At 33.5% G+C, this 121746-nt stretch overlaps 12 protein-coding genes and 5 pseudogenes across 15 annotated transcripts; 11 read left to right on the top strand and 6 right to left on the bottom strand.

Moving 5' to 3' along the window:
- The first annotated feature begins 9699 nt into the window (after positions 1-9699).
- On the top strand, positions 9700-13700 carry LOC120206706 (plant UBX domain-containing protein 8-like). Of its 2 annotated transcripts, XM_039206286.1 has the most exons (11): positions 9700-9857; positions 10607-10662; positions 10754-11120; positions 11235-11318; positions 11397-11512; positions 11616-11823; positions 11980-12177; positions 12276-12407; positions 12785-12928; positions 13020-13076; positions 13556-13700. In XM_039206286.1, the coding sequence occupies exons 1-11, from the start codon at positions 9774-9776 to the stop codon at positions 13661-13663; spliced, it is 1554 nt and encodes a 517-aa protein (XP_039062217.1). In that variant the 5' UTR covers positions 9700-9773; the 3' UTR covers positions 13664-13700. The 2 variants fall into 2 exon arrangements, with proteins under 2 accessions (XP_039062217.1, XP_039062218.1); XM_039206287.1 differs by lacking the exon at positions 10607-10662 and having other exon boundaries at positions 9719-9857.
- Positions 13701-22929: 9229 nt separating this feature from the next.
- LOC120206707 (F-box protein PP2-A12-like) lies at positions 22930-24819 on the top strand. Its single transcript, XM_039206288.1, has 3 exons — positions 22930-23418; positions 23620-23738; positions 24246-24819. Exons 1-3 carry the CDS (start codon positions 23086-23088, stop codon positions 24682-24684), a joined length of 891 nt encoding a protein of 296 aa, XP_039062219.1. The 5' UTR covers positions 22930-23085; the 3' UTR covers positions 24685-24819.
- A 1554-nt stretch (positions 24820-26373) lies between these two features.
- LOC120206589 lies at positions 26374-28291 on the bottom strand (annotated as a pseudogene).
- Positions 28292-38481: 10190 nt separating this feature from the next.
- LOC120206709 (eukaryotic translation initiation factor 2 subunit alpha homolog) lies at positions 38482-41083 on the top strand. The gene is made up of 7 exons (XM_039206291.1): positions 38482-38920; positions 39783-39839; positions 39922-40008; positions 40086-40232; positions 40317-40421; positions 40641-40739; positions 40828-41083. Exons 1-7 carry the CDS (start codon positions 38549-38551, stop codon positions 40981-40983), a joined length of 1023 nt encoding a protein of 340 aa, XP_039062222.1. The 5' UTR covers positions 38482-38548; the 3' UTR covers positions 40984-41083.
- Positions 41084-48619: 7536 nt separating this feature from the next.
- Positions 48620-50252, top strand: LOC120206708 (geraniol 8-hydroxylase-like). The gene is made up of 2 exons (XM_039206290.1): positions 48620-49555; positions 49625-50252. The coding sequence occupies exons 1-2, from the start codon at positions 48650-48652 to the stop codon at positions 50234-50236; spliced, it is 1518 nt and encodes a 505-aa protein (XP_039062221.1). The 5' UTR covers positions 48620-48649; the 3' UTR covers positions 50237-50252.
- A 6009-nt stretch (positions 50253-56261) lies between these two features.
- On the top strand, positions 56262-57021 carry LOC120206534 (annotated as a pseudogene).
- A 9555-nt stretch (positions 57022-66576) lies between these two features.
- On the top strand, positions 66577-73381 carry LOC120206710 (kinesin-like protein KIN-UA). Of its 2 annotated transcripts, none has more exons than XM_039206292.1 (19): positions 66577-66907; positions 67741-67841; positions 68002-68124; positions 68351-68536; positions 68686-68907; positions 68982-69138; positions 69218-69367; positions 69500-69588; positions 69804-70007; positions 70367-70462; positions 70611-70745; positions 70848-70979; positions 71239-71374; positions 71465-71557; positions 71833-71958; positions 72050-72175; positions 72473-72616; positions 72726-72854; positions 72943-73381. In XM_039206292.1, exons 1-19 carry the CDS (start codon positions 66733-66735, stop codon positions 73101-73103), a joined length of 2685 nt encoding a protein of 894 aa, XP_039062223.1. In that variant the 5' UTR covers positions 66577-66732; the 3' UTR covers positions 73104-73381. The 2 variants fall into 2 exon arrangements, with proteins under 2 accessions (XP_039062223.1, XP_039062224.1); XM_039206293.1 differs by having other exon boundaries at positions 70617-70745.
- A 1085-nt stretch (positions 73382-74466) lies between these two features.
- On the bottom strand, positions 74467-75550 carry LOC120206713 (AT-hook motif nuclear-localized protein 24-like). The gene has a single exon (XM_039206296.1). It carries the CDS (start codon positions 75361-75363, stop codon positions 74467-74469), a length of 897 nt encoding a protein of 298 aa, XP_039062227.1. The 5' UTR covers positions 75364-75550.
- Positions 75123-90230, top strand: LOC120206712 (methylsterol monooxygenase 1-1-like). Its single transcript, XM_039206295.1, has 6 exons — positions 75123-75142; positions 86975-87323; positions 87782-88104; positions 89377-89524; positions 89605-89637; positions 90011-90230. Exons 2-6 carry the CDS (start codon positions 86994-86996, stop codon positions 90089-90091), a joined length of 915 nt encoding a protein of 304 aa, XP_039062226.1. The 5' UTR covers positions 75123-75142; positions 86975-86993; the 3' UTR covers positions 90092-90230.
- LOC120206590 lies at positions 80375-81548 on the bottom strand (annotated as a pseudogene).
- A 2224-nt stretch (positions 90231-92454) lies between the features above and the next one.
- Positions 92455-95589, top strand: LOC120206711 (probable protein S-acyltransferase 14). Its single transcript, XM_039206294.1, has 7 exons — positions 92455-92799; positions 93253-93499; positions 93589-93680; positions 94496-94619; positions 94701-94786; positions 94867-94932; positions 95416-95589. Exons 1-7 carry the CDS (start codon positions 92611-92613, stop codon positions 95542-95544), a joined length of 933 nt encoding a protein of 310 aa, XP_039062225.1. The 5' UTR covers positions 92455-92610; the 3' UTR covers positions 95545-95589.
- Positions 95590-98018: 2429 nt separating this feature from the next.
- Positions 98019-98510, top strand: LOC120206714 (probable calcium-binding protein CML13). The gene has a single exon (XM_039206298.1). The coding sequence runs from the start codon at positions 98042-98044 to the stop codon at positions 98477-98479; it is 438 nt and encodes a 145-aa protein (XP_039062229.1). The 5' UTR covers positions 98019-98041; the 3' UTR covers positions 98480-98510.
- Positions 98511-100659: 2149 nt separating this feature from the next.
- LOC120206715 lies at positions 100660-104165 on the top strand (annotated as a pseudogene).
- Positions 104166-104326: 161 nt separating this feature from the next.
- On the bottom strand, positions 104327-107068 carry LOC120206591 (annotated as a pseudogene).
- On the bottom strand, positions 106861-110426 carry LOC120206535 (transaldolase-like). Its single transcript, XM_039206163.1, has 12 exons — positions 110225-110426; positions 110027-110105; positions 109857-109932; positions 109271-109354; positions 109021-109125; positions 108793-108873; positions 108616-108680; positions 108449-108518; positions 108268-108345; positions 107984-108081; positions 107730-107865; positions 106861-107216 (listed from the first exon to the last, which is right to left on the bottom strand). Exons 1-12 carry the CDS (start codon positions 110400-110402, stop codon positions 107070-107072), a joined length of 1197 nt encoding a protein of 398 aa, XP_039062094.1. The 5' UTR covers positions 110403-110426; the 3' UTR covers positions 106861-107069.
- A 571-nt stretch (positions 110427-110997) lies between these two features.
- LOC120206592 (G-type lectin S-receptor-like serine/threonine-protein kinase At4g03230) lies at positions 110998-111618 on the top strand. The gene has a single exon (XM_039206198.1). The coding sequence runs from the start codon at positions 110998-111000 to the stop codon at positions 111616-111618; it is 621 nt and encodes a 206-aa protein (XP_039062129.1).
- Positions 111619-119509: 7891 nt separating this feature from the next.
- On the bottom strand, positions 119510-121208 carry LOC120206537 (3-oxoacyl-[acyl-carrier-protein] synthase III, chloroplastic-like). 2 transcript variants are annotated; one of them, XM_039206164.1, is made up of 3 exons: positions 120854-121208; positions 119916-120109; positions 119510-119829 (listed from the first exon to the last, which is right to left on the bottom strand). In XM_039206164.1, exons 1-3 carry the CDS (start codon positions 121024-121026, stop codon positions 119744-119746), a joined length of 453 nt encoding a protein of 150 aa, XP_039062095.1. In that variant the 5' UTR covers positions 121027-121208; the 3' UTR covers positions 119510-119743. The 2 variants fall into 2 exon arrangements, with proteins under 2 accessions (XP_039062095.1, XP_039062096.1); XM_039206165.1 differs by having other exon boundaries at positions 119512-119829; positions 119961-120109.
- Between the last annotated feature and the right edge of the window lie 538 nt (positions 121209-121746).

Genomic DNA, 121746 nt, shown 5'->3' on the forward strand with positions numbered 1-121746 from the left:
AGAGATGAAGCAAGTGGTCCTCAATACTTTGCCTTCCATGTATCTTTCTGATTATGTTATCTATAATTTTCATAGACCTTTCCATCATTTTCAATGGCAGCTAAATATTCATTATCTTATCTCCCAAATGATATATTAGCTGAGATTTTACGTTGTGTTGTTTTTAATTCTATTCAGGAATTTCTCAACCTTTGTTTAACTTGTTGGGACTTTTTGCTTGGCAATAAATTACAAATTCATATTTGCAAATGTTCGACTTCATCGGTATGCCTTGAAACCTTTGGATCGTTCTGAATGATTGCTCGTATGAAAGGCTTATGTTTCCAGAAATCCATATGTATTGTTCAGGGAAGGTATAGTTGAGTGTTTTTCCAAATATTGTGCCAATGTTGAAGTTTGTTGTCATATCTTGAAGCAAGCCTCTACTATGGGTGTAATCAAAGCAACTTACGCTTTAGGCATACGATTGCTTCACATAAAATAGAGGTTGTAAAACGGATATCAAGTTTTGTCCAGTCTAAACCCAATGCATATAAAGATGAAGCAAAAGGAGCTTTTCCACTGCAGAAGGATGATTATCTCAACTATTGCCAAAATTTTCTCAGTTTCGTACATTGAAAAGATATTCCACAAACATATTGCTCAATTGATGACACGTTTAGAGTTGCTTTTATTATTTATAGAATCGTGAAAGCAATAATGTAATGGATTTTGTTTTTAGTATGACTAATTAAATTCAATATGAGATTTGTTATAGATGTGAACTATAAAAACAAAAAATCATAAACATTACATTAAACAACAAACTATTAAACATGGCATGAAGCATACCAAATCAACGAACCAGAAATATCACACATCTTTCACAGACCTTAAATAGTAAATAAAAGCATACACATACACCTAAAACAGTAAATAAAAGCATACACATACACCTAAAACAGACTTTTCTTTATGATGTTACGATGCCCAATTGCGTTTTAACCATGCTTCCGAGTCTTCATCATCTACCTCTGTGTTCTCGAACTCATTCTGCTTAATTTGTTGGGTAGTCAAACTCAAAGCATCCTCATCAACATTCTCAAACTCTACAAACAAATCTATATGAGATATAGAATAAGAGTAGTATGTCTCAATCATACCACAAAGGTTGACATCATCGCTTCGAAAAAACCTCTTAAATGATATTGACAATCTACTATATAGCAAAGAGATTCTTCTTTTCCTCCCGAGTTTAACATTTCTTTCTATTTTAAGCTTTAACTCCTCAAGTGTATTTTTTTTGTTGAAAGGCATGCTTAAATATTTGCAATTAAAAAAAATTTGCCTGAATAGTAGCTATCCTATCTAAACAACTAAAGCTTTTGCCTGAATATATTAAAATTAGCTTTTACCTCGTGCACGCGCACATACATATATAGGTCTTAGGAAGCGGTCCTATAAAATGAGTATACCCTAATTATTGTGTCTTGTTTGTCCTTGTTCGCAAAAAGACGTTAAACATCATACAAAAACTTACTTTATATAAATACATAATAATAAAACAAAATAAGAGGCAAAAACCAATTAAGAGGAAAAATCTTACTTCATATATATACATAATAAAAAACAAAATAAGAGGAAAATACATAATAAACACACAATAAATAAAAATATTGTCATGGTTGTCAGATTCATCGATGTCTCCAGGAATGTGTTCCACAGGGTGGTCGTCTACGTCTAGGAGGGTTTTTTCTTATATGTTGCTCCTCGGCGTCATCCTCATCATCGTTCTCATCGTTATCATCGTCCTCCTTATCGTCCTCACCGTCATCATCACTCTCAGCAATATTGTCTCGATAAGGGCTTAATGTCGATATATGACCTCTGTAGAATAAGGACCCTAGAGGTGTATGACTAACGATCCCACCACTCGCTGAGAACTACGAAAATTATGAAAAATTGGATATCGATGTCAGTGACGCATATTGCAGTTGAGGTGTTTGTGGTGGAGGGACACTCACAACATAATTCTCGTAGGAGCTAAATGTTGGAATCGTAAGTATAGTCGAAAAATATCCACCAGTGCGTGTCAAAAAACCTTGTAGGCTCTGTGCGTAACCAAACGGTGGTGGCATATGAACCGATGTATATGGCATATGGGCTTGCGAATGTGACATCTAAACCGACTAAGGTGGTGTCTGAAAGTTAAGTGGTATCCCCATGTGAATTGGAGGGTTAGGGATGTAAACCGGTGTCGATGGTTGTTGGTGTGATGGTTCTGGTGGCATAGCTGAGGATGACCCGGAAGGAGATACTCTTCGTCCAGTAGTGAAGGGACGATGATGTTTTGACATCGGAATTTTTTGTTAGCGACGATGAATTGCCACCCCTCGTGTTTCCGCTGAAAGTAAAAATGGTTTCCCATTAGCATTGAACCATTCAATATAGTCATCTAAAACCATCGAACCAATTTCTGTTGTATATTGTCGATAGGGAAAGCGTTGATGTCGGTTCTCCCACATTGCGAACCACTCTCTATGTTTCACCAACCAATTCACCTCTTTTTTACCCTGTCTATCGATGTTATGCATATTGTTAAGGTTCTTTGGTGCTTCTGGAATAAATTTTGTAAACCCAAACTGATGAAACACACGATCATTCGAATGTCACTCAACAATAACATAACAAATAAGGGGCACAACCGCCACCCAGACATCCAATATCCCACTCAAGTTAGGTGAGATGCAAACCCTTAATTCATCGTCCAAATATGACAACCATTTGAACTAAAAAATATATAGATTTCTTATAAAAATTAAAATGATATTCAAATTATATAAATACAATTAAATAAAAAATTAAAATTAAAAAATGTACCTCTACACCAGTATTTTGGTCAATGAGTAATCAAATATCTTATAATTCTTGTGGGATATCACAATGATTTTTCCTATTACTTGACCACATATTTAATATATATATATATATATATATATATATATCATTCTATAATAATCGAAAACATTATTTAAAAATAAATTTACTATTGATACCTTGAAAGTAACGAAAAGACATATGACTCATTCATGATCGGGCACAAAAAAGACATGATGTATTATGCCCACGATTGGAGAAGCATGAGATAACTGCCAATAGCAGTCTTCTTATAATTCGTAGCACGCCACATTTCTCTAAACAAAAATGTCAACACTGCATACCTCTAACTCAATGTGTCAGCTACTTCAAAATCGATCAGGTGTCTCAACCACATAGAATGAATCTAGTTCTGAGTTTTTTCAGGCATCAATATACCTGCAATGAGTTGTAGTATATATGCTTGGGCAAATGCTTTTGCCTCATCCTCCGAACAATTTTTGTGCAACTCTTTAAATTCACTTTTCAACCACCCTAATGTTATTTGGTCACTGTTGAATCTGGGTGGACAATTTCTAAGATACTCCCAACATAAACCCCTCAATCATCATCTGCCACACCACAAATGGAAGTTCCATTGACCGAGAGTCCCAATGGCATTGAAACATCTTCTAGCGTAATGGTACACTCCCCACATTATAGATGGAACGTGTGTGTCTCTGGCCTCTATCTCTCAATTAGTGCATAAATAAGGGTGGTTTAAGTTTACAACCTTCTTTAATTTTTGCTACGTAACCGAATCCAACCATAGACAAATATGACCAGATACGCCTTGGCGTTTCCATTTTCTTGTTGTGAATAAAAACTTATAATATACGATCATTTTCCTAACAAATAAATTCTAACAATTAAAATGTGAACTACTATTTCAAAAATATTTTAAATAAATTATAATAATTTAAATAATATATAATTGATTTCATAATATTTAAAAATTTTAAAAAATATATAGTTTTGTATTCTTACCGTATCGACAAAATGACTAAAAATATGATCAACATCCAATCAAAATAAAGCACCTTCCATTTTTTAACTGCAATTAATAAATATTAACTAACTAAATAAGTTTACAATTAAATAATCAAATAAAAATAAATACTAAAATAAAATAGTTAATTACTTAAATGATAAAATTTTTAATGAATAAAAAAATAAATTATAAAAACAATTATACCTTACTAAATTGAAAATAGATATGAAGGAAATATATTTAGGTGTGATTTACTTGAGTTAGGGAAGGGGGTTTATATAGGCAGCCGGTTAGAGGAAATAGGCGGGAGAATTTGGCAGGAGCTCGGGGCGGGAAGTGGAAGGCGCGCTCCATGGGATGCGCTTTCCAGAGTTGTTAGAAAACCATGGTAAGTCGCGCCACTAGGGATGCGCCGTCCAGGGGTATCATTTTAGGCGGTTTTCAACTAAGACGCTTCCCAGTAAATAAAAGCATACACATACACCTAAAACATACTTTTCTTGATGATGTTACGATGCCCAATTGCATTTTAACCATGCTTCCGGGTCTACATCATCTACCTCTGTGTTCTCGAACTCATTCTGCTTAATTTGTTGGGTAGTCAAACTCGAAGCATCCTCATCAATATTCTCAAACTCTACAAACAAATCTATATAAGATATAAAATAAGAGTAGTATGTCTCAATCATACCACAAAGGTTGACATCATCGCTTCGAAAAAACCTCTTAAATGATATTGACAATCTACTATATAGCAAAGAGATTCTTCTTTTCCTCCCGAGTTTAACATTTCTTTCTATTTTAAGCTTCAACTCCTCAAGTGAATTTTTGTTGTTGAAAGGCATGCTTAAATATTTGCAATTAAAAAAAATTGCCTGAATAGTAGCTATCCTAGCTAAACAACTAAAGCTTTTCCCTGAATATATTAAAATTAGCTTTTACCTCGCGCACGCACACAAACGCGCACATACATATATAGGTCTTAGGAAGCGGTCCTATAAAATGAGTCTACACTAATTATTGTGTCTTGTTTGTCCTTGTTCGCAAAAAGACGTTAAACATCATACAAAAACTTACTTTATATAAATACATAATAATAAAACAAAATAAGAGGCAAAAACCAATTAAGAGGAAAAATCTTATTTCATATATATACATAATAAAAAACAAAATAAGAGGAAAATACATAATAAACACACAATAAATAAAAATATTGTCATGGTTGTCAGATTCATCGATTTCTCTAGGAATGTGTTCCACAGGGTGGTCGTCTACGTCTAGGAGGGTTTTTTCTTATATGTTGCTCCTCGGCGTCATCCTCATCATCATTCTCATCGTTATCATCGTCCTCCTTATCGTCCTCACTGTCATCATCACTCTCAACAATATTGTCTCGATAAGGGCTTAATGTCGATATATGACCTTTGTAGAATAAGGACCCTAGAGGTGTATGACTAACGATCCCACCACTCGCTGAGAACTACAAAAATTATGAAAAATTGGATATCGTTGTCAGTGACGCATATTGCAGTTGAGGTGTTTGTGGTGGAGGGCCACTCACAACATAATTCTCGTAGGAGCTAAATGTTGGAATCGTAAGTATAGTCGAAAAATATCCACCAGTGCGTGTCAAAAAACCTTGTAGGCTCTGTGAGTAACCAAACGGTGATGGCATATGAACCGATGTATATGGCATATGGGCTTGCGAATGTGACATCTAAACCGACTAAGGTGGTGTTTGAAAGTTAAGTGGTGTCCCCATGTGAATTGGAGGGTTAGGGATGTAAACCGGTGTCGATGGTTGTTGGTGTGATGGTTCTGGTGGCATAGTTGAGGATGACCCGGAAGGACATACTCTTCGTCCAGTAGTGAAGGGACGATGATGTTTTGACATCGGACGTTTTTGTTAGCGACGATGAATTGTCACCCTCGTGTTTCCGCTGAAACTAAGAATGGTTTCCCGTTTGCATTGAACCATTCAATATAGTCATCTAAAACCATCGAACCAGTTTCTGTTGTATATTGTCGATAGGGCAGGCGTTGATGTCGGTTCTCCCACATCGCGAACCACTCTCTATGCTTCACCAACCAATTCACCTCTTTCTTACCCCGTCTATCGATGTTATGCATATTGTTAAGGTTCTTTGGTGCTTCTGGAATAAATTTTGTAAACCCAAACTGATGAAACACACGATCATTCGAATGTCACTCAACAATAACATAACAAATAAGGGGCACAACTGCCACCCAAACATCCAATATCCCACTCAAGTTAGGTGAGATGCAAACCCTTAATTCATCGTCCAAATATGGCAACCATTTGAACTAAAAAATATATAGATTTCTTATAAAAATTAAAATGATATTCAAATTATATAAATACAATTAAATAAAAAATTAAAATTAAAAAATGTACCTCTACACCAGCATTTTGGTCAATGAGTAATCAAATATCTTATAATTCTTGTGGGATATCACAATGATTTTTCCAATTACTTGACCACATATTTAATATATATATATATATATATATATATATATATATCATTCTATAATAATCGAAAACATTATTTAAAAATAAATTTACTATTGATACCTTGAAAGTAACGGAAAGACATATGACTCATTCACGATCGGACACAAAAAAGACATGATGTATTATGCCCACGATTGGAGAAGCATGAGATAACTGCCAATAGCAGTCTTCTTATAATTCGTAGCACGCCACATTTCTCTAAACAAAAATGTCAACACTGCATACCTCTAACTCAATGTGTCACCTACTTCAAAATCGATCAGATGTCTCAACCACATAGAATGAATCTAGTTTCGAGTTTTTTCAGGCATCAATATACCTGCAATGAGTTGTAGTATATATGCTTGGGCAAATGCTTTTGCCTCGTCCTCCGAACAATTTTTGCGCAACTCTTTAAATTCACTTTTCAGCCACCCTAATGTTATTTGGTCACTGTTGAAACTGGATGGACAATTTCTAAGATACTCCCTACATAAACCCCTCAATCATCATCTGCCACACCACAAATGGAAGTTCCATTGACCGGGAGTCCCAATGGCATTGAAACATCTTCTAGCGTAATGGTACACTCCCCACATTGTAGATGGAACATGTGTGTCTCTGGCCTCTATCTCTCAATTAGTGCATAAATAAGGGTGGTTCAAGTTTACAACCTTCTTTAATTTTTGCTACGTAACCGAATCCAACCATAGACAAATATGACCAGATACGCCTCGGTGTTTCCATCTTCTTGTTGTGAAAAAAAACTTCTAATATACGATCATTTTCCTAACAAATAAATTCTAACCATTAAAATGTGAACTACTATTTCAAAAATATTTTAAATAAATTATAATAATTTAAATAATATATAATTGATTTCATAATATTTAAAAATTTAAAAAAATATAGTTTTGTATTCTTACCGTATCGACAAAATGACTAAAAATATGATCAACATCCAATCGAAATAAAGCACCTTCCATTTTTAACTGCAATTAATAAATATTAACTAACTAAATAAGTTTACAATTAAATAATCAAATAAAAATAAATACTAAAATAAAATAGTTAATTACTTAAATAATAAAATTTTTAATGAATAAAAAAATAAATTATAAAAACAATTATACCTTACTAAATTGAAAATAGATTTGAAGGAAATATATTTAGGTGTGATTTACTTGAGTTAGGGAAGGGGATTTATATAGGCAGCCGGTTAGAGGAAATAGGCGGGAGAATTTGGCAAGAGCTCGGGGCGGGAAGTGGAAGGCGCACTCCATGGGATGCGCTTTCCAGAGTTGTTAGAAAACCATGGTAAGTCGCGCCACTAGGGATGCGCCGTCCAGGGGTATCATTTTAGGCGGTTTTCAACTAAGACGCTTCCCACCAATCGCGTGTTACTCTCCGATCCTCCTAAAACGCGTTTCACCGAACGCGTCTCCTTCTCTCATGTGTTAGATCGGGTAATATTTGAGAAATGGTGACTGATAAATAATATTTTATTTATAGGATGATTTTTTTGGGTAAAAAACCATTGTAATTATATACGTTTTATTTAAAATTTAGAGTTTAGATTTAAAATTATATAATAATATCTATTTTATTTAGAATTTGAAGTTTAGGTTTAGAACTTAAGGTATAAAGGCTAAATTTTGATTTTTTTATTTATAATTTTGTGTTAAAATTTTAAACTTTAGAATAAAAAATATATTTTTATAAGTTTTAGTTTACTGTATATTAAAAATCATCATAAATACCCAACAACTGGCTAGTTTAATGCAGTAAGATACTAAATTCTTTAAGTAATGTTAGAAATTTAAATCCTAATAATGTTAATATATTAAACTGAATAAAGAGGGTCATACGTATAATAGATTTCTACAAATATCGATCTAAACTAATCAATTAATAAATCAAATATAGACAAATACACAAAAGCATAATAAGTAAAATATGAATAGTTTTGAATTTTTAATATTTATATTATTGGAACATGAAGTCGAGTGATTTCATTGGTTAAGAGATTGTTGTTATCCCTTATGATTTAAGGTTCGAGCATCATGTATGTATGAATATATGAACGTCAATTGTCAAATGATTAAGAATATTTGAATATATAGTACCTTATATTCACTCTAAATTAATAAAAGAATATATTTATATTATTGATTTTCGTGTTTCATGTTCAACAGCAAGAATAGAATTGTAAACGAGCCGAGTCGAACTCAAGTATTGTTGAACTCGACTCGATTCAAAAATTCGCAAGCATAAAATTTTTAAGCTCGACTCAAAATCATGAATTTAAGCTCATAAAAGCTCAAAAAGGCTTGAAATGATTTTTTTTTTTAAACTTAACTCAATTGAAGTCTCAAGTTCAAACTCCATCATAAATCTTAAATACATGAAAACTTTAATCAACACATAAATATTAATATTATTAATAATTTATTTTTTAAAAACATAAAATTTTAATATATTATATTTTGAGCTTCTCACGAGCTTTTCGAATCGAGTATCCAGTAGCTCGTTTCAACTAATTAAGAACTTGAGTCAAACTCGAGTCGAGACCAATCAAATTAAATACTTATTAAACTTTAATTAAATCGATCTCGAATAACGATGTGTTACCTCATTTATAGCCTTCATCATGAACACGAAATGCCGTGGCCAGCTTTACGTAAATAGTCTTTGAAAAGAAAAGAAAAAAAGGAAAAAAAACACAATTAATTTCTTATGGTTCAAGAAAACAAAAATATCGGAGAAGCTCACAATTAATATCTTTGAAAAAGAATAAATTAGAGCTAATTTACATTTTGGCTCCTAAATTTATCTTTGAAGTTCAGTTTGGTACCAAAATTATTATTTTTTCCAATTAGGTATTCAAATTTTTTTGACCCAAATCAGTACATAAATTTGAGTTTTATTGGTTTAAATCAGTACTTGATTTGATTTCTTGGTTTAAATTAGTTAAAAATTGCATTTATTAATTTGAACAAAGAAACTAAGTTTAAGTATTAATTTAAATCAAAAGGCTAAGTTCAAGTACCTAATTAGACAAAAAAAAATAGATTCCAAGATGAATCTTGAAGTCAAGTTCATATATCTAATTGGATAAAAAAATTAGATACCAAATTGAACATTAAATCTAATTTCAGATACTAAAATATACATTTACCCTAAATTAGAAACAAAAAGGAAATTACTATCTTCTTCCCCAAACAAACTTTAATATAAAATGACCTGTTGCTTCATGACTGTTCCAAACTAAGTTTTGCACAACAAATTCTCTTTTTTCTTTCTCTCTACTTTAAATTTAAATTATAACCTGCAAAAGAGGCTAAATTAAGAGAAGGAAACCCTAATTTCACAATGGCGAGACCTAATCAAGAAGCAATCGATACTTTCATCAGCATCACTAGGGCATCCGAAGCTGTTGCCATTTCAAAACTTGAGGTAGTTTTTTTCTGAAGTTTTTAATTAGAAAATATTAAATTCGTTTTACTTACATTTTGTTACTTGATTATCGAATTGGCTTCTGATTATAGGTTAACAAATGATCGTCTAATTTCCTCTGTTTTTATTTCTTTAACTTGTTGATTTATTTATCTGATCATCGCTTCATTCGTTTGTTGAAGATGACTGAATTTTTATTGGTTGTAAATGGATTAGGGCTTTAGCCAATGACTAATCAAAGGGTTACTTTAAGGTTCGAATGAATTAAGTTGAAAAGTTTGTTCTTTTTCTTTCAGTTAGTTGTTCTACTTGGATGCAACTTGTATTAGTCAAATGAATTTGTTTATTTGGAAAAAAGAAAAAGAACAAAGAATTTGGATGGTTGAGTGGACACTAGAAAAGGGGAAAGGCTGAAGTTGTAAATGTTTTTAATTTGGAGTTGTATTCTTTTTCATGGTTTCAAAAAAATGTATGCAATGTTGATTGATGATAATGACCAAGCTGATTGAACCTCCATTCCTTAGTCATGCTCTTATAAACACGGGTAGATATAGGTGTAATTGAATGTGGTTAGTGATTTAGAAGTTTTAAAGCTCATCTGCGTCTTTGGTACACTTTTTGCATCTGAACTCCTGAGTGATCCGATGGTTGAATTGAGGTTTAATTATTTTCATCTTATAATAAAGTCGAATCATCTATAAGCCTATAACATCTCTTGGTTATCTACTCATTTTTTTAATTGGATTCAGGAGTATGCTGGGGATCTCAATACAGCTGTAAATGCACATTTCAGTGAAGGAGATTGGTATATGTTTGTGAATGTGCTAATCTTTTTTTATGATGTGTAATTATAGGTTTATAGCATTTTTTTTATATATTTATGTTTCCTGCAAAAGGCCAACATCAACCGCAGTTCATGTAGATGACGCCATGGATATAGATGATCCAGTTGAAGTTGTACCAAATGATCCATTGATTACACATCCAAGGGAGGTGAGAGAGGCACTGATAGAGATTAAGAATAGCAATGAGCCATCTGGTCCTTCTAGTAATGCTCCTGCCGGTGAGGGTGTCTCTCAAACTGTACAAGCTCATGGCCCTAATTCCCATGAGACTGTTGTAACTAATGAATTGGATGAGGATTCAACTGTGCAGCCATTGAGGCCTAGTGCTCCTGCTTTTGACAATTTGCTAGACTATGGCAATGACATTGAAGAACTACTGATTCGAGCTGCCATTGAGGCCTCCAAACGGGATGTCGAGGTGAGTTTTTCATTTAAAAAGAGAATGCTTCCAGTTTGATACTGTTGTAGTGCCCTTCGGGCTTGTAGTTGCTGTAAATGCTTGTTTACGGGTTGCCTTTTCATGTTTGTGCAGGAGTCGAGTGATCCTGGGCCTTGGCATAATATGTCTCATTCAGAGGATGCTATACTTGAAGCAACAGTTTCAAATTCCTTGAAGGTTTGTTGTGCTGTACTTCGTTCAGGTCACAGATTGCTACTATAATCTATTTTTTTTGTCTAACATGTAAAAATTCAGACAGCGGAGCAAGAGAAGGCATTCCTTGAGCAGGGTTCTTGTGCCGGAGCATCAGAAGTAGAAGCTTCTAAACCAGCTGAACAGCATCTTGTAAACATGACAGCCTCAAATGGGAGGTACAGTCATTGTCACTGGTTAAGTGATAGGCGTTGTGTTATTGTTACAAATTGGTAAGTTTATATGCCTTAATTCTATATCTGGCTGAATTAATTGATGTAGGTTAATGGAAGGAAGCTCTTCCATTCAAGATGAAGCTGAAAATAGGAATGAGCAGTGTCTAGATAGGCACAGGTCTAGAGAAATATCATATGGCTCAAGGGAATCTGTAAACGAAGTTGGAGTTGAGGCCAGCCCGCCATCAAGTCCTGGACAACAAGGCATTGGGAGTCTCCCATTGAACAGTGGAAATGTGTTCCCTTCTGATGAGGTTTACTCCTTGTATAATTTTTGCGGAAGCCAAATGAGAATTTATATATATGTTATATTCCATTTATTTGCCCAAGACTTTCTTTTCTAACTAATGCCTTTCACCTATGTCCTTTACTAAATTAAATTTTGTCTTTTATTCTGTACCATGTCATAGTGGGGAGGTATCTCTTCTGTGGAACATGATGAGGCGGTCATGCTTGAGGCTGCAATGTTCGGTGGAGTACCTGAAAATGGATATCGTTTTCCCTATGCACCTCACCAGTTCATTCGGCCTGAGGGCTCCAATCCCTGGCATACCCCTCGTCCTCCATCACCCTCTTTGGCTGCTCAACGCCTGATACGGGAACAGCAAGTTAGTTTTTCTTTTTCTCCCTTTTATTTGTGCTCTAACTGGAAGTTATATATTTCTAATTTTGGGCCAGAAGTATGGTCTAATAGTTGTGCTTTCAGGATGATGAGTATAATACAGCATTGCAAGCTGATAGAGAAAAGGAGTTGAAGGCAATTCAAGAAGCTGAAGCTTGCCGTTTAGAGGAGGAAGCCGCTAGAAAAGCTGCCCTTGAAGAAGAACAAAGAAAACAGGTACTAAATTATGATCCAATCATCGGTAAATTGGGTTGAGCTTCTACCAATAAGCTTATTCTCTATATGTTTGCTTTTATGTTTTTTAAGGGTGATTAATATTTTACCAGTAAACTTGTATTGGAAGTAAAACAAGCTTGTAAATGGACAAGTTGTTGTCAATAGTTTTTTCAAGTCATCCCATGGATATCTTTATGGAAGACGATACAAATTGCATTCTATTTTTCAGATAATTTAGGGTTCTCTCTACTAGAAAAAAATAATTCATCCGTTATATCAAGCTAACTTCCTGCATTAAGGCTTTGATTGAATAGTATTACTATTGATGTTCAGTTTTGTTGGTTCTGAATTACATCATTTGTGATTCTTACTTGCAGGAATGTGAGAGGCAATTAGCTGCTAAAGAAGCTTCTTTGCCACGGGAGCCATCATCCAGTGAGGAAAATGCCGTAAACCTTCTAGTGCGAATGCCCGATGGCAGTCGTAGGGGCCGTTTATTTCTCAAGTCTGACAAGCTGCAGGTAAATTTCTGAATAAAAGTTTTCTGCCACCTCCCCTTGTGCAGTAGGCTGAAGACTTGACCTGATTTTGTACTGCACTACTGCTTTCCAGTCTCTGTATGACTTCATAGATATTGGAAGAGGAGTCAATCCGGGCACTTATCGACTGGTAAGATTTTAATCCCAAGCTTTTTACCAATTTCCGTATTGTTCTTGAATTCATGTCAATCTAGATACATGCATGGTTTGTTTTCATTATTTGAGGACAATATTCACCAATGTTTCTCCTACACTTTTTCTTCTTTTCTGAAATTCCCTTTTCATACAAGGATATGAACTTCGTAGTAGTAGCTCCGTTTCATGCCGTATTTCATAGGGAACCTCAAAGTGGCTCTATTTGATTATATTGACCGAATTGATTATCTTCATGCATAAGGAATTTAGATTCCCGGGTATAAAAGATTTTAAAATCATCATTAACCTCCCTTATTTTCTTTTCTATTTTTGGATTATTATATGATGATTTTGAACTTTCCATGTGATCTTATGTCCAACACACACTCGAGTCCGAGACCGCGAGACATGGATATCGACTACTTGCCTTCTTGCAAGGAATATTTCCCATATCATTTTAACCCTTTTCAACAGGTGAGGCCGTACCCGAGACGTGCTTTTGGCGAAGAGGAGAGCAGTTCGACACTGGATGAACTCGGCCTAACAAACAAGCAAGAAGCCCTATTTCTGGAGTTGATCTAATAACATCTTTAACTACTATATGAATATTATAGAAAAACTAGTAGGGAGGTTTACTTCATTGAAATTATGGAGATTTCTTCAGGGTTTCTGTTTGGTTATAGGATCCAAATTATCCAAGTGACGGAATTGAATTTGTCCATGAAGCAAATTAATCGTATGGCATTCGGATTCCAATATTTAATTACATCAGATTTATCAATCTCGTCGTTGAGTCATTTTTTTTATATAACCGTCGGTATCCGATCTATTGCTCAACTAATCTGGGTCGAGTACTACAAAGGTAAAGGCGACCCTCTTAACCCAGATTATCGTTGATTCTTCCTTGACACCATCATAGTTTGTTTTTACTCTACTGAGAAATAACTAGTAAACAAACAAACCTGTTTTCGTTTCGATGTTTTGCGTGTGTTTGTTTTTATCAGCCATCAAATTCAAACCTCTAAACATGATATTTTTTTTATTTAGGGTAAATTACATTGATTGTCACTAAACTTTTAGGATGTTTTCATTTTAGTCATCAAATTTGTACGAACTTGAATTGCAAACCCTAAACTTTCGAAGAGATGATGTGGTACATTAAAGTCTTTTTGCTTAAAAATCTTAATGTTTCAAATTGGCCATCGTCGTAAAGATCAAATTTTTGATGAATGAGTCAATCGTTAGTTAATTCAAATAATAGGAAAAGGTGTGTTTGGTTAGAAAATTATAGAAGTTTTTAATGTGCAACGTTAATTATCGTTAATGATTCAATGGTCTAGTGATTGAAATAAAAGAAATCTTAACAGAAATATTCCAACGAAATTTTTTTATTTATTTTGATGACCTAAGTGAAAGTGTCCTAAAAGTTCAATGACTAGTAATATAGTTTACTCTTTTATTAATTTCCAAGATACATACGATAATGCTTTGAGAAGATAGTTTTACGAATTTTGGACCGCTAAAACATATTGATGAAAATGTTGTCTTTTCATGACATTTCCTTAAGTTATCAGCTTAATTATCATCCTTATCTTATCACTAAAACTGCGTCCTTATCTTATCATTTGATTAATGATTTTATATTTAATATATACAATTATTATAAATAATTATATCATCGATAATTTATTAAATAGCTATTTTAATATTATTTAATAATTAAAATCAAATTAAATTTAGAATTTAATTAATCAAATATTAACAGTATATTACAATCGGAAGGTATTCGAGCCATGGGGTCAAGCAATTCCGGCCAGGCAGGGCTGCCGAGACCACCTATGATAACTCGATGGGTGGCTCCTTCGAATGAATGGGTGAAGGTCAATACGGATGGGACAAGAGACCTCAGGACGAATGTACGACCACACACAGATTTTATGAAATTTTAGTGACTCGGGATGAATATATAAATTAGGATTCTAATAATAAATATAAAAAAAATTAAATTATAAGAGTAAGAAAAAATAAATAATTTTTTTATGTTTAATAAACTATCTAACAAATACATTAAATTTTAAATAGAAAAAAAATTATTAAACATTTAACTACTCACATAAATTAAATACGAGTTCAATTTTAATTTTTTCAACTTGTCAAAAAAATATAATTAAATGGGAAATAGAAAGTAATTTAAAAATATCACATCAAAATCATTGTTCAGTTTTACCGATAGATAATAAAAAAAATTAAAATATAACGCTAAATATAATTTTAAAATAATAATAATTGAATGATCAAAATAAAAATAAAATAATAAATAGAAAATTAAATAAATAATTTATTCTTTTTTAATTATATATAAACTCCACAATTTTGAGTCTCGGGCAAGAAGTGGCATGGGCAAGTGTCCTTCTTGCCCATGCTCAAATACGGGCCTCACTATACATGCATAAAGTCGGATAAAAAATCGATCCAATTTTTTTACTTAGCCAAAAAATCGGATTTTAAAAAATTCGGTTTGAAGGGCTGGATGGTGTAACCGGTTTCGGTTTGAAAAAAAACTGTTTTTAAAAAAAATCGGTAGTGGTAAACAAAAACATTACATTGCGGTGTAAGATTCGATTGACTTGGATCCGATCTTGAGCGAAGTGCCTTGCATGATTTTGTAAAATGGTTCTTCAACGTTGTGTTTCCTTCCGATGCAAAAAACTTTAGACAAAGTTTATAACGCGCCCTCCTCGAGCCATTTGACATCTCACATAAATCGTAGTGATCCCAAATATCTTTGTTTCGAGTGTGCTCGATCACTCTAACGACTTCAAGGTTTCTCCCGACGGAAGATTCAGCTGTGTTAGGATCGGTATTTGTAGCCATGATGAACAAAAAATTACAAAAATAAGATTTGAGAGATGTTTAGGTATTGTGTAATAAGATTTGATAAATTTATAATCAACCAAATACATCCTCAATTTATTTATACATGTTTAGGGTGATAAAATGATGATTTTTTTAAAGAAAAAAACAGTCACAAAATAGTCACAAAAAACCCCAACGGCTATATTAAAGGTTAGTTTTTAAAACCCCAGACCGGATTTTTTCTCGGATAAAAACCGGTTTTTTATCCGTTTTTTTAAACTGATTTTTAATCCGGTAAAAAATCGATCGTCCAGTTTTTTCTCAAACCGGAATCGGTTATACTATCCAGTTTTTAAATATCCGATCCTATTTAAAAAAATCGATTTTTCTCAAATCCAATTTCGAATATTTTTTTTTATGTAAAATCAGATATTCAGAATTTTTGTGCACCTCTAAACGTGTGAAAGTGATAAGGGACAGCAATGGATACTGGATTTTACTAAAGCAGTGGGGATCTATTCCGTGCTCGAAGTTGAACTTTGGGGATATTCAAAGGATTATCACACGCTTTAAATAGAGTCTTACATCAAGGACGGACGAAGAAATTTATATCGAGTGGTGATAAATTTAAGAAGTTGTATTAAAAATTTTAGAGGAGCGAAATTATAAAACTTTAGCAGGTGTGAAATTAGAGTCTCATCACCTCTCTCGGTCGATCCCTGCATTATATTGGTATGGTAGTCCAAAAAGAAACAAATAACAAGTTGTAGTTGGGGCATGGCCGCTGGTGTCGGCATCAAAATGAAGCTAACCTTGTTTCTTGCTCAAAATCATTACTACTGTCATCTTCAACATGAGTGTAAACAAACCAGAGATATTTTCCTCTAGAAATCTCCACCTTACCTTTCCTTTATTTATTAAATCATGTCAATATCATATTTTATATATGCATTTATGCTGTTTAAGTTAACATCTGATTTTAAATATTGTTGTATTGAGCTAACCACCATCGACACATGTGGTTGGGATTTAAAAATTTGAGCCTGTAAGATCAAGTTTGAACCCTATTACCGTCATTCTTGGTGGGATCATAAATATTAATCATGTCACTTGTTATTAACATTAGACGAAGAAGTTGGCGTGGTAGTTAACAAAATTAGTATAATTACATATTTGGTTCTGAGTACTTGCACATTCTATTAATTTGATATTGATTTTAATTTAATTTGATAAACTTAATCCCCTGATTAGATTAGATGTTGACATTTTTTTATTAAATTTATTGAATTAAAATAAAATTATAATCAAATTGATATAATGTGTAAGTATTGAAGAATAAATATGTAATTATACAAAATTTATTAATTATCACGTCAACTTTTTCATCAAATGTTAACAATAGATCATTTGAATATACCGTTTAAATAGTAAAGTGATTTAATTGATACAATCAAAAAATCGATAAATAAATTAGAATCTATAAATAATTAAATGAACGTAATTATAGTTTTCCTTAATTTAATACTTAATTTATCAATTTTGATATGTTTTAATACTTAATTTTTTTTTAAAATCATATATGACGTTGAGTTTTTGTATTATTTTATTACCCTCGTTAAAAATGTAACATTAAGTTTTAAATAAAATTAAAATTTTAGTTACTAAAATGAACCAAATTGATAGTTTAAGTACTAAACAAGTTAAGTTTTTAATAAACTAAAATGAAATAAAAACTAAATACTACATATATTTTTAAAAAAATTGAAAATTTAAATACTAAAATAGATCAAAACTAATAGTTTAGGTACTGAATATATAATTTACCCTAAAGATATACGCGAACAAATATGTCTCGATCAGATAAAGCTAATGAGTCCAACCTCCAACTAAGACAGAATACGGCTGCTCCATTCACATTATCACATTTCAACAGTAATCCTTTTTTATTTCTAAAAATATATATTTCATATATAATAAACCATATTAAATTTTTTAAAAACTTGATTTAAAAACATTTTTGCAATGAACAATATATATTTAAAAAAATAATTAATTTAAAGTTTTAAAATATATTTTTCATATTTTTATCAATAATAAATTTAATAGTGAGTCAAAAATAAAAAAGTTTGATAAAAACTAGTCAACTTTCAAATTGTTCATGTTTTAATCACTCTAATTTATTTTATTAATAATATTTTGTGACATGATATTTTTATTATTTCATTAATATATAATTAAAATAAAAAATAAATTTAAAAGTTAGAGTGATTAAGTTAGGGGTAATTTGAAAGTTAACTAACTAAATTAAAAAAATTAAACTTCAATGATCAAAATTGGAGTGAAAATGCAGTTGAGTGATGAATGATGTAATTTACCCATAAAAAATACCAAGTAACAATTAACGGTAAGATACTAAATAAAAACTAAATATTAAATATGATTTTGAAAAAAAAAATGAAAGTTTAAATACTAAATGTGTAAGTTTCCCTTATTATTAATATGGTCCTTGGTAATGTGAACTCAAATGGAAAAAGTCCAACTTGGTTGACTTTGGAGCAGTCTTTTTAGTTACGCTATATCCTACTAGTGGACCTTTAAAACATCTGTTTTAATTAAGGGTTGGTGATGATTTTCGAAACGCATTCATCCCATGTGCTTACCTTTTAATTTTTAATTTTATTCAGGAGTGCTCCTTTAGACTAAAGTAATCTTTATTATTAATTTTTTTATTAAATTTAATATTTTAAGTTAAATAATTCTAAAATGCATTACGGTTTTTCTATTTTTCTTGAGTTTTTTCTTAATATTTTTATATTCTTTCCTCTTTTTCTTCGATTTTTGTTTAACCGACGGTAACTTCAATCTTAATATTAGTTGTCGATCGTTGATTATTATTATTTTTCTTATTCTTTTTCATATTATGTCATTTTTTTCTTGAATTTTTTTTGAGCAATAGCAACTTAAATTCATTAATATAAATGGAGGAATCAAAATTACAACGCGTCTAAAGAGAAAATTGGAGACAATAGTCATAAAAAAACTCATACATAAAATTAAAATATTAAACCCAAAGATATGAAGAGAATGAAACATTTCAAACATCAAAGCAATCTAGTAACCTTCATAAAACTCCATGTATCTGTCGAACGAGATGCTTTACGATGTGATAAAGGAATAGTGAGTGAACCAAACAATTTGGCAGATTGTTTCGTTACACAATTCTGATTATATCGGCAAACGACCATTTACAAAAGAGGATATCTGACAATAGGTGACCACCGACAAGCCAATCAGAAAAAAATACCGTGAAGAACTTTGTGGAAGCACCAACACGACCACAAAAGTATGTGAAAAACTTACAGAAAACCATAATGAACGTGCCACAATAGAAGAGAAAACATGTCACAAGGACAGAGATTTTTATTTAAAAGTGAAAAAACTCAATAAAAAAACAAAGATATAATATAAAAAAGAACAAGAAAAATAATAATCGCCGACGGTTGGCAACCAATATTAAGATTGGTGTCACCGCCGACTAAAAAAACAAATAAAGAAAAGAAGACGACACAAGAATATTGAGAGAGAAAATTAAGTTGTTTTGTCTATCTTTGTGACACAATTTTCTCTGCTCTTGTAAGGTTGTTTTCGATATAATTAAAATATTGAGAGATAAATTGGTTTACAATGAAATTTAATTATAATTTTTAAACAATGAAATAATAATTTGAAACTCATCCGTTTGAATTTAAATTATTGCATTAAGACTTTTTAGTCCAACCTATGTATTTTAGTATTTTAATTACGATATCCAAGAGTTATATGAAAATTTTTAATATCTATTTATTTATCTTTATAATAGGTTTTGATTTTTTTTAATTAATTTAGGGTAATTTATCTATTTTAAAGATTCTTAACTAGTTAATAATGAAAAATCAATATCAAACGGGTAAAAAAAATAAAAATAAAAATTACGGTGAAAATGTCGCAAAATCTAGTATTTCTATCTTTTTCATTTTTAACTTTGTGTTTGAAAACAAATTATAATTTTACCCTTACTGGGTTCTACTCAATTATGTATTTATATTTTATTTTAATAATTTAATACTAACATCTTTAAAAAATAAATTATTATTTTTAATAATTAATTTTAATTATTCAAAAATAAATAAAATTTATTATATATATTAAAATATTAATAGTGAGTTATATAAAATATATTCATATTATAATTATAATTATATTTTTTATTTGTATTTTCTATATATTTGTTATATTTTTTTAGGGTAAACTAAGTCAATAGTCCTTATTTGTTATTGGCTTGACCAACTTTGGTCATCGAAAAAAATTTAAGGGAAAATGATACTATTTTATTATTGGTCTGTCCTTTAACCATGGAGGTAAGTTAGTTTGTGTTATATATTTGTTATAGTTTAAATTGGTATATAATTCATATATAATAATTTTTTTTGAATTTATTATAGTTTAAATTGATATAATTCATATATTATTTTTTTATTAAATTAAGGTGATTATAAAGTAGTATTTGTTCTAAACACTCTTAATAATTTGATAATGAACGTTTAATCATCCTGTTGCAGTCGCTGGTGCTCAAACCCGTGATCTCTAGGAGCAACAATGTTTCCTTTAACCACTGAGGTAAATTGATTCATGCTGATATGATTTATATATAAGTGTAAATATAATTTGAATACTATATTTTTAATTTATAACATAACATCTATAATAAGCATTTTATATTTTCAAACTCACTTTTTATCAACAATCTTTAATTGCTAAATTGTACTTTTGTATGACACTTTTAAAAACTCATTTTTACGGCATTTTTAAAAGTTATTTTTTAAAAATTATATTAAATTGGCCCAAATATATTAAAAATAAGATTTATTATACATAAAAAATATAATTATCACATTTTTATAATTATTTCAAAATAAAAACGCGCTTTTTAAATTTATTTTTCAAAAGGAAAACGTAGGCATACAAATTAACAACTAAATATATATAAGAGAGAGAGTATAAAATACAAATGGTCCCTAATTATGGAATGTGATTTTATATAGTTATGAGTTATTAAAAGTTATAAAATTGTTTATTAATTATAAGATTATATTTTTTTGAGTTATTTAATTATTAAAAGTTAAAAATGATCATTCAATTATTTATTTTTTTATTAATGGTTGCTCAACTAATCGTATATTTTAAATTCGTTCTTTTTGTTAAAAAAAATTACCTAATCCGAATGTCAACATGTTAATTTAGATATGATAAAATTATATTTTAATAATTTTTATTAATAGTACCAACGGCGGCGGAACATAGTGAGAACATTGGGGGCCATGGCCCCTCAAATTTTTGAAAATTTCAATTTTAAACCCTTAAAATTTTCAAGAAATTTAATTTGGCCCCAAAAAATTATTATAAATTCATATTAAGCTTTAAAAATTGTAAATGAACTTAATTAAACCCCTTCCATAATTTTTAAAAATTCTCATTAAACCTCTCAAATTTTAAAAAAAAATTTAGTTAAACTAGATTTAAAAAAAACGTAAACTGTGCTCTTCAAAATTTTAATTTTGTTTTAATTTAAACCTTTAATTGTTTTAAATTAAAGGTTGCCCCCCTCAAACACTATTACCAAGTTTTGTCATTGATTGATACAATTATTGCTTTCAAATATTGACTCGACAACATAATATTTCAAGTATTAACTCGATGATATAATGCAAACTTAGAATCGATCCAAAAAATACATTTCAAACAATTTTGTGATCATAATTTATCGTATCTCAATCACCAGATTAACGTCAAGTTTTGGTAATTGTCAATTTTTAACCAAAAATGACAAATTTAAACCATATGAATAATTACGTGACTATTATTTAACTTTTAATTATGAGATATATAACAAAATAATACCTTATAATAAAAAATATCATTTTATGGATTTTAATGATTAGAAACAGAGCAATACCTATAGTTATATGGGTTATCCTAAAAGAAATTATAAATTCTTGGAATTACAAATAATAAAATTAACAAGATATTAATCACAATTTACGGTGAACTCTTATCCACATTTTCCATTTAATATTATTTTTATCATTACAATCTTTTAGGATTAACTACATAAATGATCACTTATGTTTGTATTTTGTTTACTTTTGGTCATTAATTTCAAAAAACATAAGATATGATCATTTTTATTTTTATTTAATTAAGATGCGATCATTTTAAGTTAATTGTCGTTAACAACAGTTAAATATTTTGATATAATCACACATTTGATCTATGTTATTTACTTATACTCTCAATTTAGTAATAATTTTAAAAAATTAAAATAAATTTGATCATTCAATCAAATGATGCCACATGTCATGCCATTATTTGGTCTAAAGTAGACAACATGATGCATATATTTTGTATCTTAATGTATAAATACTTCAATTCATAATATTTTATATATATTAACTTAAAAAATATTTTTATATTAACTTAATAAATATATTTTATTATTAAATTAATTTAAAAATATTTATTTTTATTTTCCTTTAAAAATATATATTTCATGTTAAAATTTATTTAAAAATATGACCAAATTGAGAGATTATGTAAATAACAGAGACTAAATGTGTGAATATATTAACTATCACGTCATATATTCTTTTAATTATTAACAAAATTTAACTCTTAATAATCACATCTTAATTAAATATAAAAGAATGTAACTATGTTTTAATTAAATAATAACGAAGGTGACTATAGTTTATATTTATTGAAATCAGTTATTAAAAATAGACAACATACAAATATAAATGATCATTCGTGCAGTTAACTCAATTTTTTATTACAGTATTTTATTAATTAATATACCAACAGCTTTCCTCCATAGACCGTCAATGAAAGAAAAGACATGTCTTCCCTGTCCTGTTCATCTGTAAATATAAATAACATACAAAACACAGAAACAAAGAACGAAGAACCTAAAAAACCAAGCACTCGTCCATGTCTGCTGTATCTCTGTTTCTCACTCTCTTTTATTATCTTATAAAAATATCAAATACTCTGCCTTAGAACTCTCTAGTTCTCTGTTGTATCTTTTGTTAATTTCTTCTTTTGTTTTTCTCTTGATGGGTGCCAGTTTCTCTGCTTTGTTCTTCACCGACTGTTTATCATCTGATTCTTCTTTTTCTTCTTCTTCATCGCCCGGTTTGGGAGATTTTCCGGAGAGCTGCGTGGCATCAATTATTGGGTATTTGGATCCGCCGGAGATTTGTAAATTGGCCAAGTTGAACAGAGCATTTAGAGGTGCTTCTTGGGCTGATTTTGTTTGGGAATCGAAACTTCCACCAAATTATCAAATTCTTGTTGACAAAATTATACCCTTTGTGCCGGAAAATCTGGGTAAACGAGATATTTATTCAAGGCTCTGTAGAGTTAATACTCTTGAAGGTGGCACCAAGGTATGCTTTTGTTTGGATGCCGAGAAAATCTGGGTTTTTGATTACTGGGTATCTTTACCTTTTTTGTGAACTGATTCTTTTCATCAAGTCTTCGATAAATTCGTTTTGGGATTTGTTTTTATTAATTGTTAAAAGAATATATCAGTTCTTAGTAGGAATCTAGTTATGTTCTTGATTTAACTCTTTTTTTTTTTTTTGCAGAAAGTTTGGCTAGATAAGAGCACAGGCGGTGTATGTATGGCCATTTCTTCAAAGGGATTACATGTAACGGGGATTGATGATCGGAGATACTGGAACCATATTCCAACTGATGAATCTAGGTGAGGATTCAAGAGCTTATCCCCCTTTTTTCCATGTATTTATCATGTTAAATTGATTGAGAATGGTAGGATTTTCTAGTTTCTTATCATGGTTTTTTTAGATCGGCTGATCAAAATCGAGGGTTTTCGGAGGCATTTCGTGCCGAATTGATCCAAAGTATATTCCTTGTTCGTTTTGACTGTTAAATTTCGATGTAATTCGATCTCCATTAATACAGCATGATGAGATGATGATGATGATAGTCCTTGCAGTTGCTAGTAGTTTATGTATGTATGCCAAAGCATAATTTCATTCATCCATACTGTTAAAATAGTATTGAGACAACCTAGAGTCAAGAATTACGTAATGCCTCATTTCCCATCATACTTGTACGTTATTTCCTCTTCGATATTTCTACGAGGATCGAGCTTTAACTTGGTTGGAAGTGGGAATGATTGTTGTGATTGATAGTGTTGAAGTAGAATGCCGGGATATTCATTTCAATCTCATTTCCTCTTGCGATTCAGGTTCCATTCGATCGCTTATCTCCAGCAAATCTGGTGGTTCGAAGTTGATGGTGAAGTGGAATTCCCCTTTCCACCAGGAAGCTATAGCGTTTTCTTCAGACTGCAGCTAGGTCGTGCCTCTAAGAGGTTTGGTCGAAGAATCATCAACTCCGAGAACATCCACGGTTGGGCCATAAAACCCGTGAGGTTTCAACTATGGACTTCAGATGGCCAGTACGCTACATCACAGTGCACTTTGAACGAACCCGGAAAATGGTTTCACTACCATATGGGGGACTTCAACGTCGAGAACCCGAATTCATGGACGAAGATCAAGCTATCAATGACTCAAATCGATTGCACACATACAAAGGGTGGTCTTTGTTTAGACTCTGTTGTCATATATCCAAGTAAATTTAGGGAAAGGTTAAAGCACAAAGGGTTTTTAAAGTGCTTCTAAACCTATGTAGTTTAGCTTATATTTGGCAGTGCATAATATATATATACACTGAAGGTGAGTATGGTTAAGTATTCTAGCTGGTTTTTTTAGGGTTAGAGACGTAAAAAGAGAGGATCTTGTGTATAAATTTTGTTTAATAAATTTGCACTTCCATTTTCTCTTTTAAGCATTACCTCAAAGAACTTATTCGGATTTCGGAATTTGGGTGCGAGTATCGGATATCCGAAATGGATATTTCTATTAATGATGAGTCGAGAAATAAATTGTCGTTGAGAGAACTCCGACAAAGGAGACTCACGGATGATTGGTATCAGAGTTGAGGTGGTGAGAAGAATCCTTTACCCTCTCGAAAGAACTAGAGTTATCTGTCGTCGGCCCTCATGACCCTAATAGAAGAAAGAGAGCATGAACGAAAAAAATCCTAAACAATAAGTTCGAAAAAAATGAATATTTTCATGATTTTCATCTGTTTTGTTGGCTTTATTCATGTTTTTCATTAGAATGGGGGAGATTCGATTTATTTTTTTAGGGGTTTGAGTTTTTTCATCCATTTTGTCGACTCTGCATGTGACCAACTCCCAGCCATGCATGCCTGGTTTTTCCTTTTTTTCTTTTCTGGGTTTTTGTTTGGTTTCTGAGAAAATTATAGAAAAGGAAGAGAGTTCGCAGCAGGTTTCAAATAGTTTCTTTGAATTATATGGTAAAATAGTATTCAATGAATACATTTCATTGTTTTATCGGATTAGAATTTCCGTTTACATTTCAATCTCATAAAAAGAACTCAATTTCAGAGTGATGATTGATGTGTTTCTTTGCTTATTTGAAGGATTTGTTTACCTGATAATGATAAGGCTTCAAGACATTTCCATGAAGCAAATGGTGAGTCCAAGTAAAACATATGTGAAACTCTCTGCTAGATTTCTTGTTACTGTATTGGTCTCATCCTTTTCACCTTAGCCGGTGCCCCCAACGTCTCCGGATTTTAGCATCATCGATATTATAATGATTTCGGGTGCCTTGAACAACTAACTGCGGCATCCTTGCGTGTATGGAGTGTTGGGGTTTGAAGCTATGGCCACATTCATCGGTCAAGTGTCGCTTTTATCGCTCGTACCTGTCTTCGGTGCTGCAACGGCTGCCATGGTAAAATACCGTTCTTATAATCTCTTTCGATATATCGGTTAAAAGAGCTGTCCCAGAACTCTTTCATGATCTCATCTAGCTGCCAGATTTCTTGTTTCATCTGCCTGCGGATAACAACTACTAGGAAAGCTGCTACACATAGCCATGGGAATCATTTTAATGATGTTGCCGGATAGTAAACCGGCACCCAGGATTCCGACATCGAATGTAAACGCCGAGCATCATCCGGAAACCTCTTCCAAAGAAGCTGAAAGTGTAGAACTTGAAAATGAAGAGAACAAGCCCTTGCCCTGATCAATAAGGTGAAAATTTTCATCTTTTTCTGTTTATTTCCTTACTGAACCCACTGCATAATAGGCTGCATAATGGATAAAGTTATCGATTACCGCTACCATGTTACTGCAATGTCATTCTAACTGGTTTTTTCATCGGAAATTCGGAATTTACGAACGAATCGAAAATGTTTCTCTCATGTTACATTGCACCTTTTTCTTATCCCAACCGAGACCTTCAGTTATGCCCAGCAGTATGGCCAATCTCTGTATAAACACTTTCTAGCAAGCTAGTGATAATCTAAGTGATGGTGCAGTAGGAATAGGAGTGCAGGATGCCCAACGGTTTACTGACTCGGTCACCTCGTGATCAAACTGATCTAACTCCCCGAGACCGATTGTGTGATTCCGTTTACTACGAATGCCTGGAATCCGGGATCCGTCCTCCCTTACGAAGTTCTGTTTTTTGTTCCATGGGATCCGAAGCATCCGATAATATAGATAACTTCACTAAGTTGGATTCTGTGGAGTGAAAGAGAGAACAAGTCAGCATAATGCTACATTTGATACTCGTCGATTCCATGGCAAGAACGAAATGTAAACGAATACCTCCGTGTTCGTCACTCGTTTTCGATGTCTTGGCGTTTTGTGGCTCAACAGCAGATATTGAGCTGAAGAAAGTAAAACTCGGCATCGATGGAATCGGAGACGAAAACATCTCTGCTGCACAAGGACTGCCACTTTCAACAATGAAATAAAAAGATGACTTGCCATTAAAAGATGCAATTGATTCATCACTAAAGCTATAATCTTGATTTCTTTTGATAAGCAGTGATCCATCACTATGGCTATTGTGCTTGTTTGCTTCTTGAGCCAATTCTCTGCAACCCTCCACCCATGGATGATCTGTGAAGAGCAGTAACTTCGATATCAGTATCGGTCGGGTGCAACTCGGAATAACGTCGATGGTGATGGGTCTACTTACCGAGAACCTGAGCAGCGGAGAGCCGCTTAGAAGGATCGATACAAAGCATTCCGATGATCAAATCCCGGGCAGATAAAGAGATGTGATCCCAAGGATCACTGGGGAACCTTAGCTCAGCAGCTCTTACAGCATCAAATATCTTTGATTTAGTCTTCCCACCAAAAGGAGGCATTCCACTTAAAAGAATATACAAAATAACACCAGCACTCCACACATCAGCAGCTTCATTGTATCCCCCTGTTAAAACCTCTGGTGCTATATAAAACGGGCTCCCAACGGTTCCGTGCAAGATCCGCGATTCCTCACCTTGTTTGACGTAAGTCGCGAGACCGAAATCCGCGAGTTTGATAGGAGACGGCGACGATTTCGTCGATAAGAGGATGTTTTCTGGTTTTAAGTCTCGGTGGACGATGCCGTTGTCGTGACAGTACTTGACTACTTCCATCAAATGCTTGAACAGATCACGAGCATCGGACTCGGAAAACCTTCCGTGCTTCTCAAGCATGTGGAAAAGTTCACCTCCTGCGCATAACTCCATGATCAGGTGCACAGAGTCTTCATCTTCATAGACTGCTTTCAAGTCCACAACGTTAGGGTGACCCGATAACTTGGTCATTATTTCTATCTCGAGCTTAATGCTGCACAAATCGTCTGGTGTCACCAACCGATCTTTAGCGATCGACTTACAAGCGAAAACATCGCCGGTTAGCTTATCCGAACAGACCCGAATCACACCGAACTGTCCCCATCCTAATTGCCCTCCGAGAACATACCGATCTCGTAGATTCGATATCTGTGTCGTGTCCAAAATCGTGTTCGTAAGGCTTCCGGCCTTATAACAGTTGCAGAACCTACCTGCGGGGAGGTGGATGTTTCCGACAGCGGCAATTCCCATTCCAATTAGGGACAAGGAAAAACTACAACTAGACAAACTAATACTGAGTTAACATGTTTTCCTTCTCAGTTCTGCAATCTAATCCATGGATTTGCAGAAATTTCTTGGACCAGGCAACACCAGGGATTATTGGTCCGCTATCAGAATAGTTGCCGTTATAAAGGAATAAATGTGTCGTCCGAAACGGTTATTGCACAACCGTGTTATCCGACGGCAATAGCATCCGCTATTGTTGCAATGGCGAAACCACAACCGCGATTTAAATAGCCGGACAAGACATCAAATGTCTGAAGACAACCTATTCACCAAACATGAGCTTCTTAACGACCTGCAATGTAAGAAGATACAATTTTGAATTTCAGACAACTTGGTTGAATCTAAACTGGGAAAGAAGGCGAGAAAAACAACGTAGTTCACAATAATAACCCTAGAAACTACCAAAAACAACAAGAAATCCCTGAAAAAAAATTACATGAGATAAAAGAACATGAAGTTGGGAACTTTTTAGTTTTTCAATATAAACAAAAAAATGCATCAAAAGAACACACATTTCCCAATCATCTTGAACACAAGGAAGCACTTTCTTTTTCAAGGTGGTGTTTTTTTCTGTAGTTTTTCTTTTGTAGTTCCAACAAAGACAAAAAGAAAGGACAGGATATGACCGGCAACCCAAAGGAACCTGATTCCGAGTTCATGGAACTCACCACATGAACTCGCCACGCGTCCCATTACACGTTGTTGGTGACCTGGGTCCCACGAATTTCTTGACCTTTTTGGGACCAAATTATATATATATATATATATATATATATATATATATATATATATATATATATATATATATATATATATATGCATGTTTATAAGGTTAATGGTGCCTCCACATGCTGGTTATAAGCTAATCAATCGGCAAAATCAACGAGATAATGCGTTGAAATTTTTTTTTCATGAGATAGTGGGATCGCCAGATTAATTGCTCAGGTTGTGTCCTCTACAGTCCCGGGGGTAGGTCGCCATGCACGCCCAACGACCTATCAGCACGCCCAGAGCACGCCCAACGACCTCCATGCACGCCCAACGACCTCCATGCACGCCCAGCTCGCCAAAGGTCACCATGCAGTCCATGCTTGGACTGAACAACGTTGGGCCATGCAGGATAGGTAGCCATACAATCCTCTCCACTTGCAGCTGCTCAGGAGAACCTATTCCTTCTGCTCCTCGCGTGATTCCTCTTACATCTGCTCATGAGACTCATGCATGCAGCTGTAATAGCTGTATTATTGCAGCATGATTTGAGCTGCAAAGTGTCATAGCTTCGTGCCCTAGCTTCTAGCCATAGCTGCTCCCTCATGCCATAGCTTCGAGATTGTTCACTCTTGTTATCATAGCTGTATTGGTGCAGCATAAAATCAGTTGTGTTGTATTATTGCAGCGTTCAACGGTTGAAAAATTTATAGCTTTCAACGTGAATTATACAGCTCAAATTGATTGCTGCTAACCAACCATTGAAATATCATTATATATTGGATATGAGGGGTTTAGGTAGAATCATAAGAAAGAAAGAAAATTTGGCGAGAGAAAGGAAATGAAAGGAAAAGAAGAAGAAGAGGAAATGGAGATAAAGGCTCAAACATCGTTTGTGAGGTAATTTTTAATTGTTTAATTTAGTTTATTAATATGAAATTATGAAATAATTAGTTTGTTAGTTTAGGGTTTAGGATAAAACAGAAATTTAGTTAATTAGTTTGTTAGTATAAATTATTAGTTTGTTAGTTTAAGTTATATTATATTAATTTGTTAGTTTAAGTTATATATTAGATTATATAAAAAATTAGTTAATTAGTTTCTTAGTTTAAGTTATTAAATGTAAAAAATATTTAATTAATTTGTTAGTGTGTTTAAACGTATATTAGGTTGTTTGTTGAAGTTTAAGTTAAAATATTAAAAAAGTTAATTAGTGCTTAATTAGTTTGTTAGTTTGTTATTTTAACTAAATTATATTATAATAAAGAAATAGTTTATTAGTTTAAGTTATATTATAATATATTATATTATATAAATTTAATTTTTTTAATTTATTGTTGTTTAAAGAAATAATTTTTTTACACGTACAGAGCATTATTCCACAACATTTTTCCACGTACATATTGATTCGAAGAAAGAAACAATAAAGGAAAGGAAAGGAAAGGAAATGAGCAACAACTTTTTCACGATTGTCCATTATAATGGACAGATTATGGAAAATAAGATCGGAGTAGTTTTTCAGTCTGAAAAACCAATAAATATGATGTTCAAAAAAGACATCACATTTATAGAAATGAAGCATAAGATAGAAAGAAAAATTCGAGTTGCAGTTGATGGTTTGAGGTATAGGTTTATGATATGCCCCAACCCAGTCAAATATGCTGCAGTTCCACTTGAAGAATATGATGATATTGGAACCATGGTTCGATTACATGAGTTAACTAATATAGCAGTTATTGAGTTATTTGTTGATGTGCATAACATATGTGATGTTCCTGGGTCATCAAGAGGTGTGGCTCAAAATCCATCTGAAATGACTTTATATAGTCAGTTTGAGGAGCCGACATACAGGTTCTCGAACAGTTTTATGACACTATTGGAAAGTGTAAATGAAGTCGGGGGGACATCTGCAACAGAAGAGTGTGAGACGAGAAACATACCGGAATTGGTTGTTGATATTGACGCTGAAAATCGATGGGGAGAAATTCATGATGATTCAAGCGAAGATGAAGAAACCGAAGAACCCGTTTTGGGCGGCGACGAAAATATTTTTGGTGGAGGTGCAATTGATGAAGTTCCGGCACCGTATGAAGCTACTCCTCACATGTACGAGATAGACTATGATGCGATGAGGGCACCTGAATTCCCAGACATGCCACATTTACCTCCATTCCAAATGACTGCATCATTCGATAATTCTGGTGAATTTTTAGTTGGGGTGCAATTTAGAGGAAAAAATGAAGCTACCATGGCGATTAAAGAGTACTGCATAAAATGCCATGTTGATATCCATGTTGCAGAGTCCAACCAGAAAACCCTATACGCGAAGTGTGTAAAATATGGCCTAGAGTGCAAGTGGAAGATCAGAGTGTCGAAAAATCAAAGGCACGATGTTTGGGTCATCACGAGGTACAATGGTCCGCACACGTGTTTGCGAAACTTCATCGAACAAGACCACCGACTATTGGACTCCGATGTAATATGTGAATACGTGAAGGCGATGGTTGAAAAGGATCCAAGGATATCTTGTTCAGTGTTAGCTGCATCTATTCGAAGCCAATTTGGATATCAAGTAAAATATGGCAAGGTGTGGAATGCGAAGATGAAGGCAATGAAGCTGACGTATGGAGATTGGGATACATCGTACAATGAGCTACCACATTTGCTACAAGCAATGAAGCGATTTATCCCAGGAACCATAGTGAAGTCTCAAACCATGCCCGCATATGACGAAGAAGGTCAACTTCTGCCAGGGAAGAAAATATTTCATAGACTTTTTTGGGCATTCAAGGCATGTATTGAAGGATTTCCATTTTGTAAACGTATGATCCAAGTAGATGGTACGTGGCTGTATGGTCAATATAGGCATGTACTTTTGATGACAGTTGCTCAAGATGGTGAGCGAAATATCTTCCCAATTGCATTCGCTATTGTTGAGGGAGAGACAACAGAGGCTTGGGATTTCTTTCTGACCAATCTACGTCAATATGTCGTTCGTGAAGATGGAGTTTGCTTGATATCCGATAGAGGAACGGGTATTTTGGCGGCAATTGAACGACCAGGAAGTCGTTGGATACCTCCGTATGCATATCCGACATATTGTATCTGTCATATTGGCAAGAATAGTATCGACCAATTTCATAACGCACACATTCGTAACGAGATAGTCAGTATGGGTAAGTTTTATTTTCAATATTTGTGCATTTTTTACATGGTTTTTTTAATTGCGGTTTAACACAGTATATTATGAAACAGGATACGAACTACGTCGACCAAATTTTGACAAGAGATTGGAGAATTTGAAGGTATTTTACGATGATCAGCGTGTTTGGAAGTGGGCTTCAAAAATACCGCGGAAAAAATGGTCACAAGCATACGATGAAGGTCGGAGATACGGACATATGACCACAAACCTTGCTGAGGCCATTAATTCGGTACTAAAAGGTACACGCCATCTCCCAATTGCGAGCGTGATGAAAGAGACGTACTTTAGATTGGCTAAAGTTTGGTCGGACAAAGGCAAAGAAATAGAGAGTCTTATAAATAGAGGTAAAACTTGGGCTCCTACAGTGGTGGAATCAATGGAAGCAAATGAGCGATTGGCAACATCAATGGTTGTTCATAATTTCGACCAAGTTGGTCATACTTTTGTCGTGTCGTGCATACGCTGTAACGTCGGAGGAGAAGACCAAACATTTAGAGTTGATTTACGACATAAATGGTGTGATTGTGGTCGTTTTCAGGCATGGAAATATCCATGTGCTCATGCAGTCGCAACATGTATGTATGCTGGTGTAAGCGCATACACTTATGTTGATGAGTGCTTTCACTTACGTAGGATATTAAATGTCTACAGCTATGAGTTCAGACAGATACCAAATGAATCATATTGGCTCAGAAAAGATCATGACGAATGGCTGCCAAATCCAATGCTTCGCAGAAGTCCAAAGGATCGACCTGAGTCCACTCGTATTCATACCAGTATGGATTTCCATGCTAGAGAGAGAGGTCAAACAAAGAGATGCGATTTATGTAGGGGTGAAGGCCATTCAAAAAACAATTGTCCTAATTTACCAAGATATAGGCCTCATCATTAGTAATGATATATGTATTTCTATGAATTTCTATGTATTTATAAGATTTAGTAATGATTAGTAATGATGAAATTATTATTAATATTTAATTATTTAATAGTAATTTGATAGTAATGATTAGTAATAATGAAATTATTATTAATTAGGTATGATTTGATAGTAATGATTTAGTAATGATTAGTAATAATGAAATTATTATTAATTTTTAATGATTTGATAGTAATGATTAGTAATAATGAAATTATTATTAATATTTAATGATTTGATATTAATGATTTAGTAATGATTAGTAATAATGAAATTATTATTAATTTTTAATGATTTGATATTAATGATTTAGTAATGATTAGTAATAATGAAATTATTATTAATATTTAATGATTTGATATTAATGATTTAGTAATGATCAGTAATATTGAAATTATTATTAATTTTTAATGATTTGATAGTAATGATTAGTAATAATGAAATTATTATTAATTTTTAATGATTTGATATTAATGATTTAGTAATGATTAGTAATAATGAAATTATTATTAATTTTTAATGATTTGATATTAATGATTTAGTAATGATTAGTAATAATGAAATTATTATTAATTTTTAATGATTTGATATTAATGATTTAGTAATGATTAGTAATAATGAAATTATTATTAATTTTTAATGATTTGATATTAATGATTTAATAATGATTAGTAATAATGAAATTATTATTAATTTTTAATGATTTGATATTAATGATTTAGTAATGATTAGTAATAATGAAATTATTATTAATTTTTAATGATTTGATAGTAATGATTTAGTAATGATTAGTAATAATGAAATTATTATTAATTTTTAATGATTTGATAGTAATGATTAGTAATGATTAGTAATAATAATTTATTATTAATATTTAATGATTTGATAGTAATGATTAGTAATGATTAGTAATAATAATTTATTATTAATATTTAATGATTTGATATTAATGATTTAGTAATGATTTGATAGTAATGATTTACGACTTGAACAATGAACAATGTTTGATTCAATTAACCATATTTTCGTTACATAACTAGTAATGAAATTATAATAATGATTTGATACTAAAAATCATTATAAATATGTCGAATTTGTTAATATTTGAAAAAACTAGTCTAATGTCAATATTAAATTTGTAACAAATAACAAACTAATTTACAATTGTTGCCGATGTCGGGGTGTTGTTGAATGATAATGTTGGGGCGGACGTCTGATGCGTTGTGGCCGTTGCGGTTGCTCAGGAGTATGGTACCCATCCTCCTCATTCGTTGGGGGCATTTGAACTGACATGTGTTCAAAGTCATACGTCGACGAAAACATGGGAGAGTAGATGGATGCATCAGGCTGCACAAACTCTGGTATGTATGCATCGCCGAACGGTTGTGGTGCGCTATTATCCACATCGGTCATTTCCGCTTCAGGTTGTTGAGATGAACTCTCACTCCCACTTGGTAGAGAGTATTCAGCTTTACCAAATCTTTTCTTAAACCTCAAAAATTGTCGCCTCTCTACAATTGTTGTCAAGAATGGCTTTCCATTATCCAAAAAATAAGCAAGGTAAGCCGAAGTCTCAAAATTAAAGTCGTCGTCTTGAATGTCGTCAAGAGTTGGCATGAATGAAGCCCTATTGTTCCAAGCATTAATGTAGATTGCATGATTCTCAACCCAATTAACATTTTCTTTACGACGACCATCAAATCTGTGCAGCTGGTCATGCGTCTCAACCCAATTCACCTGACGACGACCATCTAAGATTTGGAGGAGGTCATGATCCCATGGACTCCGCGGAATAGGTTGGTGGAAGTGGAATTGCCTCAACACTCTATCCCCAAATTGGATCTCAACAAACGCAAAATTGATCAATGGTGTAACAGCACACCAATATTGAAACCCATCTAAAATATCGTGCGGTATCAACGCAAGTATTTCTTCATTCATGTATGGTCTCCAATTAAACTGTAAAATTACAAAAACAATAAAATTTATTTAAATCAAATAATATAGTTAATTTAAATAATAATTAAAAATAACAGATTATACATACCTCCTTTTTTGCCTTAATGTCGATCTTCAGCCTGAACTCTTTAATGTTGTTGTGCACCAACCCCGTGCCTTCAATTTTATGCCTCCATCTGTATATCAATCAATATAAAAATATGGTCATTTTTATTTTATAATTAATATTTTATATTAAAATAGAGAATTCATATTACCTTCCGGCAAGCGGAAAGTCAACCGCAGTCCGACTAATCGGTGTCAAAAACGGAAGTCTATGCCAAGCCCATGACTGTAGCAGCAGCAGACATCCACCGATTTCTGTTGTATTATTATCATTCACGACTAATGACGCCTTGCACATCTCACGATACAAGAACGCCAATATCGCCGATCCCCAGCTATATTGCCTACTATTCTCAAAATTTCTTAAAAAAAGAAGATATTGAGTGTGAACATAACTACCGGATTTATCCGGCATTAAAATACCCCCAATCAACTGTAATATATATGTTCGTGTTGCATATATAATTTCGTGCTCCGTACTATTTGGTTGAAGCTGAAATTCATTCTTCAACCATGACAACCTCACACGCCACCCTTTACACTCTGGTGGTACGGGCGTTTTCCCAAGAAACAAGCTACAAAGTTGTGCCACATTATTAAACTCATGTGACATTACCACTGGCATCCCATTTGTTTGGACCCCGAGCTGCAATGACACATCCTCTAGAGTTATGGTACATTCGCCACACGGCAAATGAAACGTGTGCGTTTCTGGTCTCCAACGCTCAATCAAGGCACTGATCAAATCTGGGACCAACTTGTAATCTCGCACAAATGTTACATACCAAAATCCAGCCTCCTGCAAGTTTTCTTCTATCAATCTATGTGGCTTGGGCACTTTATGTAGCCGATAACGAAGGACTCGCTGCTCGTCCTCCTGCAATTAAATATTTCAAAAAATTTATCACAATCATAAAATAATATTCAAATATTTATTAATTATAATTCATTAAACAAATATTTTATTCACCATTATTCCCAAATGACTTGAAATATGTTCATTGTCAAGTCTCAGCAGTGGAATTTGGTCAGCCATTGGAATGAATCTGTACAAAAGTAAACAACAATATTTAAAAATTCATTTAATGTAACTAATATAATCTAACTAACTAACTATTTTACAACACAACAAAAAAATTTAATATAATAACTTATAATATATTAAACTAATAAACTAACAAACTAAACTTTTTAAAATATAAATTAAACGTAAATTTTCCCTTAAACAACTAATAAACTATTCTTTAATATAACGTTAACTAATAAACTATTCTTTAATATAAATTAAACTAATAAATGATTTTTAATTATAATTTACTACTAAAAAACTAATTAACTAATTTTTTATATAATATAAATTCAACAAACAAATATAACTTAACTATTTAACTAACACAAACTAATTACATATTTTTTATATATAACTAACGACTAACAAACTAACTAAATATTTTTATTAATATGTAACTATCAAACATGCTAATTACATAATTTTTTATTTATATATGATATAACTTAAACTAACAATAATATTACTTAAACTAACAAACTAATTAACTAATTTTTTGTTTTACCCTAATTTATAATAATAAACTAATTAACTAATAATTTATAACAATAAACTAATTTAAATAATTATTCTTTTATATAACTTAAACTAATAAACTATTTTTTATTATAATAAAACTTAAACTACTAATAAACTAATTTTTTATATAATATAAATTCAACAACCAAAATATAACTTAACTATTTAACTAACTACAAACTAATTAAATATTAGACTAACTAACAAACTAATTAATTATTTTTTTTAATATATAACCATCAAACAAACAAATTAAATAATTAACTAAAATTTTGTTTTAACTTAAACCATAAACTAACAAACTAATAATTTAAAATAATAAACTAATTAAAATAATTAAAAAAAACTTACCTCGATGTTGTGCTCTCCCTTTCTTCTTCCTCCTCTTTTCTCTGCTATCTTCTCCTTTGCTATTTTCTCCCTTTCTTTCTCTCTTAATTGCCATCCATCCAATATATAATACAACAACCGGTATTGCTTCAATTATAGGTGGCCGATTCACGTTCATGGACTGCAATAATGCAGCAATAAGTGCTGCAATAATGCAGTTGATTTCACGCCCATGTTGCGGCAATAATGCAGCTGATTTCACGCTGCATGGGAGCAGAGACGCAGAGGCAGCAAAGTGGGGCAAAGGCATAGGTCGTTGGGATCCCTTGGCGACCTACAATGTCGCTGGGATGCCCTGGCGACCTACAATGTCGCTGGGATTCCCTGGCGACCTACCCACGTTGCATGCATGCACGGCCATGCAGAGACTCCAACCTCGCCCAGACACATGCCACGTTGCCCTGCAGAGACTCCACCTCGCCCAGGGCCATGTCTAAACCACCAACATTGTTCAGTCCAAGCATGGACTGCATGGTGACCTTTGGCGAGCTGGGAGTGCATTGCATGGTGACCTTTGGCGAGCTGGGCGTGCATGGAGGTCGTTGGGCGTGCTCTGGGCGTGCTGGTAGGTCGCTGGGCGTGCATGGCGACCTACCAGGTCGCTGGGCGTGCATGGCGACCTACCCCCAGGACTGTAGAGGACACCACCTGAGCAATTAATCTGGCGATCCCACTATCTCGTGAAAAAAAAATTTCAACGCATTATCTCGTTGATTTTGCCCTAATCAATCATTGCACGTGTCAAGATGGGGTAATTTTAATATAGGTTTAATATAGTTATACGAGTAAAAATAAATAACTAAGATTAAAATAAAAAAAATATAAAGATATTTATTGAAAAAAGGAGTCGATCTCAACTATTTATTTGATTAAAAAAATTAAATAAAGTTTGAGTTATAAAATAATATTTGATTAACTCAAACTTTTTTTTTGGTTATCTTCCATGTTCTCAAGGTTTTATTTTGACAAATTCGGACTGACAAGTCATACATCTAGCTTTCCAGCGAGATTTTCTACATACACAATGACTAGAATTCGAGATCTGCTTAAGGAATATCAAACTGCTTATCATTCGAACCAACCTCGTTGGTACTCAAATTTTTCCAGTTATTAGTGGATTGATTTTCAAATTTAAGCTGACTTCTCAACTCTGCATGATATATGCAAATCACATATAAAAAATATTTATATCATATATAGTTGCATAAGGTCATTTAAATTAGAATCGATTAGTATTGTAACTTTATAAATATTTACAATTAAATTTAAATATAAACTAGAATAACTCGACTCAATTGACTTGAAAATTTTAAATAAATTTGAGTTATAAAAGTATAACTTGTCAACTCGATTAGCTCAAAATTTTTTAATTTCAACTTGATCAAATGCTCACCCGTGTCCCCTGCTAATCACATAGAGCTTGCTTGATAATATTTAAATAATTAAGTGATTGTTTTGATAAAATTAAAAGATAAGTAATTAAAATAAAAATTATTCATAATTAAGTGGTCATAACTGTAATTTACCCTAAATTAGGAGAATCTCATTTTTAGTGTTGATAGAAAACGACATATCTTTATCACTCGTGAAGCTCGTCTTAAAACCCTAATCTTCAAACACGAAATCCCAAAAACTCAAAGATCCAAGCCAGATTACGCGAGGATGCCGAACCTCGAGTGTCGTATGTACGAAGCAAAATATCCCGAAGTGGACATGGCGGTGATGATACAGGTGAAGAACATCGCCGACATGGGGGCGTACGTTTCTCTCCTTGAATACAACAACATCGAAGGCATGATCTTGTTCTCCGAGCTTTCCCGCCGTCGGATTCGTAGTGTCAGCAGTCTAATCAGGGTCGGCCGAACCGAGCCGGTGATGGTTCTCCGTGTCGATAAGGAAAAGGGTTACATCGATTTGAGTAAGAGGAGAGTTAGCGAGGAAGATATTCAGGCTTGTGAAGAAAGGTACAATAAGAGTAAACTTGTTCACTCTATCATGCGACATGTCGCCGAGACTTTGGATATTGATTTGGAGGTGATTTCTTCTTCTTCTTTATTCCTTTTGATTTCTATTATTGAAACTGGGGGGTTAATTTGATTGCTATGTTTATGGAGCTTAAAATTAATAATTTGGGTATGAAGAATTTCTAAAGCTTAGCTATGGTTTATTGGTAATGAATTGGAAATAAATTTGTTGTTCTTCTCTTTTGATTGATTGAAGGTAATTGGTCACTATTTCTTTGGGTCTTTTGTTCTGAAATTTGGTTCATCGGATTTAGTGTTGATCCAAAAATATTTTTTAGGGAAACAAAATTTCAGTGTGGCACAATCAGTAAAATAGGTAATTAGCCTAATAAAACTGTGTCCACTCTAGGAAATGCATCGATCTTCCGCTGATCGGATTCGGCCAATATGATTATACTAGGGTACTTGTTAACTTATATGGATAATTGTGTGTGTTTTTATAGCAGAAATAGAACAACCAAAAATGAACGATGATTTCCTTAGTGTAGTTTTAGTCTAAAATGCGGTAGTTTGGTGACTTTCAGATAGATTTTTACCTAAGTTTCTGAGGGAAATATTGAAAAGCCGGCAACTTGGGTTATGATGTATATGAAACCTGTTACTTTTTTTTTCAATTAAGAAAAAAGTTGAGAATTCAAGGATTAATGTGAAGGTTTCAAAGCTTGTGAGGTGAGTGCAATGAGTATCTGTATGTTTTAATCATCTAGAAATAAGAATTCTATGATCAAGCTGAAGATTTCAAAGCTTGTGAGGTGAGTTTAATGAGGAGAAGCAACAATCTGTATGTTTCATTCATATTATCTAGAAATAGCCGGTATTAGAAGGATTTTGTCATCAACTTGCAACTCGCTAACACTTATCATGTCTGACAGGAATTGTATGTTAAAATTGGGTGGCCTCTATACCGGAAATATGGTCATGCTTTTGAGGTCTGGAACTGTCTTCTCTTGAAGTTTCGTTTCATCTTTTATCACAGTATTAGTTTTTTCTTTTAAAAAAAATGCTTTTCAGGCTTTTAAAATCATTGTGACTGATCCTGATACTGTCTTGAACACCCTCACTTGTGAAGTCAAAAAGCCCGGCCCGGACGGACAGGAGGTAAATTTTCAATTTGTGAGATGCATGAAACATTATTTGTTCAGCAGATTTAAGTCTCTAATGATATCTCTCTTTAGGTGACAGAAGTGGTTCCTGCTGTGACTGAGGAAGTCAAAGATTCATTGGTGAAAAACATTAAGAGAAGAATGACTCCTCAGCCTCTGAAGATTCGGGCTGATATTGAAATGAAATGTTTCCAGTTCGATGGCGTTCTTCACATTAAGGTACTGTTTGCTGAAATTCTCTCTCTATATCTCTCTCTCTACTCTCTCTTGTTGGTTCATAGATATTTGTTGTCAAATTTGCAGGAGGCCACGCGCAAAGCCGAGGCTGTTGGGAATGATGACTGTCCTGTTAAAATCAAGCTTGTGGCTCCTCCACTTTATGTTCTTACCACTCAAACTCTTGACAAGGTAAGCTTAATGTGCCATGTGCCTAACACGCCTCACAAGTTGCTTTGGGAAGCATTCACATGAACATGCTATGGTTTTACGAGTTTGTTAATCTTGTTGACCACTGTAAAATTTTACCCTGCTGGAGTTATCACCATTGACACTTATTTACATCATTATATTTATATGTTGATATTTCCCCAACATATTTTTGTGTCTGTTTAAATTTGTATTGATCAGGACCAAGGAATAGCTGTCCTCAATAAAGCCATTAAAGCTTGCACCGAAGCAATAGAGCATCACAAGGGAAAACTTGTTGTCAAGGAGCAGCCTAGAGCGGTGATGGTCTATCCCTTTAATTTCCAATTTACTTTCTCTCTGTTTTACATCCCTTCTCCTGAGAGTCTCGAATGGTGCATTGATTTAGGTGAGTGAACGGGACGATAAATTGCTCGCCGAGCACATGGCTAAGTTGCGTAACGATAACGAAGAGGTCAGTGGTGACGAAGACAGCGAAGAAGAGGAAGACACGGGGATGGGAGAAGTTGATGTTGAGAATGCGGGTCCCGGGATAACGGAATAACATTGCTTCATACATGAAGATGGTACTTCCCTATTCTTTGACAAAAACTTGTTTTATGTTTTGACCCCCTATCCAATGCGATATACAGAACCACCTTGTTTGAGTTTTATTGAGTAATGCAATTCTCTTTGGTTCAGATCTTTCCCTCATGAGTTGGGGCAGATTGTATGTTCTCAGGTGTTGTCTTTGAGCTTGAATAATGGGGGATTTAGATTATATTAGAGTCGGATTATCATAATTATTATTGGATTTTAACATCTAATTTTTTTATTATCTAAATTCACATTTCTTATGCCGGTAGAGAAAAAAAAACATTTAAATTCATTATTATACAGAAGTGTTTACAGAACCATAGTCAAGCTACTGGAAATCATCTATTCTGCAAGGTGTACTAAACCGATTTGTCAAAGAAAATTAAGTACTAAACGTGTTTTACCAGATGATATTAAAATAAAACAAAAATTAAATATTAGGTATGATTTTGAAATAATTGAAAGTTTAGGTATTAAAATTGATCAAAATTGATAGTTTAGATATAATAATAAATTTAATATTTTTTAAATTTTATAAATTTACTCATTTTAACGTAAAATTTTGTGTTCTTCCATACCTGAAATAAAGTTTTTTTTTTTGAGGAAAGTAAGAACTTATATTCCAATGGCATCAGTGATTACAATTTGCTTAATACATTCTGTTTCATCTAGGAAAAATCAAATCGGATTGGGGTTCGATAAAGCCCATTAAGCCGGCGTGTGTGCTATTCTATTTGCTTCCCTACGAACATAGTGAATTTTGAAAGTAGAATTAGCATCAAGGAGGGAGCGAGCCTCATTAAGCAACAATCCGATTGTAGAGAGGTCCTGGGTCTTGTTTAGAATCTTGTTGGCCAGTCTATTTACCACCGAGATAGCATCTCCTTTGATTATGACATTGCTCCATCCATTCTCGACAGCAAGTTGAACACCCTGAGAAAACGCATAAGCTTCCATTCTCGAAAGAATCATTGTTCACAGTTACAGGCACAATAGCAACCAATGAAAACTTTGCAGGCAATCATTCTGAAAAGAATTTTTTTTAATCATCGTTATTCGATTTATTGATCGACTATTCTGGAGCATGTTTTTATAGAGATTCATGATACTGTGACTCTTCCAACTCAGTTAACTTCATTTACAAACACTAAGATTAAAATTTCTAACTTTATTTCAAGGATTTAGTGTCTCATTCCACTAGATTTATAAGGTGGAAAAAGACAAAATTGACCCAAAAAGCCAGTCAGGTAAAAATTTTGGCTCATTAGGCCATCTCCAAAATTAATTTGGGATCTATGACAAATGTCACAGTGCAGGGAAAATTCGTTATGTCGACATGATGAGTTTGCCCAAATAATATTTTTTATTCGAACTCGTCACTTCCAAAAAATATAATTTTTTATTAGATTTTGTCACGTTGGAGTGACAAGTTCCAATAAAAAGTATATTTCATTATAACTCGTCATGCTCATGTGATGAGTTCCAAATCATTGTAACAAATCACGTGATGATATTGTACGCGATGGTATCAAGTGTGTTTATGTTTTTGTTTATGTTGATGATATTGTGATCACTAGTGATTGTGACTATCTCGTTGAGGATATTGTCAGTATGCTTGGCAATGAATTTTTCTTAAAGGATCTTGGTGAATTGAGTTTTTTTCTTGATCTTGAAGTTGATCGTTGTGAGGGTGCCTTGATGTTAAGCCAACGGAAGTATATTCATGAATTGTTAAAACGTACGAATATGGGTGTTGCTCGGTCTGGCTCCAACGCCAATGTTGCCATCTCCCAAGTTATCTCGAGCTCGTGGTCCTCCTCTTGATGATCCATAGTTGTATTATAGTGTGGTGGGTGTATTGTAGTTCTTAACCTCCAAGTTAGTTCTTAAAATATCTAAACAACAGTACCAAGAAGCATAATTCTCACTCTCCATAGCAGCATATGCAATAGGATAGATGCAATCATTTGTATCAATCCTTACAGCTGCCAACAAGTATCCATGGAAAAATCCCCTTTAAAAAAGAAACCATCCAAGTTGATCATCCTCCTACGTCCAAATTTGAACCCATCTTTGCATGCTTGTGGACACACACACAACCTCTGAAACAATCTACAATCTAGATGAGCAATTGTTGTTGTTCTAGGATTTGTGACTCTCAACTCTTGCAAGTAGTCATATATTTGTTGCTTATGTGGGTGTACTATAATATGACACGTAAGAATGTGCAAGTATACACAATCGAACAAGTAATATAGTAGTGAGTGAGTATCGTCTCCACAGGGATTGGAGGAATTTCCAAGTTAAGTTAATGCACTAAAACTATAAACTCTAATGTATAGATATGTGGCAAAGTGGGAAGTATGGAGTTTAAAATGTTGTAACAAACATTGAAGTAAAGTCAAAGAATGCTAAGGTAAATTGATTGAGAATTCGGGTATGAAATAAGATAACCTGACATTCTCACACAAAAAAACTACAATGGGGATAAATGGTAAGATTTACTAAGGAATCCTAATGATTTATGCCTTATGTGAGTATACTACTCGACAGAGTTTACTAAAAGTGTTTAATATCTCAATAACACTATTTATTTAGGGAATACACCTAATAGGTTCATATAAAGTTAATTATTTTATGCATTGTTTACTAATAAAAATAATCCAAAAATTATATTTATTTATTTTAAAAAAATTATAATCCACACATTCTTAGTCAACAATAAATCAAAACATAATAACATCTTATAATCCAAAATCAAAAAATCAAAAGAAAGAAAATAAGATGAAAAATTACACTAAAATATATCTTAATTATTAATTATAATTTAAATCAAAACATAATAACATCTTATAATCCAAAATAAAAGATAAAAGATAAAAAAAAATCTACCAAGAATAAGTGTGACAAAGAAAATGATAAAGCTTAAAATGGTTCACTAAGGGGCAGAGAAATTGGTTTAATACTAATGCCCCTATCATATTAAAGCATCATAATCAAAATGTGTAGTCTCAACAAGCACCGAGTTACAAGTTCTAGAATGCAATCGATTAGTTCATCACACACAATTGAAACAAACAACAAGAATAAAAGATAAGCTCATTAAGCGTAAAACTCGGATGAAAGGTTCAATTACTAAGTCATGCATCCAATTCAATCAACGAATTCATGAAATTACCAAGAAAAATTTACATAAACTAGTCATCCATGCTATCTTCCATCCTAAATTCAACAAGAACAAGATTGAATTCGTAAAAAAACACAAAGAAATTAAATTAAACTATACGTACTAGGCAATGCACCCAATATCTCTAACGTGGTTAAATGGTTAAACCCCAAATTCCATTGTGTTTTAAATGTATGTAAACACTTACAAGAAAGGACACCAATACCAAGGACGTCAATCAGTTCGAATTTTGGTAAACCCACAAGCTACTGCAGTTCCAATGGGGTTGTGTTCATGGAACAAAATTTCCAAGGACAGGAAGTTGCACCTTACAAGGATGATCTTGAGTTGTTGACGCAAAATAGAGGCAACGCCATGCAACATCTTGCAAGGATGATCTTGAGTTGTTGGCGCAAAGCAGAGGTAACGTCGTGCAGCGATACAAAGAAGAAGGAAATTGCTGACGAGACTTGTTCTTGATTCTTGATCTGGCGTGAATTCCAAAAATAGAGTAAAATGGAGTGTTTGTTGAGAGAGAAAAGAAAGTAAAAGATTTTAATCTAAGTAAAATGAAGAAAGAAATTAAAAGATGAAAAGAATTCAATGTAATTAAATCATTCGCAGGCTTAAGCTTTGCCTCAATTCCAATCGATCATTGAATAGGATTTTAGCTTCGAATTCAAGTCAGTTACAGTCTACATGGCCCAATCCCTGCAACTTGTTTTATCCTCAATTGACCCGATCATCCAAAATCAATTTTTAGATATCAGTCCTTATGTGGACTAACTGCGACAATCGCTTGTTAATACTAACTCCGTTTTAGTTCTGGAAAAACCCGAATCAGATTGTACCGTCTCAATGAGAATCTAACCCGGTTTCAGTTTCTCTTAGCAGATCATAACTAAGTGTGTTCACAGGAAGTCGAATGTGCCACTGGCCAATCATTCCTTCCAACTATTAACCGAAACCGCTATTGATCCAACGAGCTCTTTTTGAAGTAAAGTGTTTTTTATTATAAAAGGATGATCGATTACCAATCCTTGATTTTAGAAAACTAAAAATGTAACTCGAAGGGTATGAGGTGCTTTTCAATTCTCACGTTAGGAATTAAATCATCGCTTTAGACTTTGGCTATAGAAATAATATACTTAAGGGTCATAGTTGCCCTATAGTAGACCAAATTTATCGATTTCTCCCCTATTGTATTTTAGCATCAACTTTGTCTTGTAGTTGTTTAATTACATTAATTTATACCTTTGACCGTGTTGACTAACAGAACCTATGAATGCCAACTGTTTCCACCTCAGATAATTTTACTGACGTGGCAATAACGAAAAAAATATTATTTTTTAAGTAAACAATTACGGGCAAAAATAAAAAAAAAAAACCCAATTTTTTTTATAATCCCTAAGAATACGAAGATAACAAACAAATTCTCAAAATCTATCTCCAACCCAAAAATACGATTGAATACTTTCCTGGGATTTTTGTTCATGCCCGTCTAATTACTTGTTCACTAAAAAAAATTATATTTTTTATTATCGCCACATCATCAAGTTGAAACGTCAGCAAAATTATCTGAGGTGGAAATAATTGGCGTCTATATCAGAAAAAAAAACAGTTCTGTTAGTCAACACGGTCAAAGGTATAAATTGATGTAATTAAACAACTTCGAGGGTAAAATTGATACGAAAATTTGATAGGACGAAATTAATAAATTTTGTATACTATAGGGGCAACTGTGACCCTTAAGCCAAGATAATATTTATACAAAAATTATATAATTTCTAAATTTAACATTATAATAAATTGTATAAAATACGTGGAAAAAATAGATTAACCTATAAAATTTTGTAAATTTATAATAATTTAAACATTCACAAAAATATTAGAATGTTAGATTTCCCGTTCTTCATAATTATATAAAACAAAGACTTAATACTAAAATAAGTGTCATCTATGCTTAAAATCTTGAATATGTGCCTAAACTATTTTTTTCACACATCCCGGAGCATAACGTACCCATTTAGGTACTTTAGTACTAATGGTCGTTAAAAAATTCCGTTAAACGACCCATGTCACAATCTTAAAATTTTATTTTTTTTTAAAAAAATAAAAATATCATTAAAAAATTAAAAGAAAAAAAGGTACCATTTTTTTAATCGGGATTTTAATGATGTGTGCAAATTAGTTATGGTATTAAAGAAGTTATTTAAAATTGGGACCAATTTTTTGGGATAGGGTTAAATTATGATAGGTAAATATCGGTGTAAAAACCCATTTAGCCCTTAATATTTGCAAATTTTATCAAGTTGGTCCTAATTTAAAAAAAAATCAATATATTTAACCCTCTGCATGTCAAAGCCATCCTTCAGAGATTCGAATATGTTGAGTCTTTGAAAAAATACCTTTCAAATACGTTTGTAACAAGAAATACATTTTGCATACGTGATCGAAAATAATAGTAATCTAAATTTTAATAAAAAAATGCTAAAATAAGCAATATTTTTTAGACGAAACAAATATTGAGTTACTCGAGATTCACTCGGTCAAAGTTCGATAAATACTCGAGCTCGAGTGTTCTTAACAAACAGAAACAAGCTACTTGATAATTGACTCGAAGAACTCGTGAGCTGCTCGAAAATATAATATATTAAGATTTTATTTAAAAAAAATATTAATAATATTAATATTTATGTGTTGATTTTTTTAATAATGTAGTGTAAGATTTTCATATATTTAAAATTAAGGTTCGAGTTTGAGTTTGATTTCAATCGAGTTTAATTTTAAAAAAAAAATTCATTTCAAGTTTTTTCGAACTTCAATTGAACATTTCGAATTCGAACCGAGTTTGAAAACCAAATGCCTTTTCTTTTGGTATTACGTGTAAAAGCTTCTTAACTAATACCTATTTCTTTTTACAAATTTAATACCTAACTTTTTTTAAGATAAATTATAAGATTTATATTTTTGTTTAAATTTTTGTATATGTTATCTTATATATTCTCGTTTAAATTTTGTATATGTTATCTCACTGAATTCTCAAAAACATAATAGTTGGTCATTTTTATTTTTATAAGATATAGTCACCGAAGATTGATTGCTATTAGACTTTTAACGGATTATTGACATGATACACTGAATATATATTTTTAACGGATTATTGACATGATACACTGAATGTATATTTTTAACGGATTATTGACATGAAACACTGAATATATATTAAAAAGGGTAAATTATATGATCACTGATATTTGAGTAAATTTTTTTGTTCTCACTTGAAATTTAAAAAATAACAAATTAATCAAGATCATTTTACAGTATATGTCCCATAATGATCCAAAGTCGCCACCATAGTCGAATTATATCTTTCGATCAACGAAAGCTTTCGGTTTCCAATTCTACGCTCTAAAAATGATTGCAAACTTGTAGTCAGAGAATCTAATAGAGGCTAGATAATGGTATAGCGGCCACTATAATGCAGTCGTGGCGACATCCGATACCATTATCGCGAAAAATAGCAGCGTACAACAGATTCACACCAATAGTGGGGGTTGCGGCCACAATTTAACGGATAGCGGACAATCAAGAGGATAATGTGCCGTTATTACGTTATTTTATCACTATTTAAAAAAAATTAATCAACTCATTTGAACGATTAATCCAATCAACATTCATCTCTTTTTTATCTTTCTTATACCCCTGGAGGTATTTAAACAGTTAATCCGATCAACAATCAAAACGAATTCTCTAAAATTGAATTTACCAAAAATCACGACACATATGTATGTTGGTCTTCAATCACTCAATGAATCTATGCTTAAAAGATTATATTTAAACACTTTAAAAAATTTCATATAAATATAATATGATATTTGAGAATATAATAGAAAAAACTTATCGACTTTGAGTTGTTAAAGATAGTTATTAAATTTGATCAAACTTATATCAATACAACAGTTATATTTGAGAAATATTTGAGATAAAAAATCGTCATTAATTATCGTAACAATATGAGTTTGATCAAAAAAAAAATCGAATAATAGTCAATATTGTGGTGAGAATGAATAATTTTGAAGACAATTTATAAAAATACAAGTATTGAAAGAAATGGTAGGTGGAGGGGCATGGTAAAGGAGCATAGGGATTTTGTCGCGGACTTGGTGAGAACATGCACGTGTTTATTTTAAAATTCGAATTTCTTCAATTAGTTATTTATCTTATTAATGATGTTAATCCTAAAATTTTTCGTATCCATCCTAAAATTTAAATTTTTTTCTGTTAGTTATTCAATTTACGAACAATACCCATTCTAAAATCTTATTTATATCCACTCATTTAAAAAATTTAAATTATTAATATATATATATATATATACCCATTCTAAAAAGTATGAAGGATATTTTTAGATCGTGCATGTGTATACATATATATCACATGGCTCTAGTCGTTGGGGGGAGAGAGCATGGATTTTTTTACAAGTTGCTTGCTTTGTCTGCTATTGACTTGGCTCCTTCTTCGAGCTTTCAACTCAGTCAGAAACGGAAGTAAATCAAGTGATGAAAGCAAGCTCCCACCTGGTCCAAGGCGGCTGCCAATCATCGGCAATATCTTCGATCTCGGCGATAAACCCCACAGGTCCTTGGCTAAACTTGCTCAGATCCATGGCCCCGTTATGAGTCTCAAACTCGGCAGTTTGTTCACCGTCGTCGTTTCATCGGAAGCCACGGCCAAAGAGATCCTCCAGAAACAGGACCTCATCTTCTGTAACCGGACCATCGTGGATGCTGTTCGAGCCAGCCAACACTCTGAACTCGGGCTGCCATGGATACCCGTGTCGCCGCTTTGGAGAACTCTTCGCAAGGTATGTATTACTCATATTTTCAGTAAGCAAAAACTAGACGGCAATCGATACCTACGTCGGGACAAGATTCAACAACTGATTACTAATGTTCGAAAAAGTTGTCTTAAAGGTGAAGTAGTTAACGTAGGCCAAGCTGCTTTCGATACTACGATTAATTTGCTGTCCAACACTATTTTCTCTATGGATTTGGTTGATCCAAACTCATCTATCGCTCGAGAGTTCAGGGAAACAATCAGGGGGATCATGATAGATGCAGGGAAGCCTAATTTGGCCGATTATTTCCCTTTGCTTCGAAAGATTGATCCTCATGGTATACGTCGTCGGGTGAGTGTTCATTTCGAGAAGGTACTTAATCTTTTCGATAAAATGTTCGACGAAAGACGGCAAGCAAGAAAATCTCAGGAATCTATTTCTACTCTATCGAACGATGTTTTGGATACCCTTCTCGACATTCTTGAAGGCGGATTCGAGGAGTTCAATAAAACTCATGTGTCCCATTTGTTATTGGTAATCTTTTTGTCTTTCTTTTTGTTTTGGTAAATGTTTGGTCTTTGGTTTAATCATGTCGTATGACAGGTTTTATTTGTCGCCGGAACTGATACAACATCGAGCACATTAGAGTGGGCAATGGCGGAACTACTTCAAAACCCACATGTTTTACTTAAAGCGAAGAAAGAGCTAGAACAAGCAATCGGCAAAGGAAATCCGGTCGAGGAATGTGACATTCATCGTTTACCATATTTGCAGGCGGTCATTAAGGAGACCTTTCGAATGCACCCGGCTGTCCCGCTGTTACTCCCTCGTCGAGCCGGCTCCGATGCCTATCTTTGCGAGTTCAAAGTTCCAGAGGGTTCACCAGTGTTGGTTAATGTTTGGGCCATCGGTAGAGATCCGAGCATTTGGGAGGACCCCAACAGGTTCACGCCGGAGAGGTTTTTGGGGTCCGAAATCGATGTCAAAGGTAACGATTTCGGACTCATCCCGTTCGGAGGCGGACGACGGATATGTCCGGGATTACCTCTGGCGAATAGGATGTTGCATTTGATGTTAGGGTCTCTTATAAACTCCTTTGATTGGGAACTTGAAGGTGGAATCTCACCAAATGAGATGAACATGGAAGAGAAATTTGGGATCTCACTTCAGATGGCACAACCTTTACGTGCAATCCCTCTTCTTGTTTATAAATAAAGATATTAGTCTTGATTATCACAATAAATGAAATAATATAATAAAATATAATTATTGTTATGTATGCGATCACATATGACGATTAATCATTGGTATTTGATTTATTGACCGATTAATCCAGATAGTGTACTGCAGAGTCGAGGGCGACTCTCTCAACCCAATTTGCTCCATTCGCAAACGTATCTTAAATACATTTATTTATTTTTGTTTTGTCCTTCTAATTATAGAAAACTTTAGATATTGATTTTTATCGTTAAAAAAATAATAGAATTATTTTTATGATATTTTTATATTTTAATGATGATACGATATTATCTTATGATGAAACGTTAATATCACTATTAACTTTTAAACAACGAATGACAAGAATAAAATCAAAATTAAACGTTTAATATGATTTTGAAAAGAAATAGTTAGACGACCAAAATTGAATAAATGTGATAATTGAGGTCTTTATTTATGCAAAAAAAAAATCTCTATTGGAAGAGATTAACAAGAATTAATAATGTTTACGTTTCAGTGATCAAAACTTAATACAATAATACCATAAATAAAAAAAAACTTAAAATTTTAAATTTAATAGAAAAATATATAAATATTAAACAAAAATGATTAATCACATAATTTACCTTTAAATTAAAATGTGAAATAGAAATAAGCGACTTATAAATATATCTTAAATACATTTATTTATTTATTTTTGTTTACTCTGCTTTCTCTCAGTCTATTTTTTTTAATATTTTTTTTATCATTTTATCTTTGATTTTTTTAATTAAGGACGATATTAATTTTAATATTAATTATCGACCATCGAAGAATATTAGTTCTTTTTTCCTTATATTACCTCTTTAATTTTTTTTTCATTGAGTTTTTTTATTTTTTGAATAAGAATTTATGTTATTGTGACATGATTTTTCTATGCTCTTGTGATACGCGTTTCCTTTGCTCTTGTGACACGATTTCCGTAGTTTTCGATACGTTTTTCGCATACATTTGCGGCCGTTTTGGTTCTCGCAAAAAAACATCACGACATTTATTTACTTATTAGTTAGTCGGTGGTCACTTATAGTCATATCACCTCTTTTGGTAAAAGGTTGTTTGCCGATGTAATCAGAATTGTATAGCGAAACAGCCTGTCAGATTATTTGGTTCGCTCTCCACTCCTATATCACTTAGTCAAGCGTCTCATTCGACAGAAATAAAAATTTTGTACAAAGGCTATTGCATTTTAATATTGATCGTCATTTTCGATAGAATATTTTAATTTTCTTCGTGATTTTAGGTTTATCTTTACGATTATGTTGTCTTCCACTATAAGTATAAAATATCTTACACGGTTGCATTTGTCTTCTTACTATTTTTTTATTGATTAGGTAATGACTAATGGATTACATTTTGACCCACATATTAATAATGAGTAAATCAATTCTTATCCAATCCATAAACAATTAAGTCCCTCTATTTAATTTTTTTTTATCTTTTTTTGTCAAATGAGTCGTGAAATTATAAAAAAAAAAATCTATAATTAAATCACTCAATTGATCAATTGTAACAACTAAATCATTGTACCATTAAATCACAAATGAATATGGAATATTTTAATCATGAAAATTCTTCGTATCTAAAAAGTTACAATCAAGTCACTCAATTAATCGATTATAGCAATTAGGTCACGTGCAATAAAAACCTAATTGTATTGATCATAATGGCACTGATACTCCTAATATAACTCTTGCCTGTCTATCAAAAAGACAACTATCCATTGTGGATAAAACTTGAGAGTACATTGATCAATTTAATAATTTAACCATTTCTTCTTTACCAAGTCAGTATTCGACTGTGTGAATGACAAAATTTTAAATGGATGGATCAATTTGCTCAATACAAATTATGTAGGACAAGGTTGTTCATTTTCAAGTAAAGGGACAAAAACGAAACCCGCTATCTAATATAGGGACTTGTGTGGTACTTTAACCGATGATACTGTATTTGTCTTGGATTTTGATGCTCAATTATGAATTCTTGGGACTAATTACCAAAAAAAAATGAATCTTTATGATTTTTAAGAAAAAGAATATTCAGAAAAATAAAGGGGAAATTTTTGGGTTGTTAGTTCTAACCTCGAGAAAATGAAATGAAAAGAACCGTCGAATGGCTGATAAAAATATCGAAAATATGCCATAAAAACAAAGAGAGCGTGTCATAAATTATTAAAAAATGAAAGAAGAACAAAGATAACATATCAAAAAATAAAGAAAAAATACTGACGATCAACGATAAACACTAAGATTAGTAGTCAATGTTATTCTTGATGAAACAAACTTTCTCTTGTGAAAAACAACAGATCTTGCTCACGATTCGTAGTCATCGTCCTGAGCGTTTGTTGAATGGATCCACGGTGCCTTCGCCTGAAACTGTCGTTGATGAGCACGGTGAATCTGTTTCAAATGCAGCTTTTGAGCAGTGATGAATCTACACTATAAGCTTCAATCGCTTAAAAAAGGTGATGATAATATGAGACTGTACCTTACTCATATGGAAGAAGTGTGTGATGCACTTGTATCTTGTGACAATCTGGTATCTTCGGTGAACAAATAGTCAGTATTTTGGAGTTAACATGGTCAGTAAATCTTTGTTGCCCTCAACTTCTCAAGTTTTACTATTAAATGATCTTTTACATGTATCTAAGGTAACAAAGAACCTGCTCTCAGTGTCTAAGTTTATTAGGTAATAAGAGTTTACGATTATCATCGTAAATTAAACACATAATTTGAATTTTTCCTATAATACTAAAACAAGCTACTTTAGATCGTATAAGGACTATACATGGAAAAGTTTAAAAACCCAACCAAGAGACTTGAACAAAAATAAATACGAATAAATCTGATTGCATCGGCAAACGAATAATAAAATGAAATTAAGTTATTGAAAGACTACCGAGAATTGCAGATCAGAGCCGAGCGTCGTGATAAACTATTCACAAACATAAAATCACGTATCCAAATTAAATCCAAATATATATAGTAGGGATGATCAACAAGATTTCGAATAAGGGTCATCTTGATTAGTTGTAACATCGTCAAATCCAACCCCGAGAAAACATAAATAAAATAACAGACAAACGACTGGGAAAAATCAAAAAAAAATCACAAAGACATAAATAAATGTGCCACAAAGACATATATAAACGTGCAACACATACAAAATTATTCTTATTAAAAAACAAAGAGAAAATAAAATTGACGGTCGACAACCAACATCAAAGTCGATGCTGCCGTCGGCTAAAGAAAATCAAAGAAGAAAAAATTGATATGATCTATGAAAAACAATACAAACTCAAAGAAAAAGGAAGAAAAAAAGAAAGACAAATGAGAGAGCGGGGTAAATTTTTATATTTTTATTATAGTTTAAGTTATTTTTTATATTTATATTATAGTTTAAGTTGATATTATATATATATATATAATATTAATAAATGTAAATATAACTTAAATACAATATTTTTAGTTTACAACATAATATATATAAAAGACATTTTATCTTTTTAAAATTATTTTTTAACCATAATTCTAAGTTAAATTTTAAATTTTACTTTTAAAATTACTTTTCTACAATATTTTAAAATTTATTTTTTTAAAAACAATATCATATGAAAGTTAAAATCACTTTTTGAAGTCAAAATTACTTTTCAAAAAGAAATACTAAACGTGGTTGTTGAAATAGATTCTTTAGACTTTATTCATATTCAACACCAATAAAATATTATTCTAATGTGTAATGAGGTAAGGGGTAAGGGGTCGGAACCCGTCGGATTCGGGTTGAGTTGTCATCCCTAGGGGTAAGGGGAGGTAGGGTAGTAGACTGTCCCAATGCTAGGGTTGAGAACAGTTTCCGTGGAAGACCTCCGACATTCAGCAAATTAAAGATAAAGATAAAATGCAATACATATATAAATAAATAAATGCATAGTTGAACAATCTTCATATGCAATCCTCATATGCACGTCTATAATGGGAAGTAATCATTGTAAATAAATCTCTGCATTAAAATATCGCATATAGACAGAAACGTAAGACCCGACTAAATTTAAAAAGAGAGAACCTGAAGAGAAGGATACACAATAGTCAACGGTAGCAAGCTACGAGAATGAATAAAGTCTAATGGGTTAAAAACCTAAACTAAGGCAACACTACTCCGCTACCATTGTTCTAAGCCTTCATAAATTCTTTAGATAGAAACGTATATAAAGTATAAGTCATGTAAATTATTACAAAGACATTAAAAAGAAGATAAAGATGTTACACCCTATGTCTGTTACCCGCACTACTCGGCTACACTGGATTTAAGTCTACATACTTTCCTATCAGAGGTCATGTCCTCGATAATGGTTAAATCCTTTAAATTAGCTCTCAAACAGTCTTCCCACTTCCGCCTTGGTCTTCTTTTCCTTCTGGCACCGTCGACTGTAATCGACTTTACCCTCCTGACAACATCTTTTTGGAGTTAAAATATAATTTTTAAGGTTAAAAGTGTTTTTAATTTAGTTAAAAATGAATTTTTAGAAAGCTGAAGCTTTTAGTTTTTAACTCTTTTAAAAGTATTTTTGAGTAAAAATATATATTTATCTTCATTTATTTCATAATTTCTTTCATACTTTTGAAAATAATATATAAAATAGACATTTATCCATTTAAAATTAGTTTTCAATTGTAATTTTAAATTTTAAATTTTAAATTAATCAATCTAACATGGCTGAATTGCTCCTATGGTATTGTGAAAAAATTTATTGGTTGAAATAGGGTCTCATCAGAATTATTTTCTGGTCTAGTGTGAATACTACAATACTCGTCGAAAGTCACCGGGAACACAATGCGACTTCGAAAAGTCACCCGAAAGTCGCACTACAGTCAGTGCGTCTCCCCCTCCCAAAATATATTCGAAGTCTACATTTGCAACCCCCTCTACATTTCAATTTAAGTGCATCTCTCCCCCCAATTCATTTAAAGTCGCATGGTAGTCCTCGCATTACACGTCAAAGTCGCACTGTATTGTCGAAAACTCTCTGGCTACTGTAGCATTCACACCATCTCGAGAAATAATTTCAGCGATACCCTAATTCAACCAATATTTTTTCAATAACTCTACAGCAGCAAATTAGCCCTCATACATACTTTTTTTTAAAAATACCCTTTTTATATATTTTCTAAGAATAATACCAAACAGCCTTTTAATCTCAATTAATTTTGTTTTAGCCTTATTCAAGTAACCCATTTAATAAAAACAACCACAAAATTCTAATTACCTCTTTACTTTTCTATTAAAAATACTCACTTCAAATAATTTATAAATATTTTAATATATTTTTTATTCTTACTCACACCATAGAATACAATATCTGAAATTTCCAATACTTTTTCAATTATATATTTATCTGCATAAAAGTTAAATGTTACATAAAATCTTAATTCTAATAAAAAAAATAAAATCTTACTAATAAAATGTATTATTAGAAATCATATCTTAATAAACTATAGGCAATGTAATTTTTTTTTGTTACCCTCCCGGTTCTGAGCTTCGCACTGATTAATCTAAACCTATTTGGTAACATATCTGGGAGTCTCTCAGTGAAGATTTTTTACATACAGAATGACTTAAATCCGAGATTTTACTTAAATGATATTAAATTGATTACTACTTGAATCAATCGTGTGTTAACTGTAGACAATGTGTTTAAAACAAGAACAAATATTTTTTTTATTTCAAATTTTAAAGAAATATAAATTTTCTGCAAATATCTTACGTTTCTTTCCATACAAGTTCAATTAAAATCTTGTATATAAATTTTATCTCCAAAAAAATCTTATGTATGCAGTAAAGGTCCAAAGTACCCTTTTAGGTCGGCGTAGGCCGTAGTCAATAACATACTAGGTAGGGTTATATTCGTCAATATAAATAAGGAGATTAGTAGGAAAAAAATCTATATATTTTGATTCGAAGTTCGCTTATTCTACTTTGACTGTTTCAGATTTTCCGTGAAAAATCAAGAAGAAAATTGAAAACAAAAACCCTAATCCCTAATCCTGTACCTTCGTCTTTGACCGTAGAAATCGAAGGAAATTCTTATCTCGACGACATGGGTTCTGAACAGAATCAAGGAACAGGCCTTGCCCCATCGGAGCCGAAGCTTTGCGCCAACGGTTGCGGGTTTTTCGGCACGGCGGCGAATATGAACCTCTGCTCCAAGTGTTACCGCGACCTGCGTGCCGGGGAGGAGCAAGCGGCGAAGGCGAAAGCAGCCATGGAGAAATCTCTCGGCGTCCAAGCGAAAGTTGAGGTCGTCGTTGAAGCGATTAAGCCCCACGAGGAGCTGCCTAGCGAGGGTTCTTCAGCATCTGTGGTCGAACAACAACCGGCCGTTGTCTGGGTGTTTCATCTGCAGAAAGAAGGTGGGGTTGACTGGGTTCAAGTGCCGCTGCGGGAGTACATTCTGCGGCGAGCATCGGTACCCGGAAAAACATGAGTGCTCTTTCGATTTCAAGGTCACCGGGCGTGATGCGATCTTCATTGCCAATCCCGTCATTAAATCCGACCAAGGGAGAGGTTCTGAAAGTTTTCCTTCATCTTCTTTCCCTCACAACCTTTTGAGAGTTCTATTAGGGTTTAAAGTCAGTAGAAAAAAATGGGTGTTTTCAATGTTCTTGCTAGTGTTCTGTGGGGGAGTTGAAATGATTTGGGCAAGTATTGGGGTTGGCTTAGGTTGATTCATAATAAAAATGGCTCAATGAATGTTCTGGCTTGATCTTCATCATATCCATATTTGTTATATAATATATATTGAAGCCATCTATTTTATATGCTTGTCGAATGCTTGGATTGAAATCTTTGCAAAATCCCTATTACTCGACTGATAATAGGTTGTAGTTCTCATGAACAGCTTGCCATGTCTGTTCTCTGGTTATGTATATCTGTCGTCTACCACTCTTCAATTGCATTAATCTGCAAATGTTGTTTAGTTCGAAGTATGTTTGTTGCTCTGTCATTCGAGTCCGATGCATGTACGAACATGATTATGAGAAAATATATGTTGGACGGATATTGCATCCTACACTCACACATGAATCTGAGTAACATAGGTTTTGGACTCTCCTTTTACTGTTCTATGTTTCTGTACTGGAACCTGCATTTTGTTTTGTGCCTGTTGTGATCCTAGTGGATGTTGTTTCGTTCAATGTACGTTCGATGCATATACAAACATGATTATGAGAAAATATATGTTGGACGGATATTGCATCCTACAGTCAGTCACACATGAATTTGAGTAACATAGGTTTCGGACTCTCCTTTTACTGTTCCATGTTTCTGTACTGGAACCTGCATTTTGTTTTGTGCCTGTTGTAATCCTAGTGGATGTTGTTTCGTTCAATGTATGTTCGATGCATATACGAACATGATTATGAGAAAATATATGTTGGACGGATATCGCATCCTACACTCACACATGAATCCGAGTAACATAGGTTTTGGACTCTCCTTTCACTGTTCTATGTTTCTGTACTGGAACCTGCATTTTGTTTTGTGCCTGTTGTAATCCTAGCGGATGTTGTTTCGTTTAGTGTACGTTCGATGCATATATGAACATGATTACGAGAACATATGTTGGACGGATATCACATCCTACACACACACATGAATCCGAGTAACATAGGTTTTGGACTCTCCTTTTACTGTTCTATGTTTCTGTACTGGAACCTGCATTTTGTTTTGTGCCTGTTCTGATCCTAGTGGATGTTGTTTCGTTCGATGTATGTTCGACGCATATATGAACATGATTATGTGAACATATGTTGGACGGATATCGCATCCGACACTCACATGAATCTGAGTAATGAATGTTTGTTAAACTCCTTTTACTGTTCTATGTTTCTGTACTGGAACCTGCATTCTGTTTTGTGCCTATTGTAATTTCTCATTCATGAAAGCTTCTGAAATTTTTGCTCTATAATTACTGGAACAGAATTGGATTTTCCAACATTCATTACGAAAATCACCTATTTATATTTGTTATAGTAAGAAGCTGGTTTTGAATCAAAGCTTAGGGTTTGTTTGATAGATTGTAATTGGTTTTCTGGTAAATTAATAGATTGTAATTGGTTTTCTAGAAAATAATTTACATGAAATAAATATTTTCTAGAAAATAGTTTTCAGAAACTATTTTTACGGTGTTTTGATGATTGTGTAAACTATTTTCACTAATTGTTTGATACACTAATTAATTTTATAGAAAATTATTTACATAAAATGAATAAAGTTTGGTTAGGTTAATATTTTAAAAAACGATTTGATTAACGATTAAAAAAAAAGTTCGGTTAATTCGGTTAATGATAATTCAATTAGATAGTAACCAAATTAACCATTTGAACCCTCTTAATTTTTATTATTAGTATTTTATTAGCATAATACTAAATTCTTATATTAATATTAAATATATAAATTAATATTAATTATTATTAATAATTTAATAATATTATATTTATAAAAATAATAGATAATATTAACTACATTAATAAATTATTATATATTATTAAATTAAACATATAATATCATATGCTATTATAATAAATCTGAGTTCATATTAATATTTAAAAATATAATATTATTAAAATTATATATATATATATTAAATATTTTAATAATTAATATTTTTTTAGGGTTTATACTCTAAAGTAAAATTTTAGGAAAATGTTTTGCGGAAAATCAAATAATAAAACTTTGTATATAAAATAGAAAGGAACCATGAAAATTATTTACATTGGGAAAATTAATTATATCTATTAAACGTTGAAAAGTATTTTCTATAAAATCAATTATAACTATCAAACACAAAAACATATTTAAAAAAATATATTTTTCAATTATCAAACACAAAAAAAATGATGAAAACATTTTTCAAAAAATATTTTCATAAATCAAACAAACCTTAATTCAAGTTGAAATCAAAATTTGATATTCGAATTCGAACTTTAAATATTATAAGTTCCACTTGGCATGAAAGTTGAAAGTCAAAGACAAATAGTGTTGCTTGCCTTGCATGCGAGGAGCACTTGTAGGGCAGAACTAAAAGCATGGATCGAACCCAACTGGACTACTCGGAACAGGCGCCTGCTATTCATGTCACACCATGTGCTCCGCACGTGTCCATTACTTCTCATTAAAACATCGACGGAACAATATTTTGGTGTTCATGTTGAATGCAGGTTTCAGTCCATCGGAGGGGCATTTTAGGATCATCATTTAAGTAAACGAACATGAAATTTTATTCATATTCTTTCGTTTAATAAATAAACGAACATAAATCAACTTTTCGCTAAACGATTCTTTTACAGGCCTATTCATGTTGAATGCAGGTTGTAGTCCATTGGAGGGGCATTTCAGGACCATCATTTGCGTGAGCCTCCCATTGAAGAGTCTTAATCAGAAGAGAGATGGGGTGGGGGACGACTGACTAAGGCCCTCGCCGTAAGGCCCGCAGTGGTGGAGCATTATAGCTTTTCTTTCTTTTTCATTCAGTGAATTCAACAAACACTTGGTAGGTTCCATGATTTTGTAATGGCATTCAGTAGCCTATCAAATTGAGAGGCTTCACTGCTATGTTTTGCGCGGTTCCACTGTCCATTTCTCTTTTGGATAAAGACCGTTTCACTTTCCGTCAATTCATTGGAGTCATAAAAGATAGTTCCACTGAAAATTTATGTTCTTGGGGACCCTTCCCCACCTTGTACCACTTTTTGTTGTTTCAGTGTTCGTATCGTATAATAATATTTCAGTTCCAGACTTTGATTGATTCATAAAAAATAAAATCAACACGTAATTGTTTCTTAATTTCAAAGAGGGATAAGATGCACGAACCAAGTGATTCTGTGATAAAAGAATTGTTGTTATTCCTTAAGATTCCGAATTTGAGCATCAGGATTGTCGAGAGTATGAGCGTTCAATATCAAATGGTGAAGAGTTATCGAATAGCTATTGTCTTATACTTATTCCGTATTAATCAAATCATGAATTGAAAGAATGGAAAAATGATTACTCAGAATTTCACTTTTATAAAATTAATTTAAAGCACTATACCTTTGGTGGGTTAGGTTCACCCAAGATTTAAGCAAACTATACTTTTTTTTTCTTGGCCTCTTTTCCAACCCTTCTTTTAAAGTCAAATACACTAGAGAATAAGGAATTTGAATTTGTTGTTATATATATATATATAATAGTATATAAATAATTTATAATTTCTAAAAAAAATAAATTAAAAATCATTACATGTTTAACTACATTTGAATACATAACCTCTAAAATATAATAATAATAATAATAATAATGATATTGTGTATAGAAGTTTAAATTTATTGCGGTATATCTTAGCTGCTCGTAGCTCTACAAAACTGGCTACGAATACTTTATAAATCTCAGATAAATATAAGATAGTATTTTTGTTTAAAGACTCTCAACTATTTGACGAGGAACGTTCGTATTCTTGACATTTGCGGTGCTTAAATCCGAGACATGAAGAGAGAAAAACAAATCAATTAACCGTCAAGATCGCTTGATTCGTGTTCTAACATTGAGTTTATTATTCAAACAAATAATTACGTAAGTTTATTTGCTTTTCTTTTACCCACTAAAGCTTACTTCCACTGTCTCTCTGTCTCTCTTTTTTCCTCATAATTTTACTAAGCAGCCTTTGCCTTCACTTTCATTTCAAACTCTCTTTTATGGTGTGTTTTTTTAATGATATAATATTAATTTTTCACACATTATCTTTTCAATATATATATATATAACACATAGTTATACCAATAACATATTAATATAGCGAGACGAGATATTATATCTCTTAAGTAAGGTTCGGATCCCGACAATTGAACAATAATTAAATAAGTTTCAAAGTAAAAGATTGTCTAACCCGAGTTTTTATTTAAAGTTTTTGAGTAAGTAAAATATTGTCTGAATTCAAATTTAATTTTCCATACTCAAATTTAAATTTTTATTTGAACCCGATGAATGATCTCAATAATAAAATTGAATATTTTTCTTCTTAGAAGATTCGAGTCCGAGCAATCATGTTTGCGTGTGTACATTATCATAAACATAGAAAAATTATAAATACGTATTATCTTATAATCACACTAAATTATTAAAAAAAACTTAACTTAATATTAACCAAAATCGAACCATTAATCTAATAAAATCTACAATTTGGTTCTTAATTTCTTTTCTATATTAGCCCATTTAATTTTTTTATTTTGATATTATAATACAAAATTTAATGTGGACCAAAAATAAAATATTCTATTATCAAAAGATTTTTTTGAACGTATATCATCAAAAGAATTAAATACAAATGCTACAAAATTTAGCTACCAGAGTGTACAAAAAAGTTGAAGGACTAAATTAGAAAGACATTAAATAGAAAAAGAGTAAAATGCGTGTTTATTCATCCATTTATTCTTACGGTTTTATTTTGATTGCTCGCTATTAAAAAGTTAACAGTGATTGTAACACCCCCAACCCGTAGCCGATCCGGATACGAGTATGAGATGTCACATTGACTTTTCAAACTTTGACTCTTGACAAAATTCAAAGAATTTTTAAACATTTCATTAAAGTAAAAGCGGTTTAGTTATATAAACTGACCACAATAACCAAAATTAATCAGAGCATATTTAATTCAACCAATTAGTACATGCCAACTATACTCAAAATAACCAAAAACATTTAAATCATCTATTTTCTGATCTGAAATTTTGTAAGGGAGGTGTTGACCTGTCTTACTCTTCTTATCTTCTCTTCTTGCTTCTGTACCCTACGTGCGAAACAATCACACGCTAAGTCGAAGACTTAGTGAGGCATAAAAACTTATAATGCACTTTATAACATATATCAATACATGCATGTTCTGTTCTATCATGTTATACCAAATTACATGATTTCCTCGTATCATATAAAATCATATCAGATTAATTACAGTAAATACATACATACACATAACTCATCATTAACATTTTATCATGTAATCACATACTTTTATGCTTAACCTTCTCAATCAAACACTACACACACAACATCATATCATTTCTATAACATTTATCATATCACTAACATATATTTGTTTATATCTCTTGATTAGCCCATGTACATATGTGAGAACCATAGATATGTGAGTTTATGGAGGTTGTGCACTAATGCTGTCACCACAGCTCATATAAATGCACCGAAGTGCCACATAGAATTGCACCGTAGTGCCGCGTAGAATTGCACCGTAGTGCCATATAATAATGTCCATAAGGACCACATATCATTCCTTAAGAATCATATACATATACTAGGGATCAAGTATGTGTCTCACCAGACTTCACACATGTTCCAAATAATACATATATGTCCCGAAGGACCACATATCATTCCTTAAGAATCATATACATATACTAGGGATCAAGTATGTGTCTCACCAGACTTCACACAAGTTCCAAAGAATACATATATGTCCCGAAGGACCACATATCATTTCTTAAGAATCATATACATATATTAGGGATCAAGTATGTGTCTCACCAGACTTCACACATATTCCAAAGAATACATATATGTCCCGAAAAACCACATAGACCCTCGACTCTTGGCATGCCAACTATACCCCTAGCTCTCATGACACATAACATGGGCATTATCATTTCTTGTAAAATCACGTATATCATGTAATACATATAACTTATACACTTTCTCATATGTTCACATGGTTCACATCACATGAATCATATCTTTTCATATAGTTTATACTTTATTCTCTTATATTCCCATACATGTAATACATATCAAGCATGGTTACACAACTCCTTTCGATATAACTTGCATGTACCTATATTCTTTTTCATATACTCACATAGTCATATAGTATAATATTTCATATAACCTCATGAAACAACTCACATGGATACATACTCAAATACTCATAGTTACATATCACTTAAATTATTCATATTTACCTAATCCATGGTCATATAGCTTTTATCACCAAGTCACTTATCTAATCTCTTATTCTCATATGTTCATATTTATCATATAACACATAAGTTTTATTGCATATTTATATCTCATTCCTACATCACTAATTCATAATATAATTTACATCATATCATCTACCTTATTCTGTATTTCTTAGTATACACTTACATTACCTAACCTACATTATACTTATAAACCTGAATATATTACTTCTATAATTTCTTTTATGTACAATTTAATCTATTTACTTAATTCAATTCCGCACAACTCCTATAATCATTTCATATCACTCCATAGCTTCTATTATACAACTAATGTATCATAATTTTATTTAAGCATATGAATCTTTATCCTCTATCTTATCTTATATGCTCATAGTATCACTGAAGTTCAAGTCTCCTAGTTAATATATTATTTATGTAACCTTTTCTTACTTAGTTCATATCATTTCTCATAAACTCACTTTTACCATATTCTCATATTATTACTTAAATTATCTCATAACATGTATTCACGTAGTAATATTTCATTTATATATATATATATATATATATATCAAAGATCTTATCACATAACTTATCTTTTATATTCATATAATTTATTATCATATCATATGGTTTATATCATCATAACATATCACATATTCACATCAACCATATAATACATATATACAATAACATGTCAACACATATAAATCATACACATATATACTTCTATTTATGAATTCATGCATTTTACTATGGAAATAGACTTGTCGCAAGTCTTATTTCCATTTAACATCATATAATACTAATATGCACTCACCTGGCCTCACTAGTCCATTCCAATCTCTTATCTTCCCTTTTTATCGATCTTACTTGTCAATGATTCCGGAACTCGTTTAGGCTCTGAATCTACATAATTATACATTTTAAGACAATTATTAGATACCTACACCTTGTAATTTGATACTAGCAACTTAAACGAACTTATTAAACCAATATTTACAATTTTCCTTTAGGGGGTATCGATTCCCTACTGGGGGTATCGATACCCTCATGACATTCTGGAATTCTGTCGTTTGAGAGGGTATCGGTACCCCTTTGAATGGGTACCGATTCCCCTAACCCAGAAATCATTTTTCAACACGAAAATTACTTCATTTCCTCTCAAACACTTCATATATCATCCCCTTTCTTATTCTTAACTTACATATACATGCTTAAACTCATTACTACTCATTCAATACATCTTTAACTTAAAAATCTAATTCTCTACATAGAATTCAAGAATCACACTAATTTTTATTCTTGTTCTAAATTCAATTCCATCACTTCATTATCTCTTAATTAAACCATTGACAAGTCAAATTTATCTTCCAATTTGAGTAAAGAACTCTATTCCAGAATTTCATTCAAAAACTCTTAATCTTTAATCTCTCCTAATTCCACCATCCTTTGTTTTTAAGATGATTTAAGCTTTCCTTAAGCTTAATTATCATCCAATAATCATAACCAAACCTTTAGTTGAACAAATAATCAACTAATGAAGAAACTTACCTTTGCTTATGGCTTCACGGTGGAAAAGAAGAGAATGAAGAAGAGAAGTCTGAAACTCTCTCATATTTCCCACGTTTATAATACTCAAAAAGGAAGATAAAAATCTTTCCCATGAAAATACCATTTTGCCCCTTTAGTTCATCCATCTTTGCTATTTAATCTAATATTAAAATTCTTTACTTAAATCCCAAGACTTTTAAATTTCATTTCTAAATTGAACACAAAACTTTCAAAATTTGCAATTTAGTCACTGACCCTGATTTGGGATGTTACAGTGATGATATCATATCACCATAAGATAATACCATCGTCACTGAAAAATAAAGAAAATGCCAAGTCTGTAGTTTTATTTATTTTTTAACGATAGGTAACCAAAACAGATCGAAAACATAATATTAGGTATGCTTTTGAAAAAATAAATAGTTGAGTCACCAAAATGAAACTATGAGAATATATGGGTGACTAGATATGTAACTTACCATAGAAATAAATTATCAAACAGGGGGCAACCTGGATATAAGGGGCATAAAAGTAATTTAGGGTTACCCGACGCGCTCATTTTCCGCATTTAAACACCGTCACGAGGCGCACGTAGAAAGTGAAGCGAGGAATAAATAAACGTACCACTAACGTTCCAAAAGGGCATTTGAGTAAAATCAATACTATACCCTTCTATCAAAAAATATTATTTTATGAATCCGACTCATTATATCATTCATGATCCCAGTTAATCCATTAATTTTTTTAAAAAAACTTATAAATAATTATTTACGGTTTATTTACACGTAAGAAAAAGATAAAGATTTATCTCAAAAAAATATTATTGATTGAGATCACGATCCATCTAATAATTTTCCTCTCTAATGATATTTTAAAAGTTTCAATTTAAGTTAATGATATTTTAAAAGTTTCAATTTAAATTCTTTCTTTAAAAGAATAATAATAATAAAATAATCATACTAGTTATCTTTAAACTAATTTTTTCTCTTACTATTTTTGAGCGGTTTTATTTCCTTTGTTTTTTTGTTTAACCGTGATGACTCTAATCTTAATATTAGTTATCGATCGTCGATGATTATTATTTTTCTTTTTCTTTTTCATATTATGTATTTATTTTTAAATTTTTTTTTCACTTTTAATTAAGAATCTATGTCCTTGTGATACTATTTTCTATGCTCGTGTGGCAAGCTTTTCTATGCTCTTGTGGTACGTTTCTTATGGTTTTCGGTAAGTTTTTCGTATACTTATGCGGTCGTGTTGGTGCTTCTACAAAGATCCTCATGATATTTGTTTTCTGATTGGTTTGTTGGTGGTCATGTATTGTCAGATCCATTCTTTTGTAAACAGTCATTTGTCGATATAATCAGAATTGTGTAGTGAATGAGTCTATCAAATTGTTTGGTTCGCTCATTACTCTTTTATTACATCGTAAAACGTCTCGTTCGACAGAGACAAATAATTTTATGAAGATTACTAGATTATTTTAATATTTGAAAGGTTTAATTCTCTTCATATCTTTAGGTTTAATATTTTAATTTTATGAATGAATTTTTTGTGATTACTATCCTTAATTAACTCTTTAAATATGTTTATAATTTGAATTTTTTTATTTTGGTTAATAAAAATCAATTGTCGTTATTAAAAAAATAATAATAATTTCCCTCTCTCCTACCCCACTCCGTTTTATCTTACAAGTCACGTCCTCTGGTCCACTCTCTCAAACACAAACCCCCCCGCCCCCCGAAAGAAAAACTCCTCCATTGCTCGCACTCTTCCTGTTAACTTACATTTTCTCGGAAAGCAAACACAATATAAGCAAGGAAATTGGAGTTAAAGTTGGAATGGAGAAGTGGGCATTCTAAAGATTGAATCTTTGGTATTGGCTCTTTTTTTTCATAAAGAATGGCAAGCGGTGGTGGAAATTATAGGAATGGTACTCACAAAAACTCTCTCAAAGGAACAACAACAGCTGCACTAAAAAACAAGTCTTTGTCTTCCGTTGGTGCATCTTCTGGGCTAAGGAAGAGTAGCCCTGGGTCACTTGGAGGGGGTGGAACTGCCAAAGACGATGCTGGGGGTTAGTTGCTTTTGTTTATTTTATTCTGGGTTTTTTTTTAGATCTTCGATGATATATATTTTTTCTTCGTTTTTGTTGTTTCATGTTTGTTTGCTTTTGGAGTGTCGGATGTCTGGTTTTTCAATTGAGGTTGTCGGGCTTCTTCTTTTGATAGACGATGATTATAACATGCATATTCTGATATTGCATCTTGTAAGTCATTTTTATGTGTGTTTTTGGATGGTTACATGTGTGATTTATCTTAGGCTTGAGACATGATAGATCATAGAACTTAATTTCTTAGATTGTTTCCGACTAAAGAAATTTGATAATTTATGCAATCTAAATCTGATTCTATAGCAATGTCCTCTGATTATGGGTGGTGTCATCCGAAACCGTTATTGCATGACCGCGATACCCACAATTACCGCAATAGCACCCATTGTGTCCGCAATTGCGATGAACGCAACTGCAATTTAAATCCCTGCATCTGATCGCTTTAACAGTTCATTGGTAGTTAAATGGAGTGCTGGTTGTCGCCAAGGTTTAGCTTTACTCAATTTTAACTATGGGAATCTGATTTTATTTTAGTATTTTTATATTTTATTGTGAAAATCTTGAAAGTGTTGAAAGTATAGACAGTATGGTGCTTGTTGATCTTTCAGTGCTCTCAGTTAGAGATGTCAAACGTTAGATTCATAGGAATTTTATTCTTTGCAACGAAATAGGGATTAGACTGAAGATTCCGACTTGTATGGTATTGAGCTCTTCTTGACAATTGCAATCTATATGTAATCTTTTTGCCGGTTCTGTACTTTGAGTTGTTAATTTGCTGTGTTTACGTTCGTCTTCAGTTCCTGGAAGAGTTCGAGTGGCTGTGAGATTACGACCACGCAATGCAGAAGAGTCAGCGGCAGATGCTGATTTTGCTGATTGTGTAGAACTTCAACCTGAGGTATTTTGATTCCTTTCGATGGTTATATGTGCTTGTGGGCCATTGCTTTTGCATGCCGTGGCTTATCCAGTTAGTTTTATAATTACTTAGATTTAGGTCCAATCTGATTTGTGCAAGTTTCCTTTTAAAGGGGCACTGATGCTTTGTTCATTTATTGCAGTTTAAGAGGTTAAAGCTTCGGAAAAATAATTGGCACACAGACACGTATGAGTTTGATGAAGTGCTCACAGAGTTTGCATCACAAAAGCGGGTGTATGAAGTTGTTGCAAAGCCGGTTGTGGAGGTTTGTGTACATGACATACATAATTCTACCAAAATTTGTCCGAATCACTTGCAGTTAGTTATTTTCCTTTCCTGCTACACGTCAAAATTTCAGCCTTTCATTGTGTTTCATTGTTTGGCTTTTCCCCAAGTTATCAAATTTTTTCTGTTACTTTTTCTCCGTAACATATTTTAGGCGTGTGATTCTAATTTTATTAACAAGATCCTTGTGCAATTTTTCTTTATAGAGTGTTTTGGACGGCTATAATGGTACAGTCATGGCTTATGGTCAGACTGGTACCGGCAAAACATATACGCTTGGACGACTTGGGGAGGAAGATACAGCTGATCGTGGCATAATAGTCCGTGCTATGGAGGATATCTTAGCAGATGTTTCGTTGGAAACTGATTCTGTTTCAGTCTCCTATTTGCAGGTTGTTGCATTTTAATGCAGATCCTGGTGTTTGATTTATGATTATTATCATACCGTTACGAAATTTCTTCTAGAAATGTATTATCATTTCTTTAAATTAATAGTCATTTTAATATGCCTAATAGTTCTGCTAATGGAAAATTTGTGCAGCTTTACATGGAGAGCTTGCAGGATCTTCTTGATCCTACGAATGACAACATTTCGATTGTGGAAGACCCTAGGTCCGGAGATGTTTCACTACCTGGGGCTACCCTATTTGAAATAAGAGATCAGCAGAGTTTCTTGGAATTACTCCGGTTAGGCGAAGCTCATCGCTATGCTGCGAACACAAGATTGAATACTGAATCTTCTCGTAGTCATGCTCTTTTGATGGTGAATCCATTGAATTAAGCTGTTCTTGTACGAGTTATCTTATCATGCCATCAATTGATCTCTTTCCGTTATAGGTACATGTAAAGAGGTCTGTCAAAGGAGGAGATCTTACTCATTCAAGTCAAAATGGTAACACAACAAGCATGGCTAAATCTCTTAGGCCTACACTCGTTCGAAAGGCAAAGCTAGTCGTCGTAGATCTCGCTGGCTCTGAGCGAATTGATAAGTCAGGTAATTAAACTGGAAGCACTAAGCTTCCTCCCCTTGGTTTGAATGTTTCTCCTTCAAGCATAACTTTGTTATTTTGCAGGGAGTGAAGGTCACACTCTAGAGGAAGCGAAATCTATCAATCTTTCTTTGAGTGCATTAGGGAAGTGCATCAATGCACTGGCGGAGAATAGTGCCCATGTTCCAATTCGTGATTCAAAGCTTACTAGGTTACTTCGAGATTCATTCGGAGGTGAATTTGATGCAATAGCTTTTTCATTATGTGTTATTTGTTATATCACTAAGTGTGTTCGATAAAGTATCAAACCTTTTCAATGCGTTGAAAAAATATAACATTTTTTTTAAAAAATCGTTTCTTTAACAGGAACAGCAAGAACATCGCTGGTTATAACTATTGGTCTGTCACCACGTCACCGCGGAGAAACAGCTAGTACTATAATGTTTGGACAAAGGGTGGGTAACAAATTCCATTGTTTTACTCATTTTATCTTAATTTATGGTTTAAAGAAGCACCTATGGACTAGTTGGTTGGGTTTCCATGTATTCAACGATATTATTTTCGGCTAACATATAATGGAATCAAAACTTCACCAAGAGCGTAAGGGATTATATTTATACAGCCATTCGATTGCTCAAGATATGAACCCCCTTTTTATTACTTTGTATAGGCTATGAAAGTGGAGAATATGTTGAAGCTCAAGGAAGAATTTGATTATAAAAGTTTGGCTAGAAAGCTCGACATACAGTTAGACCAACTGATTATGGAGCACGAAAGGAAACAGAAAGCACTCGAAGATGAGATTGAAAGAATAACCATGGATGCGCAAATCCAAATTTCTGAGTCTGAACGAAATTGTGCAAATTTAATGGAGGTAAGCTTCTGACCCCTCAAAATTCACTGTAACTTTATGCGTATTCTAACTTTAGCTGGAAAGTAGTGTCTACTGCACTAATATGGTTAATGCCATAAAGCTTATCACGACCAATCAACCATAATTTACATAAACTTGTAGCACTTTATTTAAATTTCTGCATTGTTTCTCAGAACATGAATCTATCAAATTTGTAACACTTGATCCTTCTCAATTGTCATACGATCCTGGATGAATGGTATGAAGGGAAATGAAAGGGGTTTAGGTGGGGTGGAGCTAAGCGAACGGTTATTGGTGGACCCTTTAATCTACTTTCTATTGAATGTGTATTGATTCATATCTTCTTCTTCTTGTTGCAGAAGGAAAGATTGAAGTATCAGAAGGAATATAAGGAATCAATAAAGAAGCTCGAGGAGAAATGGATGATGAATCAACAAAAGCACAATGAAAAAAAGGTGGAAATATAATCTTTTACAGAACTATCTCCCTCTTATTGCATGATATTGATTTCTCATACTTTTCTTCATCCTCTTTGTTACTTTAGTTTCTATTACAGCTAACTTGAAACTCACTTATAATATCTGCCATTTTCGTTCCACCTAGGACCAGATGGCCTCTTCTGCTGAGGAAGTTGCTGAGCTAAAAAGGTTACTTAACAAAGAAATTTCTCTAAGGAAAGTTGCTGAAGAGGAAGTCCATAGCCATAAAAGTCAAATTGCTCAATTGAAAATATCCGAGGCATATCTCGTTTACCTTTTTCTTTCGTCTTTAAGCAAATTTTGCTGCTACTTATTTCGCGTATAGACCGCTATCTTATATTGCCGCACTTCCGTTGTATAGGCATCAGCAAGTTCTGAGGTCTTGAAACTGCGAAAGATGCTTGAAGATGAGGCATATCAAAAGGAAAAACTTGAAGGGGAAATATCAACGCTACAAACGCAGTTATTGCAACTAAGTTTTGAAGCTGATGAGGTATGTTATCAAATTTCAACCGTGTCCGTCTTTCGTATCTCTTGCTTAATCGCTGATAAGTGCCCGTCTCATGAGGAAATTGTATAAATGGAGCATATGGTAAATGTTAAAATTTTTAAACTTTGTCCATGTCATTGTAATTAACAACCTAAATATTAATGAAATTTATGAGATTAAATTGTGGTAGAAGGTGGGGCTTGTAATTGCTTTAATTGCATTATATATCAAATTTTAACCAGACGTGCATTCTTTTTTATAGACTAGAAGAAGGCTTGACTTAGGTGGTCCCGAAAAAGTGCCGGGAAGTCTAGAATCTCTCATTTCTCAAGCTAGACCACAGGTAAATGATTTGGGAAATGGAGAAAAGGCCTCGATAGCAAGCCTCTTCGAACAAGGTTGTAGTAACTCCTGAGCTGGTATTTATTGATCAAAACTTTAATAGATGATAATATATTTATAGTGAATCTCTTTGCTTTCTCTTATAGTGGGATTGCAAAAGATCTTGTCATTGCTTGAAGCAGAAGATGCTGATGTGCGGGTTCATGCTGTGAAAGTGGTAGCGAATTTAGCTGCCGAGGGTATCGTTTCTGCCTGTTTGATCCTCATTCACTTTTTGTTGTACCATGGACGAACTTTGCTCTAAATTTGATTTGATTAAAATAGAGTTTTTTAAGTACTGTGAATCTTGTAGGAAGCATTTTAGGACTAAAATTGTTAGTTCTAGATTATCGAGGATTTCCGTACAGATGTAGTATATGTTTCCCCGGTTTCTTCTTTTCAGATAATAGTAATTACTTTGTGTTGTTTCCTATTCATCGGTCAATGACCGTAAAACTTGACCTGCATTGTGCAGAATCAAATCAGCAGAAGATTGTAGAAGCTGGAGGTCTAACATCCTTGCTGGCGCTGCTTGGAAGCTCCGAGGATGAGACCGTTCATAGAGTCGCAGCTGGTGCAATTGCCAATCTTGCGATGAATGGTAAAATATTTCGCTCCGTTTATTGGCCTATGAAGTCCTTTTTGCTTTCGATTGCTCTTTCTTTTACATGGTACACCTTTTATTTTGTTAGAAACCAATCAGGAACTCATAATGTCTGAAGGGGGCATTCACTCGTTATCAATGACAGCAGCTAACGCCGAGGATCCTCAAACATTTAGAATGGTTGCTGGCGCCATCGCCAATCTCTGTGGCAATGGTAAATCACTCGACCTCTTTGATTTTCATCTGCAGCAATCCTCGTATTTGACTTCGTTGTTAAGCTCACGAGAAGTTTCTGTGTGTTGATCAACTTCGAATGGCGAGAAACTCTAAATAATAAGCTTTTTTGATGTTGCATTTGGAGCACTTTACAATGTGTTTTCTTGATGAAGAACATTATCAGCGTAGGGCTTAAATGAATGTGTCTTTCTACTGATTGCGTTCTTAAAAGTTTCATGTAAATTTATCGGTTGGTTTACCTTTTCGACTGGTAATTTTCGATTACCTTCTCCAGATAAGCTGCAGAATAAGCTAAGAGGTGAAGGTGGCATCAAGGCATTGTTGAGAATGGTAAAATGCGGACATCCCGATGTTCTTGCTCAAGTTGCTCGTGGCATAGCGAACTTTGCTAAATGCGAGTCGAGAGCATCGACTCAAGGTACATTTCTTACGTAGCCTTTTCTAGCCCATCGATGCCTTGTTACCGTAATTTACGTATGTATGATTTCTTTGACCTTTGGGGTTAATTTGATTCTCAAATTGTACAGGAAACAAAACCGGAAGATCTCTTCTGATCGAGGATGGAGCGCTTCCATGGATTGTACAGAATGCTAACAACGACGCCTCGCCAATCCGGCGGCATATCGAGCTTGCACTCTGCCACTTAGCACAACACGGTAACCTTGTTTTATCTTCTGTAAATTTCCCAAGGTTTCTCTCTTCTAAAATCTTTATATAATGAAACTCCATTTCACCCCATTGCAGAAGTGAATGCCAAAGACATGATCACCGGAGGTGCCTTATGGGAATTGGTCCGCATCTCCCGAGACTGTTCCCGCGAAGATATAAGAAATCTTGCGCATCGGACGCTTACTTCGAGCCCCACCTTCGTAGCCGAGTTGAGGCGACTACGAATAGACTATTAATGAAATTTTGGAAGATCTAATTGGAGTGATGGAGTTGAAGTGTAGGAACAATGTCCGTTCCTGGAACCGTTTCAGACTATAGAGGACTGAAACTCCGGTTTGAAATCGGAGTCCGAACAGCTGTGCTTCTGTTGAAGTTCGTAGTGAAATCGGAGGCCGAAATCAGTTTGCAGTCGGAGTATGTTCGATCAAATTGTTGTCGTATAATCTCGTATTCGTGTTCATCGGATCTATATAACCCGGAGTAAATCATATGTACACACCAATGAGATAAAAACTAGAGAATTCACGTACAGATGTATAGTTTGTCATTAGTTTAGTGTTGTTCTTACCGATCGAGTTCAAATAATTGCATACGCGTGTCATTATAATGATTATAATCGTCTTAGGCTATTAATTTTTTTTTTAATTTTTTGTATACTGACTATATTTATGTTGACATGGGCTAGTGTCACAAAAAAAAGAAATAGTTCGGTGGTAAATGATATTACAATAACTTTTAACAGTCTAATTTTATGTTGAATTATATGAATAAACTTATTTCAGTGATTAAAGGAGGAATAGTTGATGTTCTTAGAGGTCATACGTTTGAGCGTTTATTGTCAAATGATTGAACGTATTTATAATCACCTTAGTCTATTGAGATAGAATGGATCAACGATGACGATATTAGTAATGAGGGCATCATACAAGATAGGATAAATTATGTATCGGTTACTCAACTATCATTTGGTTTCATTTTGGTCACTCAACTATTTTCTATAAATCGTAATGCTATGTTTAGGTTTTGTTTTGATTACTCACTGTTAAAAAATCAATAGTGATGATGATGTGTTACAATAAAAAAAATATTATATTGAAAAGATAAAATAAAATAAATTAGCACGTCGACAATTTTGTATAATATTTTACAGTAAGTGATCAAAATAGAATCAAAACATAATATTATATTGACACGCTTTAAAAATTGATCGATCTTATATTGATTCGATTTAAAAATTGATCGATATGATATTGATCCCGACCTTCACAGCAGGCATGCACGTGTGAAGCAGCAGTACCCCAAACTCCTTGTCTCCCCCACAATACAAAAGAAAACCCTAACAACATCTCTCTCTCTCTCTTTATGTGTGTGTGTGTGTGTGATCTAATTCGAAACATACTGTAAATGCTTATTCTCATAAAATCAAAATGCATCAAGAATCCATGAATTTACAGTCATTCAATCAACATGCAAGCATTTATCTTCTACTCATCAAATTCAATTCGAAAAGAAGAAAAAATGGAAACAAGACCTGGAAAATGTTGCTCCACAAACCCAGATTTTCTAGCTATAAATGAACTTCTTTCTGGAAATTGTTAGCTAGAATGGAGGACGACCACCACTTGCCCAAAATGACTCGTTTGGTAAGGAACTGAGAAGATTTGGTGCCAGTCCATGAAAAAACGGTGCATTTGACTCGGACGGCACTTGTTGTTGTTGTTGTTGTCCGCCCATTACATCCGGCGGTGATTCGGTTACGCCGCCTTGCATCGGGAGCTGCGGTGGTTCTTCTTCTTCCAATGGAAGACGCTCATAAGCTGCGTTACTAAAAGAAGCTGCCATGATCACGACAGGACCTGAACATGTTAGTGTCCCCACAACGTTGCCACCTACGACCTGGCCTTGTCCGCCGGACAGATATATGGTTAGCCCCGTCGCCGAAGGAGGTGCCGGGGGAGGCAAGAACGAACCCGACAACGATAATATCTCGAAGCGCCCGTGTAAGCTCATGATTGCACCAGCCGAGGCCGGTTGCCGAAGCGTAACGTTGGTGACGTTCCCAGTCCCACTCATGATGCAAACGCCCCTCTGGCGTCGTCTGGCGAACGTGGCGACGCTCTCGACGACATCGTATCCGTCGCCGATCTCCATCACGTGGGAGCGCAAAGCGTTGGCGCTGTCTTGAGTGATAATGATGGGTTGTCTGGGCTTGTTCTTGGATCCGGCAGGCCTACCTCGTGGCCTTCTATTCATCTCACCTTCACCACCACCACCATGGATGTCGAGCTCTCTGCCTTCTTCTCCACCGCGGCTTCCGCCGTCTTCTTCGCGATCCCGTTTCTTTAGGCCGCTGCTGCTGCTGCTTTGCTCGTTTTCTTCCGAGTTTTGGCGGTGGAATTGATGGTGTTCTTGCTGCTGCAGCTGGTGGTGAAGATTGAAATCTCTTATGTTAAATGGCGGCGGAAGAGACAGACCATGAGATGTAACTGGATCCATTACTCGAAGCTCAAACGGGGGAAGAAACTCAGCTTAAAGCAATGATTAAAAGACCCAGAAGAAGCAATGAAAAGCACCAATTAAAGGAAGAACTAGCAAGCATTAACACACAGCAAACCCTAAACCAGAACCCAGAAAACTGTGTTGATTTTGGGGTTTCGAAGAGGAGTTTTCATTTGAATTCTCCATCTTTCTTCTTCTTCTTCTGTATATAAGAAATCTTTATGTATTCTTAGAGAGAGAGAATATGGGGCTACTAAAACTGTATATATTGAAAGATGAAAGTACATGGTTAAATTATAATTTTAGTCCGTTTATTTTTCTTAAATTTAAATTTTAGTTTATGTATTCTAATTTAATACTATTAGATCATTGTTTAATAATATTGATAATTATTTTGACTAAAATGATGATTTGAGTATTTTTAAAAGAAATCACACTTCCAACTCAGTATATTAAAATATTGTTTTGTTAAAATTAATTCTTTAATAAGAAAATCTACTTTGAAATTTTAAGTGTTTATTTTATTTAGATAAACTAATAATTATAAAAGTGAAAGATTAAATTATGTCAATTTAAAGTATATAGATTAAATTTAAATAAATTTTCAAACTTCTTCCTAGCTTTTAATTTATTTTTGGGTTTTTAAATGAGCTGATACTTAATATTTTAATTTTTTTTATTTTTTAAAATATTTTTTAAATTAAATAGATCCTCAATTTTTTCAAAAAAATAAATAAATTATTTTACTATGTCACCTGATACATGAACTACCACGTCAACAAATTTAATGATTATATTAATGATGTTACGTTGATAAACCGATTTTATTAATGAAAATATTTATTTGATATATTTTAATATAATTTTTTTAAAAATGTTTTCCAAATAAAAGACGAATTTGCTTTTCTTGATAATAGAGACTTTTTACCATTGATTCTAAATTTGAGGGACCAAATGCTAATATTTTAAAATGTTTTTCTTGAAAAATAGAGAGACTTTTTACCATTGGAATCTAAATTTGAAGGACTAAACCCTTATTTACCCGAAGATAGAGAGAGAATTTGGTCAACTTGGTTTCCGCAAAGTCTGGTTGTGGGCGGTGGTGTTAGTAAGGCCCCCACTTCTCTATCTAAAATCATTTCATAATAATAATCCATAAATAATTACGAAAAATAAATAATTTAGGACGTGGTCACTATAGATCAACTTCTATTCACATTGACATGGTATTTTACTATAATTACACATTTAATCTTTATTATTTACATATTCTCTCAATTTAGTCATACTTTTAATAAATTAAAATAAAATTAATCATCTAATCGATTGATGTCACATGTCACTAGTGGCATGTATCGCGCCAAGTTTTACCATTCGGTTGGAAGACTAACTTTATTTTAATTTAATAGATTTATTTTCGACCAATTTTTTTTGCTTTGTTAAATTAAAATAAAATAAAGTTAGTCTTCCAACCGAATGATGACACACGACACGACAAGTAGTACCAATGACATGTGGCATCATTCGATCTGAGGAATAAATTTATTTTAATTTATTAAAAGTATGACTACATTGAGAGAATATGTAAATAGTAGAGAACAAATGTGTGATTGTACCAAAATATTTAAATGCAGTTAACTCGCGGTGGTCACATCTTAATTAAATAAGAACGAATGTGACAATATCTTATGCATTTTGAAATCGGTTACCAAAAATGAACAAAACACAAACATAAACGATCGTTCGTGTAGTTAACAAGATATAAATCTACAAAGAAACTAGAACGAAACTAAATATAAATTATATATGATCATAAAGCAGGGGAAACATAACCAACGGAGGTTGGTTCAAGCTGTAAACAACGTGATATCGATTAAGCAATGTCTTAGGTTCGTGTTCTTGTGTGTAGAAAGTCCCCACTAAGAGACTCATCTACTAAAACTAGACGTGCGACCCTGAGATAAATAAAAACAATAAACAGAAGTCCTATCATTGCGGGCTAACACGTTCAATCTTTGTCGCATTGCTTGTGTTCATTGATAAACACAGAGATCGCAGCAATAAAATAAACCATAAAAACGAAGGTTTGTGTATATATTATTACCCACAGGGCACTGCTTTTATAAAATCCATGAACAGGTTTGACAATTGACCGAATAATCCTGGGTGTCGGGGGCGTGAACACACTCGTCGGAGCCGCTGACACCAAACCACCCTTTTGTTGCTGTTCCTCCTTTAGGGTTTCCATGCCTCGGACCCCTTGATTTTGTGTTTATTTAAACTTATCTCTTCCATTACAATCCAAAAATAATCATGAATTAAAGTATTAAACCGATCTAGGTTAACCCATCAAGTAACCCGAGTGATTAAACGAAGTGCTATTCTCTTTTGAAGTTTCGAGCTCGAGTAGTTGCGTCTGTATGGGTGTGTGTGCGTTATCAATAATTAAGAAAGATTATAAATAGATACTACACATAATCACTCCAGACTATTAAAAAAATAAATCTCGATTATGGCAAAGTCATCTCATTCAAATAGAATTTAGTTATTAATAATTAAAAAAATTATAAATGGATAATACCTTATAATCATACTAAATAATGCAAGAGAATGACATTCGTTTTTTAAATTTTTTGTTTAAAATGATATTGAAAGTAAATTTAACATCACTTTAAAAATATTTAATATTATTTTTTTGTTCTCACCAATTTAGATTTTGAAATTACATTTTAGATTTCTTTTTACTCCGTTGATGATTTCAATGATTTAAAGCGATTTATCTTTACATTTGCCGTGTTTTTTTACTTATAGTGGCGCTTTAAAGCGCCGTCAAAAGGTTTACGACGATATAAAAAACGCCGCAAGAAGCGCCGCTAAAATTTGCGGCGTTTGTCAACAAAAAACGCCGCAATAGGTGAAGATATATAGCCGCGTTTCTTGAATAAACACCGCAATAGGTGTTGTTATTTAGCGACGCTTGTCTCATAAACGTCGCAATATGTGTTGCGATTTAGTGGTATTTGTCTCGCAAACACCGGCAAAAGTGTAGATATTTAACGGGTTTTTTTTGGATAAAACGCCGCAAAATGTCTACATCTATAGCGGCGTTTACGCCGCAAATGTAGGGGTGTTCAAAATTCGGTTTTAACCGAATTAACCGACTGAACCGAATTAGTTCGGTTAATTCGGTCGGTCACCGAATTAATTCGGTCGGGGAACGGTTAAAGATTTTTTTAGAATTCGGTTAACGGTTAATTCGGTTCGAAATCGGTTAATTAACCAAATTAACCGAATTAATCTTTAAATATAATTATATTAAGAGGCCCAATCCATTTAAAATCCATTTAAAACCCAAATCAATATTAATTAATTAAAATAATATCAAAACTAAATGCAAAATGTTTGAATCAAATTAATTAGATATTATTTATAATTAGATATTATTTAAATTAATTGTAAATTGTTTTTTTAATTAAAAAAAATATTAAATTCTAAAATTCTAAAAAAATTCGGTTAATTCGAAAATTAACCGAATTAACCGAAATTTATTCGGTTCGGTTAATATTTTTGAAAAAAAGTTCGGTTCGGTTAACGGTTAAAGAAAAAAAAAGTTCGGTTAATTCGAAAATGGTAGTTCGGTCGGTTCGGCCACCGAATTAACCGAATGAACACCCCTACGCAAATGGTTAAGATATTTAGCGGCTTTTTCGGATACAAATGTCGCAAAAAGTCTGTTATATAGCGGTGTTTGTTGGAAAAACGCCACTATAATTGTTATAAACGCCGCTAGATTACCACTCTATTGCGGCGTTTGTTTGAAAAACGCCACTATAAACAGCCCTATTCCGACATTTGTGCTATAAACGCCACTAAATTACTACTCTATTGCGGTGTTTGTTGGGAAAATGCACCTAAATATCTTTTTTGTGGCATTTGGATTATAAACGCCGCTATATGTAAAAATTTTGTGACATTTACTCTCCAAACGCCTCTAAAAGTGCCGATACATAACACTTTCACTGTAGTGATTCAATTATAAGTTCGTTGGAAAAGAGATGCAACTAATAAATAAGGGTGAAGGGATTTAGGATTTTTTTAGGTTGTCCTCCGGTTGTAAGGCTTCGGCTTGATTAATCTGGACCGACTCGGGTCGCACACCTAGTTTTGGTAAGCGAGTCACCCAACGAGAATTTTCTACATACACAAGGACTCGAACGCGAGAATTTACTTAAGTGATATCAAACTGCTTACTACTTAAACCAACCATCGTTGGTAGATTTATGGTATTTTTTTTAAAATTTTCTTTTGAAGTATCGTTTTTGACGATGATATAGTGTAATTGTCTTTTTTTTTAACTTTTAAATAAATATTCTCAACGTTTTGATTTATTTATTTTCATATATTTTTAAATCATTTATTTTTGTCTGTTTTTATGACACGATTGTTCGTTAACTTTTATAACACTGTTGTTTGTTTTTATAACCGTTTTGATTCTCACCGTGAAACTTGAGCGGAATTTTTGGCAACAAGATGTGCCTTGTAACAAGCAATCGAGCATATGATTTAACAAATATCAACGATCTTATATAGTTAGATCCTTTTTTACAGCAGTTTATTGATACATTTAAAACCGTTCACAAAGCAACCTATCAACTAAGTTTCTCAATCTCCACGCCATACCCGTCCATTGACAAGTACAACATGTGATACGTCGCAAGACCCAAAATTTCATGACATATATATTTTTTTAATTGATATAATAACATATTTAATCTTCAATTCTAAAAAATCATATCGTATTTTTTCAAATTTTAAATAATTTAACAAATTTAACCTTCGACATCGACTAATTTTAGGCCCACTAACCCATTTTTGTGGCTTTAACAAAAGAAAGCCCATACTTTTATTGAATGGGCCATGATGATTTTATCTGTACCCAACACTTATGGTGATCAAATTTTCTTTCCTACAAAGAGGTATTGTTGTTTAGAGACAGAAATTCTTAAATCTAGTCGAGAAAGTCGTCGTCTCCGTCATCGTCGTCGTTTTCGATCGCAGAACATATCATCCTAATGAACACACACGAGATCTCAAGTCAGCAGCTGCTAAACTCAATCGAAAGAAACATGTTTAGCTAGAGCGAGCGAGCTCTGCATCGTCGAAAAATCGAAACGTACCAGAATATATCGAGAAAGGGAAGGATAGCGAGGTAAGCGAGCTTCAAAAGGCGTAGGTTTTTCTCCCTACGAAGCAAGAGAAATACCTCGGTCACATCTACTAGATGCTCTCCCGTTGTGTAGCTGATAAGAAGAGAAAATCAGCAAATTGGCCATAAGCATATAGAATTCGAATGGCGCTGATGTTAACTTCAATTATGCAATGCAGCAGTGCTAATGTTCGTCCGGCGCCTCCGATAACTACCTCGAATCAATCCGATCCCGACCTCTCACGAAAATCCACCGTAAACTAAATCAATTCTTCTTTACAATTAGTGCTGCAAAACCAAACCAAAATAAACAAATCACACAATAAGCTGTCTGGTAACTACAACGAGGTTCACATTCCGGTGAAACATAAGCGAACGACGATGATTATTGTCGTAAAGTTCGAATGCTACTCGATATTAGGTTATTAACTATCCATTGGTGCCTCAAGGCCCCTAACCAATCATTCACATCATCTGCAATCCCCTGGAACTAAACAACGTAGATCAAGCGGACCGGAGCTTAAATCTGACCAAGAACAACGCTTTGCCTCGAAATCGACTACGCTAATGTAATGATAAGGAGCCTAATAGGAAGAGAGAAGAACTTACAGTCTCACATTGAAGTATGAATAGGGAACACATAACATGGACATGACCCAATGCCCTGTTACTAGATAGAACAAACACAAAATCCCTTCTCCCATGAATTACAGGAGGACCAGAATATTCATCCGCGACGAGTAATCGTAAGGATCGATGAAATCGAACTCTAAATCATCCAAACACATGAGCTGCAGCAAAATCATCAAGCATGTTACGATCCATTTACTAAAGATGAACAAACAACATCACTAATGTGCTACATAATTACGTTTCTCGAACTCGAACTCGAACTCGAATCGACCTGATAAGCAATGAGAATAACAAGGGAAATGAGGATGAAGAAGGACGTGAGCCATACAAAGATGTCTCTCATGGCTTCTATTGCTTGGTTGATGAGAGAAAGAAACAAGGAGACGACGCCCAAAACCCCCAAGGATTCTATTAGGGTGTTATCTACATTACACATTGGGCTCGTTTAGCCTATTTGTTCGTGTTCAGTTAGTTTGACACTTACGAGCATGTTCGTTTAACGTTAGCGAACACGTTCGTTTAACGTTAGCGAACACGTTTGGTAACCAACACTCTCTTCTTAACATTTTACTCGCAAACCAAAAAAAAATAGTAAAGTTATACCGCTAATCTTTAAGCTTCTTAGGTTTCACAGTTTAAACTCCTGAATTTATAGTGTGCTCAATTTAATCTTTACCTTCATTAATATTTAAAATATTAAAAAAAAAGAGAGCTAAATAAATGAGCTCATAAGCGAGCCTATAAACGAAGCAATAAACGAGTTTGTTCGTGAATATAAAAGAACTGAACATACCTCTATTCGTTTATTAAACGAACATGAAAATTTTATTCAAACTCATTTATTTAGCTTAATAAACAAATACAAACGAACATTTTACGAACATTTCGTCGAACACTATGTTCATTTATACTCATAAACACAAGCATTCATAAATATACCGAAGGAAGAGCAAGTAGAGACAATTGTCCCTAAAAATTTTAAATTTGTATATATTTTAATATTTTGACATCTTTTTGATAATATAATTTCGCCTTTAAAATTTATAAATTTATAAATCCACTTTTAATATAATTTTTTTTTATGTCCGTTCATATCCTTAATTGACAATAATTTTATGAGTGAAGAGAAAACTGCTAATTGCAACATCTGATAAGGCATAGTAGGGGTGTGCAAATCCGGGTACTCGGATTTTCGGGTACCTGAAATTTTCGGGTCGACGATTTCTCGGCCCGTTTCTCGACTCGGATGTTACGGGTACCCGGTAATCGGATATCCGGATTTTGTGGGTATCCGGGAATCGGGTACCTGATACCCAATTTTTAATTTTTTATTTTCAAATTATTAATTTAAAAAAATATATATACACAAATTTAAATATTCGAAACTTCGAATTACATACTCTAATATCCGAACATAAAATTTAAAAGTTCGAAATACAAAATATAATAATCCATAATATAAATAATTCATTATATTTTATATAATTATATATAAAAAAAATAAAAACTAACCGGGTACTCGGGTAACTGGGTACCCGGAAAAATTAGATTTTGTGACCCGGGCCCGACCCGGGAAATGTCGGGCCGGGTACCCGACACGGCCGGGTAATTTTTTTTAGAGAATTACCTGGTTTTTTATATTCGGATCGGCGGGTCGGGTCAACCGGGTCGGATAATTTTACACACCCCTAAGGCATAGTAGGTTAAAACGCACCAAATCACCAAATCATTAACACACATCACAATCATCATCATACGGATTCAGAAATATTTTTTTTAGACTAGACACATGTATATTAATAATAAAAACAATTATATAAAGCGACCGTAAATAAAATTTCAGAATAAATACCGATAATAAAATAAACGGCTAAAATAAAAAAAATCCAATTCTATGATAAACACGTACCAACCATGAACAAGTTCTGCATCCGTCATTGATCATCATCGTCATTCGCCACCGTTGGACCAAAATCATCAGTCGGACACAGTAACAGAGTCAGGTTTATGTTAAAATATTTCTAGATTCATCATACGATGTCAAAGTGATCACTGGAGAGTTCTTCCCCTTTTTTTCGGCGTAAAAGTTAAAATCCAGCACTACTGTTTTAGCTTTCCATTTTCACTTGAGAGAAACACAGAAATCTTATTTCTTTATTGCCTTGTTTCAACCTTTTTTTTCTGATAATGATGATTTGATCACTAGCCATGGCATGATATCACTGACATTATCATGCATTCCACACTTCAAGTGGAGAAGTCTGCTAATTTTGTTCATTTGAAAGTTTGAGTATTAAAACGGACCAAAACTAATAGTTTAGGTTCTAAACGTGTTAAGTTTTTATGGGTGCTAAAATGATACAAAAATTAAAATATAGGTATGGTTTTGAAAAAATTAAAAGTTTATGTATTAAAACGGATCAAAACTGATAGTTTAGATACTAAACACATAATTTACCCATATATATATATATATTATGTGTATAATACTATTAATACTATTATTTTCGAGTTATGAATCAATGTTGTTGATAAAAATAATTATAAAATATAATATATATGATATAATTTTTTTAAACTATTGAAGGGTCAATTTTTTTCTTTAAAAAATTAAAATTTTATTTATTAGTGTATGTATGTCATCATGATATTCTATAGTGTCCACTCTAAAATTTTATCGTATCAAAATATTCATATTATTAATATATTTATCTATTTAAAAAAATTTCTAAATCCGTCACTGTTACGTGTGGAGTAGGTAAGGTCAATGACTCAAGGTAAAATAAGTAGCGTGAAACGACTAATTATGAGACAATATTAAAAAGGGTTGGTGAATTGCGTTTATTTTTCGTATTACTAATATTGTTAGAGGATTCGTTTGATGTTTTAATCACTAATTTATTATTTTTAAAAAAAATAAATTCATCATATGACGTTAGTAATTCGATAAAGATCTAACAGTAATTAACTCTCACTGATCATATCTCAATTAACGCTCAAACATTACTAAGAGCGTCATGCTCAAATTTAAAACCTCTAAAAAAATCAATCATTTAATTAATTAGGTCGATTGGTTCGTGTCACTTAGTTATTTGTTCTGTATGAACAACTCGTAATTATTAGAGGTCTCCTGTTCCTATGACTTATGATAGTGCCCCATTGTGAAAGTTGAATTAGACCCCTACCCTACAATCATTTATAAATACATAATTTGTTTTCAATGCTTAGTAAATAATTGCTACTTTATCGTTTAGTGTTTAACCTAAAATATAATGCATCGTTTAGGTCCAATCTGAATAATTATATGTATTGCTCTTCATATGGTTTGTAGATTCAAAGATTACTTGAGTTCCCTTCCAATAAAGCATCGAGTCGAGTATCAAGCGTTAAGAACTCGAACCGAGCTTGAGTTGTCATTTGAATCAAGTATTTATCAAGTTTCGGTTAAGTTGATCTCGAATAACTCACGATCTATCTTGTCTCATTTACGATCCTACTTCTAATAAAGGGTTAGACAAACCACCGGTCTACCATGCAAATATACATGGGAATTGCATAAAGCCTACATATAAGAGTTATAAACCTAGCACTGTGTATTCTTTTTAAAGAAAGACGAGACTCGTTAAAAAAGTATTCTACCAACTTAGAGGTTGGATTCCTGAAAGGGAAAAAAGTGCCTAAAATCCATTAATCAACCATCAAACAATCATGTCTTACATCAGACGCAATGAATGTCGGGATATCAGACTAAAAAAATAGGACACATTACAATCAAGGGCACTTTTAACTAACTTATGAGCAACCTTATTTGCTTTCCGACTGACATATGACACAATACAATTATCAAACACAATACATTTTTCTAGAATAACTGTCATGTGAACACCAACGGTAGATTCATCACCCTTATTTGCACTGCGTATACTTGTTGCAAATGGGGGGTCAAATAAATTTCAAGCCAAAGACATGTAGATTTAATTTTCAAGGTTTAAGAATGTAATATGTGTATGGTGATAAAAGAAAAGTTTAGGGTTTTTTTATTAAATAAATATTATATTTATGTTTAGAATAGAGAGACAAGTACGATGAGAAATTTTGAGAGTCATTGGCCTTCGATCGACGATGGTGGTCGATGGGGGGTCAAATAAATTTCAAGCCACAGACATGTAGATTTAATTTTCAAGGTTTAAGAATGTAATATGTGTATGGTGATAAAAGAAAAGTTTAGGGTTTTTTTTATTAAATAAATATTAGAGATCACATGGTGAACAAGATATGAGTTTATTAATGGAAGAAGAAGAAGAAGAAGAAGAAGAAGAAGAAGAAGAAGAAGAAGAAGAAGAAGAAGAAGAAGAAGAAGAAGAAGAAGAAGAAGAAGAAGAAGAAGAAGAAGAAGAAAGGAGAGAATGAGACAAATTTTTTATTTAAGTCAAAACGACGTTGTTTTATTTTAAATTTAATTTTTTGTAGGATCCAAACTACGTCATTTTAGTGTTGGTTGCATTGTCATAACATCGTTAATTATTTAACGATAGAATGATCAAAACGGAAACAATTCAAAAGTTGAGTGATTAAATTAAAAAAATTAAACCTCATTGACCAAACTAGGAATAAGGAGATAACTGAGTGATGAATGGTATACTTTACCCTAAAATTTAATTAATAAATTTGGTATAATATTAAAGGATAAAGTATACAAATGATCCACTAATTATAGAGTGTTGTTTTGTTAAGTCCTCATACTACTAAAAGTTACAAAATGGTCACCGATTATTCATATGTTTCAAATTTGTCCTTTTTTCGTTAAAATGAACAATATTCTAAGCTAGACGATAACATGTTGATTGTAAAAATGATAAAATCATATTTTAATGATGTATATTGACAATGTCGTTGCTTTCAAGCACTGACTTGACATGATGTTTCAAACACTAACTCGATGACATAATGAAAACGAAGAGTTTATCCACAAAATATATATTAAATGATTATGAGATCAGGTTTTATCATATCTCAACCAATAGGTTAACATCCAATATAAACAACCACCAATTTTGAACAAAAAAAACTCAAAAAAACAACGTCATATAGTTGATAGATTAATTTGTAACTTTTAACAGTTGAAAGACTTAACAAAATAGCATGCTATTGTCAGAGGACCATTGTGTACTTTACCCAATATTAAAAATATATTGTACAATTAAATAAAAATTATATCATTTAATATGATTATAGAAAGTTCTACCGTATGATAGTCTTAATATACAACTAAGGAAATACACTATCGGTTTTATTATTATTTTTAACAAAATCGATAAAAAAAATTACCTAAAATATTATTATTTTTATCGGTTTTGTTATTATTGGGCGCTTTACCGAGCTTGATAATATATCTGGTAAAGCGCTACCTAAAATATTATTTTTTTTATCGGATATATTACAAAACCCGATAAAGCGTTCAATAATAACAAAACCGGTAGAGATAATAATATTTTCGGTAATTTTTACTAATTTTGATAAAAATAATAATAAAACCAATAATGTATTTTCTTAACCGTATATCAAGTTGTGCCACGTGAGACTTCCAAATATGGATTATTAAATGAATCCTCGTATATTTATTCCCCCCCCCCCCTCCATTTCCAAATCTCCATGCAAAAAAACAAAGTAAACCACAGTCTTAAAGGAGATTAATTCATGCAAGCTAAAGATTCTTCTTAGATAGCGGCATCTTTTGACTAAGCGACAAATCCGCCACCAGTCGTTCGCGGCGGCGAAACACTGAAAAATGTTGCCGTTCGACACAATCGAGGAGGCTGCCACATTCATCGGACGGAACCTGACGGTGGCCGAGACGTTGTGGTTCAATTACTCGGCCAAAAAATCTGATTACTATCTCTACTGCCACAACATCCTCTTTTTGTTCCTGATATTTTCTTTGGTTCCTTTGCCCCTCGTACTCGTCGAGATGATTAGATCTTTGGAATTCGACAAGTACAAGATTCAACCCAAAGTTAGCCTGTCGTTGTCTGAGATGTTCCAGTGTTATAAGGATGTGATGCGGATGTTCATTCTCGTTGTGGGTCCTTTGCAGTTGGTGTCTTATCCTTCAATCAAGGTAAAAACTCATTCAATCTTCCAGGATTTTTATGGGTTTGGGTTGTTTTTTTTTTAACGTTTCGTTTGGGATGCCATTTTGGTGAAAGATTGATGTTTTTGGAGAATGTGATTTATCATATTGAGAAATTTGTTTATTCATGGGATATAATTGTGTTAATATGAAGATTTCTTGAACTCTCCGACTTCAATTTTATGGACTTGATGTGATTTTCATTTTCAACAAGGTAGATTGGTGTCAAATCACTGTCAATATGATTGCATATAAAAATTTGGTTGATTAGTTTTCTGGGAAATTTGTTTAATAGTCTTGAAGTCTCATTAGTAAGATTCTTGAAGATTTGAACATTTAGATTCATCTGTTTATTTTTACACTTAATTCCAATGATTTTGAATCTGTAATCTTATTATTGCAAGAACAATGGACTTGATCTACTAACACAAGTCCATTCTCGACAGATGATCGGGATCCGAACAGGGCTGCCATTGCCGTCACTGTGGGAGATTGTGGCACAGTTGACTGTATATTTCATGATAGAAGATTATACCAATTACTGGATTCACAGGTTTCTCCATGGTAAATGGGGCTATGAGAAAATCCACCGGGTTCACCACGAATACGCCGCTCCAATCTGCTTTGCCGCACCGTATGCGCACTGGTTGGAAGTTTTGATCCTCGGGATTCCGTCTTTTCTTGGGCCAGCAATTGCTCCGGGGCATATGATCACGTTTTGGTTGTGGATAGCTTTACGGCAAATTGAAGCAATTGAGACACACAGTGGGTATGCATGCTAGAGCTTAACCTTTTTGTTATGTTGATTTACTTTTCCATTTTGCTCAATGCCCTTTGTTGCTTTAATCTTGTGACTGAATGATACCAACTTTAGAAATTTTCAGTACTTTTCAAAGCCACGTTTCTATATCAAATTGCTTGGATTTTTAGGTATCTTTTAACAGTGGCTAACTTTTGCTTGATATGTTCTTTTTCATAAGCTTAACTCTGTTTTGCATAGAATTACCCCTTAAAATGTGGAATGCAGTAATTCTATATATATATATATATATATAGTTCAATGGTTTCTTTTGCCTGCTATCATGTTATTCTGTTAATAGTTACATCCATTTCTACTTTTTCCAAGTGTTCCCGAGGCATTCTTTTTCATCGATTTTTAAAAATTGATTATTACTCTTCATCACATTCTTCGACAATTTATGCTTTTTATCCAGTCTCATTTGATGGAGATTAACCTGGTATGATGCTGACTTAGCATTCAGTAATTCAAATTTTTTGTTGGTAAAGCAGCATCTGTATTTTCCCACATCGGTTTTGACCTTATGTGCACCTATCATGTCTGCTGGCTAAATTTTAGCTGAATTTAAAAAAAAAGGGGGGGGGGGGGAGGACATGATGTCATTACATTATTAAAACGAGGATAAAGAAATAATTCCTATAGTTCGAAATTGATTATGCATGTCCATAACCACTCTCTGCTGATGATGGGAAGTCATATACTCACGTTTTTAGTTAACAGGGCTACCGAAGGAAGCTGTGATTATGTCGAAATAGGAGTTCGTTGTAGGAGCTTCTGCTAGGTAGCTATTTTAGGCAATAATTGGAGCTCAAAATATTCGTATTTGATATCCGATCAAGCTTCATATAGAGAAGAGGAGGGCTGAATTTTTCTTAATAATGATTGTCAAAGCATTTAAAAGAAAATCACATGCATACCGGTCTACCACAGATGTTGCCTAATAAATACTTAATCTGGTATAATTGGTTTTGGATCTATTTTTGCTATGATACCTTCTTTCCAAGTATCATGAATTTGAATTTAAGATATGTGTAGCATTAATTGGGTACATAGAGTTAACCAAATGACCTATGTTACTCATACTAGAGCGTGAGTGTCGGATATGGGTACGTGTTTGACACGGATATAGTTTTGTATTAAGGCTTAATGCGGTTTGTTTGTCAGTGTTTTGTTTAATGAAATCTAGTCAGTGATTTCTGCTGCAAAAGTAGGCTGATTAAGGTATAAGTTGTGTAAATGCAGATATGACTTCCCCTGGACTCCCACAAGATTTGTCCCGTTTTATGGGGGCGCAGATTACCATGATTATCACCACTATGTTGGAGAACAGAGCCAGAGCAACTTCGCTTCGATTTTCACTTATTGTGATTATATCTATGGCACCGACAAGGTAATCACACAATGCTTGATTTCTCGCGTAATCAACTGATAACTTCTCTTGTGTGATAAATCTTTTTCTTGTGTGATTAGGGCTACCGATATCATAAGAAGGTCCTAAAGAAGGTAAATCACTCATTTCCTTTTATCTGTATCCTTTATCAGTTGCCTTGGCATGTTTTACACTTTAGCTAATGGGGGAAATGAGACTATCTACAAATATACACTGCCATAAAATGTGAGCGGATCATTACGGGTTAAACCGAGTTTTTTCCCGAACACCTGCTTATATATCATGGTTGATGTCACTTAAAAGCTTGATTGAAAGACAATGTAGAATGCTTAAACTATTGTTTCCTAGTAATTTTTCTTGCTTATTATATGCTTCATCAAGTCTTAAGATGAGGGGTTAATGTGCATAGCCTCGCATATCACGTCTTACGGCTCAAGATTTCCGTTTCTTTTTTGCACTAATGTGTTCATTGCTGGTGTAATTCAGTTGAAAGAGGGATCTAAGACCGACGGTGCTCAAAACGGAGGCTCGTACTATGATCCTACTCAAGATCCTAAATCAGAATAGCCCCGTGTCGATGGAGCAAATCTATCGAGCAGCCTCTTCGGTCTGCCTCTCGCGTTGCTTGCGATAACTCTCGAGGAAATCTGAGTTCGAGTCGACATCATCGTTAGTATGATAAAAGTAACTTAGTCTTTTTGGTTTAAACTAAGAAGCTGCATATCAGAAATCATGGTGTGTTTAATTTCAGTTGTCTTTGAATTCGTTAACTAGTTGAAGTATAGAATCTGCAATGTTGTTCTTCGGTTCTTTGTTGCTCCGATTCTTTATTTTCCAAAAGTATTTGTATTCAACAATCGTATTTAACATATATTGATGCGTTGCTTGAGGTCTCGAGTTCAAGCATTGATAATGTTAGGAGTACGTGCGTTTAATGTCAAATAGTCGAGAATTATCTTTAAATGGATACAATCTTATACTTACTTCAGATTAATCCAACAAAATAAAACATATATTGATATGAGATATGACCCCAAAAGGCCTCTTTATATAGAATCGAACATAAAACCTATTGCACTTAAATAAAAGAACTTATGTTCGAACTTTGAAAACGATATTATTACAACCTAACATGAATAGGGTTGTAAATGAACAGAGCATTCGACGAATTATTTGTGAAATGTATGTTTATATTCGTTCATTAAGTATAAATAAATAATTTTGAACAAAAAATTTTATGTTCATTTAATAAACGAACAAATACGAACGGGCGTGCGTTTGGTTTGTTTATATTCACGAATATGTACAATTATTGGATCATTTATAAGCTCGTTTATTCTATTCTTCTTTTCATTTTGGATTATTGAACATAAGGTGAAGTTTGAAGCTCGAACTATGAAATATAAAAAGATTCAAGGACTAGTGATATAATTTCACTATTTTTTTTTAGCTTTGTCAATTAAAATTAGGGATGGGCATGGGTCGGGTTTTTGGTCCACCCAACCCGACCCGACCAAAACAAGATTTCACCCGACCCGATATATAATTTAAAAATTTGACCTGACCCGAACCAAAATAATAATAAAAATATAATTTGTATTAAATAAAAATAGTGACTTAATTGAAAAAAATAATATATAGAGGGGTATTATTATAATTATTCCTAAATATATATATGGTAAAATTATATTAAAAAATTCGGGTCGGGTCGGGTATTTTTCACCCAAAACCCGACTCCGACCCGACCTGAACATCATATTTAAAAAACTTGATATGACCTAACCCGAATCTAATTTTTTTTTAAAATAACCCGACCCGATCGGGTCCCATGCCTATCTCTAATTAAAATATATATAAGGAGAGTGTTGGTCGTCAAACTTTCAACAAATATTCACAAAACAGTAAATGAGCATGTTGACGTTAAACAAATAATGAAAGTTAGATGAGTATATTCGTGAACATTATATAAATGAAGATAAATATTTTTAAAATAAATAAATAAATACGAACATGATACTAAAAGTTTAAATGAAACAAATTAAACATGAACATCTTTAAAAATAAACAAAAGAACACAAATATAACTTTATTCTTTTAAATCCGATTCATTTACACTGCTAAACATAAATACCAAAAGAGAGTATTGTTTAGATATTTTAAAAGATTGGCTCAAGAGCCGATTAGTCTTAAGGCCGGGAAGAAAATGGAACCGAGACCCACCCATCAATTTCCGGGAAAATATTTTCTAGGCTTCCCGAGAAAACCGTGTTGAATGAAAATAATTACTTCTAGTACATTAGAATTAAATTATAGGCTTAATATCAAAATAAGTGTTCAAATTATATCTAAATTCATGAATAAGTGTCTAAACTATTTTTTGACCCATTTAGGTACCTAACGTTACAAACGTTATCCATTTAGGTGTCCGAACCATCAACAACGTTAATTTTCCCGTTAAGTGACACATGTCACAATCTAATGATTTTAAATAAAATTATATATATTTTTAAAGAAAAACATAAACATTTTGAAATAATTCAAAAACTTTGAAAATATTCATTTTAGCCCCTAAACCCACGTCGGTCGTCATCCTTTGTCGTCGACGAAGCTCAACCCGATCTCATCTCCCCTCGACAACTAAAACCTCTATGAAATTATGATCGATCGACGTCGAATCGACAATTTATTCTCTACGAACGCTAAGATTAAAATTGCAATCCCAAACGATCTCGACGGTTAATTGACGACAACTACGACCGCGTATGACTCGGAGGATGGCATAAACTTATTCGAGAATGGGTCAAAAAATAGTTTAGGCACCTAGTCGAGAATTTAGGTATAGTTCGCGCACTTATTTTGGTATTAAGCCTAAATTATATATATATATATATATATAATGCTATTATAAAAGGAAAATTTCAAGTTCTAATCCAAATTTAGCAACGGAAGTACTAACCGCGTCATCAAATTCATTGATTGACCCAAATTCCGGGGATCGGAATTCCTTTCTTCATCGGAGTTCCAAATCCCCCTTTCAAAATCTCATCTTTGTTTTACAAAAATAAATAAAAAAAATATTTAATTTTATGGCATGGAACGTGTTCAAATTCTGCACGGCACTACGTGCTTTGGGTTCGATTATGATCGTTTTCGTTCTTACGATCATTGGTGTCACTTACTATTCAGTAGTCATCGCTCATTATGGTCCGAGTATCTTTCTTGGAGGCTTTGATACGGTTTTTTCCATTGTAGTTCTCTTCTTCTTTCATTCCCTGGTAATAACCTTTTTTTTCTCAGTCCATCTTTTCTCATGATTTGCTTTATACATGTAATGGTCCTGTGAAGAACAAAGATCTTAGCTTTAGTTGTTCCTTTTGTTTGATTTTTTATGAAACATAGGTTGTTTGATCATGAAGGAGATTGAATTTAAGTGATTTTAGAAGATAAAATTTTGGTGGTTTTATGATGAAGATGATTTATTTTTAGCTCAAGTTTTTGTAGGTGATCAAATGCCAGGTTAATTGGTTATGGTAAATGATATGAGAAGCTAATTGTTGTTATTGGAGTTTTGGATTGATGGGGTTTTGCTGAATTTGAAGGGGAGAAAAGGATTGAAATCTGGGATTAATTATCATAATATTTATGGTTTTGTTTCCTGGTTTGTGTTGTGATTGGTTTTTTTAGATGGCATAGCTGCATTTTGAAGTAAGCTTTCCTGGTTTTTTCAGCTTGTAATGGTTACATGGTGTTATTCTTCTGCTGTTGTAACGGATCCCGGGGGTGTCCCGCCAGATTGGAGGCCCCTCACTGATGAGGAGAAAGGTGATGCCGATCCATTGGTCGGTTCTGGTTACGGAAGTGCAGAATTATACTCAAAGCAGTTAGTTATGGCCGGTGATTACATGAGCCAAGACATACGTTTCTGTCATAAGTGCAAACAGTTTAAACCTCCTCGCACCCACCACTGCTCTGTTTGTGAGTAACCTACGATAAATTCTTCGGTTGTAGCTTTTTTGTTATGCCGACTTTAGTGAAAGAAACCCTCGTTTATTAATTGATTTCAGGTAGAAGGTGTATACTAAAAATGGACCATCACTGTGTTTGGGTTGTCAACTGTGTTGGGGCATTGAACTACAAGTATTTCCTTCTGTTTTTGGTATGTTAACTTTCAGCATCTATTTCTAATCTTGTAGCTGCATGCTATTGGTGATATGGTACTTAGTCGGGCAATGGCCATAATAGTGGATTTCCAGTGACCGCCAATATGAACATTGAAAACATGATACAGACCGGTGGAAAAGTGAATAGATGGAACAGCTGAACTTCGGGTGCTCTATGTATGGTTGTTTTCCGCCATATATTTTCAGACTATTTAAGCTTTAAGCCTCATAAGAATCCCCTGATTTATTGCTCATAAGATTAATAGTTTATTTCTCAAGGAAAACGTTATCGTATATTACCTTGATTAGTTTGGGAAGCTGGCACCAACATGAATGCTCATTCTGACTGTTGTATGCGCACTTTGTCTGTTGTTCATCGATTTACATATGAACCTTAGTATGATGAAGTTGTCTTCTGTAGTTTGAATTACTTTAACACCATTATGATGCAAGAATCTATTGAGAAAGATGGCCTTCTTCCATGTAGAATTCTAAAATTCATGTCTTTCTATACTTTTTTTTCTGATAATACATGCACCTGGTTGGGGTACCGTATTCTAAATTTTATCCGATCAGCCATAATAGTGAATTAGTGATCGATATGCTCCATTTATAGCTTTATACTTTCTGCACTTTTCAGCATTGCTATCCTGCTACAAGCTTCTTTCTGCTGGCAGTTGGCATATCGAGACTTATATATTAAATAGACTCTTATGCCAACTAGACATCATTGTTTGACACGCGATTTGTGGACATATACCAAGGGGAAATTGAGCTGTATTTTGATTTTTTGTTCTTAAATTTGATGCAGTTTTACACATTTCTTGAGACAACACTCGTCTGTTTATTGTTACTGCGGGTTTTTATGGAGTTCTTTAATGATGGTGAGATAGATGAAACACCAGGAACACTTGCAGCTACTTTCATCACCTTTGGTAAGTGTCTTGAGGGTTTAAGCATCTTCCATCTAATCAGTTTGTCGATATTTTTAATGAATTGTAACCCGAACGTTTCAGTTTTGAACTTAGCATTTGCACTGAGTATTCTGGGCTTTCTGATTATGCACATAACATTGGTTGGAGCCAATACCACAACTATTGAGGTAATTTCTTAAATGATCATGTTTCTCGTCGTTGCCGGAGTAATAAGTAAAGGTCTCACTGTTTCATGTTTTAATTCCAGGCATATGAGAAGAAAACCAGTCCTAAGTGGCGTTACGACCTTGGTTGGAAGAAGAATTTTCAACAGGTTAATTTTCTTGCTTTCTGCGTCGATAATTATCCGATGTTTGTGTGTTGCATCAATCTCTGGGCTTCTTTTCGAGTGCTTGTCTATCAAACTTATAAGATCGGATTTTGAAGGTTTCCTTTCCGACAAATTCCTCAAAGTGCTCTGTCTCCTGCTCGACACTTGAACATATCAAAGATTGGAAATGTAGTTGAATCTTCATCTTCGGGCCTCGTACACGTTGCTCGACCATTCCGTGTTTACTTATGTAGATATATATATACTTCCCTTTACTCGTTAGCTTCATTAATCCGCCACTCGTAGCATTGGTCCGACAATGACACACTTCCAGGACGCATAAATGCATATCACACCATTGCTGCAATGGACTATGAACTATGAACATTTGTGCAATAAGTTCATATATAGTTATGTCCTCGAGAAAATTATAGATTCCAAATGAAAACTTCACCCGAAATGATTCAACTCTTTTTGTGAATTCAGGTATTTGGACTAGAGAAGAAGTTCTGGTTCATCCCGGCCTATTCCGAAGAAGATTTAAAACGAATGACGACCCTTCGAGGTTTCGAATATCCAACGAGGCCCGACTGGGAGCTGCCCCAGCGGCACTAACTACGGAACAAGAGCAAAGCTATCAAGTTTCAATCACTCATAAAACAAGGAAAATCTGGGTTTCATCTTATGTACATATATATATATCTGTATCCTTGTGATTTTGAAGTGATTACATTAGATTTCATGGTAATTAATTGTTCCTTAAAGAATGGCCTGGTGAGAGCTCAATATTTTCTTTGATTTTCCCTCTTGCCAATCACCATATGTAATCTCTTCATAAGAAACATTGTATTGTCTATATATTCAGTTTTCATTGCATTAAGCCAATGATTAGAACTTTCAGAAATATCTCTTCTTTCACACATTACACAATCTGGATTGGTCTTTTTCTATGTGATTTTACATAATTTTTTGGTTGGTTGCTTTTTCGATGTCTGGTTTCCCCGTTCGTTTGTATATGGCGTTCCGTTAGTTGTAGGATATCTGTATCGGATGGGATTGCCTTTATGGGGAGATCAATTTTTAATTCCTCCGCTTTGGATATTCTTCTGGTTTTTCTCCTTCATATTTGGTGCTCGAGGACATTAAAGTGATCCATTTTCGTATGTCGTTGCCTCAATTGCTTAATCATTTACTTATCAGATTATCATTAGTCGATCATTGTTATATTTTAATTGTTATATTTTAGTTATGATTATCATAAACGTATTTGATCAATATGTATTTGACTAGACGCTATTGTTGATGATTTTGACAAATGAATATATCATAGTCATGCTTTCAAAAAAATAATTTTATATTTTTATTATAACTTAAAATAAAAACAATTTTAACATTCTTTTAATCTTTGGATAATTTTAACAATTTTTAATCTTTATATATATATATATATATATATATATATTGGTACTTAATTTGACTTTAAGGTGTAATTTAGTATTTAAATTTATTTATTCAAATAGTTATCTAAATTTATAATTTAATTAATTTTAAAATTAAAATTAAATTAAAGATGAAAAATGGAGGTTTAAATTTATTATTATACTAACTTTGTTAACGGTCCTCTAATTTTCTTAAGAGGGAAAGATCACCATTTAACCTTTCAAAGCTCAATTGATCGTTTTGTTAATTTCTATAATATGAGGACTAAAAGAATCTAAGGTAAAGTATACAAATGGTCCCCAATTATAGGATGTTACTTTGTTGAGCCCCTAATTATCAAAAGGGTAAATTACACGGATCATGACTATACTTTGATTTATTTCCAATTTCACTCAATGTGCTTTAAAATTGGTCAATTTCATCACTGAACTTAATATAATTGACAAATTTGGTCACTCAGTTGTTTCCCCCACAAACGGCGTTATGACGTCGTTCGGTAAAACTCGTCGGTGAGTGTCATCGCCTATGGCATCGAAAGCGTCTTCGTGCTCAGTAAAACCCTTACCGACCCCCCTCCGTGAAGTGTCGGTTCGCCGCCGAGGACTGATCGAAGTTTCATAAAAAACACATAAAGATTTCATTGATGATTTTTGCGATTTTCGGTTGATTCCTTCGCCGTTGCACCTCATTGCCTTCACCAATGAGTTCTTTGTCCAGATCCGACTGAAACCCAGGTGGTAGTATCCCTTATTCGTCGTTCTATCATCATGCGTCTTACTTGCGTTGTGGGTAAGTTTTCAGAGACTGGAGGGATGATGGGGAAAATGACAGTGGTAACAGCTCAGTGACCCAAAAACTAATTTTTATTAAATTCAATGACCAAAAATGCTAAATGTATAAAGTTTAGTGATGAAATTAATCAGTTTTAAAGTACAATGAGTGAAATAGGAAATAAAGCAAGTGATGATCCATGTAATTTACCCATATCAAAAATTTCAAATAGTCTCAGGGCATTGTTGTATTGAGTATCTCAATTATTAAAAGTTACAAAATGGTCACCCAACTATATATATTTTTCAAACTCATCATTTTCTGTTAAAAACTGACGATCGCTGAGCTGAACGTTAATTCGTTGACTGAGATATGATAAAATCTTATCCCAAAACCATTTCAATTGTATAGTCGTTTAAGATTCTGAGATCAGATTTTATCATATCTCAGTTAACAGGTTAACATCCAATTCAAACGATCATCAATTTTTTAATAAAAAAATAACAATTTTGGTACAAATTGATAGTTGAGTGACCATTTTGTAATTTTTAATAGTTAGAGGACTACAAAAATCAATACCTTATAATTGAGGGACCATGTTTTAACTTCTAATAGTTGGATGACTATTTTTAGAGTTTACCCAAAAATCTAATAGTTTGACCATTTGAGTACAAGTCGGGGAAACACAAAAGCATGTATGGCGTTGGGGGGGTTTTCAGATGAGAAAAATGCGAAAGAAACAGTCAAAACGTATACTTTTTCCCTTCTTCCTCATCATCTCCCTTGTGTTTTACCGTTTCTCCAGTTAAAAAGGCACCTAAACATCAATGGAAAATCATTATAATAAAAAAACTCTAAAAGAACCGCTACAGCGGTCTCGAACCCACGACCACCGCCAAAAATGGGCCTAAGCGAGGACCAGAAAAACGCGATGAAAGAAGCGTTCACGCTCTTCGACACAGACGGCGACGGCAAGATAGCTCCGACGGAGCTGGGGGTGTTGATGAGATCACTGGGCGGAAACCCGACCCAAGCCCAGCTCAAAGAGATCGTGGCTCAAGAGAAGCTAACGTCGCCGTTTGATTTCAAACGGTTCCTGGAGCTGATGGAGAAGCACCTGAAGACGGAGCCGTTCGATCAGCAGCTGCGCGATGCGTTCAAGGTGCTGGACAAGGAGGGGAGCGGCTTCGTCTTGGTGTCGGATCTTAAACACATATTGACCAGCATCGGCGAGAAGCTGGAGCCGGCGGAATTCGACGATTGGATCAAAGGAGTTGACGTCGGCGCCGACGGCAAGCTCAAATACGATGATTTTATTGCCAGGATGGTTGCCAAGTGACATCAAACCTCATTCCTTCTTCGTTTTCCTCATTTTTCTTTTTCTTCAAGAAAATTGTTTGGTTAATTTCTTCGAATGTCCTTTAATTACTGCCTAACTTTGAATTAGTCACTGAATTTTAAAAAGAGAAATGGAAATTTCATCTTGAGGCGATTTTTCATTGTCATCAAAAAAGAAACATCGAATACTATCGAAAAGTCACAACTCTCTGACATGATCTCTGATAGACAAATCTCACGTGGTTTGAAAAAATTAATTAATAACTAATCAAATTTATATATTTTGTTAAATTATATATGTATATCATGACTCTATATCTAAAACGGATACTAATAATAATTCTGAAACCCCTTTGATGGAGGTATCGATTTTGATATATTTTAGTACCTAAATTTTCAAAAATAAATTCAAAATTTAAAAGGTATATTAAAATGAAACAAAAACTGAACTTTAGGTATGATTTTAAAAAAATTAAATATTTAGATACTGAAACAGATAAATCTGATAGTTTATATACTTAATAAGTAATTTACTCAAAAAAATTACACGGGATAACTGTCCTCCAAGAAACCTTTCTTTTTTTTACGTTCGTCTTGCATGTTTTTAGATTACTTCGGTTTTATTTTTTAAAAAAACCTTTTCGGTTAATTTCTTTGCATGTCCTTAAACTATTATCGGATTTTGAATTAGTTACTCAATTTTAGAAGATAAATGAAAAGTTCATCTTTATCTCATTACATTAATCAAATCCATTTATCCTGTTAGATTATAAATAATATTTTATATCTGAATTGAAATTCAATTATTCAAACATATACTTAAAGGTTTTGTATATATTTTATTAACCTAACTTGTATTTATTTATTAATTTGAGTTGTTTAGATACACATTTTACCTAAAACATTTTCTATGATACCATTCTAATTAAATACACAAGATTAAATTATGAGGGTTTTTACCCAAATATCATAAAAATAAATTAATGTTAAAAATAACACATGTTTCAAATTATTTTATGGGTTAACATCATTTTTTATTATATAAGATAAAGACATGTTACGTGAAAAGTACTTTTAGAACGATATATATTGTAGAAAGCGTCTTCCCTTTATGTGGTAGAAGTCGGTCCGAGCTTTAAAGGTGGAATTGTACAAAAAGAACAAATACATGCAATGTGTGTCAAAGACAAATATTTGTACGAGCATAAAGTAAACAACGAAAGTAACACACATATTTTAGTCTTATCTCGAATCACTCAATAATTGTATGTTTAAAAGGATATATTAAACACTTGAAAAATCATCTCCGTTATACGATATTTAAGAAATTCACATTATTTAGATATTGAATTTTCTAAGTATTTAAATATGATATTTTAAATATAGATTTATTACTTTATTGAAAATAAGACTAAATAAACACATCATTGATTGGTTGTGCATATTTGTGAATTTACCTTACATTACAAAAACAAGTATTAATTAAAAAAATAATCTTAAATGAATGTTATTTTTAATTTTTATTTTGATGAAATTATGCATTTAATTCTTAAGCTATTACTTTTGTTTTGTTTTGGTATTTTTTTAAAAAAAATTATACTTAACATTTAGTTTATATTTCAATTTGGTATCCTGGTATTAAAAAATAATAGAATTGTTGACATTATATTTTAAATTTTTTCCAATGATGATACGTTAACATCACCTTTAAGTGTTTAACCTCTACTAAGAATGAAACTTAAATTAAACGTTAGGTATGATTTTAAAAAAAATGTTTAAATACCAAAACACAAAAATAATAACAATTTAGGTACTAAACGTGTAGGTTATCCAAAAAACTATGGAGATGAGAATTAAATTAAATTATGACCAGATTAATAAAATATATAAATATTGAGGATCAAATGTGTAATTATACTAATTTTATTAACTGTCACGCTAACACTTCCGTTAAATGTTAACTACATTTGACTTTATTAAATGTATTTATATAATTGGATGACCTGATTGAAAAAAAATTAAAAATAGTGATCAAATAAAAGGAGGCTATAGTTTACGTAATAATTTATTAGGTTTATGGTATAGCACAAGTACCGATCAAGCAATTAACCATTACTAAAACAGTCATCTCTTGTGTATCCTCTAGAATCCAATCCCAGACCCCAAAACCAAAAATCAAAGCTTCTAAGTTTGTTTTACAATGGCCGATGAAGCAAAAGTGAAAGGTAACGCCGCCTTTTCTTCCGGCGATTTCAACGCCGCCGTCAAACACTTCATCGACGCTATAAACCTTTCTCCGACCAGCCACGTCCTTTACTCCAACCGCTTACGCTTCCCTCCACCAATACGATGTCGCGTTATCCGACGCCAAGAAAACTGTCGATCTTAAACCGGACTGGTCCAAAGGTTACAGCAGGCTCGGCGCGGCTCACATTGGTTTGCACCAATACCAAGAAGCTGTTTCGGCATACAAAAAGGGCCTCGAGATCGATCCTAGTAATGAAGCATTGAAATCCGGCTTGGCTGATGCTCAATCGGTGGCCACGGCTTCGGCTTCTCGAGCTAGGTCAGCGCAGCCGCCGAACCCATTCGATGACGCTTTTCAGGGGCCGGAGATGTGGGCTAAATTGACGGCGGATCCGACTACTAGGGCATTTTACAGCAGCCGGATTTTGTTAAAGCGATGCAGGGGATTCAGAGGAATCCTAGCAAATTGAATGAGCATTTGAAAGATCAGAGAGTTATGCAAGCTTTGGGTGTTTTGTTGAATGTTAAGTTTGCACATGGTGGTGGGGATGACATGGAGGTTCCAGAGGCGGAGACACCTTCACCTCCGAAGCCTCCACAGCCTTCTAAGGATGAGGCGAAGAAGCCGGAGCCTGTACCTGAACCGGAACCGATGGAAATCACGGAAGAAGATAAGGAGAGGAAGGAGAAGAAGGAGAAAGCTTTGAAGGAAAAGGAGACTGGAAATGCTGCATACAAAAAGAAAGACTTTGAAACGGCTATTCAACATTACACAAAAGCAGTGGAGATTGATGATGAAGATATTTCATATATCACCAATCGAGCTGCTGTTTATTTGGAAATGGGTAAGGTATGATTATTTACTACCATAAAATTTACTTATTGCTATGAACTTTTCGACTAGAGTCAAGCTTAGCAATACTCAAGCTCGACTCGTTTACAACCCTTCTGCTTTAAGATGATTCCCTGTTTCTACAAGCACTGTAATAGTGGTTATAAAATTACATCTTGAATGGTTGCTTTGCATTATTATCGAGTATTGATTTACTAAGGCATGATTGTGTATGTTGCCATTCATTTATGAGTGTTCGGAATGTATAATATATGCTTTTAAAAACTAAAATAATACTTCTTTAATTGTAATTATTGCTTTGTATAAATGTGGATTTTGTTGGTTGATTAACATTCATGCTAATATCATTTCAGACTTCAGAGTACAAAATAATTAATGACTACATATTTACTTTTAACAGATTATTTTCACTTTTGGGCTTCTTCAACTCTAGAAGATGATTCCCTGTTTTTACAAGCACTTTAATAGTGGTTGAACTTATAAAATCATATCTCGAATGGTATTTTAGCATGATTTTAAACTGTCAATTTATGATGGTTTTATTATGTTCTGTCTGTCATGTGTAGTGCACGGAATGTATAAATCTGCTTAATTATGTTGGTATTGAGCATGAGTTTTATACATGCACAAACAAATTTTTTGTTCTTCAAAAGACACATGAGGTGGGCACGGATGGGTAAGGAAATGCCTAGCTCCTCTTCCTGAATAAGGATTTTCCTTCATTTTCTTCTTTCTGGCCACAAGATGTTTGAATTTTTTTTGTCTGGAAAGATGTCGAGTGTTATCATTTTTAATTTATTATTTTTTGGCTCCCATTATTTCTACTGCACCTAATAAGATAATACTCCCATTTGTTCACTATAGGTTATATGTATATCTAACTTCAATCCCTCTTCTTGTTTTCTGTCCTTGTAGAATGCAGTATGAGAATTGCATTAAGGATTGTGACAAGGCTGTTGAAAGAGGTAGAGATCTTAGAGCAGATTACAAAATGATTGCGAAAGCTTTGACAAGGAAGGGAACTGCTTTGGTGAAGATGGCTAAATGCTCAAAAGATTATGAAGCAGCTATTGAGACTTTCCAGAAAGCTCTTACAGAGCATCGCAATCCAGACACATTGAAGAAGCTAAATGATGCTGAAAAGGCCAAGAAAGAACTAGAGCAGCAAGAATATTTTGATCCAAAGATAGCAGACGAGGAGCGTGAGAAAGGTATTCATTATCAGTTTGTGTTGCATTCGATGGTATCTTTGTTGTTGTTTATTATTTTCTCTGCTTTGTGTGTCTTGTTACCGATATTTCCTAGGTTATGCAGCATCTTACTGTCATACTCATTTAAGTTTGGTCCAAATCAATGTGTAATATTCATGCCGGAGTGGGCAAAAATAGTAGTCCCCCTAACATGTTTATTTGCTGACTTCTTGAATATATTTATACGCAGGGAATGAATGTTTCAAGCAGCAGAAGTATCCAGAGGCTGTAAAGCATTATACAGAGTCTTTGAGAAGAAACCCCAAAGATCCCAAGGTAAGAACTCTTAATTCTGTTTTTGCGAGTTTTTCGGTAACAAATGCACACAAGATGGCATCATATGGACTGTTGAAATGCATTTTGGCACTTTCAGGCATACAGCAATAGAGCTGCATGCTACACGAAGTTGGGTGCTTTGCCCGAGGGATTGAAAGATGCTGAGAAGTGCATCGAGCTTGATCCAACATTTTCTAAGGGTTACACAAGAAAGGGAGCTGTTCAGTTCTTCATGAAGGAGTATGACAGAGCTTTAGAAACATACCAGGAAGGTCTGAAACACGACCCAAATAACCAGGAATTGCTTGATGGTGTTAGAAGGTGTGCGACTTTCCGCTTCAGGTGTTTGGTCCCATGTTTGTATTTTCAGCAGTGTCATATATAACTGTGCTTCTCCCAATCATTTTGCAGATGTGTAGAACAGATTAACAAAGCTACTCGAGGTGATTTGAGCCCTGAAGAGTTGAAGGAAAGACAGGTAAGTATTTCAATCTTCTTTTATGTTGTTTACGCTGACGCATTAAAAGCTGTTTAGGAGACCACAATGATGTTAAATCGGTGCAATGTTGCAGGCCAAGGCAATGTAAGATCCAGAAATTCAAAACATTCTCTCGGATCCAGTCATGAGACAGGTAAGGACTGAAAATTCGTTGGTTTTGCAGCGCATGGCCTGTAAGTTTATTGTATTCGGGTTCTTTTTTGTTTAGCGATAAATACGAAAACTAAACATGAACTTTGATTATGTACAATAATACAAATAAAAACCTTGATTTTGGCTACAATTGAAAAACAAAAACAATTGGATATATGTAATTATTTGTGTTTGAGAAATATTTGGGGTGTGGGCAGGTGCTGGTTGATTTCCAGGAGAACCCAAAGGCAGCACAGGAGCACACGAAGAACACTATGGTGATGAGCAAGATTCAAAAGCTCATCTCTGCCGGTATTGTCCAGATGAGATAAATGTGACCCAATACTCTTTTGTCCCATTTCAGTAAATCTGTACTTTTGTCGTGTTAAATTTTCCAATCAAGTCAAAGCTTGCAACTTTCTTTGAGCAATTAAAACTATGAAACAATCGAGGAGTTTCATCTCTTATTATATCAATTTGGTTCTACTAAGAAATGGGTCGATTTATTGTAACAAAAATTATGCCAAGCACCTATCACATTTATATTCACAGGAAATTTATCCAATTTGGTACACCAGTGGAAGAGATCATTTAACAGCGACGGTGTGTTTGCCGTCGGCAATCCGCGATTCTCAACCCTCTCGAACTCCGAAATCCCACAAGGCAACATGATCCCGGCCGATTGACCGATCTCATACGCCCGCTTCGAATCATTCAACAGCTCTGATTCAAGTATATCACAGGCACTACCACCCTCCTTGTGTCGCTTTCTGATTCGCCGCCCAGGTACCCGGCAAGATGCCCCTTTGGTACCCCGACTCTCTGAGTCCCCTCCTCACCCAATCGGATATGGCCGGGACCCAAATCCGAATCACAAAGACAACGTCGAAGAAACCGGGCGAAAGAGTGGATCTTGGAAAACGGGTCATGGCTTCTCGTCGTCGTCTGCTTTCCCAGTGACCCATCATCGGAATTTCTACTTCCGGGTCGGATTATCCACTTAAAAGCCTCCACTAGCTTGAACCCTCTAATTTTTAGTACAATTAGGGTAAACTACATGTTTAGTACCTAAATTATCACTTTTGTTTTACTTTAGTACCTAAATTTTTATTTTTATTTTTAAAATCATACTTAAAGTTTACTTTTTGTTTCATTTTAGTACTATCGTTAAAAATTTAGGTACTAAAATGAACAAAAAGTAAACGCCGGATACTAAAATGAAACAAAAAGTAAATGTTAGATATGATTTTGAAAAAATTAAAAATTTAGGTACTAAAATAGAACAAAAGCGATGTTTTAGGTATTAAACATGTAGTTTACCCTAATAATACATACACCATGCGACTTCAGTTTTTCGATGAAAGACGTATTGATTACCATGTGTCTTCAGTTTTTTCCAAACATCCATAAAAATATGAAACAAAGAAAAAAAAATAGTTGGTGACGAGGAAGACACTGTGGTGATTATAAAGTAATATATATTCTAAATAATTTTAATCATTTAACAATGAACACTCAGTCACCCTTCTGCAGCCGTTGATGCTCGAATCGTAACCTCTGAGAACAACAACGATTCTTTTAACAACTGAAGTAAATTGATTTGTGCTTTTCATTCAATCATACAACATGACATTGATATTCATTTCATTCGATCGCCTCTCGTTATAGTGATTCTTCTTGTTTATTGTCCACACATATCGAATTCATTCTAATGATGCTCTCATTACAATGGTTATTGTTAATTACTAAATTGAGGGTAGTTATGCGGTACAACCTACTGATTTAAGATTAAAAAACGATGAAAATATGCTCGACAATATAATAAAAATAGTAAATTTTAGGTTGAAGGCAATTTAAAATGTGACATTCTTTATAATATTTTTTTTTTGTAATCTAAAATGTGATATTTTCATAACATTTTTCGTAACATTTTAGGTTACAATCGAAAATGTTGTGAAGAATGTCACATTTTAAGTTACGTTCAATCTAAAATTTATTATTTTATCATATTTTTTGTCGAGCTCATTTTCGTCGTTTTTTAATCTTAAATTAAGTTGGTTTTTTTTAGACTTTCCCGCAATTTGAACATTGATGTCAAGTTTAAATATTAAATAGTATATTATTTTTTATTTATGATATGAGATTGATGTGTTTTTGCCTAAATTTTTTATTGGTATTAATATTCTTTTGGCTATATATTGGTCACTTTTATTTTGACTTTATTTGTAGGTCGTATATCATATCATAACGCCGTTAATTATTTAACAGTGAAGTGACCAAAATAGGAACGAACAATGTTAAAGTTAAGTGAGTAAATTAAAAAAATTGAAAGTATAATAAATAAAATAAGAAAAAATAGCAATGTTGAGTAGCATATTAATAATTTACCCATATAATTTTATATACAATATTTTTTCACTCACATTTAATTTTAAAATTCTGTAAAATGTGGTACGCTAATCACTTATAAATTATATATATATTTGCTTATAATCTCGTACTTCATTCATTTTAATTTATATTTTTCATATTTTATAACCATTCAAATAATATTGCTTAATATAAACGAGGGTAAGGTACACAAATAATCCTCTGATTATAGAGCGATATTTTATTGAGTATTGCGACTATTAAAAGTTATAAAACATCTTTGACTATATGATATTGTTTTGTTGAATCCTATGACCATTAAAAGTAACAAAATAGTCATTTGACTATTCATTTATTCCAAACTAGTCATTTTCCATTACAAAATTGACTACATCCTAAGTTGAATGTTACACGTTGAATAAGATATGATATCAGTATCTCAAAAAATCTATCATATCTCAATGAACATATTAACGTCCGACTTAAACGATCGTCAAATTTTTAACAAAACAAGAATGAGTTTGAAACATACAAATAGTCAGGTTAACTTTAATACTCGATGGACTCAACAAAGCACCATCCTATAGTCAAGGGACCATTTTGTAAATTCTAATAGCTGAAAATTTAACAAAACATCACCCTATATTCGAGAAACCATATGTGTCCTTTACCTTATAAACAAATGATGCAATAAAATGATCTCGCATATTTAAAATAAAATTATAAAATGAAGGGTAAAAAAATACAAAATAATAAAAGAAAACTCCCAACATTTACTTATTTTTCAATTGTGCCATTAACATTATCATGCCATGTGCTTGAATGTAACAGTCATAAATCAGCATTACGTTCATTGATAACATGAAAACATAGAGGATAAGATCAGCTATGCTGCTCTGCAGGGAAAAGAAAAATCACCTTATATTATGCCCTATGAGATGTGGAACAAACCGGAGAAGCCATTTTAGACATTCGGAGGTGGCCAAATCTTGTTGAGTAATTCCTCGACTCGCTTCGTTTGCTTAACGTATCCGTCCAGTCCGGCAGCCAGAAGCTCCACAGATGCAGGTCCCATAGCTTCTCCAAGGCTTAATTGGCCCCACTTTGTGAGCTGAACATAGAGACGAATATCAATCAACACAGTTTCAAAGACCTTAACCAATGCCTCTTCACCCTAGAAGTAAGGAGTCAAGTGTTGTTTTAAGTATGGTCTCGGGTTCAAATCTTATGAACGGAAAAGATAAGCGTTCAGAGAGCTTTCTCCCTGTTTGGGACCCGATCGGGAACTTAACTCGATACTAAGTGGTGATGAGTTCAATACAGAGGTACATGGCCTAATTATAACAAAAATTGCAGCAAACAGCTGGTCAAGCAGCAACCATGGACCGATGAATGGTAAAAGGGACGTATAAAAGCTGTTTCAGTTTTCTATTTTCCAACAAGGAATTATAAGTAAACCAAACCAGTACATGGAACAGAATATTCAGGCTTGACTCCTTTACTTTCTCGGTGAAATCACTATATCGACATCAATTATTTCATTATAAAGAGCAGTGAGTTTCGCTTTCCTTTTCCCCGTTTTCTTTTAAGTTCCGGCAATTGACAATACGGGAAAAGAGCGTACCTCTTCAGCAGTGAAATCATAGTTGGCAGCAGACTGTGGCGAAAGCCTCCTCACATAAGTATACTTCTCATCGGGTGAGGTAATTGATTCTTTCAGTGACTGCAATATCTTCAAGGGTGCTATGATATAGTCAACCCTGAATGAAATAAATCATAAAAGATGTTTAAGAACAAGAGAAGATAAATATTCGATTCTTGATTTGTAATGGTTTCTGATTAAACAGATAACGATTGATTGTTCGGGTCATATGATACCCCAGCAGACTGAATAAATCCTGCTTGTTTCGAACTGCAGCAGCCATCAGCTTTGATTTATGTCCGTATTTGTGAATGTAGTTATAAGCTTTTGTCACCTGCAACGACGAACAAAAGTAAATCAACTTCAAAACTACAGATAGACTTCAATGCACTTCAGAAATCACAAATACGTAATGCGACTGCTCATAGAAACAGTTGTCCAGATCGAATTACTCGACCAAAAACCTATAAACTAAAACAAGTTAAGGCTACACTGTAAAATCAAAGGTTGTTTAACTAACCAGAGCCAACCCAGGATCCTCTCCTCTTTGAATGGCAGCTTCAATCTCAGGGTCGCCGGAATGATTGCGTGCCCAATCCTGAAGAAAGAAAAACAATGTGTTTCACGGATAATAAATGATCAAGGTTTGCAGACGAAAGTCACCAAAGGTTTGTGCCCGCGCGCAGAGAGGGGGGGATTACCCTAACACGGCCAACGAAAATCTGGATAACAGAAGCACCAGCTTGGGTTGCAGCTGCAGCTTGAGCAAAGCTGAGGCAAAACAAGCAACGATAAGAAAAAAGAAAAGTAAAATCAGGTAAAATCTGAAGTAAGACGGGCAATATCGATTGTCAACTTAATCGTGTACCTATAAACAAAAGTCAAATGTGTTTGTATACCCTCATATTCAAGCAGTCTTGAGGCCTCGATTCCCTGTATAACCATCAAGCAATAGTAAGAACCCTTTAAGTCTTTATGTCCGACGACTGTCAAGACTTACTGCCTTCACAAGCGAGTATTTACACAGCTAATTGAGATTACTCACTTGCCAAGTTGAAGGAATTTTAAACAATAAACGCTCAGGAGGAACATCAATCTCATTATACAACTTCAGTAAGTCATAAACCTGCAGATCCCCCAATAAGCTTTTAACATCCGGCAGCATATCCGAAACGATTTTCAACAATAAAATTGGATAGCGAACAGCAATCATACAACAAACTCAAAAGAAAAATTGCGAGCAATATAATGGAGACATAAGAAAAGTCAGTACCCTCCTAATAATACCATGTGTGTCATAAGCCAGACGAGCATCCACTTCAGTCGAAACTCGACCGGGAACTAGCTTTGCCAAGTCGCCACCAACATTTACTAAAGCCTACACTTATTGAACAACCAAAACTCGAGCATATTAACAATCCAATTCTAGTTTTTCTTCCCTTATTTGTCAATGAAAATGAACATTAGATTGCATAACACCACAAATTCATGCATTATTACTTAACAGAACATAAGATACAAACCTTATTAAAGAAACAAGACAACCTCAGTTCAGGATTGTCAAGTCTGGAACATGTTGAATCCGCCAAGGCCATATCCACAGCATTCTAAACAAAAACAATAACGAAAATTAACTAGTTAATATATATATATATATATACTTTGTGTTAGGGGTGCTTATCGAGCGTATCGATCATGCGTTGAGCAGTGCTTGACTCTACTTGATAGTCGATAAGTTCGAGAAAATTTTGCTCGACTCATGACTTGTTAGACTCGACTCGACTCCTTGCTCGTTAAGCTAGTCATAATTTTTGCCTTGTTTTTTTTCTTCGAAATATATGAAAAATCTAGTAATACTATATAGAGATTAATATAAATTAATAAATTTAACAAAAAAATTATCAAAATAGTGCAAAAAGCAATTCCAAAGTCTAGACTTCAAAGTAACAATCCACACACTAAACTAACATATTACAATCATTCTTTCGAAATCGACTTATTAAGATATAGAGTCAAATCAACTCAAGTCGAACTTGAGCCGCTCGCGAAATGCTCAACTCAGTTAGCACCCCTACTTTGTATATATCAATTTCATATGACAATGCTTACTCTAAAAATGGTATCCGGAAGGCCCAATATACCCAACAGCAGTGAAGAGCTAACAGTTGCAGCAGTAGGTGGAAACCTATAAATTTCAATTGATTAGTATAAATAAAAGTCCTTTTAGACTAAATTTTTCATTAAAAGAACGCAAAAGTCCAAAATAAAACAATCTTTACTTCTCAAAATCATCAAAGATGACAGTGTCTGGAACAATCTCACTGAAAGTAGACACAGCATCCAATTCAGTAGACAACCCTGGATTTTCCCAAAGCAGAAAAAAACAAATTTTAAAAAAAACCCATGAATTAAAATCCAAAGAAATAACTAAAATGGTTACAGATTCAATAAAAAAATATGAAAGGGAGGAAGATAACCAGTGTCGAGAGGAGAGAAGCCCGAGGAGGAAGCTCGGGTAGCTGGGAAAGATGAGTTGAATCTGAAGAGTAGATTCGAAGAACAACACCCATTTGCAAATCTCAGTCTTGATTTTTGCAAAGTAGAAGAAGAAGAAGAGAGAAATGGTGATGGCGGAGATTGCAAGGAGAGTGACATTTTTTTTGTTTAAAATTACTTTTCGCGTGATGGTAAGAGTTTTGCCAATAATATTATATTAAAAACTCTCATTAAATATTGCGTAAACTACTCCGGTGGTCACTAATTTTTTAGTAAGTTTTCTTTTTCATCACTTATGTTTTGAAAGTTATAAATCGGTCACTACCGTTATCGTTTGTTACAAATTGGTCACTCGCCGTTAACAGGCGTGACGGAAAACACACGTGGCCTGTGAACAGAAGTTAACATGCTTACCTGGATGGTATAATTACACAAATAGTTTATATTATTTATATATTCTTTCAATTTGATCGTAGTTTTAATAAATTAAAATATATTTATTTTTAATTCTTATAAATAATGATATATTTTTTGCACAAAATAATTAAATGTTTTTTTAGTTATAAAAATAAAAAATTAACGTGATGATATTATTATTATTGATACGATGAAAAATTAATACTGAATCATGCTCTATATATGAAAGCAATTTTAAAGCAATTTTAGCTACCGACTCGTGTTAGTCCACGCATAATTAATCATCCCTGAAGAAGAAAGTCATCGATTTTTGAAGAAAAACTATGTTCCACAGAAGATGAAAGCAGCTTCAAGTTGGTCAGTACCTAACATCGTTTCTTCCCTCTTATCTATCAACACAATTTTGATTCTGTTTTCTTCCCCTCAGTTCTGTTTCGCTAGAGATAACATAACAGTAAAAAGTAGACTCGCAGATGGGGAAACTCTAGTTTCAGCTGGAAATAGATTTGAACTGGGGTTCTTTATCCCATCAAGCATCTCCAACGTGAAGAGATATGTGGGGATATGGTATATCTCTAATCCAAAGATACTTGTTTGGGTTGCCAATGGAAAAAATCCAGTTCCAGATAGGACTGGGGTTCTATCTGTTGCAGATGGCACACTGAAGTTATCCGATGACAAAGGGAACCTTTACTGGTCTGCACAGACTGGGGTTAAGCGTTCAACTCCGATGGTGAAGCTTAGCGATAACGGTAACTTGATTCTACTCGATCGGTCGAAACTATATCTTTGGCAAAGCTTTGAGCATCCGACGGATACATTTCTTTATGGTATGAAGATGAATGCCGATGTCTTAGTAACTTCATGGCGCAGTGAAGATGATCCATCACCGGGGACTAGATTCTCAATCGCGGCCTGTTGTCATGGAAAAGAGCACCATTTACTGGAGATCAAGTAGAGCAGATGAACTGCCTTCTACATTAGTCAACTTCTGGAATTTCAGCATGAGTAAAACACAAGTTTACCAAGATAAAAGAACAGTGTTGAGTTCTACTGGACATTTACAGTATTGGGAGTTGGATACAGACATGAAAAGTTGGAACTTGATATGGTGGGAGCCAAACAACAACTGTAGTATGTTCAATTTTTGTGGCAACTTTGGCACCTGCAATGTCAAAAGCTGGTTGCCATGCAAATGTTTACCCGGTTTCAAACCTAAATTCTTGGAAAAATGAATTGTGATGATATTATTATTGATATGATGAAAATTTAACTATTCATTTTCTTAAAAAAACATTTAATAATAATAATTTCATCACGTTAATTTTTTTTTGTTTTTATAACTAAAAAAACATTTAATTATTTTGTATAAAAATATATCATTATTTATAAGAATTAAAAATAAATATGTTTTAATTTATTAAAACTATGATCAAATTGAAAGAATATATAAATAACATGGACTATTTGTGTAATTATACCATCTATGTAAGCATGTTAACTGTTGTTAATAGGCCACGTGTGTTTTCCGTCACGCATGTTGATAACTCCGTAAAAAGGTCATATTTGGGACCTTTTCACTTAAGTTATTGACTCTCTTAGAGCTCATATAGGATCATATAGATGCATTTAGGAGCATATAGTTGCATGTGGTGAAATTCTGTTTGCCGCGACATTTTATTTTGTAATCAGTGCTGCTTTATGGGGAATGTTTTGTTTGGTGATGTGCAGGATTTGGGAGCAAGGAAAAGCAAAAGGGAAATGTCATGACATAAGGAGACTATTGAGCAGAATGCAAATGCCGAACCAGTTGGCTTTTCGAGAGCGATCAAAACGAAAGAAGAATATTTTTAGTAAGAGTCAGCTGTCATGGCATAAAAAGTGCTTTCTGCAATCAACCATAATGGAGGGGTCAGTTACCATCTTTGCACCGACTCTCACATAAAAGGAATGAACTTTAGGGTGCTAGTGTAATTTTAACACAAAACCCTAGGTTCATTCTCCCCTATAAATAGAAGATGAAGCCTGACTTTTTTAGGAGACTTGGAGATTTTTAGACAGCCTCCAAGAGCCTAAAAATTCAGAGAAAAAGTTTTCTTTTTTTTTTTCCGTCAATTGTTTTTGCCGTGGCATTCCTCCGTTGACAAGCTAGAGGGAGTGGCGAACTAGGCGTCTGAGAGGAGCTAGATCGTTGGGACAGTTCGTGGTGGCCGAGGGAAGCTCCGACAGTTCACGTCGAAGGCTTTTCCTCCTTCCCTTTGCTCTTTGCTTTCATATTTATCTTTTGGGTTGTAAGGAACGAATTAACTTGCTTTGTGCTTGCTTATTTCGAACCCCACCATGAACTAATCCTATTTTGTGGGAGTTTATTTTGGATATTTAAGTTTTGCTTTAATGAATGGTTATTTTTCTATATTCTGTTTTGTTTATGAAGCTTAGCGCCTTAAGGTTGTAGGAGCTACGAGAGTAGTCGTTCCTTAGGAGATTACTTACTATTCGAGAGAATGTCTAAGTAGCACGTCTTTAGTGTTCGAGAGAAACTAGGGAGGAACCACATAAGCAAGGGGTTCTAGATAGTAACTAGGCCTAATCCACCTTAGAGATAAGGCTAGGATTTCATTCGACTAAAAGGAGTTGTGTATGAGCGATAGGTTAGATGTTAATGCTGCCGCAAAAAGGTATTGCCGAGACATATCCTGTTATCTGGACCAATAGGATCCCTGCAGTAGCTAACGCCAATCGGTTTTTCCAAGGCATCTTCAATCTGTCGAGTCCCTTACTAGAGATAGCATAGGGCACCCTTAGTAAACTTTGTCGGGCAGAGAAGACATAGAAGTAAGATCATTCTAAGAAGTAGACTTAAATTTCCTAAGTAACTCCTATCACTCATTCCCATAATAGCTTGTCGTGTGAGGAGTCTAAAGTCCTTATAATCAAATGCAGTATTTGCAGTTTATTTTGCCTTTACATTTTTATTTGATTGCAGTACACACAATTCTTTTGCCACAACATATCCATTTGCTACCACATTGTCATCGTTCCATTTCCATACCATCCATTCATTTTGCCACAGCATTATTATTTGTATATATACCATCTCTAACTTTACTTAGGTGACAGAGTAAAGTGACGTGACAAACTTATTTGATTTCCCCCAATCCTTGTGGAAAACGATACTCAATCATCACTTTATTACTTGTTCGATTGTGTATACTTGCACACATATCCGTACCATTTATAGTACTCACAAATAGCGGACACATATTAACGGTGAGTGACCAATTTGTAACAAACGATAACGGTAGTGACCGATTTGTAACTTTTGAAACATCACTGGTGAAAACGAAAACTTACCCAAACAGTAGTTTACCCTTAAATATTTTTTTTAACACTAATTTTTTAGTAGATAGGTTAAAAAAATACCCTAAATTATATAAATACGATTACTTCGCATCCTATTCCACGTGAGAACGTCTCACATTTTATAGGATGCGAGATATTGTACACTTTTCAAATTACACAATTTAATAGGACTTTTTAGTACCTCGAGTTTTCTAGAACACGATACCTCTAAAATATTAGGAAATTATCATTCGCAAAAGTTTTGAGATTTAAAATCCTCAAACCACGGACTTTATATAATGCGAGGTACATTTTTTCCCTCGTTTCGGGGGTGCATGGAGCACTATAAATAGGCCCCCATCCACCCGAATTCCTTACAAATTCCTTACACTTTCATTCAAAAAAACTCTCTTATATATTTTCTCTCTCATATTATTATAACGGGAATATTGAGGACTGATCTTCTACATGTATGCACCTACTAACGGAAAAATACAACATCAATTTTTTTATTTTAAATTTTTTTATTGATTTATTTGTTTATTTATTTTAGATTTATTTGTTTGTTTATTTATTTGTTTGTTTATTTATTTATTCATTTCGAATTTATGTATTCATTTATTTTTAATTTATTTATTTTGGGTTTATTTATTTATTCAACTCAAATTTATTTATTTATTTATTTTGAATTATTTATTTATTTAGTTATTTCAAATTTATTTTTTTATTTTGAAATTATTTATTAATTTGAAGGGATATGAACGTTCGTTATCGAGTTTATCAACCGTTTCTCGTCCCCTAATGACGATATTATTCCATACTTGCACGAATTCGGTTTTGGTTACATTGGCACCGTAACTGGTGGTACGAAGTTGCACCCTCCATTGATAAACACATTGATTGAAAGGTGGAGACCGAAGACGCACACATATCATTTTTCTTGTGGGAGGCGACTATTATCCTTGAAGATGTCGCATACCATCTTGGGCTGCCTATTGATGGAAATTTTATTACTGGTATGGCTCATAGGAACTGGGGAACCTTGTGTGAGGAACTGCTCGAAGTTACTCCGATAGAGGACAATTTAGATGGAGGGAATATCTACATTTAAATCTATGTCTATTTATTGTAATTTATTTATTTATAATATTTAATTTGTTTTTAGTTTATGTTATTGTAATCTATACTGCTCCAGAAATTTTTAATGTATTCGCACCATTTTTATTTTACAACAATTTGCTCGTGTTGATATTTTACAAGTTATTAGGGGTCTTGATGCCTGATAAATCTCGAAACAAAGTACATCTGACGTGGTTGTATCATCTACATGACATGCGGGCCTCTAAAAATAAGAGTTAGGGATCGACAATGTTGGCCTTTTTGTTCCGGGAGCTATGTAAAGGTGTTAATTCAAACAAACAAACACTCGAAGGCTATTTGATGTTGTTACAATCGTTAGCTTGGTTTCGAATGCACTTTTTAGCGTCATTTATACACAATAGACACCATTAGAATTTTCACTACTTCTAAGGTAAAAAATAACCTATGTTTATATATAGTTATTACTACATGTTTTTTTTAGTTTTACAAATAATTATATTTTATTATATGAATGATAGGCGGACCGTCGCACTTAGTCACTACCAGCTACCAAAAAGTCTTCGTGATTTTAGACTGTCGATCAATAAGATGACAAATGAAGTAATTGATTTTATAATTTTAATTTGTAAATTAAATACCAATTTTTTATTAACATAGTTTAAAAAATATTTGTGTAGTTCGTGTGGACGACATACAATGACGGTGCTATTACATTTGTACTCTAGATGAGATACGTCACAGTTCGCACCTTTGGATGTCGGTGGTCCCGTTGATAGTCTATGAGATCGTCGAGTGGCATCCTGTTGATCGCGTGTTGCGGCAATTTGGTCGTGTCCAAACAATTCTGCCACCACCAACAACCTTGGGCAATGTTTTACATCGCCTAACACGACAGGGGAAGAATGATGTTAATTGAGAAGTGTATCATGTGGATTGGGTGATGCAGTGGATAGCGAGGCTCGTTAGATAGGTCGTTTCTGAACCCATCTTGGCTTACGGTGTTTCAGATGATTACATATTGTGATACGAGCAAAATGGGATATCACATATACTGATCGAGGAGGAGCGAGCACGAGAAATTTATAGGCCTCCCCTAAACCACCCGCCTATGCAACGTCCCATGACAAACGTGGAGCAAGTTGGAGTAGATGAAAACACTCACAACTTTGAATTATTAATTTGTTTAAGTTATCCTTTAATAATATGGTAATTAGTTGTTTGGTTTGATGCATAAACAACTTGTGAATCATCATACTCACACAAAATTTATTTTAATACTAATTTAAAAACATAATAAAAAAACAAACTACATGAGTTGTTTAAAGCTCTCTCTTCCTACGTTCATGGGCAATACATAGCAAAACTGGCTCTTCGTCCTCATGGGTTTATGATAACTGAGTTACTCCTTCATTGATTGTTGAATATGGTTCTTCCTCAAACGTTATAGTTAACTCGATGTTCCTACCACCAACGCGTGTGTTAGCCTTAAACATCTTCTGAAAGTCGCTCGTATTCGATAAGGTCAACATGTAATGTGTTTCAGTACTGGTATTTCCCACGGGAACTTTAGTTTGCAACGAACACATCTGTCGTGTTGTAGATTTTTTAAGCTCCATTGAAATCAAATCGTACAACTCATCTTTCTTAATCTTGACATTGAAGGAAGTGTAGAAATAAGTTCCGGAATGAAACATAGTTGCAGAAAATATCGCCATTAATATTTGTTTTACGAAGATATTTCATGCAAAATGGACACCAATTTTGTTTTTATAGACATATTATCTCGCTCCTTTTAATGTGAGATTTGTCATGCCAAAACAAATATTGCTTCCACATCAGGAATCTCTGCCATGTCAGAAATCCCTCAATAACTCGCATTTTGCAGAGAGCGAGTTTCCTGCCACTTCAGGAATCTCTACAAAACTCGTGTTTTACACAATGCGAGATTACCCTGCTATAAATAAATATCCCCTTGTACTTATATTGTAAATTTTAACACGATCTATGCTTATAAGAGGCTTTTCATCTGGCAGCACAACTTGACACTAAACTTATGTCAATATTGGTGCTATAAGTTATGCTACCCAAAGAGAATGCCTTTTATAAAAAAAATATGGCCTTCTCGACAAAATGTTTGTTTCATAAATTTCATATTCTTCATCAAAACAACAATGTTTATGAAAGATATTCTCTTCGGGTAGCTTCCTCAACAACTTGTCTTTTATACAATATATTTGTAAAGTTGATTAAACATGAGTAACCCGACCTTTTTGGGAAACTCTACGAAGGCATCCTCTTCTAGTAGTATCCTTTACGACTTTTCTCGCTCGAGACACTAATATGACAAATGGCACACCTTCACTAGTCTTATCGCTCGGGAAACTAATCGTTTTTAAAAAAGCATTATCTTTAGGTTGCTCCATCGACTTATCACTCGTGACGTGGATCTGACAGTGGTGGGTGTGACTTTCGAATTCCATTTTTGTGCTCGACCCAATCCACTCTCCATCAAGCCCACAATGTTTCTCAGAAGGCATCCTCTTCCGGTAGCATCCTCTACTTGAGACATCAAACCCAAAGATGGCACACCTCCGCTCGTTCCCTCAACCTTATTGTGTTTTTTCATTGCACTACTTTTGTTTCGAAGAACTTTCAACACGATTATTACGCCGCTTAAAATGACTCGTATGTGCCGATATTACTCTCAATCAAAAAATAAGTTACATTACTGCACATGTACTCTTATAAATTATGCAATTAGTCAGATTCACTACCAGAAAAAACCCTCAAATATGTCTACCAAACCATTTTAGCATTTCCTTCATGCACAAAACAAGCTTTGGAACAATTTTCAACTCGATTTTTAACCCGCTTGCGATATATTGTATGTCTTTATATTAACCTCAACTGAAAGATAAATTCCAATACTGCGGGAAGTATTTTATAAATTACAAAAGTTTTGAGATTAAATACTCGAACATGTCTATAAACACTTGTGGTTTGTTGGAAAAAATCAATACCTCACTTTTTGGAAAACACGAGGTATGTTGAATACTTCTCGCGATAAATTTATCAGGACGATTTAATATCTCGAAGACATCGCGCTCTGAAAAACTCGAGGTACTAAAAACCATATTAAATTGAGTAATCTAAAAAGTGCACAGTATCTCGCATCCTATAAAATGCGATACATGTTCTCGCTATGATAGAACGCGAAGTAGTCACGTAGTAGTTGAGGCTATTTTTCTAACAAATCTATTAAGGGATTGATGTTCAAAAAAATAGTTAATGGATTTCTAATATAATGCTGCCAGTTTTGTCGGAATGGACGTATTATATATTTGGATAAATCATCATAAATTTCATCGATCAATTTTAGTAATTATTTTATTTTAATCATTAAAATTTATTTTTTAAATTTAATTATTTAAATTTAATGTCATGTTTATTTTACTAAGATACACAACGACATCAATTTGATACATATTTAACTTTTTCAAACCGATTTCATTTTTAATATCGTTTGTCATGTCAAAATATCATTAAAGATTGGGAAAATAATACGATTACTTACTGAATTTTACTCTCTCTTATTTCACTCACCTTATTTTTAATTTTTTTAATTTGTTCACTGAACTTTAGACATTGAATTCTTTGGTCGCTCGATAGCTTACTCAGTAACTAGGTGCTTAATAATAACAAAACACGCCACGCGTTTATTCATTGAACTTTACCCTCTCTCCTATTTCACTCACTGTACTTTTAAGGTTTCCAATTTTAATTTAACACAGTTAGAAATTTAACGGTCTAGTGACCAAAAAAGTTTAATGTTTAAAGTTTAGTGAGCAAATTGAAAACATTAAAAGTATAATGAGTGAAATAGGAGAGAGTGTAAAGTTTAGTGAGTAAGCAAGTAATTTACCCTTAAAGATTTAATGACAATGTGACTAAAACATAAGTAATTCAAAAATCAAGTGACAATTGATTTTTTTTTATTTTAATGATCAAAACAAGAGTGAAAGTAAAGAAGCTAAGGGATTAAATCTGTAATTTACCCTCTAGATATTTGTAAGCCGATGGGTTCTTCCCCGTCTGGATTATCACCATTTTTCAAAACTTCAGTTATTTATTTGGTATTAAAATAATGCATTGAAATGAAATCAAGATTTTTAAATTAACACGAATCTACTTATTTTAGTGGTTAAAGAAATCATAATTGTTTCTAAAAGTCACGAGTTCGAGCATCAACGACAATAACAAGATGATTGAATGTTTACTGTCAAATAATTGAAAACATTTAGAACAAATATAACTATATATAATCATCTTAACTTAATAAAAAATAAAATAAAATAAAAACAAACAATAATGGAGATTTTTGTGATTCGAAACTCCAGTTTTCTGTGTATTTTTGGATCAGAATGTCGGGACTGGACAGAGCTCTTCTTCATGAGAATGCTTCTGTTCTTTTCAGACATGGTTAATTTGGCTGCAGGGTCCTCTTTCATCCCCACCTAATAACTGCCGAACCCCAAGTTAGACCTGGGGCGAAGCCCGCGGTTGCGATCGTATGCCCCGACTTCACATTTCCGCTCCGGACGGCTTCGTCCAACGCCAAAGGAATCGACGCGGCGCTCGTGTTACCGTAGTTTGCCAGGTTCGATATCACTTTTTCCTGCGGGAACTCTAACCGTGCCGCGACTGCATCGATGATCCTTTGGTTTGCCTACAAGATGTTGTGTGAATTATCGACTGCGTTAACCGGAACAAGACGACTACAACAGTTGCTGATGCTAATCATAAATCGTTTACCTGATGGAGTAATAACCAGTCCACACTGGATGAAACAAGACTGACCTGAAATTACCCGTCGATTTCGTATTCCAGTGCGGACAGAGATCCATTCATCATTAGTATCAACTATTTTCGAAAGATCATCGTTGGAAACCGAAAGAGATAGCACTGCTGACCCACAGCCAACTAACTTGCAGCCCTTACTCACAAGCCTGTGTTTTTCCAAAGTATAAACAGAATAAAGGTATAAACATACGAATAAAAACGAGGCTGCATCTCAACTCCAAAGGCCAGACTATCGTTAAGCGTCTCCCAAACTAAAGTCGAATTATCAATCACTAAGATGGTCTCCTAGAGACAAAATGAACCAAAAAAAGGATTTATCATTGTATCTAGCAACTATCCAACATAAAGTATCTGAAGTATGACCGAATTAATCTCGAACATAACCATGAATAGATAATAACCAATACCTATCAGGTATCAAGCTTGGTACAATAAGTTATTCTAGATATCTCCAGACCAAGGTTCATTAAGCCAAACATTGCTCATACCAAGTCCAAGAGACTTCTGCAAAGCTACCATCGGATAAACTAGGCGAATCGATTAACCGTTCTAGAGCGGTAATCCAAGAGCAAGAAACACAGCTAAGGGAGCACTACAATCAAATGAGATCCTAATCTTTCAACCTTTAAAATTTAAGTTAATTGCCCTATAAAAAAAAGCTGAAAATGCAAATGCATGAAGCAATGAACCCCTTTCATCTAGCTAGTGCAAGAACCACTTCAGCCTACAACCTTACAACAAGCAAACTATGAAATCCCTAGTAAAATCACAACACAATTATCATCAATAAAGGAAGCTCATTCAACACCATTTTTCACAAATATATTCATCTGATAAACTAGATTCGAGATCAAGCAAGAAATTACATAAAAAGAAGCAGAAACATTTACTTGGGGACTCGAGATTCTAAAGGGGAAACATGCTTCTCTGCACCTTCAATGGCACTTGAGCACACTACTCTCCTAGAGAAGCCAAACCCAGATCCAGAAATGCCGATTGAAGGCTGAACCTTCGTCCTCAGCTTCGGCACCGAAGGCGTGAAAAACCCAGATGCATTGGCCATATAAATTTCGAAACTTTATTTTGCCCAAAAAAGGCAAGTTAGAATCTTTAGAATGTGAAACGAAAGAACAGAAAATGGAAGACAGAGAGAGAATCAATGAGTTTATGCAAAATCTTTGGAGGGGACGAAGACGGAAAGAAAAGTACAAAAAAAAAAGTTGGGCGATTTTGCCAACCAAAATCTGAGGGCTAAACTCTCGAGATAACGTTCTTGAATAAATTAATTCACGAGATAATGCATTCATCAGATTAATTGTTTAAATATGGTGAAATCTACAGTGTTGGTCGTAAGTCGCCATGCCATCCGGACGACCTACTAGGTCGCCATGTCTTCCCGGCGAGCTATGAGAGAGATTGCATGTGTCATGCACGTTTCAACACGTTGGGCATCCGAAGGCATCCGACCGAGACCATTCGAGCGAGCTATGCGAGGGCATCCGAGGGCAAGAGGAATTACGCGAGGAGCAGGAGGAGTGCATGGCGACCTACAAGGTCGCCAGGAGTGCATGGCGACCTACAAGGTCGCCGACCTACAAGGTCGCCGACCTACAAGGTCGCCCGGAGTGCATGGCGACCTATGCTGGGAAGCTGCCACGCCGTAGGTCGCCCGGAAGGCATGGCGACCTACGGCCAACACTGTGCAATTCACCCTATTTGAGTAATTAATCTTGGGAGTACGTTATATCGTTAAATAAAAAATTCGAGAACATTATCTCAAAAA

This window comes from Hibiscus syriacus, unplaced genomic scaffold (assembly GCF_006381635.1).
Source record: "Hibiscus syriacus cultivar Baekdansim isolate YM2019G1 unplaced genomic scaffold, ASM638163v2 tig00013960_pilon, whole genome shotgun sequence".
Lineage (NCBI taxonomy): Eukaryota > Viridiplantae > Streptophyta > Magnoliopsida > Malvales > Malvaceae > Hibiscus > Hibiscus syriacus.

Excerpts from the sequence above, each read along its gene's own strand:
- LOC120206535 (XM_039206163.1), bottom strand. The coding sequence starts at position 110,402 with ATGTCACTCTCCTTGCAATCTCCGCCATCACCATTTCTCTCTTCTTCT. Across the intron at positions 110,106-110,224 it reads CTTCTCTCCTCTCGACACTG|GGTTGTCTACTGAATTGGAT; the intron begins GTTATCTTCCTC and ends GGGAAAATCCAG. Across the intron at positions 108,082-108,267 it reads AGGATCCTGGGTTGGCTCTG|GTGACAAAAGCTTATAACTA; the intron begins GTTAGTTAAACA and ends TCGTCGTTGCAG.
- LOC120206712 (XM_039206295.1), top strand. The coding sequence starts at position 86,994 with ATGTTGCCGTTCGACACAATCGAGGAGGCTGCCACATTCATCGGACGG. Across the intron at positions 88,105-89,376 it reads GCAATTGAGACACACAGTGG|ATATGACTTCCCCTGGACTC; the intron begins GTATGCATGCTA and ends GTGTAAATGCAG. Across the intron at positions 89,638-90,010 it reads ATAAGAAGGTCCTAAAGAAG|TTGAAAGAGGGATCTAAGAC; the intron begins GTAAATCACTCA and ends GGTGTAATTCAG.
- LOC120206714 (XM_039206298.1), top strand. The coding sequence starts at position 98,042 with ATGGGCCTAAGCGAGGACCAGAAAAACGCGATGAAAGAAGCGTTCACG.
- LOC120206707 (XM_039206288.1), top strand. The coding sequence starts at position 23,086 with ATGGGTGCCAGTTTCTCTGCTTTGTTCTTCACCGACTGTTTATCATCT. Across the intron at positions 23,419-23,619 it reads CTCTTGAAGGTGGCACCAAG|AAAGTTTGGCTAGATAAGAG; the intron begins GTATGCTTTTGT and ends TTTTTTTTGCAG. Across the intron at positions 23,739-24,245 it reads ATTCCAACTGATGAATCTAG|GTTCCATTCGATCGCTTATC; the intron begins GTGAGGATTCAA and ends CTTGCGATTCAG.
- LOC120206713 (XM_039206296.1), bottom strand. The coding sequence starts at position 75,363 with ATGGATCCAGTTACATCTCATGGTCTGTCTCTTCCGCCGCCATTTAAC.
- LOC120206710 (XM_039206292.1), top strand. The coding sequence starts at position 66,733 with ATGGCAAGCGGTGGTGGAAATTATAGGAATGGTACTCACAAAAACTCT. Across the intron at positions 70,746-70,847 it reads CTCAATTGAAAATATCCGAG|GCATCAGCAAGTTCTGAGGT; the intron begins GCATATCTCGTT and ends TCCGTTGTATAG. Across the intron at positions 71,558-71,832 it reads AGCGAATTTAGCTGCCGAGG|AATCAAATCAGCAGAAGATT; the intron begins GTATCGTTTCTG and ends TGCATTGTGCAG.
- LOC120206708 (XM_039206290.1), top strand. The coding sequence starts at position 48,650 with ATGGATTTTTTTACAAGTTGCTTGCTTTGTCTGCTATTGACTTGGCTC. Across the intron at positions 49,556-49,624 it reads ATGTGTCCCATTTGTTATTG|GTTTTATTTGTCGCCGGAAC; the intron begins GTAATCTTTTTG and ends GTCGTATGACAG.
- LOC120206709 (XM_039206291.1), top strand. The coding sequence starts at position 38,549 with ATGCCGAACCTCGAGTGTCGTATGTACGAAGCAAAATATCCCGAAGTG. Across the intron at positions 40,009-40,085 it reads CCGGCCCGGACGGACAGGAG|GTGACAGAAGTGGTTCCTGC; the intron begins GTAAATTTTCAA and ends ATCTCTCTTTAG. Across the intron at positions 40,422-40,640 it reads CCACTCAAACTCTTGACAAG|GACCAAGGAATAGCTGTCCT; the intron begins GTAAGCTTAATG and ends TGTATTGATCAG.
- LOC120206706 (XM_039206286.1), top strand. The coding sequence starts at position 9,774 with ATGGCGAGACCTAATCAAGAAGCAATCGATACTTTCATCAGCATCACT. Across the intron at positions 11,824-11,979 it reads ATGTGTTCCCTTCTGATGAG|TGGGGAGGTATCTCTTCTGT; the intron begins GTTTACTCCTTG and ends ACCATGTCATAG. Across the intron at positions 12,408-12,784 it reads AAGAAGAACAAAGAAAACAG|GAATGTGAGAGGCAATTAGC; the intron begins GTACTAAATTAT and ends TCTTACTTGCAG.
- LOC120206592 (XM_039206198.1), top strand. The coding sequence starts at position 110,998 with ATGAAAGCAGCTTCAAGTTGGTCAGTACCTAACATCGTTTCTTCCCTC.
- LOC120206537 (XM_039206164.1), bottom strand. The coding sequence starts at position 121,026 with ATGGCCAATGCATCTGGGTTTTTCACGCCTTCGGTGCCGAAGCTGAGG. Across the intron at positions 120,110-120,853 it reads TTAGAATCTCGAGTCCCCAA|GCTTGTGAGTAAGGGCTGCA; the intron begins GTAAATGTTTCT and ends GGAAAAACACAG. Across the intron at positions 119,830-119,915 it reads ACTGGTTATTACTCCATCAG|GCAAACCAAAGGATCATCGA; the intron begins GTAAACGATTTA and ends AACATCTTGTAG.
- LOC120206711 (XM_039206294.1), top strand. The coding sequence starts at position 92,611 with ATGGCATGGAACGTGTTCAAATTCTGCACGGCACTACGTGCTTTGGGT. Across the intron at positions 93,500-93,588 it reads CACCCACCACTGCTCTGTTT|GTAGAAGGTGTATACTAAAA; the intron begins GTGAGTAACCTA and ends AATTGATTTCAG. Across the intron at positions 93,681-94,495 it reads AGTATTTCCTTCTGTTTTTG|TTTTACACATTTCTTGAGAC; the intron begins GTATGTTAACTT and ends AATTTGATGCAG.